The sequence below is a fragment of the Hesperophylax consimilis genome, chromosome 17 (assembly GCF_061612785.1).
Source record: "Hesperophylax consimilis isolate HC1 chromosome 17, BYU_Hcon_1.0, whole genome shotgun sequence".
Taxonomy (NCBI): domain Eukaryota; kingdom Metazoa; phylum Arthropoda; class Insecta; order Trichoptera; family Limnephilidae; genus Hesperophylax; species Hesperophylax consimilis.
This window is the reverse complement of record NC_142852.1, coordinates 21781809-21924045: the sequence shown is the minus strand read 5'-3', so window position 1 is coordinate 21924045 and position 142237 is coordinate 21781809. Positions and strand designations below refer to the sequence as shown.

Here is a 142237-nt window from a genome sequence, read left to right as displayed (position 1 = left end):
AACGCGGTTAGCGCTAACAAAAAATTATCCAAAGAAGCGAAGCTAGCAGTCCACAATGGAGTGCTGGTACCTACCCTGATGTATGGCAGTAAGGCATAGAACTGGCAGAGGAAGGATGAAAGCAGATTGAATGATGTAGAAATGAGATCTCTGAGGCGTGTGTGTGGTAAAACCATGTATGATCGTGTGAGAAATGTGGAGATTTGCAAAGAATGCAAGGCTGATGTAAGCGAAATGAGTAAGAATAAGAAAGGGACTCTTAGATGGTTTGGGCATGTAGAACAAATTATCAAGAAAGGAGTGTAAGGAGAATATATAATGAGAGGAGGACATGGCATGATCAAGTGAAACATATTGTCGGACCATGTCAAGAGTCGGAATAACAGATGATGTATGAATGTGAATGAGGAGAGGAGTGTGTCAAGACCGAGATGTTTGGCGGTCCGTCCGCTATATATATTATTATTATTACATTCATTATAATATTCTGTGATTTTGCACGGGTCTGCGCTAGGATGAAATAAAATAAAACAAAAATTAATATAACAGACGTACCTTTTTTCTCACATTTACTTTGTGTTACAATTTGCTTTTTTTTTTCAATCATTTCATTTTTAACCGAATGTTTTCTCCGTCCAACTTTATTTTTTCTACGTGCTTTTTCTTCAACTGGGTAATCCAAAATTAATCCTGGGTAGTCGTCAACATGATTAGAATAATCATTAGAATCGTTTGTTTCCATTTCAAATTCAATATTCCGGAACTCTTTTACGTCAGATTCAAATTTTAAAATATCCGTCGATTCATATTTTATAATTTCTTTGTCTGTATTATTTTCTGTATAGTTCATTTCGATATTTGAATTTCTCGGAATTGAAATAATATTTACATCGCTATCGTGTTCTTTGGTTTGTATATCCAAGCAGAGAATATTTGAAAAAGTTAATTCATTGCATTTGTGTAATTTTCTTCGTTCTGTTTTGATATACGCCATCTGTAAAAAAGTAATTGTAATCAATGTTAATTTTTCTTCTTCCCTTTCCCAATCAACTGCATGAGTGCAGACCCTGCACAAATCGCAAGTGCGCGAAATTGTTGAATTTGGCGGCCACCTCTAAAATACTCAACTGTGCAGAAATATGCGTTCTGTTTGATAGGTCTCCTATTATTTATTTATTTATTGGACAATTTGTATAGCGCCGCTTTTGTGAGATATCACCTCAGGGGCGCTTTACAGTTGCAGGCATTAAAAAATTAAGTTAAATAAAATGAAGTACAGGAACAGGTGATGAAGTATAGGAACAGGTGACACAAAGATAGAAGATGGAGACTCTGCAGCAAGAATCCTAGGTGGTGAAGAAACTGGACCAGCTGCTGCAGCGAGAGAGTGCACCAACAGTGCCAGCACGTGGTTCGTCATCCGTCCAGGTATGTGTCTGCTGCTAATAAAGCGCCTACACAATATCCTCTCACAGATACCAGACTTTGGCAGCACCACTGTGACGTTAGACGAAGATAGAAGATGGAGACTCTGCAGCAAGAATCCTAGGTGGTGAAGAAACTAGACCAGCTGAGCAGCGAGAGAGTCTACCTTGTCCACCAAAAGTGCCAGCACGAGGTTCGTCATCCGTCCAGGTATGTATCTGCTGCTTATAAAGCGCTGACACAATATCCTCTCACAGATACCAGACTTTGGCAGCACCACTGTGACGTTAGACGAAGATAGAAGATGGAGACTCTGCAGCAAGAATCCTAGGTGGTGAAGAAACTAGACCAGCTGAGCAGCGAGAGAGTCTACCTTGTCCACCAAAAGTGCCAGCACGAGGTTCGTCATCCGTCCAGGTATGTATCTGCTGCTTATAAAGCGCTGACACAATATCCTCACATATATAACAGACCTTGGCAGCACTGCTGTGACGTTCGACGAAGATAGAAGATGGAGACTCTGCAGCAAAAATCTTAGGTGGTGAAGAAACTGGACCAACTGCTGCAGCTGAGTCCACCGCATCCACCAAAAGTGCCAGCACGAGGTTCGTCATCCGTCCAGGTATGTGTCTGCTGCTAATAAAGCGCTGACACAATATCCTCTCACAGATACCAGACTTTGGCAGCACCACTGTGACGTTCGACGAAGATAGAGGATGGAGACTCTGCAGCAACAATCCTTGGTGGTGACACAATTATCCTCACATAGATAACAGACCTTGGCAGCACCGCTGTGACGTTCGACGAAGATAGAAGATGGAGACTCTGCAGCAAGAATCTTAGGTGGTGAAGAAACTGGACCAGCTGCTGCAGCTGAGTCCACCGCATCCACCAAAAGTGCCAGCACGAGGTTCGTCATCCGTCCAGGTATGTATCTGCTGCTTATAAAGCGCTGACACAATATCCTCACATATATAACAGACCTTGGCAGCACTGCTGTGACGTTCGACGAAGATAGAAGATGGAGACTCTGCAGCAAAAATCTTAGGTGGTGAAGAAACTGGACCAGCTGCTGCAGCTGAGTCCACCGCATCCACCAAAAGTGCCAGCACGAGGTTCGTCATCCGTCCAGGTATGTGTCTGCTGCTAATAAAGCGCTGACACAATATCCTCTCACAGATACCAGACTTTGGCAGCACCACTGTGACGTTCGACGAAGATAGAGGATGGAGACTCTGCAGCAACAATCCTTGGTGGTGACACAATTATCCTCACATCGATAACAGACCTTGGCAGCACCGCTGTGACGTTCGACGAAGATAGAAGATGGAGACTCTGCAGCAAGAATCTTAGGTGGTGAAGAAACTGGACCAGCTGCTGCAGCTGAGTCCACCGCATCCACCAAAAGTGCCAGCACGAGGTTCGTCATCCGTCCAGGTATGTGTCTGCTGCTTATAAAGCGCTGACACAATATCCTCTCACGGATACCAGACTTTGGCAGCACCACTGTGACGTTCGACGAAGATAGAGGATGGAGACTCTGCAGCAACAATCCTTGGTGGTGACACAATTATCCTCACATAGATAACAGACCTTGGCAGCACCGCTGTGACGTTCGACGAAGATAGAAGATGGAGACTCTGCAGCAAGAATCTTAGGTGGTGAAGAAACTGGACCAGCTGCTGCAGCTGAGTCCACCGCATCCACCAAAAGTGCCAGCACGAGGTTCGTCATCCGTCCAGGTATGTGTCTGCTGCTTATAAAGCGCTGACACAATATCCTCTCACGGATACCAGACTTTGGCAGCACCACTGTGACGTTCGACGAAGATAGAGGATGGAGACTCTGCAGCAACAATCCTTGGTGGTGACACAATTATCCTCACATAGATAACAGACCTTGGCAGCACCGCTGTGACGTTCGACGAAGATAGAAGATGGAGACTCTGCAGCAAGAATCTTAGGTGGTGAAGAAACTGGACCAGCTGCTGCAGCTGAGTCCACCGCATCCACCAAAAGTGCCAGCACGAGGTTCGTCATCCGTCCAGGTATGTGTCTGCTGCTTATAAAGCGCTGACACAATATCCTCTCACGGATACCAGACTTTGGCAGCACCACTGTGACGTTCGACGAAGATAGAGGATGGAGACTCTGCAGCAACAATCCTTGGTGGTGACACAATTATCCTCACATAGATAACAGACCTTGGCAGCACCGCTGTGACGTTCGACGAAGATAGAAGATGGAGACTCTGCAGCAAGAATCTTAGGTGGTGAAGAAACTGGACCAGCTGCTGCAGCTGAGTCCACCGCATCCACCAAAAGTGCCAGCACGAGGTTCGTCATCCGTCCAGGTATGTGTCTGCTGCTTATAAAGCGCTGACACAATATCCTCTCACGGATACCAGACTTTGGCAGCACCACTGTGACGTTCGACGAAGATAGAGGATGGAGACTCTGCAGCAACAATCCTTGGTGGTGACACAATTATCCTCACATAGATAACAGACCTTGGCAGCACCGCTGTGACGTTCGACGAAGATAGAAGATGGAGACTCTGCAGCAAGAATCTTAGGTGGTGAAGAAACTGGACCAGCTGCTGCAGCTGAGTCCACCGCATCCACCAAAAGTGCCAGCACGAGGTTCGTCATCCGTCCAGGTATGTGTCTGCTGCTTATAAAGCGCTGACACAATATCCTCTCACGGATACCAGACTTTGGCAGCACCACTGTGACGTTCGACGAAGATAGAGGATGGAGACTCTGCAGCAACAATCCTTGGTGGTGACACAATTATCCTCACATAGATAACAGACCTTGGCAGCACCGCTGTAACATTCGGCGAGTCCATCATTCATCTCCATGTAATCTTGTTCCTGGTGATTGTGTCAGTTAACGGAACGCATTATTTATAGCATAGGCGTGAGATGGGAATGCTGTCTTTATTCTGCCGGTATTTCAATGTAAGATGCACCAAAAAACTAGTTTCATTAATCTCCTCCGCACCGGTGCACAGTTTATCTGTGGTTGGCATTTGTCACGAGTTCTTGAGTTTAACAGCTCGGTTGTGGAATATCTGCCAGCCTCTGTGTTTCCTCTCTCCTACAATGTGGGTATCTTCAAGAGCCAAGTTCACTTCTTCCTCTCCTCAAAAAGACCATCCACCCAACATCCCTATCCACAGGAAGGAGGAAACACAGAAGCTGGCAAATCGGCATGTTTCCAGACAATGCAACGGTGCCTCTTCAATTGAAATACCAGTATAACAAAGACAGCATTCACACCTGACTCTTGCGCTGTAAAGATTACAATCCTTTTGTTATAAATCTATGAAAACCGACCGCCCATTTTTGCACGATAATATTAATGAGGGCTCCATAACAGACGTGGATACCAAATGGGTGCAATTGGGGTTTGTACAGGGTCAACAGTTATATACTATCTGCAGTATCTGTGTCCCTGTATGGTACGCCCAGCTTCCAAGAGACTAACTTGATGCTGACTCCGATGGAGCTCCCTTGCCTGAGCTGGTCACTTAGTATTACACCAAGCATATCAACGGAAGGCATGTTGAGAAGATTGAAGACCAAATCCCACCCTCAGATGTACATATTGATGCCAAAAATACCTGATTATCTGAACGCAAAGTGGAACCCTCCTCCAAAACCTTCTGTGCTTGTAAACACATGGCTCTGAACTGGGATATTTGACTTATTGTACGGCGGCATCTGTAGCATAGCAACAGTCCTGACATGTCCATCTGAAATCAGTCGCAAGTTAGATATCGGAACAACAGACACAGAAACTTTAAGAATGTCTACCTCCAGCAATAAAACACTATATTTAAATTGATGGACTTGTCCTAACGTGAAATCTGAATATCATTTCGACCAGCTACAAGCAAATCACATGACCATGTTTTTGGACCAGTAGGATTCAAGAATGCTTTGACAAAACTACGACATTTAATACTTTGACCACCGAAGAGATTGCATATTAAAATAACCAGATCCTGCGCAGAAAAGTAAAGTTTGCTGAAGTAAGGCAACGGTTTGCAGAGTAGTTAGTCCACTGTGGGACTTTTCTGCGCAGGACCTGAAAATTCGTTTTTAACTGAACTGCCTACAAATCGGATTGCGACGCTAAAAATGAGTGAGGTGGGTAAATTATAACACATTGTTTATATTAAATTTTGGAAACAATCCTGGGATTTTTTTAAAGCGCTTTACGCAGCCCGCAATTTGTGTTACATTGTAAAAATGACATAAGCACATTTAATTTTCACAGATTAAATGTTGATATTACAAAGCGAGTTGCCTGTATTCTGTCAGATTCATTTATTGACGAATTACAGTCGCTTCCGCGCACTTGGTTTGTTCCCCTATTGTTCTATCAATTTGGATGTATATGATTTAAACACATTTATGAAGACAAAACAGAAAATTGAACAAAAATAATTTAACATAATCGAAACTAACTAATTTATGCGTAGATAAGGACAATAATGATGCAAAATTGAATGGTAAAAGAAGGAGAAGACTTCACGGCAATATGGCATGATCGAGTCAATCAAATACTAAGAATCGGTTCTCGTCAAGGGTCTGAATAGAAGAGTATAATTGAGACAGTGTTCAAATGACATAACAATATATCTAGATTATTCACAAAATTAAAGGAGAATTTAGCAAGTAAGAAACATTAAATTATTATTTAAATATTATTCATGCATGACAAAGATAGACATCTAAAGAATATGAATATATGAACGAAATAGATATATGATCAGGCAGCGTTTTCGTATTTAAAAGTTGCATCGAATACTACATTCTACATGACAGGAGTGATCGAAATGACAAGATACTCTTACTCGCTTACACTAAGACAAATAAGTAATGCTGTATGAGACGATCTATCGCAAGCAGGTTGTCCATTTTGTACTTAAGTTTGATATCATATTTTCTCTAATGGCATTAAAAATCTTCAGGAAACAATCGAAATAAATTAATAATTATAATATTAGGTAATTTGTGTGTTTTTACGAATGAAAAGTAATTCCTTGGCTTTTACGAGTATTTGTCGTGTTAAAGAAATACATTTTCATCGTAATCGAAGGTTTTTCGGCAGCGTTGCCAACTCAACTACTTCAAAATATGCTAGAGTGATGGGAAAAATATGCCAGAAATATGCTAAATTCTTTTAAGAAATGCCAAAAAAAAAAGCCAACATAAATTTAACTTAGTATTTGTTGAGAAATAGAGTGATGGGAAAAATATACCAGAAAAATGCTAAATTACTTTAAAAAATGCCAAAAAAAGCTAACATAAATTTAATTTAGAAATAAAATCAGTGAAATAAAATATCAATATCTTCATCTTCTATTCATTAACAGCAGCTGATGTGGAAGGCTGAGAGACGGAGTCATAACTTTCTTGCAGCGTAGTACTTCGTCAGGAACAGTGTAAGAATAACAGCACTTTCCTGCTCTCTTTAGGCCAAATCTCACGTACAAAATGGCATTCAGGGTTCTCACCGCCAAACGATTTCGGAGTTTTGTTTTGACCAGACTCATTTGGCTAAATACACGTTCAATATCCGCATTTGAATGCGGCAATGTTAAAATAGACATTGCAAACTGACATAAATCACCGAAGGGGTTATTATTAGCTGCATCTTTATATTGCATGACTTCATTCCAAAACTCTACAGTGGAAGTCAAGGATTCCCATTTAATGTGAACTATGTTTCTCCATTGAGACACCAGTTTTTCAATCGATATCATTTTTGTTAGTTAAAAAATTGGTTTTTATTATTTTCATGTTTCTGTAAAAATAAGCCAAATAAATATGCTATATGATAAAAGCATAATAGTTATGCTAAACATGGAGTAATTATGCCAAATTTAGCATATAATATGCTAACTTGGCAACACTGTTTTTCGGTACTCATTCGGTTAGAGATAGCACAAAAAAGTATGACACTTACCGTGTCTTTCGTTCGACAGTTTTAGATCTATGCAAGGAATAAGGACCAGTTTTTTCACAGAATTTGAACTTTCATCTAATTACATTGTTCGTTTTCAAGTTCTGTACAGATTAAAACTGGGTTAAATAAAGTTGGGTTATTATTCTTTATTTTTTTCAATATAGGAAACGGTTGACGTAAGGTTCCCGTGAGCACTTAGGCCAAAAGGCCCATTTATTTTACCTCAATCCTTTAACAGTAACCCGGTCCCTTTAATAAAGTTCCCCAGGGTTGTCATTGGATATGTGGCTATGTCTTCTGGTTCTACAGTGTGTCTTCCCAGGTATCTGCGCCTAGTTCCCAACAGGGCAGGACATTGGCACCAAAGGTGCATTAGAGTCTCTTCATCCTCTTCACATTTCCTGCAACTATTGATGTTTTCCACTCCCAATATCTGCATGTGTCTCCTGAGATGGCAGTGTCCGTTAGTAGTCCTACCAGTTCTCTCGGTGAGTTTCTGTCCATATCGAGTAGTTGTCTGATTCGCCTTGCGTCTGGTACGTTTACGAGTACTTTGGATTGCTCGTTCCGGGTGTCCTTTCCCATTCCTCCCAGTGCCGGGAAGGCTCTCGACTAGTAAGCCAGAGTTCGCGGGTTCAAATCCCAACGCTTTATTTTATTAATTCACAATTTACTCATTTAAAATAAGATATGAATCCTATAATTTCTATACCCGCTATATCCGATTTTTTGACAAAATGATCTGAGTATGACATCTTGTTCACATTTTTGCGAGCAACAAGAGGAGCCTAAAATTGAGTTTCAAAACCCTCCTTATCACGACCAAAAACCATGTTAAAACTGCGAGTGAGAAACCAAATCCGCTATATCATACAGAAAGTTACTATCAAAACGCGCTTTATCGGATTCAACCAATCACAAGCAGTTATTTTGCCAAAATACAATATGGCCGCCGCCCTGACGCCACGCTCGTGTGTCAAAATCATCTACGCGTGTGTTTCTAAACCCGCCATGTCGGCTCAGTTGACTTTTAAAAGCCTCTATATCACGAAGTGAGTATCAAAATCCGCTTAATCCATTTTATTTATCGAAATTACTTAATTATTGCTAGACATATATAGAAAAATAAATGCCTTTCAAAATTTTATTACTCCAATTCATTATATAAAAAATTGTAATGCAATTACTTATGTACGCTAGAGATGTGACAGTTTTTTGCGGTTTTCTCCAAATCAATGAAAGTTGATATAGCGGGTGTAGAAATTACACGACTCATATATTATACTAGTGGATACTCCGCAATGCTTCACTACTGCTAATGCTCAGGAGCCTCCGACTTATTCCACCATTCACTACTGTATACCACAATGTTACTGTTAAAAAACTACATTACATCGACTGTAATTAGACTCCTTATCTCATTACGGTGCAGAGATATTGTGTCCCCGACTTTTTTACCATTCAAATATCTCTAAACACTCCTGGCACTAATAAGAACAAACTTTGAAATTTTCAGCGATATTGGTCGACTACTGTTCGAGTTTTGGGAGCACAAACATACACAGGCTGAATTTTTATATATTAACCACAGACATAGGAATTAATAGACGAGAAGATAATGGCGAGGGGTAAAATCAACTGTTGAAGAACGAAGGGGGTGAAGCTGACTGTGATTCGTCAATAAATCAATCTGACAGTAAATAGTCATCTCGCATTATAATATCACCATTTACTTCTTAAAAGTAAAATCTGCTTTTGAATGAATAGACATTTTTACATGGGAGCGCAAATTACTCGCCACGTTATGAACAAATTTGCGAAGTCCAAATTCGGCAAAAAAATTCGGTTCTATTTTCAGAGTCGAATATTTCGTTTAAGTATTTACTTAAGACACTTTTATAAATGTTCATAATTTACTTCCCAGCAACCAACCAGCTTTGTGTTTCGCGTCCAAACGTTTCTCGATGTGATAGTAACAACTGATTCATATTATACGATGTGAATATGCTTAAAATAAAGTAAAATAATGCTTATATATGGAATGTAATACGACAATTGGGTTTATTCTCTTTTTCACATCTATTTTTACAAGTTTTCATATCACAAGTCAACATTTTGCCGTGTTATTTCGTAAAATGAACCGATGATGCCTCGACCATAGTTCGCACAAGAATGATGACGTCACGTTTTCAAATTTCACTTGAGGCCATACGCGAGCACAGCCGGCTCCAATGGAACCGGTATGGGGAGTGGGGATAATACGCTTTTAATCACTTAGGGCAGGTCTACTAATATTCATATGTCTATGATATTAACACACTATGAGCGGGAATGGTATTTTTACCCGCGCGGCCGACTGGTGCTTATCGGCGGGACGGGTAAAAATACTCTTTACGCCGGCTCCACTTCAAAGGCGAGGAAGGAAAATTATTATTATTAATTCCCGTGACTATTTAATCTAAACGCTTGAAGACATTACAAACTACACACACATATAACAAAAAAAGATAAGCCGTTGTTTCTCTTATGTACACACATACTCTTGCAATAATTAGGCAATTTTATCGTGTTAAATTTCAAAGATTTTTATTGTTTGTTTTTGGGGTGTTATGCCGTGTTGCGCTAACTCCTTCATTAGCCGACGTTTCGGACAGCGTTGCAGTGTCCATCATCAGGGCAGATCCGGTAGATCCGAAGATGTGCCCTGATCTGCCGGATCTGCCCTGATGATGGACACTGCAACGCTGTCCGAAACGTCAGCTAATGAAGGAGTTAGCGCAACACGGCATAACACCCCAAAAACAAACAATAAAAATGCTTTTGGCCGTGAGAATCTAAAAACTTAATTTCAAAGATTGTTTGTTAGTTGTACTGGGAATATGAGTTCCTATTATATTCTTATGACGTGTTATAAATTCATTGGACCTTTACTTTTATGAGATAATCCCGAGGATGTTATTACAATAATCATTTCCTGAATGACTTTTCCCGGCACTCGTTATTAGTGGCGCTAATATACACGTGCTTTAGTTATGATATACAGAGTTACAAAACAGACGTGTTTTTTTAGTGGAATTTATTTAATTGATATTTTCGTTTACCCTTCAAAAATGTCTTCAGATAATAACGAAAGTCATGAGGAAATATTCGCCGATAATTTGTCTGCCCATTCTGGTGAAGATTTAGCTGAAGCGATATATTTTTGCGCTATTCGTGAAAAACATCCGCTATAGGCTATTCATAGCCTATGATAGAGTCTATTATTTGAAGCGCCCGACTACAATGTGTTAAGATTAAAAACCAGTTAGAATTTCACTCAACTATTAGGAAAGCATTCTATAATATAAGACGTTGTCCTGCCACAGACCGCCCTTCTATGTAGGGAAGTTAAAATTTGTGATTGTATGTATTTTTGGATGAGATCTGAAAAAAAATTTCATTTAAAAAACAAATTTTTTTTAATCTCGACAACAGCACCACCTATTGGGTCCAAAACTATGTATATTTCAAGCAGGAATCAGCCATACACATTCACAAAATTTCATTGTAATAGGTTGAGCGGTTTCTGAGATTAGCGTGTACGAACACAATCCTCTGCTGGCGCAGTCCTCCGTCATTGCACAAGAAACATTTTCAGACTACAATGATGTTAGCAGGAGCAATGGAGTTAATTGTAACCCAGGAATTGTTTTTATTTTAAGAAAATTTAAAAATTACCTCATTCTTTGTAATTATGTCAAGAATTTTGGCATAACTGTCTCCAGTAGACAATTCTTTGTCTTCAGTAGACAAACAACAATCACATATTCGAAAATCTAACATTTTCGGAGGTAACCTTTTTGTCTCTCACTTTTCACTAATCAATTGTTTACCTCGCAGAGAGCGAAAACAGTATCAAATAAATTTTAAAATGTGAGATAAATTAGTTTTAAATGGTTTTAAATAATCTTAGATCACTTTTACAACAACATCGGCTTTGACATTCTTGACCATAGATATATTTTGACAGTTTGTCATAGAGATGGTCGATATTCCTATGCAGGTTACTTTGTCCCTGTGACTTCGCTGTCACTGGAACTGTATATATTGTTAACGTAGAATGATAAAAAAATATAATACGTGAGTACCACACAAATGTCTCAACTACTCCCAACCGTCAGGAGTCATTGAGGCTGAAGTTAGTTGGAAGGGATGGAAATAGGAAGTACTTGGCTATTCGAATCTGGTCACCAAGCATAAAAAATAGTATTATTATATCAAATGAATTTATTGTAAAATAACACAGCAGCATATTTGTTTTGCTAGTTAAGTGTTCGTAAACAACGCGACGCGATGCGTCGACTACGGGTTTAACGTCAGTTGCACGCTACGCGAGTGATATATCTATGCATGCTACTGACAGTTTTGGTAGCGCGCTAGTTGCATTCTCATCTACTACTCGTTTGACAAAAATGGCGTCTGAACATGATTTGAATGTTAAATTTGTTTTGGAGGTGGAAAAAAATCCGTGTTTATATAACTATTCTTTGCCGGAATACGTAAGAAAAGATTTAGTGGATAAGGCATGGATGGAAGTTGGAAAAAAAGTCAATTTGACAGGTACTTATTGTATACTTCTTTACAACTACGTTACAATTTATATAGACGCGCGGTAGTAATCCTAAAGTGGCCATAAGCAATACGTCAATTGTAGTGCTTTGGATACTAAACTGTCACACGTCAGATTTTTTTGAGATGAAAGAGTATATAGTAATAAAAAAAAACATTTGTTTGATTATATACGTTTTTATATCTTATTTTTTACTATTACATTGATCTATTTGCAAAAGGGTTACTGCTCAGCTATACATTACGGAGTCCTCCCGGAATGCAGCTAGGTAATTTATATATATGTAACTAGCTGAAGTGTATCCGGCATTAATAAACATCGACTTTTCTCTACTTTCCATAAATATAACATGCATGTGTTGTATATGTAAACCTTTCGGAAGAAATTCTCTAAATGATGGTGAAAACCCTATCAAAATCCGTTACCTAGCTTAGAAGAACTACGCGCACTAACATACAGACGCGGATGGCGACTGTATTTTATACTATTTAGTGATTTTTCTGAAATTGAAATTAAATTAAAATAAAATAATCAAAATTAAAATTAACTAATGTAATCACAAATACCTACAAGTAGGTATCTTTTTCATTGCAAATTCTATCAACTATGATGTTGTGCGATTGACTGTGCAGTTAGCAACCATTCTCTGCAATGATTCAAGTAGCTCTATGTCGTTAATCAAATAGATAGTTGTATTTCATTTCAAAGTTTTGATGATTTTGCTGTAACTACCTCGAATGCTGTTTATTCTAATTGAATTTTTTGGTGGAAGCCTAAAAGATTTTTGGCAGTCATTACGCATGTAATATTTTGTATTGAATATGGCAGAAGTCGGAACTCCATCAAAACCTTGTTCCTGTCTTGACTTGACATTGTCTCCATTGTTGTTCTGTGCTATTTTTGTCGTAGCATCTTTTATTGTAACATTTCTCCTTCTATTTACTTCGTGCAATACGAAGTGTGATAATTGCACTTGATCCGTTAGTAAATAAATACATAAATATTGTTCATCTTTATTTACAAGCATAAAAAACAGTATATTTTTTATTATTATTTATTTATTTTCTAAATACATAAATTACAAACAATACAAAACAAAATGAACCTTTGTCTGTCCAACTGGGAAGGATTCCCGTTTCAGGACAGCCAAATTGTGTATTTAGTACATAATATTCTTACAATGGAATGGCGATGCTGTCAAAACAAATTTGACAAGAACATTGTTGATTGCATTCAAAGTTACAGGATGGTTTCTTTATCCTTGAAAGAATCGCAAAAATGTAATACACAGCGCCCTTGAGGTGTTTTTGCACAAAAACGGCGCTATACAAGTCATCCAAGTATTATTATTATTACCAGGGTCAATTTGGATAACATTAGTAATTGCATTCAGAACAGATGAATGGTTTCTTTCGGGACATCACAAGTCTGAAATTCTTTCCAGGGCATTTTGGAGAACATTTACAATTGTATAGTTAGAATTTCCACAATAGTATAGTTATAAGAAGATTTACAATGCACCCATACAATAAATAAATGTTTATTGTGGGGTATTCATGAAAATGATGTAAAATTGACATCTTTCCAACCTTTACACACGCCTTCTCCGTTAAATCCTTCCTAAGGACTTCCAGAAAATGGTAGTTATATAAACTTAAATAGTATCCCATCCCCAGAACAAATTTAACATTCAAATCATATTCGGAAGTCATTTCTGTCAAACAAGTAGCAGATCGAATGCAACTCTCGTAGCGTGCTACCAATACTGACAGTAGCGTGCAACTGACGTCATACTCGTAGTCGACGCGTTGCGTCGTGTATGAATACCAGCCACATAGTATGGTGGATATTGTGGAGTAGAGCTGCGCGCATGCTACATGCACAAAACTCGAGTCGCTTATAAGTATATCCGTGTACGAATAGCCTTAAAAGATTCATAATTGAAGTTGCTTGAGCCGGTGTTTAGGAAACTTTTCTACTGTTATGGGTTTGCCACCCAATGACCCCAAATAATTAGGTGAATTCCAAAGCCGGTAAAAGCGATATAATTTTTTTCCAATCATTTCACTCAACACATCCCGTAATAACCGCAGTTTCTGCAATGATTTTTGATATCGTGCAGTCTCCTCTCGCGAAACAAAGCCAGTCTTTTAAATGTTGATCCTTCGTAGTACCTAGAACAAATGATTAAATTGATACTCTTGTTATCTTTTCAGGAGCTGAATGTAAAGAAAAGTGGAGAAATATTCGAAATGTTTTTGTCCGAAATCTAAAACCCGCAAAAGGTGGATCTGCAGCAAAGAAAAGAAAACCTTATTATTTAAATGATGTAATGCAATTCACACTACCGTTTATTAAATTGTCAAATTCAGTTTCTGGGAATTTGCCAATTCCAAAAAACCAACGTGATGACTGTATCATTGATGAAAACAGCGATGAAGAAGACAATGCTTTGTCATTTGGTCGTCAACAATCAATTGGATCACAGTTTCAGTCGGTGGATTCTAAATCAATACTGCATCCCCTTCAGAAAGATGCACAAACGCAAGCTATACCGATGCAACCGTCTAAACAGTATTGGTCATCAACATGTCCATCTAAGAAAAAATGCCGTAAACGAAACTCAAATATTGATGACGATATCCTTTATTTTAAGGCAAAACAAGCCAGGAAGGAATGTAATACTAATCTTGAACAAAATCCGAAAAAAATGTTTTTATTAAGTTTATTACCAGATCTTGAGCCAATGTCCGATGGTCAGATGCGAGTGTTTAAGCGACGTGTTGCACAAGTAATAGAAGACATTTATAATGACAAGCCATCGACATCTTCAGTGGATAATTCGGAAATTACTTTATTTTATGAAAACATTACACCAGTTGTAATCTCAGATCCTGATGATTCAAACTCCAAAAATGTTGACTTATCTTGACCCTTTGGCAATTTTAGGAGATATTCATATATTTAGGCTGACACTGTCTTATAAAAGTTGTGCTGTCTCGTTTTGTATTTGTATATGATTCAAACAGCAGAAAGAGATAATACCGCGCTTTCAGATTTCATTAAAAAACATTTATTCGAATGAGGATTGGACATTGTTCCGTTCCTTCTCACCTATTTAAAATTCACGTGCTTGCCTCCTCAGATTTTACATTCTGTGGTCTAGAAACGGGAACTTTAGATCTCATATTTTTTGGCTGTCCCTCTTTAATCAAATATCCTCTCTTCTATCAAGCTTTATCTACAATTCCCTCCCCTCAATTCAGCGTCTCATCTCTTCCAAGTATGAGCTCAACTCAAATCTTACACATAATTTAGAAATCATGAAGAGAGGGTAAGAAGAAGCCCAGAGCACAAGCCAAAAACATTGGGAAAAACGTAGCATTTGTAAAAAAAGTCTCAAGGTTTCAAAATATTAAATGAAAAAAAAAAATTATAATGGCTTCGTGTAAATATGTTTTTTTATATTCGTGAAAAGTTGTAATTACAGTTTACAGGATAAAAACCCTCGGTGGCGACTTTAAAACATTATTTATTCATTTTTAGGAAATCGACAGTTTTCATTTAATCAGTTTGTACATAAGTATTATATAGCCGAAATAAAACCAATTATGGATTTCCTCCTTGTGACTTTAACTGAGACAGCATAATATGGAATAAGTTATTTTAAGTTGTGAGAAAGGAATATTAATTTAAAAAATTATACAAAAAAAGGATTATATTTATTTATTGACGCCCTATTGGGCTTTTAAGTACCTACATAACAATTACAAATTTCATTTTTAACAGTATAAAACAAACAATAGATAATCGAAATAAAATATAATGATTTCTAATACATTATTTACATTTAAAAAGTGGTGGACTAATTTGGCTTTAAATGTATTGAAGTTTAAATTAAATATGTCATCGACATCACTTAGTTCATTGCCCAACCTATGTATTCTTTCTAACACAGAATTCGTAGCGAAGTTATTGTTGTAGAATAAAATATTCCGTCTAGTATATTTTGGAGGTATATGTAAAGATAGCAAGTTTATAGTGTCAGGGCAGTCTAACCTTGAATGAACAATTTAATGTAATAAAAGGAGATCAAATATTTTTCGCGTTTCAGATAATTTCGATAAGTTAAGTTTACTGCGTAAATTGACATAATTAATTTCAATAATAGGAATACAAATTTTGAAATTAATAAAACGTAAAAATTTATTTTGAATTTTTTCCATTTGTAAACAATGAGAGTTGAAATGAGGACACCAAATGGTTGCATTGTATTCAACCTGACTTCTAACCAGAGACGTGTGTAGTCATTTTATAGTTTTTATGTTATTAAAGTCTTTAGCGATTCTGAGAATAAATCCAAGCATTTGTAATCTCTTACTGGTAATGCTATTCATGTGATTCAAGAAGCGTAATTTGGAGTCAAAGATAACTCCAAAGTCATTGAATTCAAAAACTCTTTTTAGATTGGCGAAAAAATATATAAATATATAAAACGAAATATTTACAAAACAATACATTTATAGCCATGGAGAGAGATTGTATATATAAATCAAATCATAATAGAGATATAAACAATAGAGACATAAACATTATTCACAAACCATCAGAGAAATATTCATTTTTGGACCTCTTGTATTTGGCAAGTTCGCAACTGAAAATATCAACCTTAGATAATACGCTATTGTAATTATTGCAGAATTAATTAAGGCAAGAATTCTGCTTAGAGTTCGTTTTGCTTTGATCAACCCTGAACAGGGCACAAGAACGTGTTGAACGCGCAGGTATATTGAATGGAATCTTGTTTATTTTCTTTGTTTGCGTTCAAAAAAGTTATACGTATAAGTCCATTATACTTATAATAATAAAATCTGAAAGAGTCTTTAATCTGTTTCCTAGCCTAATATCATTTAATTTTTACCAAGGTATCTAGTGATTTCAATAATGACAATACTGTAAAAACATGAAATATGTCATAGTAAGGAGTCATGTAGAATACAATTCCACGGTTTGGTACCCAAATTATGAGGTTCATTCACATGCGATTGAAGGAATCCAAAATAAATTTTTAAGATATGTAAATTTTAAAATGGACATTCCTAAAGAAAAATATGTCATAGTAAGGAGTCACGTAGAATACAATTCCACGGTTTGGTACCCAAATTATGAGGTTCATTCACATGCGATTGAAGGAATCCAAAATAAATTTTTAAGATATGTAAATTTTAAAATGGGCATTCCTAAAGAAAACCTAAATTACGATAACGTACTTTGTTCATTAAATTTAATAAAATTATCGAATTAATTTAATAGAATTATTTCCGATTTAACCTGGTTGTATAATCATTAATTCAATGTTTGATACCCCTGATTTATTATATGTAATCTCTTTTCATACTCCAAGCAGGTCAGTTACAAGACAGTACCTACCATATTATTGTAGCAATTCTATATCAACGTCCCAATATCACACTCCCATGCGATGGATTCAACAGCTAGGAAACAAATACTTACTACGATGTTGTTGATATATTTAGTACATCAATTACAATATATAAGCATACCCTATTGAAGTTTTTTTCATCAAGTAGTGGAATATTTTAATAAAGGTAATCAATTTGACTAACACATAATAATTTTGTCAACTGAAACAGAAAAAAATATTTTGGATTTTGTATGTTTTGTGCCTACATACTGTGTGGATCAAGTTCAGTGATATTTTTACTTTATATTTATTTTTCTGCAATTGTTTTAAATAGTCATTTCCTGAACTATTTTCGTGTATATTTTCGTAAATATTTTTTATATATATATGTATGAAAAGCCTTAGTAGGCGTGAGATAAATAAATAAACAAATTCTGAAATACGTCCGGAAACAGCGGACTGGTGTCGCATATTAGAACTCACACTGGAGAAAAACCATTCTCGTACTCAAAATGTAATTACATATGTCGCGAGAAAAGCAGAATGGTTATTCATAATAAAATGCACACTGAAGAGAAACCATTCTCGTGCTTGGAATGCACATACAAGTGCAGTGATAAAAGCAGACTGACTGGAGAGAAACCACTCTCGTGCCCTAAATGTAATTACATGTGTAGGGAGAAAAGCAGAATGGTTCTTCATAATATATCCCACACTCGAGAGAAATCGTTATCATGCTCGGAATCCACTTATAAGTGTCTACAAAAAAGGTATTTAGTCATTCATACTAGCACCCATGCTGGAGGAAAACCATTCTTGTGTTTGGAATGCACTTTTAAGAGCAGTAGTAAATGCGGACTGGCTTCGCATATTAGAACCCACGCTAGAGAGAAGGCATTATCGTGCCCTAAATGTAATTATATGTGTAGCAAGGAAACATAATGGTTCATCATAATTTTCAAACACGACGTCTAATTTTTTATCAAATCTTATTGTTTAAAATCCTAAATAATGGTCTGGACTCACCAGAACTTACCAATTTAATAAATCTTCATATTCCGTCTAGATCAACCCGAAAATCTGATTTATTTTATTTACCCTCGTGTAGAACAAACATTCGAAAAAATTCCCCAATTCCTCGTACATGTGCACAATAAAACACAAAATTTTACAGCATTGACATTTTTGGTAACAACCTAAAGAAATATTGATATTAAGTAATGCGTACGATCGATTATTAATATGAGAGTATGGAATGTATCGGGAGCATCTCCTATCATCTTCGTATTTTCCTCTTCCTCTCCCCTTCCTTTAACATCAAATTAATTTTAAGATATTAAAACTTCATTTCCAATGAACTTTAGCATAAGAAATTTCTGTGGCTTGACTTCAGTCAACTTGTATATTTATATGTATCATTGTATATTATGTAAAAAGCTGTTTGTTTCTTACAAAATAAATAAATAATGAAATTTGTATAAAATTAACCAATAGAATCAATCACTGAGTGGTTCTTGAGAGGAATAATACATTTTTATTGAAAGAAGCACCTGTTGTATCGCAGCCATATAGACGTAAAATAATACAATCTTTCCAACTATTTAAATTTGAGGGTGCTGCTGTGAGAAATAGCAGGTCGATATCCTGATCAATGATTAAAACTGCACCATGTTGAGAAGACATCGAGTTTGCTGTGACTACTGTGAGAATGTCATCATACTCTTCAGCTTGTATTGTCAATATATGTGGTCGTTCAAATACGGTTCTGAGTAGGGAAATAAAACGAGACTTATTTTTCTCATTTCCCAGAAAATTTTCCTGTGGAAACTGTGGGTGCATGCTTTCAAAATACCAAACTTCAATTGAATTCAAACAGAAATTGTATTTCTGGCAGTTAGAAAACAATTGAACGTTTGGCGTATTGGTTGTAAAACTGACTTAAACTTGTTAAACACAGACATAGGAATTAATAGACGAGAAGATAATGGCGAGGGGTAAAATCAACTGTTGAAGAACGAAGGGAGTGAAGCTGACTGTGATTCGTCAATAAATCAATCTGACAGTAAATAGGCATCTCGCATTATAATATCACCATTTACTTCTTAAAAGTAAAATATGCTTTTGAATGAATAGACATTTTTACATGGGAGCGCAAATTACTCGCCACGTTATGAACAAATTTGCGAAGTCCAAATTCGGCAAAAAAAATCGGTTCTATTTTCGGGGTCGAATATTTCGTTTAAGTATTTAGTTAAGACACTTTTATAAATGTTCATAATTTACGTAATTGTAAAAAGCATTCACTTTGTGGCTCATCATAATTTATAATAATAAAAAAAAAAATTAAAATTTTTTTTTAAAAAAACACATAAATTTGTTTTTGACCACGATAGTTTTATTTTCACTCTACCGGTTTGTGTAGTAGATCAGTTTTAAATATTCTCCTGACGAAGGAAGGGATCTTCCGAAACCGGTAGAGTGAAAATAAAACTATCGTGGTCAAAAACAAATTTATGTGTTTTTTTATTTTTTTTATTATAGTTCATAATTTACTTCCCAGCAACCAACCAGCTTTGTGTTTCGCGTCCAGACGTTTCTCGATGTGATAGTAACAACTGATTCATATTATACGATGTGAATATGCTTAAAATAAAGTAAAATAATGCTTATATATGGAATGTAATACGACAATTGGGTTTATTCTCTTTTTCACATCTATTTTTACAAGTTTTCATAGTACAAGTCAACATTTTGCCGTGTTATTTCGTAAAATGAACCGATGATGCCTCGACCATAGTTCGCACAAGTATGATGACGTCACGTTTTCTAAATTCACTTGAGGCCATACGCGAGCACAACCGGCTCCAATGGAACCGGTATGGGGAGTGGGGATAATACGCTTTTAATCACTTAGGGCAGGTCTACTAATATTCATATGTCTATGTTGTTAAATGAATATATAAAAAAAATTGTTGGTTAGGTGTTGCCAGTTATTAAACGGTTGTACAATTTATTGCAGCGCGTTTTTTTTACACTTCATAAATATTACGACACCGTTCACCGCGTTTCTTGTTGTCTCTGAAATTATTTTTCATCTGTCAACACTAATTTATTATTAATAACGTTTTAACCACCCTGTCGGGGCGACAAGTCAATAATAAAAACCCATAAGCAGTTATTTCATTACGCCGCAACGGCTTCCACAACAAGACTGCTATAAGACGAAATTCTGTTATTTTGAGTGGAGTTCTTCGTATGGTAAGTAATTCTTGTGGTCTTCTATGGTTTTCCAAAATGTCAAACTTTGTAAATACTATCAACTCGTTCCTAATTTCTTCTTCTTCTCCGAACATTACCATTAGTACAGCAGCCGCTAATAAGTTAGTGTTTATATCAAAGAAGTATCCAACACAATCTGTTCTAATATTCTCGATTCAAATAATCTGTCATCATAATCCAAAACGAGGACTTTGGCGCAGAAACATTATTTTGTGTATTTGAAAACTACTAGACAGCCACAGTACACAGTTCATTGGAGATCATCATTCTAGATTATATTATACTTCAGGCTTTCAAATTATGCCTGTGAAAAATTTCAATGTCTCTTGTTTAAGTTTGACGTTTTCGGCAGTGTTGCACAGTGCGTTATAAAAATAACAATTTATTTTTTCCAGAATATCTTTCAAACAACAAAATCATAAAGCAGTTTACCTGTGATGGATCTTTTGACTTCTGATTTCCCTTTTATAAAGTCCGAAGAAGATAGTCCAACTTCCCGTGATACAATATTGCAGTACGAGATTGTCAAACAGGAGATCGAAGATGCTTCTGCTATCAATTGTGAACCAGGGACTCTAACGGCAGAAGAGGAACATGCAAAAGAATGGGGCGCATACTCTGAAATAGATATTGACTATCCTGACATTAAAAAGGAATGTAATGAAGATGCTTCTGCGATCAAGTGTGAAAAGGGGACTCTAGCTCCAGGGGAACATGCGGAAGAATGTGGCGCAAACTCTGGAATACATAATGAATATCCTGACTTCAAAAAGGAATCCTTCATTCATCTGGAAAGGATCGATCAAAGCCGAGGTAAGCTATAAACTATCTTTTCCTGTGTCCTCTGCCGTCTGAGGTTGGTTTACCCTGCAGACTGCAGCTCGGAGTAGCTCAACGGAATTGGACATGTACCAGTTACGTTGATTTCGATGTCATTGCATATGGTGTTTTCATTCACTACGTCTTCCATCAATCTACCTCCGAAAAATAATCGGTTTATCTTGTAACGGAAACTTATCCTTTATTCGACTTACACTTTTTTAGAGTTTGTCCAATATTTCGCCGTTGGTGAATTAAATGTACGATCCTCGCCCTATTTGTTCAGGATATTTCAAGTATATGTGTGAGGAATGGGAAAGGGCACCCGTAATGCGGCAAGGCAAAGTACTCATAAACGGACCAGACCCAAGGCGAACCAGACAACTACTCAATATGGACAGTGCACTCACTGAGGGAACTGGTTGGACTTCTAACGGGACACTGACATTTCAGGAGACACATGCAGTTCTTGAGAGTGGAAACCACCAACAGATGCTGGAAATGTGAAGAGGATGAAGAGACTCCAATTCATCTATGGTGCCAATGTCCTGCTCTGTTGGGAACCAGGCTTAGATACCTGGGAAGACACGTTGTAGAACCAGAAGACATAGCAACATATCCAATGACAACCCTGGTGAACTTTATAAAAGGGACTAGGTGACTTTTAAAAGAATGAGATAAAATGGGAGATAGCACAATGGGCCTAGGGCTCACGAGAACCTTACGTCAACCGTTTACTAATTCAAAAAAATAGTATTTATGTGCAGATACAATTCCTAAGTATTTATTTTAAATTCTCCCTCTCAATGCTTGGCAAATGTATCTGATTTTCGTGCAATTTTGAAGAAAGGGAAAAACATAATAATGAACCATCCCATAGTTTTTATCTTCTGTTAACTTATTAACATCGCCAGCTTAGGGTTTTTATTAAACCTTTACATCCGGTTGGTGTCTACAGCATGATGGAAAAATGAAATGGAAAACCAGTGACCCGTATACCATATACAGGGTTTTCCAATAAGAGGTGTTATTTTGATATTCGATCGTAAAAGATCAATGGTTTCGTTGCTTGTGTGGCACATAGCGCCGTCTTGTTGAAAGTAAACGTTGTCCAGATCAATACCATCCAATTCTGGCCATAAAAAATCATTAATCATCTCTCGATAGCGCAATCCATTCACCGTAACTGTTGCTCCAGCGTCATTTTCGAAAAAGTAAGGTCCAATGACTCCGCCGGACCATAAACCGCACCAAACAGTCACACGTCAAGGATAAGAGGCTTTTGAACAATAACTCTTGAATTTTCCGAGTCCCAATCAAATCAGTTGCATTTGATTCACTCAAGTGAATTTTAATAATTTCAATGCGTTGTTGAAACGTGTATCATTCCATTTTTATTAATGGCGTATTTTCTACTTGTCAAATGTCAAAAAATGACACCTAAAAAGTATTATCTACCGAAATCGCGGGCTATTCAAAATAACACCTCTTTTAGGAAAACCCTGTAGTAAATTTGTATTGAGTTTTGCTGCAAAAAACCTAGTGTAAAGGTTATTTTTATAAAGGTATGTGTGAGTTCAACGTCAAGCTTAATTTATTATCTGATGTGTCGTTATACAAAGTTCAGTTTTGTCACAAACCTACCGAAATTTTAACTTTTGATGATAAATTTAAATTTCGCATTTAGTGGAGCGTAGTCGTCTAGTGAAGATTCGGCTGTAATTCATTTATAAATCATTACAATAAGTGCGGTTAGTGGTTTTTCATTAAAATTGATAACGTATTCAACCTTCACAGGAAATTCTTTATTTTTATGTGTTTCTTATCTTTCGAATCCTCTAAATGCCATTAATAATCTAAATATTGATTTTCAGAATGCGTTTCGTCGAAATCAAGTACAATCAGCACGAGAGACCTGACAGCAAAAAAAATCGTCACCGGAAAGAAATCGTATTCTTGCCCAATTTGTACCTACAGGAGTACAAATAAAACGCATATGGTTTATCATAATAGAACCCATACAGGAGAGAAACCATTCTCGTGCCCGGAATGCTCTTATAAGTGCAATCGAAAAGGTAACCTGTTATCACATACCAAAACCCACACTGGAGAGAAACCATACTCGTGCCTTAAATGTGATTACACGTGTAGTGAGAAACGCAGGATGCCGCGTCATAATAGAATTCACACTGGAGATAAACCATTCTCCTGCTCGGAGTGCACATACAGCAGCATACAAAAACAGAATTTGGTTATTCATACTAGAATCCATACTGGAGAGAAACCATTCTCGTGTTTGGAATGCTCTTACAGGTGCATACAAAAAAGTGATTTAGTTTGTCATACCAGAACCCACACTGGAGAAAAACCATTCTCTTGTCTCGAATGCTCTTATAAGTGCAATCGGAAAAGGTCTTTGGTTGTTCATATTAGAACCCACACTGGAGAGAAACCTTTCTCGTGCCCGGAATGCACATACAAATGCATACAAAGAAAGGATTTAGTTATTCATACTAGAAACCACACTGGAGAGAAACCATTCTCTTGCTCGGAATGCACTTATACATGCAGTCGAAAAAATAAACTGTTGTGTCATACTAGAACCCACACTCTAGAGAAGCCATTCTCGTGCACTCAATGTAATTACACGTGTAACGATAAAAGCAGATTGGTTCGTCATAATCGAACCCACACTGGAGAGAAACCATTCTCATGCTCAGAATGCACTTACAGATGCATAGAAAAACATGATTTAGTTATTCATACCAGAACACACACTGGAGAAAAACCATTCTCGTGCCCGGAATGCACTTATAAGTGTAGTCATAAAAGCAATCTTCTGTCTCATACTAGAACCCACACTCAAAAGAAGCCTTTCTCGCACCTTAATGTAATTTGACGTGTGGTGAGAAACCAGAATGGTTCGTCATAATACAGTCCATACTGGAGATATACCATTATTGTACTCAAATCGCCCATACAGGTGCTCACCAATAAATGGTAGATTTTTATTTATTGTTGTCATGCACCCTTCCCTCTGCGAACATCTGTGAGACGCTGCATCGCCAAGAAATTATGTGGGTTTTGGCATTTTTGTAGATAAAGAGGGATTTTAATTTTAATTTAAACCTCCTATAGGCCACTCAATTTGTTTGGTTCAACCATTGTTTGTCAACCTTTGAGTGTTGCGTACAGATGACCCGTACAAGATGAATAAAAATGTATCTTTTTACGGTTTCCATCCTTTTTCAATAGAACTGCCCCAAAAGAATCACAACAGCTTCACTCCTGGCATCTCTATCAGAGTGCATCCTTCTTGTAGTATCCCACAAGCAAGAAAGCCTCATTAAATGTTTAGAAATCTTTGCAAACTTCACCGATCATTAGTCATACCTGTCATTTATGTATTTTGATTTGTTAAATAAATGTATGTATACTACGCATGACAATTACCTAGGCAGGCTGAGTAAAATTCATTGAACCGCGCTACAGACGGTTCAATTTTTTGGCTGTTGATTGGTTGGATGGTGGTTGATGCTCTGGCGGACAACCGTTCAACTTGATAGCCACGCCCCCAACGAATAGAACGCATCTCCACACGGTTGAATTATAAGTTCAACTCAACTAAATTGATACAACCGCTCAACCACATTAAGCGGTCTGTATCGCCCGTCAGTGCTTAGACTGATGATTTATTTTTTAATATATCTTTACAACTGTTTAAAATAATGTGACCTTACTGGGGTGCCCCGTTCTGAAGTCACATTGTACATGGTTATTTGTGTGAATTATACAAATAGTCAAGTCAAGGAAATTTTAATTTAAAATTGCAATGCAATAATTACTAGCCTGAAACACTAATAAATTTTTTAAAATCTTCCGAGAAAAAATAAATGCCGCCGACGAGAATTGAACCCGCATGCTTCAAATTGTTCTCGAACAGCTCCGTCCAGGGCTATAATATGAGCTGTTTTTTTTCCCCGATGTCTTTCAGGTCGTCTGTGATAATATTTCACAGGTATTTGACGCTACGACTAACATCCATTTTCCTTCCATCTAGCCGTACTGAAGGTGTTAGCATGTTTTCGTTTTTGCACTTGAAAACCATAACAATTGATTGGGACGTATTATATACATTGTTATGATTAATCTTCACATTCTTGGAGTATATTCATTCGTTCGCTAAGTGACGGTGCTAAAAAAACCTTATCATCTGCGCAATTAATATTGTTTAAACATACTCTTTGAACATGGCAACCTTTTTTAGTTGTTTTAAGTCTTTTATGTGGACTTCTATGGTTTTCAAAAATGTCAAACATTATTTTTTTATTTATTCATTTTTTTGGAAATCGACAGTTTACATTTAATCAGTTTGTACATAAGTGTTATTTAGTAAAATAAAACCAATTATGGATTTCCTCCTTGTGACTTTAACTGAGACAGCATAATTTTAATTTGTGAGAAAGGAATATGATTTTTTTTTTTAAATTATACAAAACAAAATATTATATAAAACGAAAAATTTACAACACAATACATTTATAGCCATGGAGAGAGGTTGTAGATATAAATCAAATCATAATCGAGATATTAACAATATAAACAATAGAGACATAAACATTATTCACAAACCATCAGAGAAATATTCTTTTATGGACCTCTTGTATTTGGTACGTTCGCAACTGAAAATATCAACCTTAGATAGTACGCTATTGTAATTATTGCATAGTCATGTGTTTTCATTATAAATGTCGTCACCTCGTTCGTTGTGTTCTTCTTCAGTGAAAATTACCAATAATAACTATCCGTCATAATATAGTCTTAATAAGCCTGTGTTTTTGTCTAACGAGTTAGCTACCTTGTCTGTTCTAATATTATCGAATTAAATAATCCATCATCACAAATCAAAACGTGGACTTTGGTGCAGAAACATTACTTTGTGTATTTGAAAACTACTAATCAGCCAAATTAAGTTCATTATACTTCATGCTTTCAAATTGCCATATTATACACGTTTGAAATCCATGCAAAAAGTGACAGTCTTACTTTTTCCAGAATATCTTGCAAGCGTCAGAATCATACATTGTTATAATTATTCTATCAGAATGTTGGATAAACGAACTATATGTACCAAAACACCTTCCTGATTATACTCACTTCTCCACATAAACCCATCACAACCAGAATGATTGCATTATTATATACGTAAATAATTTACTAAATGTTCAGACTTTTGAATTAATAATCCCGGGTGGAAATTATCTACAAATATCGTACGGTGACACATGCATACTAGCAATGTATAGATATCCCTTCTACCATAATATAACCCCGTTCATACAAAACCTAAATAAAAAAAAATTATCACAAATTGCTCACAAAAACACTTAATTTTAATATTAACATTTTACTAAATAATTCACACACATAATGCCAAGATTACCTAAACCTACTTAGCTACCATGGATTAATATCTACAATAAATCACCCAACTAGGGTTACCAAAGAATCCAGCTCTTGTGTTGACCACATTATGGTGAAAACGAACTATCTATATAAAACACTTGATTTTTAATCTACCACTATGCAACTATGATTTCATTAAACATACCATCTAAAAATACAAAAATGAAACGCAATTATTGCATAAAACAAGTTGATTATGAGAATCTAAAAAAATCCTTTTCCAGTAATTATTGGCACAACTTAATGCACATACCCAACGCTGATGATGCATGGAATTACTTCATAAATAAACTACAAACTGAAATAAATTATAACATTAATTTTAAAAACAATCCCTCACAAATTTAAACCTCTAACTCCCTGGATAAATCACACCATTATATATTGTATAAGAAAAATACACTTACTCCATGAAAAACCTTCAGTGAATCCTTCTGACACTATACTTAACAACTTTTACAAAAGATGCAGAAACATATGTACAAAAGTCATCAGAAATGCTAAGGAATTATATTATAGACATAAAATAGAAGAAAGCAAAGGTAATCCAAAAGAAATTTGGAACATTCTACGTGAAGCTAATCATATTAAGCCTAACTTAAACACTGACCTAAAACAACTCATTATTGATGGACAGACCGTCGACTTCTCAAAGAATCCGGAAAAAATCCTAGACCATGCCAATGACTTTTTCACTAATGTCGGGAAAAAATTAGCAAACAAAATGTCCTCCTCAAATTCTAATACAAAATTACAGGAAAAAACACATATACCCTTTTCTAAACAATTTAAATTTCAAACATTTACACATGACGATGTTAAGAATACAATTAACTCATTAAAAGACACAAAGTCCGCCGGTATGGATGGCATCACCGTAAACTTACTCAAGACACATGTTCATGAACTATTGGAACCTCTCGCTTACATAATTAACCTCAGCGTAACAAGTAATTTTCCCTTAACAATTAAAGCAAGGGCTCGTCATACCCATATACAATAGTGGTCTAAAAGTGGACATTAACAATTACAGGCCCATAACAATACTTAACTAACTCTCGAAAGTAGTTGAAAAAATAATGAACAAACAACTGAAATCATTTTTGGAAAGCAAGCAGCTACTCTCCAATTTGGTTTTCGATCAAATAAGAGCACTGCCGATGCTATTATTGCTGTTACAGACTTTCTTGTTTCAAATTTAGATAAGGGAAAAAAATCCATTTCTATCTTCCTAGAGCTCTCAAAAGCTTTTGTTACTATCTCCCTTGATATTCTTATAGATAAACTAAAAGCCATTAGTAAAAGAGGGAAAGACCTAGAATTTCTTCTAAGTTACTTAATTAATCGAACCCAAAGTGTCAAAATCGAAAACAAATTCAGCCAACCTCCCTACTACGGAGTTCCCCAAGGAAGCGTCTTAGGCCCTACTTTGTTTCTAATTTACGTGAACGATGTTTGTAACCTAATGATAGATGGAAAAATTGTAAGTTTTGCTGACGATACTGTGCTACTCACTCAATCAGACACTTGGTTAAACGCATACAAAATGGCATGGAAAATCAATTAACTCTGTTAAAAAATGGCTAGATATTAACTCTCTTGCACTAAATACTTCCAAAACAAAATACATTACTTTAAGTATGAATATCGTTGGCCAACCTAATCAACATGTTGAAATAAAAGTACATGAATGTTCTTGTACTCATGATACATGATCCTTGCCTAGATCGAACGGACCATGTCAAATACCTTGGTCTTACATTTGATCAATATCTTAAGTGGAATACACATTGCCTACTTATCACGAATAAACTTAGAAAACATATTTATTTCTTCAAAAACATTCGAAACATACTAGACTCCAAATCTATGAAAATTGTTTATTACTCTCTTTGTCAATCTATTATTGAGTATGGAATAATCGCATGGGGAGGTGCAACACTATCAGCTATAGATTCATTATCGAAGGCACAAAAATTAATTATGAAAGTTATTCTTATAGTTCCCTTAGAAACAAGTACTGCAGATATATTCTACAAATGCCATGTATTAGATATTCGACAAATTTACACAAAAACTATCTCAACTCATCTGTTTAAAAATAAAACACATACAAAATATTAGAAACACGAGGCACAAAACCAAAGAACTCATACAAACACCTAAAACAAACACAACATTTGGTCAAAGAAATTTCAAATATATTGCGTCTAAAATATTCAATAACCTACCTGAAAAAACAAGAAAATCTAATAATATTAACAAATACAAAATCCTGATCAAACAATGGATCATTGAATAAGGTTGTGCAATAATTAGTCACCTCACAAAAATATAATCCTCTATCTCATTATTGTTACCACTACCAACCTGAAAATTTTTGTCAAATATTTTTGCTTTATTGAAAAATGTACTTTATTTTAAAATTATAAAATATTTGTAAACTAGTCTGTCTTGGCACAAGATTTCCTAGTGAGACAGGCAAGGCCAAAAAAAATATGTAAATCTTTTTATATAGATGCACATAATAAATAAAAATAAATAAAATACAGAAGTTTACCTGAAATGGATATTATGATAACAGATTTCGGTTTCATAAAGTCCGAACCGGAGATAAGCACCAAAGAAGAGAATCCGACATCCCCTCGTGATGCAATATTGCAGGACGGGATTCTCAAACAGGAGACAGAAGATGCTTCTGCTATCAATTGCGAACCAGGGACTCTAGCGGCAGAGGAATATTCTAAACAATGGGGCGCATTCTCTGAAAAAGATATTGATTATACTGACATTAAAAAGGAATGTTTCGTTCGTCTGGAAAAGATCGACCAAAGCCGAGGTAAGCTATTGACAAATTCTTCTGGTGCTTTCTCTCGACTGAAGTTAGTTTACCCTGCAGACTGCAGCTCGAAATAGCTCAACGGAATTGGACTTGTACTAGTCACGTTGATTTCGATGACATTGCATATGATGTTGTCATTCACTACGTTCTGGACCACTGAGCAACGTCGGCTTTTTTCTGACCTGCCAAATAATTCAATATGTACTAGTTCATAATTATTTGACGGGTTGGGAATAAGCCGGCGTAGCTCAGTGGTCCAGAGCACCTGACCGAACATTTGAAGGTGCGGGTTCAATTCCCGTCGGCGGCATTTATTTTTATTCGGGAGATATTTCAGGCGAGTGCTTATAATAATTTGCTGTCTCAAATAATGACCCAAAAATGTGTCAAATTATCGACCAAATTATCTCTAATATGTAAAAAAATTTAAATATTGTGAAAATACGAGTTGCAGATTTTCTGGAGTGCAATAAATAGCTGCAATCAATTCGGTTTCATAAAAACAAATAACACTCAAGAATCAATGGCAAATGTAACATCGCTTATATTCTCAGCACTTGATAAAGGCTATAAATGTACAGGAATTTTCATAGACCTAATAAAGGCATTTGATATTATCTCTCAAGTAAAGCTTATCAAAAAACTACAATCTAATAACATCAACGTTAAAGCCGTCCAATTGATAGAAAGTGACTTGACAAAGGGTCCACAATTTGTTAAAATCTTTGACAAAACTAGCGACCAAGATACATCAAAATTTTGTATTCTATAAGGCACCGTGGAATATGGAAAAACTGATTTACTTCTGAAAATTTTAATATTCTCTGTATCCTGCACGATATTTTTATCTTTCTGAATACATATTTGTATTTTTATTTCATAATCATGATTGCGATGTAACCATAAGTATACATACTTTTGAAAGAATGCATAATTCTAACAGTAATTTTCACTAAATGCCTACGAGCAAAATTATGTTTTCACCATAATATATTATTATAAAATATACACTCCTTCATCCGCAAGCAAATCTTTTAAAGGAAGAGTGGTATTAATCATTAATTATACAAAAACCTACAGTCCGCCTCGGAACAGGAATACTAGTAATAATAGTGAGGAAGACTGCGAATAATATACTTAACTTTGTAATTATAATTGTCGTTAATAAAAAAATAAAAATAAAAATAAGATTTATAAGTTTTATTGATTTAGTCACTTTAAATTTTGTTTTTCAGAATGTGGTTCTTCGAAATCATCTACTATTGGTATCACAGACCTACAAGCAAAATAATCCTTTTCTTGTCCTACTCGTACGTTCAGGTGTAGTATTAGCAATTTGGTTTGTCATACTAGAACCCACGCTGAAGAGAAACCTTTCTCATGCACGGAAAGTATTTACCGGTGTACACAAAAAAAAAGCATTTATTTTTGCACACTAGAACTCACACTGAAGAGAAAACATTCTCGTGCTCACAATGTACTAACAGTTTCAGTCAGAAAAACAATCTTGTGCGACATATTAAAACCCACACTGGAGATAAACCATTCTTGTGCTCACAATGTACTAACAGTTTCAGCCAGAAAAACAATCAGGTGTGACATATTAAAACACACCTGGAGATAAACCATTCTCCTTCTCACAATGAAGTTACAGTGTCAGTCGGAAAATCAATCTGGTGCGAAATATTAAAACCCACACTGAAGATAAACCATTATCATGCTCAGAATCCGTTCAGGTCCAAACAAAAGAGATTTAGTTATTCATACTAGAACCCAGACTGGAGATAAACCATTCTCGTGATCAGAATGTACTTACATGTGTCGTTGTAGAAGCAATGTGGTTTACTATATATACTAGACCCCGAAGTAGGTATATTTTACTGTAAAAACAATGATTAGGGTGCATTTCGATATTTGAAACTATTGCAAACTCCTCCAAACCTTGATGCTTTGCAAACGTATGAACTTCCCAAAATAGATTTTGAGTGCGTATTGTAAGCTAATTTAATCTAAAGCGATTTGAAGCAGTTTAAATCTCACTTATGTTGGCCTACTTATAAAAAGTACTAGCTGACGTGTACCCGTCGTGGCCCTTATGTTCTCTATTTTCTTTAAATATAATATGCATGTGTTATATTTATAAACTTTCGGGAAGAAATTCTCTAAATGATAGTGAAAACCATATCAAAATCCGATAGGTAGTTTTTTTTTGTACAATATTTTACATTTTTAAGTAAAATTTAGTTATGTTGGCCTCACTGGGTAGTTTACCCGTCCTGAGGAAATAATCAATTAATTTGGAATATTTATTTTTAGTTTAAATTTTTTTTTTTATTTAATATTTGAAAAAAAAAGTTTTTACATTTTTTTATAGTGAATACCTCACAAGAGTCCCAACTGCTCCCGTCTGGAGCCAGTGAGACTATGGCATCCTCAATTGGGGGATGTTGTGAGGCTGAAGGTAAGTGGGGAAGGGAAAGAGGAAGGTGGGGAAGTACCTGGCTATTCAGATCTAGTCACTTAACACGGCTAAAGCCATTTGGAGCAACGTTTCAATTCTGAATGGTGGTCTTACACCAGGGCGATACTGGTAGTATCTTCCACTCTGGAACGTGCCGCAAATATACTATATATTATATTTTAATTAATTAATTGTGAAATAACACAAATTAATCAAATAAAATTTATTTGCGCACGCCGGGTTCGAACCCGCGACCTTCGGAATGGCAGTCCAATGCGTTACCACTGGACTATGCCGGCCGTCAAATCATAGATAAGTATACAGGATATAAACAAGATATAAAACAATAGAATTAAAATAGCCTTTCCTCACGATAAAGAGACAATGCTCTTGTGTTTGGTGAGGGAATTCTAGTTCAATTATGTACATGTTAGTATTAATAAAAATAAATTATTAAGAAACAACACAAGATCAATATTACTTCTAGATGTAAGTAGTGAACGTATTTTGTATAATGTATGGACTTGCCGAAATAGATTTTGAGTGCGTATTGTAAGGTAAATTAATAAAAAGCGATTTGAGGCAGTTTAAATCTTACTTATGTTGGCCTACTTATAAAAAGTACTAGCTGACGTGTACCCAAGGTGGCCCTTATTTTCTCTATTTTCTTTAAATAAAGTATGCATGTGTTATATTTATAAACTTTCCGGAAGAAACTCTCTAAATGATAGTGAAAACCCTATCAAAATCCGAAATGTTGTTTTTTTTTGTACAATATTTTAAATTTAGTAATGTTGGCCTCACTGGGTAATTTAGCCGTCCTGAGGAATTAATTAATTAATTTTGAATATTTATTTTTTGTTTAAATTTATTTTAATCTTCTTTTTTTTCACAAACATTATAAACATTTTCTTTAATTGTATTATGAATATTATTTGTATTATAAAATGGAGGAAAAATATAAATATACTAATTAATGTTGAAATATTAATTAGTATATTCCTAAAATGTATATCATATTCAACATTGTTTATTGCTAACCGTTAAATAATAAATTGTAGCCATGTGTATTGTGTACCCATTGTCCAGGCCCCATCGATGTATCAAAGTAATAAATAATTAGATAATCATTTGTGTTGTTTTAATAATTATTATAATAAAATGTGTGCATACATTTCTATTTTTATTTAACAGAAAATGAAGTCGTAGATTACTTCCAACACCTTTCAGGTTCGTGCTTCCTCTATAGGCCAGTGTAATATGCATATTTTCCATAATATGTTTTAAAGACTGGTCAAATGATAACATTCAAGTTTTCGTTCGACCTTAGCTCACCTGTGCTAACGCCGCCATTTTAAAAAAACCACCAAAACCCCGCCAGGTTTTTTTTAAAGAAAGATCATTATTCCCGGTTTACGAATAACCTGACAATATTTGAAAATCTCTTACTACCACCACAGTAAGAGGAAAAACACACTACTCCTGGGTGGTACCCATACGCGATGCCAACTCAGCCACTGACAGGTCATTCTTTTTTTGAACGGTTTTCAACTAGTTTTTTCCAAATACCTCGCTTTCAATGAAGATTTGACCAAAGTTACTTATGAAATTTAATAGAATCTAAGATTACCTACAACCTTTGAACAAATCATTTTCTTCTACCTCTAATTAGTAACGAGATATAAAGTCGTAAAAATATTTATAAGTTAACAAGAACAAATAAATTGCACGACTAGGTTTGTTTTTTTGCAAATATGTCGTTTCCAGTGTAAATTTGTGAAAAATTTACTTTTAACAATTTTGTAGAGAATAAAATTTAATAAAAGACGTAGATTTGTTTTATGTTTTTTATCTCTCGTAGGTAACCAGATTCATATCCACCAAAAACAGGTTAAAATTAAAACAGAGGTGCTTTAAACTTGGCATTCCTTGCCCTTTTTCTTTATTTAAACAATTATTGTTATAATATACGAGTATAATGAAATATTTGTAAAATTAACCAATAAGATCAATCACTGAGTGTTTCTTGAGAGGAATAATAGTTTTTTTAAAGGAGTACTTGTTGTATTGCAGCCATATAGACCTAAAAAAATACAATATATTCAACTATTTCGATGTGAGAATGCTGCTGTGAGCAGGTCGATATCCTGATCAATGATTATGACTGCATCATGTTGAGAAGACATCGAGTTTGCTGTGGAAACTATGAGAATGTCAGCATGCTCTTCAGCTTACATTGTCAATATATGTGGTCGTCCAAATACGGTTCTGAGTAGGAAAATATTATTTTCTCATTTCCCAGAAACTTTTCCTCTGGAACCTGTGGGTGCATGCTTTCAAAATTCAAAACATCAGCAGAAGTTGTATTTCTGGCACGCTGTGCTTTTTTTAATTACCTACCACAAACGAAAGTTACAATGATTTTGACCCAGCTGAGGTAGAAAAACAATTTCGGCGTATTGGTTGTAAAACTGATTTAAACATTTATAAAAAAAATTCTTGGTTCGGTGTTGCCAGTTATTAAACGGCTGTACAATTTATTCCAGCGCCTCGTTTTTTTCTGCAGTGCATAAATATTACAACCCCGTTCTCCGGCGTTTCTTGTTGTCTCTGAAATCATTTTTCATCTGTCAAAAATAATTTATTATTAATAGCGTTTTAACCACCCTGCCGACGCGATAAGTCAATAATTAATAACCCATAAGCAGTTATTTCATTACGCAGCAAAGGCTTCCACAACAAGACTGCTATAAGACGAAATTCTGTTATTTTGAGTGGAGTTCTTCGTATGGTAAGTAATTTTTGTGGTCTTCTATGGTTTTCCAAAATGTCAAACTTTATAAATACTATCAACTCGTTCCTAATTTCTTCTTCTTCTCCGAAAATTATCATTAGTAAAACAGCCTTTAATAATTTAAAGTGTTTTTATTTAAGAAGTTTCCCACCCGATCTGTTCTAATATTTTCGAATCAAAAAATCTGTCATCATAATCCAGAACGTGGACTTTGGCGCAGAAACATTATTTTGTGTATTTGACAACTACGAGAAAGCCACAGTACACAGTTAATTAGAGATCCTCATTCTAGATTATTTTATACTTCAGGCTTTCAAATTATGCCTGTGAAAAATTTCAATGTCTCTTGTTTCAGTTTGACGTTTTCGGCAGTGTTGCACAGTGCGTTATAAAAATGACAATTTATTTTTTTCAGAATATCTTTCAAACATCAAAATTATACAGCAGTTTACCTGTGATGGATCTTTTGACCTTGGATTTCGGTTTTATAAAGTCCCAACTGAAGACAAGCACCGAAGAAGATAGTCCAACATCCCGTGATACAATATTGCAGTACGAGATTGTCAAACAGGAGATCGAAGATGCTTCTGCTATCAATTGTGAACCAGGGACTCTAACGGCAGAAGAGGAACATGCAAAAGAATGGGGCGCATACTCTGAAATAGATATTGACTATCCTGACATTAAAAAGGAATGTAAAGAAAATGCTTTTGCGATCACGTGTGAACCAGGGACTCCAGCTGCAGTGGAACATGCGGAAGAATGTGGCGCAAACTCTGGAATGCATTATGACTACCCTGCCTTCAAAAATGAATGTTTCGTTTATCTGGAAAGGATCGATCAAAGCCGAGGTAAGCTATAAACTATCTTTTCCTGTGTCCTCTGCCGTCTGAGGTTGGTTTACCCTGCAGACTGCAGCTCGGAGTAGCTCAACGGAATTGGACATGTACCAGTCACGTTGATTTCGATGACATTGCATATGGTGTTTTCATTCACTACGTCTTCCATCAATCTACCTCCGAAAAATAATCGCTTTATCTTGTAACGGAAACTTATCCTTTATTCGACTTACACTTTCTTAGAGTTTGTCCAATATTTCGCCGTTGGTGAATTAAATGTACGATCCTCGCCCTATTTGTTCAGGATATTTCAAGTATATGTGCGAGGAATGGGAAAGGGCACCCGGAATGAGGCAATACAAAATACTCATAAACGGACCAGACAACTACTCAATATGGACAGTGCACTCACTGAGGGAACTGGTAGGACTTCTAACGGGACACTGCCAATTAAGGAGACACATGCAGTTGTTGGGAGTGGAAAACACCAACAGATACAGGAAATGTGAAGAAGATGAAGAGACTCCAATTCACCTTTGGTGCCAATGTCCCGCTCTGTTGGGAACAAGTCTTAGATACCTGGGAAGACACATTGTAGAAGACATAGCTACACATCCAATGACAACCCTGGTGAGCTTTATGAAAGGGACCAGGTGACTGTTAAAGGAATGATTTAAAATGTGAGATAAAAAAAATTAAGTCGTATTTGTGTGCAGATACAATTCCTAAGTATTTATTTTAAATTCTCCCTCTCAATGCTTGGCAAATTTATCAGATTTTAAAGAATTAAGCCATTTTGAAGAAATAGGAAAATAATAATAACGAACCACCCGTAGTTTTTATCTTCTGTTAACCAATTAACATCGCCAGCTTACGGTTTTTATTAAAACTTTATATCCGGTTGGTGTCTGCAGCATGATGGAAAAATTACATAGAAAACCAGTGACCCGTATACCATATAGTAAATTTGTTTTGAGTTTTGCTGCAAAAAACCTAGTGAAAAGGTTATTTTTATAAAGATCGATGTAAGTTCATCGTCAAGCTTAATTTGTTTTCTGATGTGTCGTTATACAAAGTTCAGTTTTGTCACAAACCTACCTAAATTTTAACTTTTGATGATAAATGTAAATTTCCCATTTATTTATTTATTTATTTATTTAATATAAACGGTATAAATATACCATAAACTCATGATAACATGTCACAGTTAAAATCGTAGAAATATTTTGAAAAAAGAATTACAAATATATGTGGCATTTGAATGTGAAATGACATTAGAGAGTAAGTAAACAAGAGATACAAGTACATAAGTTTCTATAGTGCAAATAAGGTAGAATTAGATTTAATTAATATTGATTGAAAAGATTTGATAGCATAGCCCTCTTGTACCTACCTTGCGTGCAGTTAAATAGATCTGCCACATCTGCGTATCTATTACTAACTTCATGCAACCTAGGTACAAGCGAGTGTTTGGAATACTCAGTCCTGATATTGTTGCATTTAAACAAAATTTTAGAACGAGTAGCTCTCGTGGGTATATGAAATTCAATGAGGTTAATTAAATCAGGACTGTCTATACTACCATTTACAATTTTGAACATAAATATTAAGTCGGATATAATTCTTCGATCTGAGAGTTTTAATAAATTTAGATTTTTCATCAAGTAATTATAATTTATATTTTCAATGGGAATACCGAGTTTAAAATTAATGTGTCTTAGGAATTTATGTTGAATTTTTTCGATTGAATCTGAATGTAATTTGTAGTGGGGGGACCAGATCGAGGAGTTATATTCGACTTGACTACGAACCAGGGATGTATACAAAATTTTTAATGTTGAAATATTCTTGAAACCTCTGGAATTTCGAAGAATGAAGCCTAGCATTTTCATTCCTTTATTATTAATATTATTTATATGCAATATAAAGTTTAATTTAGAGTCGAAAGTTATCCCCAGGTCATTAATTTCTTCGACAGAGGTAAGGATTGAGTTATTGAGTTTATATGAATGAATAATTGGTTGATTTATTCTGTAAAATTTAATTGAATAACACTTATTTATGTTCAGATGAAGTTTGTTAAGAGAACACCAATTAATTAACCTGTTCAAATTATTTTGTAGACAGATACAATCTTCAGCGCTTTTGATTATTTTAAATATTTTTAAATCATCTGCGAAAAGTAACGTATTAATATCTTCATCAAATATATTTACAATATCATTTATGAACAGTAAAAATAATATTGGGCCTAAATGAGACCCCTGTGGTACACCACTGGTAGCTATAAATTGATTGGAAATGAACAAATTGATTTTTACAAGTAAAACTCTATCAGTTAGATAGCTAGCAAACCATTGTAAAAGTTTTCCGTCAATACCGAGCTTACGTAGTTTGATCAGGAGAATTTTATGGCATACTTTGTCAAAGGCCTTGATAAAGTCCGTATATATGGAATCGACTTGAGTTCTGTTAGCTAATGCGTTTGATATATAGTTTTCATATAACGAGAGATTTGTCAGAGTTGATCTACCCGACAAAAATCCGTGTTGATTCTGAACAATGAGATGGTTAATACATGGTGAAATTTTATCAAGTAATAGTTTTTCAAAAAGTTTAGGAATTACAGATAGCTTACATATTGGTCTATAGTTAGTAACATCACTTTTATTACCCTTTTTAAATATAGGAGTTAGATAACAACGTTTCCAAATATCAGGGAAGCACCCTGTGTCAAGAGATTGATTAAACAATAGAAAAATCGGCTCAGCCAGTGAAGTAATGCAATTTATCAGGATATTGGGATGTACATTATCAGGTCCAGCCTTTTTGTTTTTGTCTAAGGATTTGATTTTACTTATAACGTCGTTTATGTTGATGTGTATGGCAGGGATATGTATGCTCTCGTTAAGCGACGAAGGTGGTATATAATTGTCTGGGATATCTTCATCATAGACGCTTTTAAAATAATCAGCAAAATAGTTAACTTTTACATTCATGTCAGTACTACTCTTTTCTTTGAAGTGCATTGAAAGGGGTAAACCTTGTTTATTTTTTCTAAGAGAGTTAACGTGAGTGAAAAAGTTTTGAATATTAGAAGGTATAGAGTTTTCGATTCCATTTATATAATTGAAATATGAATTTCTTGATAGTTTTTTACATTGAGTTCTATAGTTGTGAAATATCTTGTAGTCGATAAGAGAGTTCGATTCTTTAAAGTTTTTGTGTGCAATTTTTTTACATATAACTAGGTTAATTAGCTCGCCACTGAACCATTTTGGGAACTTCGCTTCCTTGAAGTGTGAAAGTGGTACAAAGCTTTCAATGGCCTTATTAATAATTTTGTAAAATAATTCAAGATTATAGTTAATGGTATTATTATGGTGAAGAAATGACCAGTCTTCATTTGCAAGATATTGATTCATGTTAGAATAGTCAGCTTTGGAGAAATTATAAGTTAGGTTAGGAAGAACAGTTGTGTCATCTGGTGAGTTATTAGTAGTGATGGTTATGCTTAGGGCGGGGTGATGGCAGTCTAGGGGGAGAAGCTCGTCAACTGATTTAGCAATATGGACTGAGGTATCACTGCAGAATACTAAATCCAGCAGCCGATTATTGGTATTGTAGACTTGATTGACTTGATGTAGAGAGAGTAAGTTCGTCATATCTATTATTTCGCGGGCATTTTCTGGTAGGCTTAAGTTATTATAAGAGTCCTTATTCATCCAATCAATGCAAGGGGTATTATAGTCACCAAATAAAATTGTTCTGGCATCAGGGTATTTATTTTTAAAGGTTTCGAGGTCATCTATGTGGTTTCTGTAGACTGTGATATTGGATCCAGGAGGAATGTAGACACATCCCAGTAGAATTTTGCCTGATTTAGTTTTTAGTAAAACGAATACCTGTTCCACGTCCAGATGTTTACAAATTAATCGAGTGGATGGCAGTAATTTTGTAACGGATATAAGAACTCCTCCTCCTCTGGTTTTAGTACTAGTGGCTGGATTTCTGTCAAGGCGGTAGGTGTTGTAAGATGAAAATCCAAGTTCCTCGGTGTGAATATCAGGATCAAGCCAAGTTTCGGTAAGAAGAAAAACTTCAATGTGTTGGAGTAGTGGAAGAGTAGTTTGTAGCTCTATGAGTTTGGTACGGCAGCCTCGGATATTTTGGCCGTATCCGATGATGTGTTTGAGTTTTTTGAAGTTGACCTTATTATTGTGGGCTTGTTATTCATATATTTTATTGTTAACCCAACTTCTCCTCCCTTTATCCGAGTTTCCAATTCTTGGCGGAGGTCCGACAAGAATTTTCGTTGGTTCGGTGTTTGGTCGGAAAAGATTTTAACAGTGGAGTTGGTCAGATAAAAGTTCTTTCTCCTGAGGATATTTATTGCTTCAGTGGAGTTCTTTAGAATAACCTTAACGGGCCTAGGTTTATCCGGCCTCACTGCTCCAAGGCGTAAAGTGTTGATAGAGTTAATTTCAATGTTACTATCAATCTTATTCAAGATATTTGTAATTTGTATTTTGTCATCTTGTATTTTTTCTATTTGGTTGAGCTTAGAGCTTTCAGGAATATTTATGATTATTAGATTATTTGCTCTTTTTTTTCTTTCTTCGAGTTCGTCGGCTGCTTCACAAGTAGATACTACTGAGTTAGGTTTATTGGATAATGCTTTAAAAGCTGACAGCTCACCCTCGAGTGCTGCCATTTTGGCAGCCATTTGAGCAATGGTTCCGAGAATAGCATTTGTTTTTGGTACCATTTTTGCAATTTGATCTTTGTTTAATTTGCTTGTTGGGTCAATTATTAATTCAGTGAGGGCCTCAACCGCGTTTCTCGCCAGATTGATGAATCCTTGGGAATCCATTTTATTAACTTAAATTTTTTTTTTTTTTTTTAGGAAAAATGGAGGATGGGTCAGCCTGTATTTAAGGTGGAGTGATTTGAAGTAGATACTAGGGACCCAGCCGCGCGGTAGTAGTTTGGGTGACAATAATACTTAATGTTTTGACTTTTATTTAAATTGACAATGCTCACTCAGTTATGAATTTAAGAACCAGCAGGATTGCTCTCCGACTTCCTTAAACTTGCAGTCTCTCAATGACTCGTTAACTTGTTAGTTTCACTGTTTAAAAATACTGTAAAATATTAAATTGTGTTAAGCGTAAAATTGAGTGTGCTCTCCGTGTCACTATATAAGGTTGAATGTGGAGTTGTTTAGTGGAGCGTAGTCGTCCAGTGAAGCTTCGATTGTAATTCATTTATAAATCATTACAAGAAGTGCGATCAATGGATTTTCATTAAAATTGATAACGTATTCAACCTTCACAGGACATTCTTTATTTTTATGTGATTCATATCTATCGAATCCTCTAAATGCCATTAATAATCTAAATATTGATTTTCAGAATGCGTTTCGTCGAAATCAAGTACAATCAGCGCGAGAGACCTGAAAGCAAAAAAAATCGTCACCGGAAAAAAATCGTATTCCTGCCCAATTTGCACCTACAGGAGTACGAATAAAACGCATATGGTTTATCATAATAGAATCCACACAGGAGAGAAACCATTCTCGTGCCCGGAATGCTCTTATAAGTGCTATCGGAATAGTAGCCTGTTATCACATACCAAAACCCACTCTGGAGAGAAACCATACTCGTGCTCACAATGTACTAAAAGTTTCAGTAAGAAAAACAATCTGGTGCGACATATTAAAATTCACACTGGAGATAAACCATTCTCGTGCTCAGAATGCCCGTTTAGGTGCAATCGGAAAACTAACCTGTTATTACATACCAAAACCCACTTTGGAGAGAAACCTTTCTCGTGCCCGGAATGTACATACAAATGCATACAAAAAAAGCATTTAGTTATTCATACTAGAACCCACACTGGAAAGAAACCTTTCTCGTGCCCGGAATGCACATACAGATGCATACAAAGAAAGGATTTAGTTATTCATACTAGAACCCACACTGGCGAGAAACCATTCTCTTGCTCGGAATGCACTTATACATGCAGTCGAAAAAATAAACTATTGTGTCATACTAGAACCCACACTCTAGAAAAGCCATTTTCGTGCACTCAATGTAATTACACGTGTTACGATAAAAGCAGATTGGTTCGTCATAATCGAACCCACACTGGATAGAAACCATTCTCATGCACTGAATGCACCTACAGGTGCATAGAAAACCATGATTTAGTTATTCATACTAGAACCCACACTGGAGAAAAACCATTCTTATGCCCGGAAGGCACTTATAAATAAAAAAAGCAAACATCTGTCTCATACTCAACCCACACTTAAAAGAAGCCTTTCTCGCACCTTATTGTAATTGCACGTGTGGTGAGAATCAGAATGGTTCGTCATTATAGAACCCACACTGGAGATAAACCACTATTGTACTCAAATCGCCCATACAGGTGCACACAAATTAATGGTAGATTTTTGTTTATTGTTGTCTTTTCCAAACAAGGTAAGCAAGTACCTACCCCTTTTAATCATAACATAAAAAAAATATTGAGGAAGTTTTTTTTGATGTGAGGGACATTTCACTTCATTTAGACATGTAGAGCTCTCAACGTGGCAAGTAAAAGAAACGCTAATTGTCGTACTTTTAATTTGATACTAAACCGTCACATGGGGATGTGTGCTATCTCTAACCAAATTCCGTAAATAAGTGTCAAAATGACCTCACGTGTTGTGAGAAAGTGTTTGCAAATAGCGTAAATGAGTATCAAAATTACCTCATGTGTGAGGAGAAAGTGTTTCCAATTTGCGTAAATGAGTGTTAAAATGACCTGATGTGTGATAAAAATGTGTTTCCATTACATGAGCAAACACTAGTAAAAGCCAAGGCATAAAATTTTGTTCTTAAATGCAAGCAAATTATTTATTGTTACAAAAAATACAATTATAAAGATTGCTTCCCAAAGATGTAAAGCGCCAGTAGAGAAAGTGAGACTAGTTCTGTAATCGACTTGTATTGTTTTTTTTTCATTTATTGAAATATAATTCTTACATATACATACAAAAAAATATTTTAACCATAGACAAATGAATATTAGTAGACCTGCCCTAAGTGATTAAAAGCGTATTATTCCCCACTCCCCATACCGGTTCCATTGGAGCCGGCTGGGCTCGCGTATGGCTTCCCGTGAATCTTGAGAATGTGACGTCATCATTATTGTTCGAACTAGCGTCGAGCTATGGTCGAGGCATTTTATGAAATAACACGGCAAAATAGTGGCTTGTGATATGAAAACTTGTAAAATAGATGTGAAAAAGAGAATAAACCCAATTGTCGTATTACATTCCATATGTAAGCATCATTTTAAGTTTATTCACGTCGTATAATATGAATCAGTTGTAGAAACATATACTATCACATCGAGCCAACATTGGTCGAATGTAGCGATTCTCAAGTGTGCGCATCGTTGTTACTGGGAAGTAAATTATGAACACTTATAAAAGTGTCTTAACTAAATACGTAAACAAAATATTCGACTCTGAAAATAGATGAATTTTTTTTGCCGAATTTGGACTTCGCAAATTTGTTCATAACGTGGCGAGTAATTTGCGCTCCCATGTAAAAATGTCTATTCATTCAAAAGCAGATTTTACTTTTAAGAACAAAATGGTGATATTATAATGCGACATGCCTATATACTGTCAGATTGATTTATTGACGAATCACAATCAGCTTTACCCCCTTCGTTCTTCAACAGTTGATTTTACCCCTCACCTTTAATTTCTAGTCTATATATTCATATGTCTGTGATTTTAACATTATTAGAAGTGACCATGAGTCAACAATTAGGTTATATATAAAGAAATAAAATGAAAATGTTAGACATATGAGCGATGCAAAAATAACAAGTTCTAAGCTGTTAATTTAATGAACACCTCCCTATTTGAGAATAACTCCTGTTTAGGGAGGAAGTGTCGTATTTAGTAAAATTAATTAATTAAGGGAATACTACCATACATATATACCTTAAAATAAAGAACAATTGGATACAGAATAACAGATGTCTACACGCTAAATATTGCAAAAATAAATAAAATATTTTACAGAAAATATTCATATATTTTTTTAATTCCCAATATACCTAGTACACAAATGATTTAACACTGATTTTTTTTTTTGATTTAACACTGATAAGGTGTGTTTTATGTTTATTCTTAAATTGACACTGATAAGGTGTGTTTTATGTTTATTCTTAAATTTATCAATATTTTTTCTGCTTGTGTTTTTTTGGGAGTTTGTTAAAACATGTGTAATGGTGTTTTGCCGTTGTTGTATTGATATAAGGGATTATTATTTGTCCCGTGGTTCTCTCGGTCTGATGCTCAAAGACTCTATTATTAGGTTATCTTGAATACAATACTAAGTATCAAGCGTAACAGTCGATTGTTTCAACTCTGCGTTATAAAACTAGTTAATCCGCAATAAATCACTGCAATAAATAATTTCTCGGTGGTATCTCAATAACTGCAAAAAAATGAAAAAAAAATTTTTGCAATGTCTCAAACATCGCAAAAATTTTCGAAAAGATCGTAAAAAAGCAACTTTTATACTATATTGAAAATAATAAAATAATTAGTCCTAGCCAATTTGGATTTAGAGAGAAACTAGGCACTCATGATGCCATTGCAGAACTAACTTCAACTATATACCGTGCATTAGATAAAAAAAATAAATGCCTTGGCATTTTCATTGATATACGTAAGGCTTTTGATAGTATCTCCCATACAAAACTAATTAATAAATTAAATGATATCGGTATTATTGGTAAGGTAAGGTATTGGCTGCAAAGCTATCTAACTCAAAGAAACCAAAAAGTAAAACTTAATAACTCACTTAGCGTAGATGAAACTTTAGAATTTGGAATTCCCCAAGGGACTGTTATTGGACCAATTTTATTTATAATTTACGTTAACCATATGTTTAAATTATCACTTAATGGTAAACTTATATCCTTTGCTGACGACACTGCAATAATTATCGAAAAAAAGACATGGAATGAAATTACCAATGCAGCGAATCAGGATATGAAGGTTATAAAAAATTGGTTCGATGGCAATTTATTATCACTTAACACAGAAAAAACATATTGTATTCCTTTCACTCTACAAGAAGATGTGCCAAATAACCTAATTAACATAACAATTCATTCTAAAAACTGTGTAAATGACGGTACATGTAATACGGACTGCGCGAAACTAAATCATAAATCCAATATAAAATATCTTGGTATCTTAATAGATAAAAATGTTAAATGGAAAGACCATATTAATCTCACTGTTGAAAGAATAAGAAAACTTATCTATATTTTCTATAATATACGAAATATTTTAAATAAGAAAACTATCAAAATTGTCTATTATGCATTAATTCAGTCCTTATTGCAGTACGGGATTATTGGGTGGGGAGGGGCTTTTAAGGCTTCTTTACAGCCCATAATTACAATTCAAAGAATAATTATAAAAATCATCCTTAGAAAACCATATGACTCCCCTACTTTAGAGATATTTCAGGAATTTAATGTACCATCTATAACAGAATTGTATAAGAGAATCGCCTTATATCAAATTTATAAAGAATATTTTATTTATAAAATTCACTCCTCAGATAGCATAAGCAATAGATTCAAAACAAATGGCTTAATAGCCATTCCTATGCTTAGAACGACCACGGCTCAGCACCACTATTCGTATTTAGGTGTGAGATGGTACAATATATTATTGTCCAAAAATAAAATTAGTGTAACCGAAACTGTGAATTATGAACAATTCAAAAAGTTAATTAAGTCCCTAAAATTGGATAATGATATATTGTACCCCTAATTTTCTTACACTTACTCAATCTGTAAAAAATATATATTAATTTGATTGTCTTTAAAAAAAAACTACTTTTCTAAATTTTTCTTGATATATTGTACCCTTAATTTCCTCACGCTTACTTAATCTGTAAAAAGATGAATTATTTTAATTATCTTTAAAAAAACAATTTTCTAATTTGTGTACCTATGTTAATATTATGTTTGTATTTATTTCAAAAGTTTTTGATTATTGTTTAAAAAATCATTAGAACTAAATGTAAAGACTCCTTCCATAAACACGAGCTCCTGGAGCTCAACTTATGGAGAAATAGAATAATAATGAACAAATTATTTATAAGTCTGCATATTGTTTTCATTTATAATGTTAAATAATAAAAATAAATAAATAAAAAAAAATTAAAAAAACTTTTGCCATTCGAAACCGTTGGTGTTTTTAAACCGTACTCTGTGCAAACATTATTATAAATTTAAAACGAAAAGTGACATTTACTCACGACACTGAGTGAGCTGAATATACATTTGTAATAGTAGTTCCCGCTTAGTGCTGCAGGGTTGTCAAAACTTAATTCTTGTCCAAAATTAAAAAAATAATATTTATTTTATTTTCATTATGAATACTAACGATAGTGCCGTGTAATCATTAAATATGGTGACAGAATCAATTAGTGCCTTCCATAAAGCCATCACCGATCCTGCACTTAAAATCACCAGGGATCAAATGACAAAAATATTGTCACTACTATCAACCGTCGCTGGAAACACGACAGACGTAGGAGTGAAGGTGGGGATTCTCGTGGGTAAAATTGATACCTACGAAAGGACAATTGATAAGCAACAAATTCCAGTAAACTGCTCTCCAATAAATGATTTGCCCGCGGAGGCAGAAGATAGAAAAATCCGAACGAAGAATATCATTCTCTTTAATGTTCCGGAGAGCATCTCGGAATCTACTGCAACGACTATCGCAATGGATAAAGAAAAAGTCGTTTCAGTAATAAGTGATATTAATAGCGAAATCATACCAAATGTCGTAAAGATGTATCGACTGGGTGTACAAAGAGCTAATAAAACAAGTCCAATTAAGATCGAATTTAAGGAATCTGTATCGGCGCGTGAGGTTTTATCAAGAAGTGCAAGAATTAAAAATGGTATCAAGGCCAGTAATGATCAAACTAATTTGCAGAGGGCTCAACTTCAGGATTTACGAAACGAACTAGACACGAGGAAGAAAAACGGTGAAACAAATATCACAATCAAATACGTGAACTCAGTCCCAAAAATTATAAACTGTGTACCAAAAAACTACGACAGCAAATAATAAAGTGCTATAACCAAAATGTGAGAGGGATCCGCACCAAACTTCTTATTTTGGTAGCATCGGCAGTAACCATCAGCAGTGATATTTTCTTTTTATCCGAAACAGGGCTTGACTCGGGAATTAAATCTGCTGAATTAGGCTTCCCTAATTTTAATATATACCGGACGGACAGAAATTTACAAAAAAAGGGTCAAAACACGAGGGGGTGGTGTAGCCATTGCTATATCAAAAAATCTCAGTTCTTTAAAAATATCCACGAAGAACCCAAGCATCGAGCAAATTTTTGTCAAAGTGAACACTTCTGGCGGAAAAATAATAGTGGGATGTGCGTACCTACCTCCAAATTCTGACGTTCAATGCTACAGCAATCACTGTGAAGAGGTTGAATCAATTTGCGCCCAATACCCTCATACAAAATTACTTCTAGTTGGTGATTACAACCTGCCACATTACGACTGGTGTAATATAAGTACTGACAATTATTGTTCCAATGTTAAAATTCGTGAAGTTAGAGATATGGCCCTGTTCTTGGGACTAACTCAGTGTAATTGTTTATTTATTACTTTTGTGTTTAATTCTAAGAACTCCATTTATTTTTTATAAATTTAATTTAGATTAAATTTGATAATATTATTATTAAGTTCTGCAAGTGTTTTAGTTTTTTATTATTGTGACAGCTGTTTCGGCTTACAAGGCCATTTTCAAACTGTGATTAGTCCACATTGAGACGACGTATTTATACTATTTCAAATGTAAATTTTGAAGGTGCATAAATTGATTTACTACTGGTTAAACCGATGACATGATCTATTGATGGTTAAACCAATCTATGTTTTCAATTGACAATTATTGTTCCAATGTTAAAATTCGTGAAGTTAGAGATATGGCCCTGTTCTTGGGACTAACTCAGTGTAATTGTGTTCATAATATAGGTGGCCGTACATTGGACTTGGTCTTGTCCAATGTGTCTGATATATGTGTAGTGAGAAGTACAGAAATACTTTTGCCCGTCGATGTTTACCATCCGCCACTAGAAATATGTATGTCTAATCTTAAACCAATTCCCACTGTAAAAATGATAGAAGAAACTCGCAATTTCAAAAAAGCAGACTATGTTCAAATTTCTAACTTTCTTAAACAGAGTGACTGGTCATTTATAGACACTGATGCTGATATTAATGTACAGCTTGTAAAATTTTACTCCATTGTTAATTCTGCAATAAAAAATGTTGTACCTTTGACAGTTTATAGGGAAACTGAATTTCCGAAATGGTTCTCAAAAGAACTGATTGACTTAATTTTCGTCAAAAAAATATCGCACAAGAGGTTCAAACAAAGTCGCCTGGCTATCGATTAAATTGCCTTTCAAAAAATGAGGGCAGAATGTAATAAGCTCTCTACTAAATGTTATAATAGTTACATATGTGTTGTCGAAGGCTCTCTCATAGAGGACTCAAATTTCTTTTGGAAATATGTTAAATCCCAAAAAGAAAATGGAACTTATATACCTAGTACTATGTCATTCGATTGTAAACAATCACAAAATCTACAGGAAACTGTTAATCTGTTTGCTGAGTTTTTTGGTGGTTTATATGTTAGTAAAAGTTTAGACAGTAAGTACTCTTGTTCTAATTTGGTTGAAAACCTTGATATATCTGACTGAACAGTAACTACAGAGGACGTTATATCTAAGCTGAAGAGTCTCGATTCCCGCAAATCCGCAGGACCCGATAAAGTTCCACCTAGATTCCTAGTTAATTGTATGCATTCATTGTCACATCCCATACATAAGTTATTTATGAAGTCACTCTCATCAGGTGTGTTTCCTGACCTTTGGAAGTTTAGTCATTTGACGCCTATTTTCAAAAAAGGAAATAAGAGCGAAGTAACAAATTATAGGCAAATATGCATAATGTCTTCTTTACCCAAACTTTTCGAAAGCCTAGTACTGGACAAGTTGATATCTCAAATTAAACGAGTAATCTCACCAATTCAACACGGATTTCTTAAAGGAAGATCAACGCTTTCCAATTTAATATTATACACTAATGATATCGTTAATGGCTTTATCACATCATATCAAACTGACTCCATATATACTGACTTCAGTAAAGCATTTGATAAAGTAAACCACAGAATCTTAATACGTAAATTAAAATTGTCGGGAGTGAGAGGGAGCATGTTTGAATGGTTTAAGAGTTATCTGTTAGGAAGGTACTTAGCGGTAAAGGTTGATTCATTCACTTCTTACAAATTTGCGGCATCTAGTGGAGTACCGCAAGGATCTCATCTGGGCCCAATATTATTTTGTTTGTTCATCAACGACATAGTAAATATTTTTGGCAAAGTCAAGTTCTGTTATTTTCCGATGATTTGAAGATCTACAGAATAATTAAAGATGATAATGATCGCGCTATTTTGCAGTCGAATCTGAATAAACTATTTGCTTGGTGTTCAGAAAATGATTTGCAACTAAATATTAGTAAATGCCAAATTATTATTTTTACAAAGGTAAAAATCCTCTTCATTTTTCTTATTTCATTAATGGCGCTAATCTTCTTCGAGTTTCACAGATTCTAGATCTCGGTATCTTATTCCACATAAGTCTACAGTTTAACTTACACATCGATGAAACTACTAGCGATGCAATTTTTTTTTTTTTTTTTTTATATTTACTCCACACAGGAGGCCCTGAAGAAAATAATTTCCCTCAGGGCCTATGTCATCTTTGGGGATGCTGTGTGGAGGGTCTTTTTGTGGAGAGGAAGGAGTGAACATGGGTCTTGAAGAGTCCCATGTTGTAGGAGGGAGGAAACACAGAGGCCGGCAGTTCGTTCCACAGCCGAGCTGTTGAACTTAAGAACGAATCATAGAAGCGACCCGTTCTCATGTGACAAGTGTCAACTGTGTACAAATGTTGGGCGCGCGTTTGGCGTGTATCCCGACTACGCACCGGTGCCGAAGGGATCAATGACGCTAGTTCCTCAGAGCATCTTCCATTGTAATACCGATAGAACAAGGACAGCATACCTACCTGACGCCTGTGCTCTAAAGATTGCAGTCCGTTTGTTAAGATTGGGGAATCTATCAAACGGACCGCCCGTTTCTGCACAGAGTCAAGGGTTTTTTTCAGGTATTTTGGGGCTCCAGACCAGAGATGGCTGCCAAATTCGACAGTAGGGCGCACTTGCGATTTGTACAGGGTGAGCAGTTGTGTACTATTAAAGTATCTGCGGGCCCTGTACAGTACGCCCAGCTTCTGAGAGGCCAACTTTACTCTAGCTTCGATGGAGCCCCCGTACCTGAGCTGGTCACTTATAGTTACACCAAGCATATCAATGGAAGGCCTGTTCGGAAGATTGCTTCCGTTGAAGGAGACTAGATTATCATTTGGATCCCTTTTAGACGTAATCAGACAGGATTGGGTCTTTGAAACATTAAATTCGACGAGATTATTTTTACCCCAGGAGGAAATACTCTCGAGATAACCGTCCATTCTCTGCTTCAAAGCCCTCCGAGCCGTTGGAGTTTGTGTGCCCTTTGGGGGCTTGTCAAACAAAAAGCTATCATGAACTGTACTGTCATCCGCGTAACAATGAATCGGTGCACATGTCAAAAGGTCATTGATGTGCAACAAAAACAAAGTCGGAGACAGAACCGATCCCTGTGGGACGCCAGCATTTATGGAGTGCGAGGAAGAGGTGAAACCGTCAGCAACCGCCTGAATCGACCTATCCCTTAAAAAGTCAGCAATCCACGTACACAGGGATGCGGGAAGTCCGTAAGAATGCAATTTGTTGACAAGTCCTCGGTGCCAGACCCGGTCAAAGGCCTTGGATATGTCTAGTGCGACCGTTTGGGTCTCACCGTGACGTTCCAGGCACCGCCCCCAAACATGCGTCACTTACGCGAGAAGATCACCGCACGAGCGGTTCCGCCGGAATCCGTATTGACGGTCGTTGATAATTTTGTTCTTCTCGAGGTATGTGAGCAGCAATGAGAATGCTCGGTTTTATTTTGAGAATGGGGCAAAGTTTAAAAATGTGTTAACTTTAAAACATGTATATTGCTCATTAGTATGAAGTAAATTAGAATATAATTCAACAGTATGGTCACCGTTCTACAAAGTCCATTCTCAAGCCTTAGAAAAGATACAAAATAAATTTCTTCGGTACATCAATTTTAAAATGAATATTTCCATCGAATTAATAAATTATAATAACAAACGTACCGAAACCAGACTTCTCAAACTATCGGATAGAAGAGTTCTAACTGATATATTATTTTTATTCAAAATTATAAAATCTCTCACTGACAGCCCTGAATTATTGGAATTAATTTATATGAATGTACCTGCCAGACAAACTCGAAGCATAGACACTTTTAAATGTAACAATGACCTCAACACTAACTACTCCATGTATTCACCAATTCCAAGAATGTATCACCTTGCAAACAAATATTGTAAACTTATCGATATATTTGGTGTTAATAACTTTGTGTGTTTCAAAAGGCAACTAATTTTAGACCTATTTGCTAGTTATTAACTTGTAATATTTATTAGCTTTAAAAAAAGGTCTTGCCTTCATACTTTGATTTACTTTACCATATTATTTTCTAATTACCTTATGAGTAAATTATATTAAACTATTTTATCCTTGTACATGTTATACCTACATACATATACTGTCAACTTACTATGTAAAAGCCCGATAGGGCGTTAATAAATAATAAATAAATTTCAAATGTAACATCGCTTATATTCTCAGCACTTGATAAAGGCTATAAATGTACAGGAATTTTCATAGACCTAATAAAGGCATTTGATATTATCTCTCAAGTAAAGCTTATCAAAAAACTACAATCTAATAACATCAACGTTAAAGCCATCCAATGGATAGAAAGTGATTTGACAAAGGGTCAACAATTTCTTAAAATCTTTGACAAAACTAGCGACCAAGATACATCAAAATTTTGTATTCTATAAGGAACCGTGGAATATGGAAAAACTACTTTAGGTACTCCTGAAAATTGTAATATTCTCTGTATCCTGCACAATATGTCTTTCGAAATACATATTTGTATTTTTAATTCATAATCATGATTGCGATGTGACCATAAGCATACATAATTTTGAAAGAATGCTTAATTCTAACAGTAATTTTCACTAAATGTCTACGGGCAAAATTATGTTTACACCATAATATATTCTTGTAAAATATACACTCCTTCATCCGCAAGCAAATCTTTTAAAGGAAGAGAGGTATTAATCGAAAGATTTATAAGTTTTATTGTTTTAGTCACTTTTGTTTTTCAGAATTTGGTTCTTCGAAATCATACAACTATTGGTATCAGAGATCTAGAAGCAAAAGAATCTTTTTCCTGTCCTCTTTGTACATTCAGGTGTAGTGTTAAAAGCAGTTTGGTTTGTCATACTAGAACCCACACTGGAGAGAAACCATTCTCGTGCTCACAATGCACTAACAGTTTCAGCCAGAAAATCCATCTGGTGGAACATATCAAAACCCACACTGTAGATAAACCATTCTCGTGCTCATAATGTTCTTACAATTTCATTCGGAAAATCAATCTGGTGCGACATACTAGAACACACACTGGGGATAAACCGTTCTCATGCTCTCAATGTACTAACAGTTTCAGTCAGAAAAACAATCTTGTGCGAAATAATAAAACCCACACTGGAGATAAACCATTCTTGTGCTCACAATGTACTTACAGTTTCAGCCAGAAAAACAATCTGGTGTGACATATTAAAACACACCTGGAGATCAACCATTCTCTTGCTCACAATGAAGTTACTGTTTCAGTCGAAAAATTAATCTGGTGCGACATATTAAAAAACCATTCTCGTGCTCACAATGTAGTTACAGTGTCTATCAGAAAATCAATCTGGTGCGACATATTAAAACCCCCACTGAAGATAAACCATTATCATTCTTAGAATGCCCGTTCAGGTCCAAACAAAAGAGATTTATTTATTCATACTTGAACCCATACTGGAGATAAACCATTTTAGAGCTCAGAATGTACTACAGGTGCCGTTGTAGAAGAAATGTGGTTTATCATTCTAGAACCCAAAATAGGTATATTTTACTGTAAAAACTATGATAAAGGTGCATTTCGATGTATGAAAATATTTCAAACTCCTCCAAACCTTGATGTATTGCAAATGTATGGACTTGCCGAAATAGATTTTGAGTGCGTATTGTAAGGTAAATTAATAAAAAGCGATTTGAGGCAGTTTAAATCTTACTTATGTTGGCCTACTTATACAAAGTACTAGCTGACGTGTACCCGGGATGGCCCTTATTTTCTCTATTTTCTTTAAATAAAGTATGCATGTGTTATATTTATAAACTTTCCGGAAGAAACTCTCTACATGATAGTGAAAACCCTATCAAAATCCGAAATGTTGTTTTTTTTTGTACAATATTTTAAATTTAGTAATGTTGGCCTCACTGGGTAATTTAGCCGTCCTGAGGAATTAATTAATTAATTTTGAATATTTATTTTTTGTTTAAATTTATTTTAATCTTCTTTTTTTTTTCACTAACATCATAAACATTTTCTTTTAATGTAATATGAATATTATTTGTATTATAAAATGGAGGAAAAATATAAATATACTAATTAAGATTCCAATTTAATTAGTATATTCCTATAATGCATATACAATATTAGTCATATTCAACATTGTTTATTACCGTTAAGTACAAAATTGTAGCCATCTGTACCCATTGTCCAGGCCCCATCGATGTATAAAAGTAATAAATAATTGAATAAACATTTGTGTTGTGTTAATAATTATAATAATAAAATGTGTGTATACATTTCCATTTTTATTTAACAGAAAATGAAGTCGTAGATTACTTCCAACACCTTTCAGGTTCGTGCTTGCTCTATAGGCCAGTGTAATATGCATATTTTCCATAATATGTTTTAAAGACTGGTCAAATGATAACATTCAAGTTTTCGTTCGACCTTAGCTCACCTGTGCTAACGCCGCCATTTTAAAAAAACCACCAAAACCCCGCCAGGTTTTTTTTAAAGAAAGATCATTATTCCCGGTTTACGAATAACCTGACAATATTTGAAAATCTCTTACTACCACCACAGTAAGAGGAAAAACACACTACTCCTGGGTGGTACCCATACGCGATGCCAACTCAGCCACTGACAGGTCATTCTTTTTTTGAACGGTTTTCAACTAGTTTTTTCCAAATACCTCGCTTTCAATGAAGATTTGACCAAAGTTACTTATGAAATTTAATAGAATCTAAGATTACCTACAACCTTTGAACAAATCATTTTCTTCTACCTCTAATTAGTAACGAGATATAAAGTCGTAAAAATATTTATAAGTTAACAAGAACAAATAAATTGCACGACTAGGTTTGTTTTTTTGCAAATATGTCGTTTCCAGTGTAAATTTGTGAAAAATTTACTTTTAACAATTTTGTAGAGAATAAAATTTAATAAAAGACGTAGATTAATGTTTAATGTTTTTTTTAATTCTCGTAGGTAACCAGATTCATATCCACCAAAAACAGGTTAAAATTAAAACAGAGGTGCTTTAAACTTGGCATTCCTTGCCCTTTTTCTTTATTTAAACAATTATTGTTATAATATACGAGTATAATGAAATATTTGTAAAATTAACCAATAAGATCAATCACTGAGTGTTTCTTGAGAGGAATAATAGTTTTTTTAAAGGAGTACTTGTTGTATTGCAGCCATATAGACCTAAAAAAATACAATATATTCAACTATTTCGATGTGAGAATGCTGCTGTGAGCAGGTCGATATTCTGATCAATGATTATGACTGCATCATGTTGAGAAGACATCGAGTTTGCTGTGGAAACTATGAGAATGTCAGCATGCTCTTCAGCTTACATTGTCAATATATGTGGTCGTCCAAATACGGTTCTGAGTAGGAAAATATTATTTTCTCATTTCCCAGAAACTTTTCCTCTGGAACCTGTGGGTGCATGCTTTCAAAATTCAAAACTTCAGCAGAAGTTGTATTTCTGGCACGCTGTGCTTTTTTTAATTACCTACCACAAACGAAAGTTACAATGATTTTGACCCAGCTGAGGTAGAAAAACAATTTCGGCGTATTGGTTGTAAAACTGATTTAAACATTTATAAAAAAAATTCTTGGTTCGGTGTTGCCAGTTATTAAACGGCTGTACAATTTATTCCAGCGCCTCGTTTTTTTCTGCAGTGCATAAATATTACAACCCCGTTCTCCGGCGTTTCTTGTTGTCTCTGAAATCATTTTTCATCTGTCAAAAATAATTTATTATTAATAGCGTTTTAACCACCCTGCCGACGCGATAAGTCAATAATTAATAACCCATAAGCAGTTATTTCATTACGCAGCAAAGGCTTCCACAACAAGACTGCTATAAGACGAAATTCTGTTATTTTGAGTGGAGTTCTTCGTATGGTAAGTAATTTTTGTGGTCTTCTATGGTTTTCCAAAATGTCAAACTTTATAAATACTATCAACTCGTTCCTAATTTCTTCTTCTTCTCCGAAAATTATCATTAGTAAAACAGCCTTTAATAATTTAAAGTGTTTTTATTTAAGAAGTTTCCCACCCGATCTGTTCTAATATTTTCGAATCAAAAAATCTGTCATCATAATCCAGAACGTGGACTTTGGCGCAGAAACATTATTTTGTGTATTTGACAACTACGAGAAAGCCACAGTACACAGTTAATTAGAGATCCTCATTCTAGATTATTTTATACTTCAGGCTTTCAAATTATGCCTGTGAAAAATTTCAATGTCTCTTGTTTCAGTTTGACGTTTTCGGCAGTGTTGCACAGTGCGTTATAAAAATGACAATTTATTTTTTTCAGAATATCTTTCAAACATCAAAATTATACAGCAGTTTACCTGTGATGGATCTTTTGACCTTGGATTTCGGTTTTATAAAGTCCCAACTGAAGACAAGCACCGAAGAAGATAGTCCAACATCCCGTGATACAATATTGCAGTACGAGATTGTCAAACAGGAGATCGAAGATGCTTCTGCTATCAATTGTGAACCAGGGACTCTAACGGCAGAAGAGGAACATGCAAAAGAATGGGGCGCATACTCTGAAATAGATATTGACTATCCTGACATTAAAAAGGAATGTAAAGAAAATGCTTTTGCGATCACGTGTGAACCAGGGACTCCAGCTGCAGTGGAACATGCGGAAGAATGTGGCGCAAACTCTGGAATGCATTATGACTACCCTGCCTTCAAAAATGAATGTTTCGTTTATCTGGAAAGGATCGATCAAAGCCGAGGTAAGCTATAAACTATCTTTTCCTGTGTCCTCTGCCGTCTGAGGTTGGTTTACCCTGCAGACTGCAGCTCGGAGTAGCTCAACGGAATTGGACATGTACCAGTCACGTTGATTTCGATGACATTGCATATGGTGTTTTCATTCACTACGTCTTCCATCAATCTACCTCCGAAAAATAATCGCTTTATCTTGTAACGGAAACTTATCCTTTATTCGACTTACACTTTCTTAGAGTTTGTCCAATATTTCGCCGTTGGTGAATTAAATGTACGATCCTCGCCCTATTTGTTCAGGATATTTCAAGTATATGTGCGAGGAATGGGAAAGGGCACCCGGAATGAGGCAATACAAAATACTCATAAACGGACCAGACAACTACTCAATATGGACAGTGCACTCACTGAGGGAACTGGTAGGACTTCTAACGGGACACTGCCAATTAAGGAGACACATGCAGTTGTTGGGAGTGGAAAACACCAACAGATACAGGAAATGTGAAGAAGATGAAGAGACTCCAATTCACCTTTGGTGCCAATGTCCCGCTCTGTTGGGAACAAGTCTTAGATACCTGGGAAGACACATTGTAGAAGACATAGCTACACATCCAATGACAACCCTGGTGAGCTTTATGAAAGGGACCAGGTGACTGTTAAAGGAATGATTTAAAATGTGAGATAAAAAAAATTAAGTCGTATTTGTGTGCAGATACAATTCCTAAGTATTTATTTTAAATTCTCCCTCTCAATGCTTGGCAAATTTATCAGATTTTAAAGAATTAAGCCATTTTGAAGAAATAGGAAAATAATAATAACGAACCACCCGTAGTTTTTATCTTCTGTTAACCAATTAACATCGCCAGCTTACGGTTTTTATTAAAACTTTATATCCGGTTGGTGTCTGCAGCATGATGGAAAAATTACATAGAAAACCAGTGACCCGTATACCATATAGTAAATTTGTTTTGAGTTTTGCTGCAAAAAACCTAGTGAAAAGGTTATTTTTATAAAGATCGATGTAAGTTCATCGTCAAGCTTAATTTGTTTTCTGATGTGTCGTTATACAAAGTTCAGTTTTGTCACAAACCTACCTAAATTTTAACTTTTGATGATAAATGTAAATTTCCCATTTATTTATTTATTTATTTATTTAATATAAACGGTATAAATATACCATAAACTCATGATAACATGTCACAGTTAAAATCGTAGAAATATTTTGAAAAAAGAATTACAAATATATGTGGCATTTGAATGTGAAATGACATTAGAGAGTAAGTAAACAAGAGATACAAGTACATAAGTTTCTATAGTGCAAATAAGGTAGAATTAGATTTAATTAATATTGATTGAAAAGATTTGATAGCATAGCCCTCTTGTACCTACCTTGCGTGCAGTTAAATAGATCTGCCACATCTGCGTATCTATTACTAACTTCATGCAACCTAGGTACAAGCGAGTGTTTGGAATACTCAGTCCTGATATTGTTGCATTTAAACAAAATTTTAGAACGAGTAGCTCTCGTGGGTATATGAAATTCAATGAGGTTAATTAAATCAGGACTGTCTATACTACCATTTACAATTTTGAACATAAATATTAAGTCGGATATAATTCTTCGATCTGAGAGTTTTAATAAATTTAGATTTTTCATCAAGTAATTATAATTTATATTTTCAATGGGAATACCGAGTTTAAAATTAATGTGTCTTAGGAATTTATGTTGAATTTTTTCGATTGAATCTGAATGTAATTTGTAGTGGGGGGACCAGATCGAGGAGTTATATTCGACTTGACTACGAACCAGGGATGTATACAAAATTTTTAATGTTGAAATATTCTTGAAACCTCTGGAATTTCGAAGAATGAAGCCTAGCATTTTCATTCCTTTATTATTAATATTATTTATATGCAATATAAAGTTTAATTTAGAGTCGAAAGTTATCCCCAGGTCATTAATTTCTTCGACAGAGGTAAGGATTGAGTTATTGAGTTTATATGAATGAATAATTGGTTGATTTATTCTGTAAAATTTAATTGAATAACACTTATTTATGTTCAGATGAAGTTTGTTAAGAGAACACCAATTAATTAACCTGTTCAAATTATTTTGTAGACAGATACAATCTTCAGCGCTTTTGATTATTTTAAATATTTTTAAATCATCTGCGAAAAGTAACGTATTAATATCTTCATCAAATATATTTACAATATCATTTATGAACAGTAAAAATAATATTGGGCCTAAATGAGACCCCTGTGGTACACCACTGGTAGCTATAAATTGATTGGAAATGAACAAATTGATTTTTACAAGTAAAACTCTATCAGTTAGATAGCTAGCAAACCATTGTAAAAGTTTTCCGTCAATACCGAGCTTACGTAGTTTGATCAGGAGAATTTTATGGCATACTTTGTCAAAGGCCTTGATAAAGTCCGTATATATGGAATCGACTTGAGTTCTGTTAGCTAATGCGTTTGATATATAGTTTTCATATAACGAGAGATTTGTCAGAGTTGATCTACCCGACAAAAATCCGTGTTGATTCTGAACAATGAGATGGTTAATACATGGTGAAATTTTATCAAGTAATAGTTTTTCAAAAAGTTTAGGAATTACAGATAGCTTACATATTGGTCTATAGTTAGTAACATCACTTTTATTACCCTTTTTAAATATAGGAGTTAGATAACAACGTTTCCAAATATCAGGGAAGCACCCTGTGTCAAGAGATTGATTAAACAATAGAAAAATCGGCTCAGCCAGTGAAGTAATGCAATTTATCAGGATATTGGGATGTACATTATCAGGTCCAGCCTTTTTGTTTTTGTCTAAGGATTTGATTTTACTTATAACGTCGTTTATGTTGATGTGTATGGCAGGGATATGTATGCTCTCGTTAAGCGACGAAGGTGGTATATAATTGTCTGGGATATCTTCATCATAGACGCTTTTAAAATAATCAGCAAAATAGTTAACTTTTACATTCATGTCAGTACTACTCTTTTCTTTGAAGTGCATTGAAAGGGGTAAACCTTGTTTATTTTTTCTAAGAGAGTTAACGTGAGTGAAAAAGTTTTGAATATTAGAAGGTATAGAGTTTTCGATTCCATTTATATAATTGAAATATGAATTTCTTGATAGTTTTTTACATTGAGTTCTATAGTTGTGAAATATCTTGTAGTCGATAAGAGAGTTCGATTCTTTAAAGTTTTTGTGTGCAATTTTTTTACATATAACTAGGTTAATTAGCTCGCCACTGAACCATTTTGGGAACTTCGCTTCCTTGAAGTGTGAAAGTGGTACAAAGCTTTCAATGGCCTTATTAATAATTTTGTAAAATAATTCAAGATTATAGTTAATGGTATTATTATGGTGAAGAAATGACCAGTCTTCATTTGCAAGATATTGATTCATGTTAGAATAGTCAGCTTTGGAGAAATTATAAGTTAGGTTAGGAAGAACAGTTGTGTCATCTGGTGAGTTATTAGTAGTGATGGTTATGCTTAGGGCGGGGTGATGGCAGTCTAGGGGGAGAAGCTCGTCAACTGATTTAGCAATATGGACTGAGGTATCACTGCAGAATACTAAATCCAGCAGCCGATTATTGGTATTGTAGACTTGATTGACTTGATGTAGAGAGAGTAAGTTCGTCATATCTATTATTTCGCGGGCATTTTCTGGTAGGCTTAAGTTATTATAAGAGTCCTTATTCATCCAATCAATGCAAGGGGTATTATAGTCACCAAATAAAATTGTTCTGGCATCAGGGTATTTATTTTTAAAGGTTTCGAGGTCATCTATGTGGTTTCTGTAGACTGTGATATTGGATCCAGGAGGAATGTAGACACATCCCAGTAGAATTTTGCCTGATTTAGTTTTTAGTAAAACGAATACCTGTTCCACGTCCAGATGTTTACAAATTAATCGAGTGGATGGCAGTAATTTTGTAACGGATATAAGAACTCCTCCTCCTCTGGTTTTAGTACTAGTGGCTGGATTTCTGTCAAGGCGGTAGGTGTTGTAAGATGAAAATCCAAGTTCCTCGGTGTGAATATCAGGATCAAGCCAAGTTTCGGTAAGAAGAAAAACTTCAATGTGTTGGAGTAGTGGAAGAGTAGTTTGTAGCTCTATGAGTTTGGTACGGCAGCCTCGGATATTTTGGCCGTATCCGATGATGTGTTTGAGTTTTTTGAAGTTGACCTTATTATTGTGGGCTTGTTATTCATATATTTTATTGTTAACCCAACTTCTCCTCCCTTTATCCGAGTTTCCAATTCTTGGCGGAGGTCCGACAAGAATTTTCGTTGGTTCGGTGTTTGGTCGGAAAAGATTTTAACAGTGGAGTTGGTCAGATAAAAGTTCTTTCTCCTGAGGATATTTATTGCTTCAGTGGAGTTCTTTAGAATAACCTTAACGGGCCTAGGTTTATCCGGCCTCACTGCTCCAAGGCGTAAAGTGTTGATAGAGTTAATTTCAATGTTACTATCAATCTTATTCAAGATATTTGTAATTTGTATTTTGTCATCTTGTATTTTTTCTATTTGGTTGAGCTTAGAGCTTTCAGGAATATTTATGATTATTAGATTATTTGCTCTTTTTTTTCTTTCTTCGAGTTCGTCGGCTGCTTCACAAGTAGATACTACTGAGTTAGGTTTATTGGATAATGCTTTAAAAGCTGACAGCTCACCCTCGAGTGCTGCCATTTTGGCAGCCATTTGAGCAATGGTTCCGAGAATAGCATTTGTTTTTGGTACCATTTTTGCAATTTGATCTTTGTTTAATTTGCTTGTTGGGTCAATTATTAATTCAGTGAGGGCCTCAACCGCGTTTCTCGCCAGATTGATGAATCCTTGGGAATCCATTTTATTAACTTAAAATTTTTTTTTTTTTTTTTAGGAAAAATGGAGGATGGGTCAGCCTGTATTTAAGGTGGAGTGATTTGAAGTAGATACTAGGGACCCAGCCGCGCGGTAGTAGTTTGGGTGACAATAATACTTAATGTTTTGACTTTTATTTAAATTGACAATGCTCACTCAGTTATGAATTTAAGAACCAGCAGGATTGCTCTCCGACTTCCTTAAACTTGCAGTCTCTCAATGACTCGTTAACTTGTTAGTTTCACTGTTTAAAAATACTGTAAAATATTAAATTGTGTTAAGCGTAAAATTGAGTGTGCTCTCCGTGTCACTATATAAGGTTGAATGTGGAGTTGTTTAGTGGAGCGTAGTCGTCCAGTGAAGCTTCGATTGTAATTCATTTATAAATCATTACAAGAAGTGCGATCAATGGATTTTCATTAAAATTGATAACGTATTCAACCTTCACAGGACATTCTTTATTTTTATGTGATTCATATCTATCGAATCCTCTAAATGCCATTAATAATCTAAATATTGATTTTCAGAATGCGTTTCGTCGAAATCAAGTACAATCAGCGCGAGAGACCTGAAAGCAAAAAAAATCGTCACCGGAAAAAAATCGTATTCCTGCCCAATTTGCACCTACAGGAGTACGAATAAAACGCATATGGTTTATCATAATAGAATCCACACAGGAGAGAAACCATTCTCGTGCCCGGAATGTTCTTATAAGTGCAGTCAGAAAAGTCACTTGTTAACACATACCAAAACCCACACAGGAGAGAAACCATTCTCGTGCCCGAAATGCTCTTATAAGTGCAATCGGAATAGTAGCCTGTTATCACATACCAAAACCCACACTGGAGAGAAACCATACTCGTGCTCACAATGTACTAAAAGTTTCAGTAAGAAAAACAATCTGGTGCGACATATTAAAATTCACACTGGAGATAAACCATTCTCGTGCTCAGAATGCCCGTTTAGGTGCAATCGGAAAACTAATCTGTTATTACATACCAAAACCCACTCTGGAGAGAAACCATTCTCGTGCCTTTAATGTACATACAAATGCATACAAAAAAGGGAATTAGTCATTCATACTAGAACCCACACTGGAAAGAAACCATTCTCTTGCCCGGAATGCAATTATAAGTGCAGTCAGAAAAGCACACTTCTGTCTCATACTAGAACCCACACTCTAGAGAAGCCATTTTCGTGCACTCAATGTAATTACACGTGTTACGATAAAAGCAGATTGGTTCGTCATAATCGAACCCACACTGGATAGAAACCATTCTCATGCACTGAATGCACCTACAGGTGCATAGAAAATCTTATGCCCGGAAGGCACTTATAAATAAAAAAAACAAACATCTGTCTCATACTACAACCCACACTTAAAAGAAGCCATTCTCGCACCTTATTGTAATTGCACGTGTGGTGAGAATCAGAATGGTTCGTCATAATAGAACCCACACTGGAGATAAACCACTATTGTACTCAAATCGCCCATACAGGTGCACACAAATTAATGGTAGATTTTTGTTTATTGTTGTCTTTTCCAAACAAGGTAAGCAAGTACCTACCCCTTTTAATCATAACATAAAAAAAATATATAGGATGTTTTTCTGGGGTGAGGGACATTTCACTTCATCTAGACATGTAGAGCTCTCAACGTGGCAAGTAAAAGAAACGCTAATTGTCGTACTTTTAATTTGATACTAAACTGTCACATGGGGATGTGTGCTATCTCTAACCAAATTCCGTAAATAAGTGTCAAAATGACCTCACGTGTTGTGAGAAAGTGTTTGCAAATAGCGTAAATGAGTATCAAAATTACCTCATGTGTGAGGAGAAAGTGTTTCCAAATTGCGTAAATGAGTGTTAAAATGACCTCATGTGTGATAAAAATGTGTTTCCATTACATGAACAAACACTAGTAAAAGCCAAGGCATAAAATTTTGTTCTTAAATGCAAGCAAATTATTTATTATTATAAAAAATACAATTATAAAGATTGCTTCTCAAAGATGTAAAGCGCCAGTAGAGAAAGTGAGACTTGTTCTGTAATCGACTTGTATTGTTTTTTTTTCATTTATTGAAATATAATTCTTACATATGCATACAAAAAAATATTTTATCATTATTAGAAGTGACCATGAGTAATTATCAACGATTAGATTATATATAAAGAAATAAAATGAAAATGTAAGACATATGAGCGATGCAAAAATAACAAGTTCTAAGCTGTTAATTTAATGAACACCTCCCTATTTGAGAATAACTCGTGGTTAGGGAGGGAGTGTCTTATTAAGTTTTTAAAATTAATTCATTTAGGGAATACTACCATACACCTTAAAATTATGAACAATTGTATACAGAATAACAGATGTCTACACGCTAAATATTGCAAAAATAAATTAAATATTTTACAGAAAATAAACACATATTTTTTTTAATTCCCAATATAGTACACCAATGATTTAACACTGATTTTTTTTTATTTAACACTGATGAGGTGTGTTTTATGTTTATTCTTAAATTTTTCTCTGCTTGTGTGTTTTTGGGAGTTTGTTAAAACATGTGTAATGGTGTTTTGCCGTTGTTGTATTAAAATAAGGGATTATTATTTGTCCCGTGGTTCTCTCGGTCTGATGCTCAATGACTCTATTATTAGGTTATCTTGGTGGATTTGAATGAATGCGTTTTTTTGATCGATTCTGTTTTATTTCAAAACTAATTCTTAAATACAAATTATTCTAAAAAATCTGACGGTTTTTTACAATAATTTTAATGAGTCTTCTTTGGACTGCTTCCAGTGGGGCTAAGTTAGTTTTATATGCTTCTCCCCAGACTATTATTCCGTATTGAAGATTGATTGTGTTAGCGCATAGTACACCTTCTGTAGCATTGGTTTTTGAAGGATATTTCTCAATTTTAGTCAAATGTAGTAAAGTTTACGTATTCTTTTAATAGTTTGTTCAATATGTTCTGTCCAATTCTTTTTTGATCTATTAGTATGCCTAAATATTTAATGACATTCTTTTTTGTCAGTATTGAGCATTTTGGTGAATTGCATACGTCAACATAATTTTTACAACAGTTATGAATTATAATTTTCAAATTTATTATTGAAAGGTTTTTGTCCGTTAGTGTAAATGTTATGTAGTAAGTTTTTTCCGAATTTAAAGATAGGTAATTGGCATCCAACCATTGTTTTAAACTGTTTATTTCTACATTTGCGCTTCGATATGCTTCTTTCCAGTTTTTTTTTTTGTATTATCAAGACTGGGTCGTCGGCGAAAGATATTATTTTTCCAGTTTTTGGAATCGATAGCATTTCATTTGCATAAATGATTAATAATATTGGACCTAGGACTGTTCCTTGGGGGATTCCAAATACTAAAAGTTTGGGTTCACTCAATATATTTTTAATTTTTATATGTTGGTGTCGTTTAGATAGATAACTTACAAACCGTTCCTTGATTTCCAATATGTTCTAATTTTTTTATTAGTTTTCTGTGTCATATACGGTCAAAAGCTTTTCGTAAGTCGATGAATATACTAATTAAACATTTATTTCCTGAGTCAAGACCATTACAAATTGTGGAGGTTATTTTCACAATTGCATCTTGAGTGCCTAATTTTTCTCTGAAGCCAAATTACTTATCATTGATTATTTTGATGTGGCGTGCTTAGTTCATTGTGATTTTACGACTTGCTCAAATATTTTAGCTATGTTTGATATAAGAGAAATGGGATGGTAGTTTGAGATATCGGTTGCAATTCCTGATTTGAATATCGTGATTATTATTGTATGTTTATATATTTTTTGGAAAAAAAATTTTTGCTGGAGACTTTTATTAATTAATGTGTGTAATTGATTTTGATGGTCATTTTCTCATTTGTTTTAATATATTAACTGAGATATGATTGAAACCAGAGCTTGCGAATACTCGTAAGTTCATTGTTATTTTTTCTAGTCTACTTGTGTACATTTGGGTAAGTTTGTGCAGATGTAATTGTAGTATTTTTAAAATCGTTAGAGTCAATTGTTTTATAAAGATTCTCTCCGACTTTAGCGAAGCAGTTCTTCTGTTGTCTCTTGTTAATTCGTTATTTTTTTATTTATTTGTAAATGAAAGGTGTTATTTTTATAATTTTATCAGCCTGAGTCCAATAATGATCTATGCACGATGGAATTTATCGGGGCACAACTCTGGCGTAATCGTTTATACATGCAGTATTTTGACAATTGTTGTTATTTAAGACATCTTTGAGGTTCTCTTTAAATTGTTAAGTTTTTGAGCCGTGTGTTCGGTATACAGCAGTAAGCTGATAAACCTGATTATTTATTTGTATTTGTAATGCTGCGCAGTTTGTAAGTGTCATGTTTATTTCTTTATATGATATATTTTGGTGTTTTGGTTTATGTATATAACTATAGCACTATTCTTGTTGATATCTGTTTTCGTGATAATACAAATAAAGTTCGGTAATTGTTGTAAATTATCTTATTGTTGGATGAAGAGTTGCTATATAAAGCCTAAGCAAATGAATTTTTGGCAAGCGGGAATAGTTTAGAAGCCCACAGAAAAGATAAGTTTTGAGACCATAGGAAATTTGTTTTTGGGCAAGAAGAGTAGATGGCGGAATGAGAGCTCGAGCAGTTGAAACATTTTGGTGGGGAGTAAGAAGGACATTGGTCAGCTGGCTGGTTTTCTCCACATATAAAATATCTGGCGGTGGATCTGCATGCAGCTTTGGTATGACCAAAACCAACAGTTGAAACATTGAGTGGTGGGATAAGTGTACATTCCAACCGGTAACGAGTCAATGAATAAGTATAAATAAGAGATTGTCCGTTAAAGATGATTACGTCAGATTGGGAGGGTTTCCAGGAAATGTTCCCGATGGATGACCCCGTGAGGAAATCTACGGCGATTTGGAATCGAGCTTCAGTTTTTACACCCCCAGGCACAATAAAAAATTTTCACTGTTTGATATGAATTTACCAAATTCAAGAGGGTGAATGGTTTTACCTTGCTCGGTTTTTTTAGCGTATACTATGTACGAGCCACGGAGATGAGAGTAAAATTTCGTTGGAGGAGGTCGAAGAATTGCTGGTGGGGACTATGAAGTCGAAAGAGAGTCTAATTTTATTGGGTAAGAGAGGCTAAACTTATTTTTTTTAGTTGAAGTTAGAACGACAGATTCACTGTCTGAAATTTCTGTATTTTCACCTTCTGGGGGGTTTAGGAGGGGATCCATCAGGGAAATTTTTTAACAAAATCCTCCTTATTCAGAAAAATACTAACAATTGTATAGAGAAAGTGGCAGAAGAAAGAAATGTATATAAATATCTGGAAATCAGGGGAGACGACTTAGAACAGTCCCCAAGGCACACAATACTACATTTTTTGGCAGAAAACAGAAAAAGATTGGTTTTTGGATTATTTTTCTAAGATGCAATACTGATAACAACCAAATTGTTCTATAAATATATTAAGGCGATGCACTACGTCGTGTAATATTCAATAACAACCCTTACGTAGATGGCGATAAGGTTTAAATTCTCGCTTAACACCATCCGCCTGTTTTGATTTATGCAAGAAAAAAACATGGCCAAAAAGTGTCTTTTATTTTATTCTATGGATGTTCAGGCATAAATATTTATTTTTTTTCGATCATTTTATAAATAACTTAATTTTCCACATTATACAATAAAATCATAAACGAAAATGGGTTTGTAAGTAGGAGATTTTGAACTTTAAAGCAGTTTTCATAGGCTTTTACATTATTTTTTTAGACTTATCTAAAAAATACTCGATTATTTCAAAGGCCAAGATGTATTCTACTCGCAGTATTTAATTAAAGCATCTGAAACATTTCTAGGCGACCAAATTTTCAAACCAAAAACACATGATTTTGCATTACTACGTATGGCATCGCCTTATAGTGTTTTTTCTGGAATAATTATAAATATATTACATATTTTGTTCAGTTAAGAGGTTTCACTTGGTGTCAGAAATGTTTTTTGATCTTCGTATTTTGTATCCTGCTTTTTATTTGAGATATAAATTTTAAAATATTGTTGTCATTTGAGAGAGTGGGATTTTCTTGTAGAGTTTAGTACCATAGTATAGGAAGATTTTTAACCCAAATATTGTATGTTTTAGTTGCTTGTTGGGTATGTTTTTGACCTTGAGATCTCGTGTTTCTAATATGTGAGGTAGTTGTTTTTTTCTTGAGTTTTGTAATAAAATCTTAGTAAAAAAATTACTCTTTAATAATAATAATACGCTCCATAAAGGCTAGATGTGAGCATCTGCCCTGATGATGGACACTGTAGCGCTGTCGCAAGTTAGTGCAACACGGCATAACACCCCTTAAACAAATAACAAAAATACTTTTGGCCGTGAAAATCTTAAATTATCTTTCAGGTATCTCTTCAAAACAGGTAAACATATATTGAATCAAATGATGAAACTTCGTAAACTTTAATTAAATCCTGCTCAGTAAAATATTTTATAAAGCAGGCCAATATAAGAGAGATTTAAAATGCCGCAAATCGCTTTGTTATTAAATTAAACTTTATTCAATTTAAAAAAATCAAATTAAATCACATAACATAAAAAAGCTAAAATTAAACTAAATTAGTATTTTATTAAGAATATACCAAAACACATCGAAATTCATCATATTGAAAAAGTACAGCTTAGATTCATATCGAGCACAACTTAACAGTTTGGGCAGCAAGTCACGCTACTCATTCCTCATGATTTTTTTACTAAGAATATATCAAACCACAAAAATATTGAATAATTACAGCTAAGATTCAAATCAAGCACAACTCAACAGTTCGGGCAGCAAGTTATGTTATTCCTAAGAATTCAAAATAAATTCTTAGGATTTATTAACATCAGAAAAAGTATAACATCGGAATGTAAATTAAGATTATCTACTATGTCAACTAAATTTAATAAAATTATCCGAAAGTAGTATAGTTAATTCTTAGGATACATTAACTTTAGAATGGGTATTACAACGGAATATGTCAATTATGATTATCTACTATGTCAACTAAATTTAATAAAGTTAACCGAACGTAGTATAGTTAATTCTTATTAACTTTAGAATGGGTATTACAACGAAATACGTCAATTATGATTATCTACTATGTCAACTAAATTTAATAAATTATTCGAACGCAGTATAGTTAATTCTTAGGATACATCAACTTTAGAATGCTATTACAACGGAATACGTCAATTATGATTATATACTATGTCAACTAATTTTTTTTTTAAAGAAAGACAAACATTCCCCGGTTACGAAGAACGTGACAATATTTGAAAATCTCCTACTACCACCACAGTACGCTGAAAATGTTGCTTGTGTTGTGATGGAGGACTTAGCCAGCCGAGGAATTGAACACACTACGCCTGGGTGGGACCCAAACGAGATGTCAACTCGGCCACCAACCGGTCAAAAATTCAATAAAATTATCCGAACGTAAAATAGTTAATGACTTAACTTGTTTACATAAATTCAATAATTTTACTATTTTACATGATTTCTTTCCATATAACTCTCAAACCAACATTGAGGCAATATCTACCGTTGTATTGCGTCAACTCCAACACAGAATCACAATTGTATACTGCCGTTCGCCATATACAGAATTTGGATAGCGATCACCAAATATAAATCGGTAGACAATCAGAGAGCAGAACAACAAATCTAACAACCATTTGGGGACATTCTTATAAAACTAACTTAAATTACCTAAAGTTACTTCAAAACTCTAATTTAATTACTAGTTTCACAAAATATTTTTTCACAGTGACGTAACATTTAATTGTTGTATCGGAACTTAAATATCTGTCCTGTGCAGGCCTTACTATGGGACAAAATATTGATTTAGCATATATCTAACTCTGAATATAAAAAGAAATTGGAAGATAAACATAAAAACTAGGTTCACAAAGGATAAAGGCTTCTTGTTCCAAAATATAACAATAAATGCGGACAGCGAACCCTAGAATATAACGAGCCAAAATGTTCAATATGTTGCAAAGTAACATAAAACATTGTCAAATCCCAAATAGATTCAGATATACGCCGAAAACATGGCTCATATGTAGAAATACTTGATACTAATCATCACTATTAATCAATAGATGTTATTTATTAGCATGTAGATATAATATTATTTTAGACTATTTGTGCTAGTGATAATAATCTGTATATCTAATGTAGGAATAACATTATGTATACTTATAATTAGTAATAATTTTATGAATATATATTAACATTGTAATTGAACCTGTACAACCTGTTGACAAACTGCTTAATACATACTTAAACTCCTGTTAATCGGAAAAAAACTTCAAGAACAATAAAAAATATATTTAAACTGCCAAGCTCTGTTAGGTTTAAATAGGTGCATATTTCTAAATTCACTAAAATATAATAATATTATATAAATATACGTTTTTTGTGTTTTCCGAACAAGAATCCCAACCGCTCCAGTCTGGAGCCAGTGACATCCCCAATTTGGGTACATTGAGAGGCTGAAGGTAGCGAGGAGGGGGGTTTGATGGGGAAAAGAAAGGTGTAGGAGTACCTGGCTATTCAAATCTGGTAACCAAACACGACTAATGCATTTCAAGCAACGTTTCAATTCCGAATGGTGGTCTTACACCAGGGCGATACTGAGAGTATCTTGCACTCTGGAACGTGCCGCAAGTACACTATATATTATTTTTAGCACATAAATTGTGAAATAACACAAATTCATCACCTAAAATTAACTTGCGCACGCCGGGATTTGGACCTGCGACCATTGGATTGCTAGTCGAGAGTCTTACCCCTCGAGGCGATAAGTAAGTAATACAAAAATCGATTAACAATCTTCTCAAAATTAACAGAATACTGTTTTTACCGAATTCAAAAAATTCCTTTTAGTTAAGTAAAATCATTAAAACTAATACTGAAAACATCACAATAAAAGTTAACAAAGATTCCAGCATTCCAATCACGAATCCGAGTATCCCGGTTTCTCTCCAATGTGAGTAACATTATAAATAGCCACTAGAATGGTGTCTTTCCAGTGTGGGATCTAATATGACGCAGAAGAATGATTTTCTGCCTGCATTTATAAGTGCACTCCGAGCACGAGAATGGGTTCTCTCCATAGTGGGATCGAATATGACGCACCAGATTGATTTTCTGCCTGCATCTATAAGGGCATTCCGAGCACGAAAATGGTTTCTCTCCAGTGTGGGTTCTAGTATGAACAACTAAATCCTTTTTTTGTATACATTTGTATGTGCATTCTGAACACGAGTACGGTTTATCTCCAGTGTGGGTTAAATTGTGACGAACCATTCTGCTTTTCTCGCTAGAAGTATAATTACATTTAAGACACGCGAATGGCTTCTCTAGAGTGTGGGTTCTAGTATGAGACAGAAGTTTGCTTTTCTGACTACACTTATAATTGCATTCCGGGCACGAGAATGGTTTCTCTCCAGTGTGGATTCTGGTATGAATAACTAAATCATGTTTTTGTATGCACTTGTATGTGCATTCTGAGCATGAGAATGGTTTCTCTCCAGTGTGGGTTCGATTATGACGAACCATTCTGCTTTTATCGCTACACGTGTAATTACATTGAGTGCACGAGAATGGCTTCTCTAGAGTGTGGGTTCTTTTATGATACAACAGTTTATTTTTTCGACCGCATGTAAAAGTGCATTCCGAACAAGAGAATGGTTTCTCTCCAGTGTGGGATCTAGTATGAATAACTAAATCCTTTTTTTGTATGCATCTGTATGTACATTCCGGGCACGAGAATGGTTTCTCTCCAGTATGAGTTCTTATGTGATAAACCAGTTTGCTTTTCTGACTGCTTCTATAGGTGCATTCGGAGCAACAGAATGGTTTCTCTCCAGTGTGAGTTCTAGTATGAATAACTAAATCCTTTTTTTGTATGCATCTATATGTGCATTTTGAGCATGAGAATGGTCTATCTCCAGTGTGTGTTTTTCCATGAAGAACCATTCTGCTTTTTTCACTACACGTATAATTACATGTGGGGCACGCGAATGGTTTCTCTCCAGTGTGAGTTTTATAATGACGAACAATTTTGCTTTTCTGATTAGACTTGTAATTACATATAGTACACGAGAATGATTTCTCTCCAGTGTGTATGCAAGTAGAGCAGGTAAATGGTTTCTTTTCTGTGACTGTTGTATTTGCTTTCAGGTCGTTAGTGGCAGTAGTAGAAGGGAATTCTGAAAGACGAAATAAAAAGAAAATTAACAATATAACAAATTCAATGGACTGTCTTGTTTTACAAAATAACTTGAAACGGTTAGATAATTTGGTGTATCATAAAAGATTTACTTTTAAACATTAACAAATTTCAATCCATCAGTTTTATTCACTCAATATAATATAAACAATGTAAAAAATCTGGGCTCCGTTTTCGATAAGATGACATTCGTTCCCCAGACTGATGTAATTACAAATAGCACTTAAGTCTCACGGTTTTATATTATTATCGTCCAAATATCTAATGCATATTAACACAATTAAAAATTTTATGAGAGAGGGGAGGTGAATTCACATATTAATATTTTTTTAACCCTCCAGCGTTTGAGGGTCATATATGACAGGACGTCCATATTTATTTTTACTCGAGGGAAATCCCATGCACTCTTATATGCTCCAAAAGCGAGGACTTCTGCCTATCAGAACGCGCCAATAAACAGAGCGACTCAACTGCTTAACGATTCTGCATTAGCCATCACATTTTCAATGTCACCTACAGACAATTCAGAAACTTTTTTAACACATGTCACAAAATAGTAAAACTGTCTCTGTAAACTTTTTAATTTGTAATCTTCTCCATGATATATTGGTGTATAACCGTTTTATGGAGAACATGAAAAATAAATATGTTATAAAATTATTTTAATCTTTTTTCTTTCATGCAAAAATACATAATTTATTTTCGCATGGTACAAAGAGAAATAATAATAATTTTATTCATTTTGGCCATTTTTAGGATTTTATTAATTCATTCCAGTATAAATGAATTAAGGATTTTATTAATTCATTTATACTGGAATGAATTAATAAAATCCTAAAAATAGCCAAAATGAATAACACGTATTTGGCGCCGCTATCGTAACAATCGGTTTAATTTTTAAAATTATTTTTTATTTTTTATTTTATGAAACGAGATAAAAGTGAAGGTCTAGTTTTCTAACAAATTCCCCAAACAAAACAAATGTGTTTACGAAATATCGAATTTTCTCAATTTTTCCATGGTTGGAGAAAAAACTTAAGTAAAAACGTGGTTAGCGTTTTTGACAAAAATATTCACGTTTGATATTAAAATTTTATTTTTTAGAAATATTTATGTGTATTTTAAACACATACAACGGAGAGAAAATTTTATCTAGTTTCTAAAACAGTATTTATTTTCACGAAAAATTAAAAACATGAGATATATATAGCGCATTTTAAATAAAAAGAAAACATTGCAACCAGAACAAATGTGATGAATGTACTGAGGAGTAAAATTGTCAAATTTAAAATTTATATGGAAGATTTGACTCGAATTCAGACATGGAAGAATTTCAAAGCATTCTTGAAATTCTGGTCACCTTTATACAACATAAATTCATTTAAATTTGGAAGAAAACAGGATAAATTTTTAAGGCACATAAATTACAAATAACACATTTCAAATGATAATATAAATTATAATAATTTAATGCAACTACTTAAACTACCCGAATTTTTACAGCAGAGAAAAAGTTTGCTCTCTAAATAGTATAAAATAAAATCACTTTCCGCGTCCGTCTGTTTGTGCGCTTATTTCTTCTAAACTACGCAACGGATTTTGATAGAGTTTTCACTATCATTTAGAGAATTTCTTACTGAAGGTTTATATGTATAATACACGCATATTACATGAATAGAAAGTAGAGCAAATTCGATGTATTGAATTTTTTTGTTTTCGAACGCTTACATTGCTGACGCTGGCTAAACTTTATGAGATACCTTAAAATATTGTACTACGGAATTGCATATATTAAAAAGGTCTACAGAAAAGTTCACGGTGGTATATCCGGGCCATATATGGCCGGGTACACGTCAGCTAGTTTTATGATAATTTAAAATCATAAACGGACATTTCGATTGGCCCGACCTGGTGAGTATAAATGTAGTTTCGCGTTAATTTTATGCAGTGGCGGCTCGTGACTCTTGGGTGTACAAGAGTGATATTATTATAAAAAATTGCATTATTGATGTATGTAATGCTATCCTTGTCTACCGGAATTTCAATGGAAGATGCTCCAAAGATCTAGCGTTATTGATCCTTTCGGCATTGGTGCATAGTCGGGAAACACGCCAAACGGGCGGCCAACATTTGTGCACGGTTGACATATGCCACATGAGAACGGGTCGTTTGTAATATTAGCTGTCTGCTGTGTTTCATCCTTCCTACAACAGGGGTCCCTTCAGGACCCATGTCTACAACTCCCCATTCTCAAAAAATTCTCATCCAGAAACTTTTTTTTCAAAAAAAAAAAGGAAGATTTAAAATTAATGCTTTCGAAGTTATTTCTGTACACACATACCTAAAACACCCTGAACAGATAGGGCGAGGAGCGTAGTTTTTCTTCACAGAATGTTGAGAAAATTTAATGATGGAACTAGCTGTTAATAGAAAATAAAATCGAATTTTAGTCAAACAATGGGGGGTAACAGTTGCAAGATAACCAAATTCACTTTTTGGGGGAAGATTGATGGAAGACATGGAAATTGTAGACACCATACCTCATCATGATCGAAATTGACGTGACTGGTATACCTAAAGTTCGACAAAAGTGCTCCGGGCTGCAGTCTGCAGGGTAAACCAACCTCAGACGGTAGGGGGCACAGGAAGAATTAGTTTGTAGCTTACCTCCGCTTTGATCGGTCCTTTCCAGCTGAACGGAACATTCCTTTTTGACGGCAGGATAGTCGATATGTATTCCAGAGTTTGCGTCACATTCTTTAGCATTTTCCTCTGTCACTAGAGTCCCTGGTTCACACTTGATCGCAGAAGCATCTTCTGTCTCCTGTTTAACAATCCCGTACTGCAACCTTACATCCCAATGGGATGTTGGACTCTCTTCTTCGGGGATTGTCTCCGGTTCAGACTTTATGATTACGATATTCGTGGTCATAAGATCCATTTTAGGTAAGCCGCTGTATGATTCTGATTCTGGAAATCTTCTGGAACAAATAAAAATAAATCATTTTTATGTCCCGCGAGCCTTCCCTCCAAACCCCGCGATCGCGCACGGTCCGCTCCTATCACCGCGCTGACTATGTACTGATTAATAGCGCCTTGGCAGCCGTTGACTGGACAACGACCTTAAACAGCAGTAATGTAGACTCACTCACAGCGCGTTTCTATTCTGAATTAAATAAGGTAATTGACGCACACGTACCATCCAGAACAGTTAACATAGACTCTAGATATCCTCCGTGGTACAGCTCTGCCTTAAAAAAAGTAATTAAAGAAAAACTTAAATTTCATAAAAAATACAAAATTTATAACCGTTACTCAGACTATCATACTTTCTCTCTTCTTCGAGAACGACAAAAGTGCATGCAGAAAGTATGCTATGACAATTTCATTAATATGGCCGAATCTAATATTAATACCGATCCCAAACATTTCTGGACATTTGTTAAATCTAAGCAAAAAAGCTCTGAACTACCTAACAATATGTATCTTAACTCTCAGCATGTATCGGGTGGGGAAGCTATAAGTAACTTATTCAATATACATTTCCAATCCTCCTTCGAATCCCACACCCCGTGCACCTCGTCTACCACTCAAGTATATAATCCAAACACCTCAGTACTCAATCTTAGTAATGTTAATATGGACGCTGAATTAGTTTGTAAATATCTTAAATCATTAGACCCTACCAAAGGCAGTGGGCCTGATGGTATACACCCAGTGTTTTTAAAGAATTGCGCTGGTGTTTTATGTTATCCGCTAAGTCAAATATTTAAAACCTCACTGTCTTCTGGCATTTTTCCGCAGCAATGGAAAAGCTCATATGTTGTACCTATATTAAAAAAAGGAGACAAGCACAATATTGAAAATTACAGACCGATCTCTAAACTAAATGTAATTGGTAAGCTTTTTGAAAAAATTGTTTATGATAATATTTTTCCTTGTATACGGCCACACATTATTCCGAATCAACACGGCTTCATGACCAAAAAATCAACAGAAACTAACCTTTGTGAGTTTGTTGACACAGTTCTTGTTGCTATGGATAACGGATATCAAATAGATGTAGTCTACACAGACTATTCCAAAGCCTTTGATAAAATCCCACACAGCATTTTAATTGAGAAAGTCGAAGCAATGGGTATACACGGTGACCTCCTTCGTTGGTTAGCCTCTTACCTCTACAATCGTACACAAGCTGTAACTGTTCAAGGGTTTTGCTCTAGTTTCGTGCCCGTAACCTCAGGAGTACCCCAGGGATCTCACCTTGGCCCCCTTTTATTTAATGTCTTTATGAATGACGTTAGCATAATTATCCGTAATTCTCAGCTATACTTATATGCTGATGACAAAAAGATAGTCAAAATCATAAAGTCTGAGATGGATTGCATAGAACTCCAGCATGACCTTGACTCTCTGGTGAATGAATATTGTTTAAAAAATCACCTTCTTTTGAATGCAGACAAATGCAGCGTCATATCTTACTCTCGAAAGAAACACACAATATTATATCCCTACAATATTAAAAACAAACCCTTAAACAGGGTAAATGTGATTAGAGATCTTGGAGTCCTAATGGACAGTAAGCTTCTTTTTCAATCTCATATCGAGCATATTACGTCGAAGGCTTTGAAAATGCTGGGATTTATACTAAGAGTATGTTCAGTTTTCAAAAATCCACAAACATTTAAGATTCTCTACATATCTTACGTCCGAAGCCACCTAGAGTATGCATCAACAGTGTGGAACCCTCATAATTCTACATATAAATCAAACATAGAAAGAGTTCAGAAAAAGTTTTTGAAATATGTCTCTTATCGCATGCGAAATGATGAAAGCAATGTGTCCATGAACTTTAAAACTCTTGATCAACGCCGAGATATCAGAAACCTAGTAATGCTATATAAGATAATCCACTATTTTATTGATAGCCCATACCTTTTACAAAATATTCATTTCAGATGTCCATTAAGAGTAACTCGATCTCCGGACACATTTTATATTCCTAAGAGCAATACTAATTATGTTGAAAATGTATTTATAAGAAGAAGCTGTAGCACCTTTAATAGATTATGCACAAATATCGATGTGTTTAACACGAGCCTCGCAGGATTCATAGCATTCCTAAGAGAGTAGCGTTCGATCGTTGCGGGAAACTTAGTAGTGTTAGTGTGTGTATTGTTTTTGTATGGGTTGAATCTGTAGTCTTTTTATTTTTTTGGAGATTTTCCTTTTCTACTAGTTAGTATTTATATTGTATTGTATTATGTATATTCATATGTTTTTCTACCAATGAATCTTCTGTGGAAACTTTACTGGTTTATGCAACTTGGTAAAAATGATTTGTATTAAAATATATTTGTATAACTGTTTGTTTCCCAAATAAAATAAAATAAAAATAAAATAACGCACTCTACAACTACACTACCGTAAACGTCAAACTGAAAGAAAAGACATTGATAGTTAAGCAATTTGGAGCTATTAAGTATAATTTGCGCACAATGGCTGCCTAGACGTTTTCAAATACACAAAATAATGTTTCTACGCCAAATTCTTTTTCCTAGATGATGGATTCAAACAAGAATGTAAGCACGGGCGGAATTGCGATATCGTGAGACAAAAACACTAGCTTATTATCACCTTATATCATGGACGACTGGTTATTACCAGAGAAGAATACGGAATGAATGAGTTGGAGGTATTTATGTTTGACATTTGTGAAAACCATAGAAAACTACAAGACATGGCTTGCATTTACGCCTATACAATTTTAACTAGTGATGGGCATGATCGAAACATTTACGGGATTGAAATATTTTAATCGAATTAATCGCTCGGAGTTTAGCAGGAGTAATAGCTGCGGAAAGGGGCTTTTGGGAATCGATTTCCGTTTGGTTGACGAATTCCTTTTTCGATGACGTTTCAAAATGCATGGAAGCGTCTCGGACTATGATTTCGAATGATATTTGACAGATTCAATTGTTCAAGAATCGATTTGTCTATGACAGGGCTGGCCGGCCCGCTGCCCACGATCATGAGTTCCTACAATTACACGGAAAAATGCATATATTCTGCTGGTTTATCTTTCCCACGCATAATAATGCCCGCCGAGAATTCCCAGTCCGCTTATAATGGCTTACAATAACGACTCGATGTACCACTATACTAAATGCATAAATAAATCACTCACAGCACGACTGTCAACAATATTACATTAGTGGGAGTCTTCTATGGACACCGTAGAGAAGGGATACTGGCTATCACAACGATTCCATCTAGCGGTGACAGTAAAGGGTACGGTTCCTTTTCCATGGTACCGGTTCCTGATTTTTGAATGGACAATAATTTAGGCAGAAAATTCTGAAATTCATTGAAACGTGCGAAATTTATCGTAAATCCCACTTATGTTTGTAAATTTCTCTACTTGAAAAATGAGTTTTGTAACTCAACGAGATTGCAATGCATTGAAATTATATACCACCATAAAATATATATATTTTTAAATTAAATAAATTGTTTCGGTAAATAAATGAACTAATAATTATTTCTCTATTACTACGTAATGGGAAAAATCCAGTTTAAAGAGGCACATGCTGAAGCATGGTAGAAAAAAAACTATTGACTATTCATGTTCACAAATGTCTAATTTAAATAATCATACATTGACTAACAGACATTGTCAAAAAAGGCGGGAAACGTACTTAAGTTATCATATTTATCTCAATAAACGCCAAGTAAAATCTTTAATCTAATATTTTTTTCATAAATATTCCTTGTTCAGAATATAAAAATAGCCGGTTCCTCGAAGAAATGAAATCTACGGTTCCAGTGACATGGTTTTCCAGGGTCATTATCGATTGTCTATTTTGTTTTAGTTTATGTTTATTTTCCTATTTATGTGTTTCACTTCTCAGCAAACCCAATTCGTGGCTTTGTAATGTCTTAGGATTTTGAAGACGAATTACAAAGACTATAATTTTTAAATTAATATTTTCACTATTAGAACAATACAATAGTGTCCTGTCCTTGCTCCGTGAGTAGCCTGGTGCAGGACAGTGAGACAATACAACAATTCTACCGTAGTTCAAACGCAGTACGCTGTCTAAACGACACTATCGCTCTTTTATGCCAAGATGTATTGTAGTGTTCCATTTACACGAAATGATTACGCCAAAATACAAGATCCGAGCGCCAAGAGTATCCTACTGTCTCGTCATAGCGCGGTAGGACTTTCCTTCGTAGATACATCGCCCTTGAGGTGATTTCTCACGAAAACGGCGCTATATAAATTAGCCAAATATTATTATTATTATTATAGCTTGCCCGTCTATCTCTGGGGCAGTGTCTTGGTTCATTGCCCTGTCTTCCAAACTACTGTTCACACTAGGACTAGGTCCGCCGCAGAGACAAAACAGTATTGTTCTGTCCTCGTGTGATCGCTGCATTAGGATTCACGAAATAAATATTAAAAAAACACATTTTAGAGAGTTCCGTGCTCTAGTAAAGGAACTAGAATTAGATGTCGAACGATTATTCATATACTTACGTTGAACAAAGGGAAAATTGATGAGCTTCCCAGCTTTATTGAATGTAACATAAAAAAAGAAAATACAAGTCTTCAGAAGTCAATTATTGGTACCAGAGAAAGACTGCAAATTTTTCTAAGATAAAATTGCCATTCATTATATGGCCACAGTGGGAATAATATTGAAAGGAATTATATTTTAGGATATTTTTATTCAATAGCAAAATAATCAGGGTTGGACCTATGCGGGCGCAATTGCAGCAGTCCGCTCCGGGCACCGAATTGTCAAGCTGCCAAGGCGCTGATAATGCCTAACGACTAACAGTCATAACACATACAAGTAACATAAAAGTTAATTTCTTTTAATATAGTTCCAGTGAATAGTTTCAAAAATGTTTGACAAGTAACATTTTTCGGCGTGCTTCTAATGGAACGTCTACATTTGCGAACTTAAACGCGAACCGAGCCACGAATTACAGGAAAGGAGCGAAGCAACTTCAAGCGGCCAATTGCGGTTTCGCGCCATTTGCGGTTGCTTCGTTGCTTTGCCATAAGTTGAGGTTAAGTTCGGTAGTTCGGCTCGCGTATATATTCGTAACATAAGGTATTAAAATCGAGCATTCCTTATAATAACAATAATGTATAAAGGAATTGATAGTACGTAATATATGATCATTGAAGACATTATAAACGACTCTTAAACGACAGATGTGAAACAATAATAGACAGAAAAATTCAGTCACATTTAGGAATTAAATCCAGGGAAACATTTGAATATTTCAAAGTTAAGAATCTAACGTAATTCCTTAGTTTGAAGTCAAATAATATTCTTTTATCTGGTCTCTTTACCTTAAAATCCACTCCAATCCATTGAAAAAATCAACACAAATTTCAAAGATTTTATTTTCAAAGATGGTTTCTCAGATCCCTTTTTCTTAAAAAGTGGGGTCAAACAAGGATAATGTTTGTCCCCAGTATTGTTTAACGTGGATTAACTAACCCATAGCTTAAACAATCGAAACAAATATGATATACAACGCGAAAAAAACAGCACTGTTGGTCATTAAACACGGAGAAGGACCAAAAAATATTCCCCTAGCTTTTTTGAACGGTAAGCCTCTCACAATAGTGGAAGTTACAAAATATTTAGGGCACATTATCACCAATAATTTGACGGATGACGACGACATCGAGAGGCAGAGGCGAGCACTGAGCATAAAAGGTAATATGCTTAGTATAAGATTTTGACTCAGTCCGCAGGTGAAAAGAAAGCTCTTTTTGGCTTTTTGTACTACATTGTATACTTGCGAGCTGGGGGCCAACTTCAAAAAGAGAACCATGGAAAGGCTTCGGGTGCAATACAACAATGCATACCGTATGATGTTCGGACTTCCCAGGCACTGCAGTGCCTCTTCAATGTTCACGGAAGGGCGAGTTCCCGGATTTGCAGCTCTAATAAAAACCAGGGTGGCAGGACTGAGGGGAAGGATCAACAACTCCAAAAATGTCCTTATCATTGAATCCCGTAAGACTGCAGGATCGAGGAGCGCTGGAGAAAGATGTTGGCCCTCCCACAATTAAAACCCCTCGAACCGCTCTAATAAAAACCAAGGTTTTAGGGAGAGGACAAACAACCCCGAAAATGTTTTATCATGGAATCCCGACAGAGTCCAGACTCAAACATCGCAGCGCACTGGAGGATGTTGTTGGCCCCGTCGATCTAAGGCTTAACGTCTTTTCTTGGTGTTGTTCTTATTAATGTAATATTATTGTATATATTTGATGGGATGTGTAGGATTGCACAAACCTCCCCACATTCCGGAATAAACTGGTTATTATTAACTCGATTCCTTGTTTCTGAGGATCATGATCTCCACAATTTTCATGTTGTACAAAGCTCTTTCACTCCTCGCGGTTCTTCGCCGTGTAGAGAGCCAAAGACACTGACGTACCTGACACCAGTGATACTCTAAAGCAGTGCTCCGCAACCTTTTCTCACCTACGACACACCAAATTTCTCCCTAGAATTCCGCGGCACACCAAAAGCTAAAATATATAGATATTAAATTGATACACAAATTTTACAATAATTTCTTGTTTTTTATTTGAAAAGTATACATACATAAATATAACTATAACATATTTTTTTTTACGCAATCTTAATAATTATTATAAAATAATAATAAATTAATGAGCGATTAATTGTTCAATTAACCTGCGCTTGTTTCAATGAACACAAAAGTTTTATATTCGGCTCGATTTTTGACAGCGTAACCCGAAGTTCTTGGTCAAGACCTTTTAAGCATGACCGCTTATCATTTTTAATTAATACAAGCGTTGAAAAACTTTGCTCACATAAATATGTCGTTGAAAATGTCTAAAAAACATCTAATTGATCTTCGGAGAAGTGAAGTTTTAATGTCATGTCATTATTTTAATCTGTAAATTCCACTCGAATTTGCAGAGGCAGTGCTTCCGTAGAATTTATTGCATTGGTTGCAAAAGGATTTTGAATCCAATCATATTGTTCGGTATTAATGGAATAAAAATACTGACCAAATTTCTGCTGAAGTAAACTTAAATTTGGTTGGGTCAGATCCACAGTTAATTGTTTGTTTTCAATTGTACTATGGTTGATCCTTTGTTACATTTCCAAACATCCTTTTTGCAACTCTTTCTGCCAAAGTTCGTTATTAAGTTCATTCAAATGCTCGAATATATATATATCAGCCATGTATGCAAGTTTGGCTATCCAGTAATTATCATCGAGGTGCTGATATATTTTGGGCATATTTTGATTTAAAAGAAACTCACACGCCTTGTGACGAAGCTCAAACAATCTAGCCAAAACTTTGCCTCGCGATAGCCAACGAATTTCAGTATAAAACAATAAGGATTCATATTCGGCTCCCATTTCTGAACAGAATATTCCAAAGATTCGTGAGTTTGGGGCTCTTGATCTAATTATGTTTACGATTTTAATGCATTCATTCATCGTGTTCAAAAGTTCCTCCGGTAAATTTTTGACCATCAATGCTTCTCGATGTATGCAGAAGTGTGTAAATTGTAACGTTGGATTTTTTTTTGTTTTACACAAGAGACAAAACCCTTTTTACTACCCGTCATTGCCGTAGCGCCATCCGTGCAAACAGAAATGCAATTGCTCCATTTAATATTATATATTTTGAAGAAATCATCGGTTACTTGAAAAAATTCTTCACCGGTAGTTCGCTTTGGAACCTCCTTACAAAATAAATAATGTTCTTTAATAAAGTCCTCGTCAACGAAAAGTACAATAGCTATCAACTGTGCTTTATTTTTAATATCGGTTGTTTCGTTGATCTGAAGTGCAAATTTTTCAGCCAATAACAGTTTTCTAATCAGTATTTCTAATATATTATTGTGAATACGTCTTTTAACAGTGTCTGCAGACAATGAAAAATAGACAATATTCGAAAAATATTTTGTCATTGTATATTAAATACATAATGAAATATTGTAAAATGTCAAATACATTGAATTTGACCGCGGCACACCTGTGTCCGGCTCACGGCACACCAGTGTGCCACGGCACACCGGTTGCGGAGCACTGCTCTAAAGCATTGGTAACCGTCCTATGCCTCTCTTGCCAAACACTTTGAAGAAACCATGAGTTTCTCCGGGTTAGAGTCAGTATGGCGAGCAATGCACCCAAAGTATATTTAAATACTTTGTAGATAGAATTGAAATCCTATTGTAAATGCCTAGCTCTTCGAAAATTGATACATTTGTGCGTCAGGCTGTCCATGGAATCCTGAGCATGTTTCTTCAGTACCACATTATGAAGTTGTTCACCGTTTTTAAGTCTGCGAGTCCTCACAAAGGTGTTTGTTCTGTCAATCACCAATAATTTTGCTTTGGCCTTGTTGATCAGTAAACCTAGATTACGGCTTTCTTAAAGTTAATATGTAAACTATAATTTCAAAGATATAATATTAACTATAATTCACTCGGTCTATCTATTGAAACCATACGTTAGAATCATTTGGGGAATTAATTAAAACTCTCGTACAGCAGACATTTTCCGACTTATCTTTTATTTAAAAAAATATTGACATATTATAGACAGCCCTGATTTACTCCTCTCGATTACTTTCTATAAACCATCAAGAACTAATCGCTCCAAAATTATTTTTACTGTAACAATCAGGAATTACTCATTTATACATGCATGTACCTAGATTGCATGCAGAAGGCCAGGACCGCCCTGAGCCAAACGGCGCCAGTAAAACCCCGAAGGTCGCTTTGTTAGGTTATTATCAGGTCCTTGGCGCCAAGTCGGCGCCCGAAGCTGACTGCTCCAATTGCGCTTGCATAGAACCGGCCCAACAGATGGCAATACTTTTGCATAAATAGCAGATGTGTTCAACTGCACGGCATATACTTAGAGGAAGGCTATAATAGCATACATCTTAAATGATCGTTCATAGGCTCTATATATTATTTGTATTAGGTTAATTTAATTCATGATTACTGTTGCTCTATTTTATTATGTATACAATATGCATGCTTTGGAAAAAAATTTCGACGCACTAAAATTTGGACAAATTTGAAATTAGATGTCTCGAAATTTACCCAAATGAGAGGAGTTATACTAAAATATGCCTATAATAAAAACGATTACAAATCTTTTAAAAATATAACAGAATTGTATTTACCGAATAAAGACAAAGATAATCCTACTTCGGGAGGTGATTTTACATAAAAATACAAGTAAAAAATGTATATACAACTTTTTTCAAAACTCCAACGTTTTGGCGTATTTTTCAGATAAAACAGTTGAATTGTGTATGTGGACAAATATTTTTGTATGGGAAAAATACTATAAAATTTCTGAACAAGTTATTTTTTTTTTTTACCTCTACCATCAAGTAGAATCACCTTCTGAAGTTTGTGCAGTTTACCCCCCGGACACCCTGTATTAAAGTTTTTTTTATAATTAATCATGAAAACAGCACAATTATAGTTTACACCGATTTGTAATGAAACTTTTTATAAACGTATATTGGTTTTCCGCAGTATAGGTTCCAAAATGGGATACACAAAAAAAGGTTCTACTGACCAAATTTAAGTTCATCCTAAGCACGGAAATGTTTTCTAAGGGTGATTTTTCGTGATATGACATCGTAATTGATATTTGCTTATGCATTTAAACGGGCATTCCGAACACGATATCGGTTTCTTTCTACGATGGGTTCTAGCGTGAATAACGAAATCTCTTTTTTGAGAACACTTGTAAGGGCATTCCGGACACGAGAATGGTTTCTCTCCAGTGTGGGTTTTAATATGAAACACCAGATTGCTTTTCTGACGGCATCTGTAAGTGCATTCTGGACAGGATAGTGGTTTCTCTCCGGTGTGGGTTCTGGTATGTACGACCAGGCTACTTTTTCGATTACATACAAAAGAGCATTCAGGACAAGAGAATGGTTTTTCTCCAGTGTGGGTTCTGGTATGACAAACTAAATCACTTTTTTGTATGCACCTGTAAGAGCATTCCGAACACGAGAATGGTTTCTCTCCAGTGTGGTTTTTAGTATGATTAACTAAATCCTTTTTTTGTATGCACCTATATGTGCATTCCGAGCACGAAAATGGTTTTTCTCCAGTGTGAGATCTATTATGACGAATCATTTTGCTCTTCTCATTACACGTGTAATTGCATTTAGGGCACGAGAATGGTTTCTCTCCAGTGTGGGTTCTAATATGACAATCCATATTGCTTTTATATGTACACTTGTAGGCACAAGTAGGACAGGAAAGCGATTTCTTTCCTGTGACTGATTGTTTTGCTTCTGGGTCTCTAGTATTCATAGTATATGATTTGGACGAGCTGAATTCTGAAAACAAAATTTAAATGATTAATAACGTAGAGGGAACTTAACAGATAAAAAAGTATTTTATTTCCTGTGAAGGTTTAAAACATTATCAGTTTAAAATATAGAGACGTAGTGAACACGTTTGAACAAATTTTACATTTACGTTAAAGGGTGGGGAGATTTCGTTGCCTATTTTATTACGTTACGTTAGTTTAGTTTGAACTAGTTCTTTTTTGTTGTAAAAAAATTACAAAATAAATTTAGCTGTTTTATGTTATTTATTACTTCTATCTTTGTCTGCTTCTCTTGCCTATCTCTGTAATATTTGTCGTTTGAGTGAGTTTTCATATAATTTAGTATTTTATGTAGATATCGTGTATCCTTTTGTAGTAGTAGTTTTTTGATAATTTTATGTACCTATTCGTATATTAACTACGTTTTTTTATTAATGGATACGTAAGTGAGAACATTTGTTAAAAAAACAGTATAAATAAATAGCGAAAACATGAAAATCGACACCAAATCTGACCACTAAATTAGTTTCCTTCATAGGCGGTGTTGATTTAATTTCCCCATAATTGGTCTAATTAACACAAATCGACTTGAGTGTGAGATCAACCTGACCACGAAATCAATTTCTTTCATGGGCTGTGTTTGATGTAATTTCCCCATAATTGGTTTAATTAATACAAGATAAAAATACATTTTTCAATTAAGCAATCAAATTCAACCTAATTTAAGCTCATAAAAATAGTCTTTACCACCTGTTTCCTGTAATCATAAACCCTTACTACCTGTAACATCATAAATTTATTTTCCTAATATTTTTTTTTTCTCTTTTCACGAGTTCAAAATTTATACATATTATGCATTTATTAACATTATTTCATTGGATATTAGGTTTTCGTCTTGTAATATGTGGTCATCTTTTCAACTAGAAATATATTTACCTATTTTATACGTAACTTTAAGTATCTATCTATGTTTATAAATACCTCATATTTATGTTAAGTAAGATGTACGATGACGCTGTGGGTTGCGTCACCGTAATTGGGGCAGAGAAAAGCGTTATATCTCTCTGTTCTGGGGAGATTTATACCCAACCAACACTCAAAGTAATCGTAAGATTTCTGCTCTTACAGGTTTGATGATTCTCTCGTTCAGCTGGGCTTTCATCGTTGATTTCCAACATGTCGTAATGCGTTTCACGACGGTATCTCTAATTGCGTATAGAGACGGCGGAAGTTGAACGAAGACTCATTTAAAACACTGATTACGATGACATTTCATCACTGTACAAACATAGGACATCACTCGCGATGGTTACTATGTTTCACAGTATTTTACAGCGGTTTTAATTTCGGTAAATATCTCTCAAATGTTGATCAGATAAAGGTTGATCGCTTACTTGGATTTTAACGCTAGCTACGTTCGGTTATACCGTGTTCTGTGCTAATCAAACGCGGACAGAAAATTGTGAGTCCTCGCTCTATGGTTGGTCGGGCCAAATCAAGCTAATAATGTAATGTGCAGCCACAAATGACAAGTTTCGTAAAGGAACATAAGTTACATATTATACTACAGAAATATATATATATATATAGTAATATATATATATATATATATATATATATATATATATATATATATATATATATTTTTTTTTTTTTTTTTTTAAGAAAGACAAACATTCCCGGGTTACGAATAACCAAACAATGTTTGAAAATCTCCTACTACCACCACAGAAAGCCGAAAATGTTGCTTGTGTTGTGATGGAGGACTTAGCCAGCCGAGGAATCGAACACGCGACGCTCGGGTGAGACCCAAGCGCTATGCCCACTCAACCACTGACTGGTTAATGTTTTAATCATTGTATTAAGTAAAGGATCCTACTGTTAGCTTTGTTTTTTTACTTCTATTTTCTATTATTTGCTGTTTTACAAGCTCGTTTATTACTTACACAATTCTCATTTAGAAAACTTTACAACTTGAAATATACTTAACTTATTATACAACTCCCTATAATCACTTACTACTTACCTCATCTATCTGAAGTCAGTTACATATATATTTTTAATACATAAGTTTATACATATTTTTTGGCGTTCCATTATTGTATTACTTAAACACGATCTCATGCGTTATTTACGCAAGTTTCTTATGCTATAAGTATCATATTAAAAAGCCAAAAGGCGTTAATTATATAAATAAAATTTTCCATTCATATTACTTACGAATTCTCTAACTAAAAGTATATAAAAATCTGTAGTAATTAGAAGGGTTCGTTGTTATGAAACTGACAGGACGGGATAAGGCACCAGAAGATTTATTTAATAGCTTACCTCGGCTTGGTTCGATCCTTTCCAGATTATCAGGATTGTCACTATATATTTCATAGTATGCGTGTGTTACTCTTGCATGTTCCTCTGCCGGTAGAGTCACCGGTTCACGCTCGGTGGTAGAAGCATCTTCTGTCTCCTCTTTGACAATCTCGTACTGCAATGTTGCATCACAATGGGATGTTGGACTTTCTTCTTCGGCGATTGAATCCGGTTCGGACTTTATGAAACTGATATCCGTGGTCATAAGATCCATTCCAGGAAAACTGCTTTCTGCTTCTGATGTTTACAAGATATTCTGAAAAACAAATCGTCATTTTGAGCATGCATTCCGCATTCGAAGCACTGCCGTTAACGTCGAACTGAAGCAATGGACATCGAAGTATGAGGACCTCTAATTAACTTCGTACTGTGGCTCTCTAATAGATTTCTAACACACACAGTAAACATGTTAGAATGAGATTTGGCATTATTGCTAGATGTTCTATCAGAGGCATGACACCAAACGTAGAACTCAACTCAAAACAACCGACTTTCGACTTATGACCGTCTAATTGTGGTATTCATAGCAGCTTTATGAAATAACTGCTCACAATTGACTTACCGCTTCGACTGGGTCCTTAAATTTGACTGGGTCGGACTGGGTGATCAAAATAAACTAATAATTATTGATGACGATGACAGATATGTCCATGGATATGTCATAGACAAAAAACACCGAAGACAAAAGAGTATACAGTGCCACACTTCGGTGCAATAGACCTAAGAAGTTCTGGATAGAGCATTGGTGAGATTTTTTTATAAATGGTATTAAAAATACTAACGTTCCCAATACGACATCATCCAAAATATACGTAACAAGGTTCGCTTAAACAACACTTTTCGAGAAAAAAACGTATCGGGCTCGTGCTGGAGCTCGAGATCCCAATACTAGAGATGTTTGGTACTTGAAATAGGATGACAACGCGGTTCCAGATACTGACCGATGTGGATTCGGCTCTTTATCAATTTACGTTCTAAATCGGTTCTTAAAAAAGAAGAAAAAGCATAGGGTATGGTGTTTAGAGTAATTCTGTGAAAAATTAGACCGGTTCCTCAAAAAACGGCGGCCTGGAGTGGCGCATGGTACCGCCGCTCCGAAGTGTGCGCGTGGCAGAGCCTAATGTCTACTCTATAGGTATATATATCACTCCATGGTATCTAGCAACCCAATAATGTCGGTAATTTGTCATCGTTCGTGAGTATGCAGGGGCGTCACCAGCTTACAAGCTAGGGGAGAGGAGCAACTTAAATTGAGCTTACAGGGAAGGAACGGGGAAGTTGTCAGAATAAACTAGAAATATTTACACGCAGGCTGACGTGTGTTCTGCATTGCTCGGGATTATGAACAGGGCCGTCGTAAGTCGTGAAATCCTTTCCTGTAATCTTGTCACCAAGAGACGGGAAGTAGCTCAAGTACAATTTCTGCAGCGCTTTTGTTAACATGTTGTTAGGTTGCAATTCCGGGTTAAAAGAAAGCTACAAGCCAAAAATGTGTACATTCTTGGTATGCCTTATATCGTCACGAATGTAGGTAATAGGAATTAAAATTGCTTGACAAACGGCGTCTAGAAACGCTCGATTTCAAGAACAAACGTGGTTTTTTATTTATTTTGTGAACAATTTCATATAAAGCAATGCAAAAGGTTAATCAAGGGAAACTGTCACAGATAATCTTGACCATAATATAGTATTTTTTAAAGTTGTTTATTTTATGCGTTCATACATTTCTATTGAATTTTGTTTTTTAATAGTTTACATTTATTTTTTTATTGAGTAATTATTATATTTATTTGTATTCTACTCAAGGGAAACGATAGGAAAACCTTCAATTTATCTAAAGCATATTTTTGGTATTCATAATGTAAAGCAATTCGTTGTAAAGATTAATCGAAAAACAATTAGCAATACGACGTGGAGTTTTTTCGTGCTAGCAGAGAGAAGGAACGTTGAGGAAACTAGAACCAAAGCTAGGACGTTCATTATTCTAATAATGGCATCCTCTCACAGTTCCATTCCGTTCCCCTTTCTACATTTCATAAACAAGAAACTAGAGGCCGAAAATGAATCCGGTATATTCCAAAAGTTATCGAAACACCATCATCATTTAAAAGTTTATAGTATTTGATAAAAATGTAAATACCGCTATTATCATTTTGAATACTTGTGTATGACAATTTACGCATAGAAATATTATTTAGCATTTGGAAAAATTACCTACATAGATATAAAAAAACAGTATAAATATAAAAGAACGAAACAAATTCTCGATAACTTCAAAGCCTGTGGAACTATTTCATCTCCAACTGAAGTAAGTGACAAATAGTGATAACTCTCACAAAGACACGGAAATGCTCTGCAGACAAAATTTGATTGGGGTAGAATATGTGGTGTGGGTGAAGTGAGTGGAAAATAAATTGTGTTATTTAAAAACACACGAGAAAAGCGCCACAGGCGAGAATTTTTCCAGGACTTCTTATTATTTTTTAAAGTGTCGGTCAAATAATATTTAAATGAAAATTGCTTAGTATTTTCTTATGAGGAAATATTTTGTATTGTTTAAAAAGGTCAGCTACCAGCTATTTGCCGAGTGAATAAAAGCATTTTTTTTTATAGTGAATACCTCACAAGAGTCCCAACTGCTCCCGTCTGGAGCCAGTGAGACTATGGCATCCCCAATTGGGGGATGTTGTGAGGCTGAAGGTAAGTGGGGAAGGGAAAGAGGAAGGTGGGGAAGTACCTGGCTATTCAGATCTAGTCACTAAACACGGCTAAAGCCATTTGGAGCAACGTTTCAATTCTGAATGGTGGTCTTACACCAGGGCGATACTGGTAGTATCTTCCACTCTGGAACGTGCCGCAAATATACTTTATATTATTTAAATTAATTAATTGTGAAATAACACAAATTAATCAAATAAAATTTATTTGCGCACGCCGGGTTCGAACCCGCGACCTTCGGAATGGCAGTCCAATGCGTTACCACTGGACTATGCCGGCCGTCTTGAATTGCACAAGCAACATTTTCCGCTTAAATAAATATGGGAAAAAAAATTCCGTGTCCTTAATTCGCAGTGTGTATCATTTTGGCATCTAGCCGCCCCCCAAATAAGTTTGTACAGGAAATATAATAATTAATGATATTCCAGCCTTAGCAAGCCTTAGACATATTACGCCATATTATGGGCGCATAATTTGGACGTGTCATATACGTATGACACACTACGCTATAATCTTGCTCAGGGGAGATATTCAGATCAATTTCAGATATTCAGATCGTCGCTACGCCCACATAATCTTTTTAGATGTGAGAGGTCTGTATGGGATTGTATAGGTTACATATGTAACTATTTAACCTAGTTTTTGTTCCATCACTTTAAATAACTTTATATCACCTTTTAAAGGTGTGTTGAATTGTCATTTTGGGGAGTTATCATTGCCCCCTTCAATCAAGAGTATTTGGTAAAGGCTTTTTTCGATGATGTCAGATTTCATAATCTTTGTACTGGCAACACTTCTGCCAAATTGTTTCCGTCCTTTGCAGGGTTGCCAACTCGTGGTGAATTCCCGAAATTGCAGTTAATTTGAGATTTTTTCAAGAAGTAAGTACTTTGTGAGAAGTATATTTTTGCGGGTGTATGACCAATAATACCTTTTAAAACTGTAATAAAACATACTTCACATGATCTTTCTTTGTGTAGACCTTGCTCATATAAAGAATTAAAATACTTTTTTGGGGTCAATAACAAAATGAAATATTACTAAGCAGATAAAACATTACTGCACATCAACACGAGCCAAGCGATATTGCGGGGCACTAACGTCAGTTTTTGTTTGAATTTTTATGTCCGATTGTGTCCAGAATGCAATCTTATTTATACAGAATGCAATCTTACAAATATTTTTATTTAGCATCAAGAATAAAGAGGACATTTTTCCCCTTTGAACGTATTTAAAAAAACATATATTATTCAATTTTCTGGGCATCACGAATAAAATTATATTTATAAAAAAAACATATTGTGTTCCAATACGTAAATTCTCCAAAACCCGCAAAATATTTTGTCTAGCATACGGAAATACTTTTTTTGCATTAGAAAGAGAATAATAATTTTTTCCAGTTTTCCTCAATATATATATCTTTTTTTTATACTGCAATCCACTAATAAAATCCTAAAAATAGCCAAAATGAATAATTCATATTTCGCGCCACTATCGTAACAATCGGTTTAACTTTAAATTTTATTTTGTTATTCGGTATTTTTTTTGTATTCGAAGGTCGAGTTTTTTATAAATTCCCCAAACAAAACGAACGTGTTTTCGAAATATTGAGTTCTCTCAATTTTTCTACGATTGGAGTAAAAATTTAAGTAAAAATGTGTATAGCGTTTTTCACAAAATTTTTCACATTTGATATTACAATTTAATTACTTATAAATAGAAATGATTATTTTAAACACATACATTGGAAAAATAAATAATTTAATAATTTTTCCAAAACAGTTTTTGTTTTTAAGGAAAATTAAAAAATAAAATGTATATAGCGCATTTTAAATTCACAAAAAACATTGCATAATTAACAAAAGTGATGAAAGTACTGAAGGGTTAAATCAGCTCCCGCGTGAGAGGCAAGCGTGTGAGCCTGAGTAAAAGAGAAAATCCGAAAATTACTGAATAATAAAAAATAAAAGCTAAATTCAATAGAATATTGTTTCATTTTGGAGGTAAAGGAACTTTTGGAATTTTTGTGAGGAATTTCAACATCTATTGTGGGTATTTTAGAATATATGCACTGGCAACCCTGGTCGTTTGTCGTTTCCTTGGAGAATAACAGAAAAAACTGTGGTCAAAACAAAATTCTATAAAAACGTTGTGCAAACTACACGAGAATGTCGGTGAGTTTTAAACAGATTCTAATGAGTTTTATAATTATTACGATAGAACATGTTTCTAAACGTGTCGTGTTTGTATAATTTGTAAAACACGCATTGTTTTATGACACTCGTGAAAAACATGACGTATCGATCTTTGAGGTTATCTTTCAAAAACGTACCGGCTTTTTTTATTCAGTTTTGCTTTATTACGACGTAGTTTTAAACAATAAATTATATTGGTTGAATGTATTTCTGTTTATTTTCCGTACAGTTTAACCTACGCTGTCAGTCATCGGAGTTGAAAGTGTAAAATACAAACGTTTTTTTGTTTCTTTATAGTATTCATGCATTGTTATTTATTTTCAATTGCAGTTTCTACGGACAGCGTTCAGAATTATTGAAACATTATTTATGACGATGATTTGTATTTAATTATTTGGATAAACAAGTTATCGGATTGTTATTTAAGCATTTTTCTGTCCCACGGTCCGTAAAGGTATTGACATAATTACAAAGGCGTATTATGTTCATACTAATCGAACGAGCACTCTCCTGTTTCTAAATGCAAAGCGAATAACGAAACGCATAAGAAAAGAATAGTCTATAACGATATGAATAGATGAAATAGCTACATATAGTCTTCATAGTTAACGCATTATCATGGAACGGAACGCATTAGAAAGAGATAGCCACTCAAAGAATATGTACTGGTGAAACTGCGATATGTCGTTTCTTTATGCGTGTATCTCGATATCAGTCGCGAGCTTAAGCGGCAAATTGATTAACGAGCAACATAAAGAGAGGCCATTTTTACGATTCGTTCTTTAGTTCAACAGCTCGGCTTTGAAATGATTTGCCAACCTCTGTGTTACCTTCATCCTAGAATATGGTCTCTTCAAGACCCAGGTTCATTCCTTACTTTCCTTAAAGATACTTATCATAAACATGTATATATATATTTTTTTTTTTTCAAATTATATGTTAACTAACTAACTAACCATCACGCCATTTTCCGCAGGGGTAGGCAGATAGGACGTGTTACCAAACAACTCTGTCTTGACACACTTCTTGTCTCATTCACATTCATACATCGTCTCATACATACTCTTCTATTGTTCTGACTCTTGACATGGCCCGACTCAAGTATCTGATTCACTTGGTCATGCCATGTCTTCCTCGGGCGTCCCCGACTTCTGCTACCATTCACATTTGCATCATATATTCTCCTTACCAATGCTAATATTACAAAAAATGGCATTAATGATGTTGTATCCAAAAATCTTTTTCCAATACAACAACACCAATAATGTCGAATTTGTCAAACTTAACACCTATCACACTCAAACGTCATGAGCCGCCACTGCTCCTTACGCTCCTTGCTTCGCTCATTCGCTCTACATGCCCAAACCATTTTCTTGATCTAACTCATTACGCTTACATCAGCCTTGCACTCTTTGCGAATCTCCACATTTCTTACACCATCATACATGGTTTTACCACACATACGCCTCAGGGATCTCATTTCTGCAGCATTCAGTCTAATTTCATCTTTCCTCTGCCAGTTCCATGCCTCACTTCCATACATCAGGGTAGGTACCAGCACTCCATTGAAGACTGCAAGCTTTGCTTCTTTGAACAATTGTTTGTTAGCACCAACTGCGTTCAGTGCTCCATGAATGGAGTTACCTGCATTTCCCCTTGTTTCAATATCTCTGTCAGCCTTCCCATCTCTCTAGAACATACTTCCTAAATACACAAACTCATCCACCTGCTCCAAGTATTCCTCAGCAACAACTATATTGCACACTGTTTTCCTACTCTCTCTTTCAAACACCATTACTTTAGACTTACTTACATTCATCATTATCTCATTCTTCACGCATACTTGGTTCATCCTAGACACGAGAGACTGTAGATCATCTATACTGTTAGCAATCAGCACCGCATCATCAGCATACAACAGGCAACATTCTTTCAGATTACTCAAATTCGCGCCCAATCCCACCCCTTTCAATTCTTGCATACATTTCTCACACGATCATGCATGGTTTTACCACGAATACGCCTCATAATAATAAATATAGATACATATTTCACTTTGTAACTACATATAAGCTACATAATATAAACAGTAATAATTTTACACAATATAAAATAGTGCATAAGATTCTTATGTTATGTTATCTTCAGATGTAACAGTTTTTTCTTAAATTTATTTATTCGATTATCCATTTTCATTTAAAAAGCTGGATGTCAAAAAGTTAATGAAACAGAAATGTTAAATATTTACCTAACTACCACACTGTTAACACACTTCGGGCGGGGAAGGTAGTTCTACAGATTAGTTTTGCAGAGGCCTCATTTCAATGGCAGATAAGACAGAATTATTCAATGTTTTTATATTAATATCATATACCAATCTCTTTGTAAAGGTACCAACTACAGGGTTTTCCAATAAGAGGTGTTATTTTGATATTCAAAGAAACTTTTCCCGTAAAAGATCAATGGTTTCGTTGCTTGTGTGGCACGTAGCGCCGTCTTGTTGAAAGTAAACGTTGTCCAGATCAATACCATCCAATTCCGGCCATAAAAAATCATTAATCATCTCTCGATAGCGCAATCCATTCACCGTAACTGTGGCTCCAGCCTTAAGTAAGGTCCCATGACTCCGCCGGACCATAAACCGTACCAAACAGTCACACGTTGAGGATAGAAAGGCTTTTCAACAATAACTCTTGGGTTTTCCGAGCCCCAGATGCTACAATTTCGCTTGTTGACGAAGCCACCGAGGTGGAAATGGGCCTCATCACTCAAGATGATTTGCATTTGATTCACTCAAGTGAATTTTAATAATTTTAATGAGTTGTTGAAGCGTGTATCGTTCCATTTTTATTAATGGCGTAGTTTCTACTTGTCAAATATTAAAAAAATGACAGCTTTGAAAGTAACATCTACCGAAATAGCGGGCTATTCAAAATAACACCTCTTATTGGAAAATCCTATATATGTACGTAATTATCGAATCGTAATGCAAATCTTCCTTTTAAATTTATCTTTATGCCTTTCGTTCACATCGGTATTTCAACTAAAGGCTAGTATATTATTTGTTTGTCGTTTCTCCTGATGTGAATAGTTGCTTCTTGCAGTAATTAAGTTGAAACAAAGCGTAATTTACATAATCTGTGCCTATTACATGTGCGGCGGTTAGGGAAATATTTACCAAAGAAACATTCAGTTATTATGAATATTATGACCTCTCTCATATTCTGTTTCAGATTCAAGTACAGGAAGTGCGCAGTATTGCGCGCATCGAGCGCATCGGCGCGCACTCGCACATCCGCGGGCTGGGTCTCGACGAGGAGCTCCAGCCCCGCGCCGTGTCGCAGGGCATGGTCGGACAGAAGCCAGCGCGCAAGGCCGCCGGCATCATACTGCAGATGATTAAAGACGGTAACAACACACTTCTTCAATTTCCCTACTGGATAAGGCTCTTAAAATGATGCACAGTGTAAAGACGGGGGAACTATATCGGCACCCGATTGGGCAGCGTTGTGAGGCAGGGTAAGACAGGGGCTGTAGGTCTTGAAGAGCTCATTCCACTCGATGCGAACTTACACAAAATGAGTTGAAGAAACGGCCCCTTTCTCATAAAGCCAGCATCAACCTTGAACAGGTGTTCCGCAGTCGAGTTTCGCATGCGTGCAACGGTAGACTTCTAACTAGCTCCTTTGAGCATGCTCCATTGAAATACCTGTAGAATAGACTCAGCATATCTACCTTGTGTCTGTGCATCAGAGTGGACGGGTTTTTAATCAGACGAACAGGGGATCAAAGCTGCTAGTTCCTTTGAGCAGGATCCATTGAAATACCTGTATATCAGGTTCAGCATGCCTACACTGCTTCTGTAGGTCACGGGGGATCAGTGTTGTAAGAGTTGTCTCCTGATTTAGTATGTTATTGAATTTGCTCTGTTGGCGATCTCAGCATAAGTTTAATTTGATGTCTGTTTTGTTTTCCAGGTAAAATAGCCGGACGTGCCGTGCTTCTGGCCGGACAGCCGGGCACCGGCAAGACCGCAATCGCCATGGCGCTGGCTCAAGCTCTCGGACCAGATACCCCGTTCACCAGCATGGCAGGTTCGTCAACATCTCCTTCACCCATCATCACTATGGCCCGTTAAATCGGTTACTTTTAATCTCGCCTCTGTTTGAATGCCGAGTTTAGCAGTAGCGTAGGTTACAAATGAATTCGTTAGAAATCGTTTGTAATCTGTTTTGTTTCGATCTGTATTTTTGGTTTCTCGTCTGCCACTTTTTACTGCCCTTTTCGAGCAGACCACGTCCTGCTTGGGACCTTTTCTTAAAATACGGAGTTTTCCATTGAGCCTTGTCTCTGATGGAGTGAAAATATTTATTGCCCAGTAAAAAATATTCAAATACAATGAATGCGTAGTTATTGTTATGTATGAAAAACAGAGCAAAAAGCACAACCAATCGTAAGTGGGTACTGTAAACAACTGAATAGAATCATGTGTATACCTGTATACAACTCAATAGAATCATGTGTATACCTGTTAACAACTCAATAGAATCATGTGTATACCTGTTAACAACTCAATAGAATCATGTGTATACCTGTTAACAACTCAATAGAATCATGTGTATACTTGTAAAAGGACCCTCTAATTTTTTAAACATTAAAAATTTTACCCGCTATTTATGTCGCCGCTGCGGCGCCATCGAAGTTATTAGAATGTTTCCTATCTCGCCGTGGCGGCGGCAACGGAGTTAATAGAGTTAACAATATTATCTTCAACTAATTTTCCCATATTTTAGGCAGCTATCTTTTTTTAATGGTGTTAAAAAATTGGGTCTTAGTGGCCGAGTGGATAGAGACATTGTTCCGGTAAGACGGATACTGAGTTCGATTCCCAGTTGCGACTATTACCTTTTTTTATATATTTTACGTAAATCATTTTATAATAATAATATTTAGCTAATTTAAATAGCGCCGTATTTGGCTAATTTAAATAGCGCCGTTTTCTTGAAAAATCACCTCCAGGGCGCTGTACAAATATATTCATTAAATAATTAATGCTAGAACTACTGACTTAAAACTAGTGACTTACAAAGCTATTGCGCTTTTTTGCAGCGCCTTCTTGTATTCCCTCAGTGTTGCAATTTCTCGCCTGATGTTTGGTGGGGTTATTAATTGTTCCCCGATATTTATCTATTCCCCTTGGCCCTGAGACCTATCGGTCTTCGACCCCTAAAATAGCGGCATAGTTTGTAGTTGGAGACCCACTTAATTTGGTATCCGCTTCACTCACTGCACTACCTACACGCGCGGTAACAATAACATGCCGGTGGCATTGCCAACAGCGCGGCGGACACAATCGTTGCGTGTGGCAGTTGGCACACTACTAGTACAATACTATTCGAATATGTAAAATACATAGACATATGAATATTAGTAGACCTGCCCTAAGTGATTAAAAGCGTATTATTCCCCACTCCCCATACCGGTTCCATTGGAGCCGGCTGGGCTCGCGTATGGCCTCAAGTGAAATTTGAAAACGTGACGTCATCATTCTTGTGCGAACTATGGTCGAGGCATCATCGGTTCATTTTACGAAATAACACGGCAAAATGTTGACTTGTACTATGAAAACTTGTAAAAATAGATGTGAAAAAGAGAATAAACCCAATTGTCGTATTACATTCCATATATAAGCATTATTTTACTTTATTTTAAGCATATTCACATCGTATAATATAGATCAGTTTTAGAAACATATACTATCACATCGAGAAACGTCTGGACGCGAAACACAAAGCTGGTTGGTTGCTGGGAAGTAAATTATGAACATTTATAAAAGTGTCTTAACTAAATACTTAAACGAAATATTTGACTCTGAAAATACAACCGAATTTTTTTGCCGAATTTGGACTTCGCAAATTTGTTCATAACGTGGCGAGTAATTTGCGCTCCCATGTAAAAATGTCTATTCATTCAAAAGCAGATTTTACTTTTAAGAAGTAAATGGTGATATTATAATGCGAGATGCCTATTTACTGTCAGATTGATTTATTGACGAATCACAGTCAGCCTTACTCCCTTCGTTCTTCAACAGTTGATTTTACCCCTCGCCATTATCTTCTCGTCTATTAATTCCTATGTCTGTGGAATAAACCCAATTGTCGTATTACATTCCATATGTAAGCATCATTTTAAGCTTATTCACGTCGTATAATATGAATCAGTTGTATGTTTCTACTATACTATCACATCGAGCCAACATTGGTCGAATGTAGCGATTCTCAAGTGTGCGCATCGTTGTTACTGGGAAGTAAATTATGAACACTTATAAAAGTGTCTTAACTAAATACGTAAACAAAATATTCGACTAAGAAGAATTTTTTTTTGCCGAATTTGGACTTCGCAAATTTGTTCATAACGTGGCGAGTAATTTGCGCTTCCATGTAAAAATGTCTATTCATTCAAAAGCAGATTTTACTTTTAAGAATTAAATGGTGTTATTATAATGCGAGATGCCTATATCCTGTCAGATTGATTTATTGACGAATCACAGTCAGCTTTACCCCCTTCGTTCTTCAACAGTTGATTTTACCCCTCACCTTTAATTTCTAGTCTATATATTCATATGTCTGTGTATGCAACACATATATAATTAGAGGCTTGCCTAATGTTTAGAGTTATAATGTTGTTATTTACTTGGCAGGTTCCGAGATTTACTCCCTTGAGATGAGCAAGACCGAAGCCCTGACGCAGGCCATCAGGAAGTCCATCGGAGTCAGGATTAAGTAAGTACAACACCACATCAATCTTAGAGACGGGTATGGGTGATGCCGCTCCGGTAACACTGTCACGTGATTGGGCGGTGGATCTTCCAGAATGCGACTTTTACATATTGCTCAATAAAATTTAGCCTTCAGGCCAGTTCCCACAGTTCGTATTTTCAAAGTTAGCGTAGTTTCCCACATTTGCACATTTGACCCTACAATAAAACAATTCTTTGGCCTGGTATTTTTATAAAAATATTGTCTTGTTTGTGCATCATTTATGATTTAAGAATTCGTGATATTTTACTTCAAGCGGCAGCGGCTTTCAAATGAGCTGTTTGCTCCATTTTATGATCACCCTAGTTAAACCATTATGCCTAAAAATATTTGCCAATACCTTTCCCACCCCTGTCCCATAGTAATAAAAACCCCAAATAAAGTTTCATCTCCCTTAAAATAATCCCTTTAAAATATTTGTATTGTTTGAGTCGCGTCTGTATTATTTAGGATAGTTAAGTGCATTATCTTTTATGTTCAAGAATGTTGTTTGCCGACGAGCGGGTGGAACAACTTTATTTTTGTAATATGTCCTTCAGAATTTAGTTTAAATACAGATACCTCCCAGAAAAAAGGCAGTATTGAAATAACTGGTAGGTACATGCGTACCTACGCAGTCAGTCGTGAGATAATTACTAGGTTTATGTAAACCTAGAGAAAACTGAAGAATAAAGGAAACTAGACCTTTATTTCTTTCAGTTTAAGTTTTAGCAGAGGAAAATAAGATCCTCTGTAAATATATTGTGAATTAATAAATTTATATGTCAAGAAGAAGAAGTGTTTTCGTGCATTCCATCCGACGGCGTGTTCTCGTACCACGATAGCAGAAACAGGCGGTTTATATGACTTGTTCTTGAGTTCCGTCCTGCAATGTGGGTCTCTTCGAGACCTATTCACTCCTTCATTCATTCTCCTTATTACACTCCTTCGATGAAAGTAGACTGAATGCTCTAGAAATGAGATCCCCGAGGCGTATGTGTGGTAAAACCATGTATGATTGTGTGAGAAATGTGCAGATCCGCAAAGAGCGCAAGGCTGATGTAAGCGTAATGAGCCAAGAAAGGAGTGTAAGGAGAATATATGAATATATGATGCAAATGTGAATGGTAGCAGAAGTCGGGGACGCCCGAGGAAGACATGGCACGATCAAGTCAATCAGATACTCGAGTCAGGCCATGTCAAGATGAGGTAAGAGTGTGTGCCAAGACCGAGTTCTTTGGCGGTCCATCTTTCTGCCTATCCCTGCGGAGAAAAGGCGTGATGGTTAGTTATTTAGTTAGTTACACCACGTATTAATGCCGATAATATTTTGGAATCGATGAAAACAATATTTCTTTGATAGGTTACATCACGGGAACACACAAGCTTTTTTTTCGCACGGTAAAGGGAAGGTTAATAAAATCAGTGTTGCATATTTATTTATTTATTATTTATTTATTTATTTATTACACGCCCTAGTGGGCTTTTCTTTAAAAAAAAAATACAAGCATTTTGTATCAGAGTAAACACTTAAAAATTAATACAATAAAGAAGAATTGATACGTGGGTACTTACATAATGATTTACAACCAGCACAGTGGTCGGCTTTGTTTCCGTAGGAAACTTAGGGCGCCAAACTTTGAGTGACAAAGTATGCCGAGCTCTGTGGTAGATACATGAAACCCTCCCTCAGGGATGGGAATAGGGGCTTATTCGCAAGCAGATCTGATGAGTATTAATGAAAGCCAATTTCTCTAATAGGAACAATAACCTCTATTTCATTTATAAGGTTTTTTACAGAAAAGATATTATATAAACTTACCCCCCATCACAGACCGTATACCAAAACCCTATCTATCTAGCTATACTGTGGATGGATGGAGACGCCTTCCTTCAAGGGTCCGCGACTGCTTCAGCGCGGGCGACCAGCCCGCCAACTCCGTCTCTCGTTCAGTCCCAGCCCAGGGACTATCAGTTCCTCCGCAATGGCCTCCGGTTACCATCTCTCCAAGTATTAGCGAAGACCGCAAAGCGTGTGTGGTGAGGCGGAAAATAGGCGATTCCGCTCTCAAATATGATACCCGACCGATAAATTGTCAATTACAGCCTGCTCCTGTCAGGTATTACGCGCGAAGCGAGTGAGGATTGCCGCCCTTTTTGAGGATTACTCTCGAAACGGAATCTAGTACCCCGGTGTCCATTGACCGCGTTTCACTGTCCCGGGTTCAGATTTTGAATCGCGCATTAAACGTATTTACTCGCGGTGTTGCACGTGAATGCCATAATCCGCCTTTCAGGATCGGATGCCGGGATCAAATTATTCAAGCATTTGCTCCGCTCGACTTTTAAAATTCACAATCGTAATTAACTTGGCACTTTGACATTTCCACAGCGTCCGAGCCCAACTGCCCCCTGTGGGTAAGTGCCAAAACCCGCAAGAATAATTCCTATCGTCCTATGTTGCGTTCAAATGTGGTTGTCAAAAAAAAAACCCATAGACAATAATTGAAGTGATAATCAGTACTTGATTACAATTGTTATGTTTAAATGAACTATTTTCATAACAGAATGTAAACATAATGGCAAAAATGAATCCTCACGCATATAATTGAATTTAAAAGATTCAACAAAACAAACTAGTAGAAGCGGAGAAGTTATATGGGTACATAGGTCTATTTGTGTCTAGAAGAATAAAAGTGATAGAATATACAACATTTATACTGATTAGTTTTCAAATGAAATATATCACCCAGATCAGAATATTTGTTTCCGAGATTGTGAAGTCTCGGAATCGGAGAATTTTGGTAAGCTAGTGTCCTGGTGTTATTGAAGTAAAAAGGTAAGAAATGTCGGCATGATTTTTTGGGAACATGGATATTGATACATTGAAGTAATTCGGGACAGTCAATTTTAAAATGTAGTATTCTTTGTAACAGTATTAAATCCGTGCTTATTCTTCTTTCTGAAAGTTTCAATAGAGACATTTTATCCAAGAGGTAATTGTAATTTATGTTTTGTATAGGAATATGCAATTTATAATTTATAAACCTTAGAAACTTCCGTTGAATCTTTACAATGTTATCTGAATGAATATTGAAAAATGGAGACCATAACGTAGAGTTATACTCAAGTTGGCATCTGACAAGGGTTTTATAAAACATAATAAATGTTCCTAAATTATTGAAATCTTTTGCAGCTCTCAAAACAAATCCAAGAGTCTTTATGGTATGTGCGTTGTAACCTGCGATTGCTATCACCAGCGGCTCTGTGCTCGTTTTAGGGAGGAGACGGAGATGGTGGAAGGGGAGGTGGTGGAGGTGCAGGTGGAAAGGCCGGCCACGGGCGCCGGAGTCAAGCTGGGGAAGCTGACGCTGAAGACCACCGACATGGAAACCAACTACGATATGGGCAGCAAGATGATTGACAGCTTCGTCAAGGAAAAGGTACCAACTTACATTATAAATATTATAAATCATTCTGTCTCCCTTACTGTCATTGTGAAAATATTATCTAAACGGTGTTAGAAAAAGAAGACACCACTCTTTATACAGGGTGTATCGGCACGTACCCGACAAACTTTAACCAGCTATTCCTTAGCACATTTGGAGTAAAAAATGTTATGGCCACTTTGCTGTCCGGTAACATTTTTTTTTAATAAAAAATTTACTATTCATATTTTCACCACATGTCACCACTGTTTTATCCTTTGTCAAAGTTTGAAAACCCACCTGGCAATATTTTATTCGAGTTTCGTTGAATAATATACGTACGTACCTACATTAGCGCACTTTTACGATCACAACGAAATGGCATGGAACCATTCGTCTCATTTTTAGCTATTATTATTTAGTGTGTATGAAAGAGCGAACACGCTTTTTGACACACTTGCTAATAACAGCTGTTGAACACAAGAAACAATGCCAATGACAGTGACGGAGTGTGGGTTTTTTTATCATTTTTTTTGTTTTTAATTGAAAAAAATGCTACCGGACAGCAAAGTGCCCATAGCATTTTTTACTCCAAATGTGCTAAGGAAAAGCCGGTTAAAGTTTGTCGGGTACGTGCCGATACACCCTGTATACAAATCTAGAAGTTAAGCACAGAAGAATAAACATATAGACTGGAGGTGAGTCATACTAGCTCATCTTGATGCTTGGAACAACTGGTGCAAATACCTGTTCCCTAGTATTGGTATGCCAAAAGGGATAGTTGTATTATTGCTCACTCGGTGCTGGATTCCCCATAATACTTTTTCGATTCTGGGGGGGGTTGCTAGGTAATTTCTGCCCACGATGATTCCCCACAAATTTTCTACGTAAAGTTGGTTCCCCATTATTCCCGATTATTTTTCTACAACTACAGAATTCCCTGTTGAAAGTGCACAAATAAAAATGCGCGCAATACTCGCGATACTTAAGGCGAAGCTTAATGCCAAATAACCATTTTGATTAATCTTTATAACGAATTGGTGTACATTATGAATACCAAAAAATATGCTTTAGATAAATTGAAGATTTTCATATCGCTTCGCTTGAGTAGAATACAAATAACAAAATAAATTGCTCAAAAAAAAATATAAATGCAAACTACTAAAAAAAATATTTTTTCTCTAAAATGTATGAACGCGTAAAGGAAACAACTTTAAAAAAATACAGTATTATAGCTAAGATTATTTGTGACAGTTTCACTTGATTATTTTTTTTTCTTTCTTCTAAAATTATTTATAAAATAAATAAAAACCAGTTTTTTGCTTTAAATCGAAAGTTTCTAGACTCCGTTTGTCAAGCGATTTGAATGCCTATTACCTACGATATAAGGTACACCAAGAATATACACATTTTTGGCTTGTAGCTTCCTCTTAAGAACAAATACTAAGTACGAAAGTATCTTTCAGATATCTGTTCTAGTATATACGCTTCACCTATGTACATCTCTATGAACACAAATTTATGAAACTTTTTTTATTAATTATTTTTATATGAATCGACGAAAAAGTGAGGTCACAGTAATGTTTATAATACATTTGTCTATTTAAATATGTGTGTTTTTTGTCATTATCAGTAATTTTTTTTGTTTGTCGAGTGTTTAGACAAAAAGGTTTAAAAAAGTAAGACATTTTTAAATCTTTTTTTATGTTTGCATTCAAAATTTTAATATTTCAAAAATAATGTAGTTATCTTGGTGTACTAAAATAAAAGTCTTGATTTACTCAGTTGGAGCGTTTATTTAAGAATGCACAAATAGCAATTACTTCACAAAAATAACGTGTTTATTTCACGGGATAAATACGAGTAGGCACTATATTATTTAGCGTGGAATGCAGGCGATATCAAATTGGAGACAACTCGCTCAGTGTTCGAGGAACGAACAAGGGTTGGGATAGCCGTATTTTGAAGGACTATTCCAAACAGATAAAGCGTGGATAAAGCCTATGGCTTATGACAGGCGAATACGATAACACAATTTGTAAGGTTAATTCACAGTCAGCTTTACCGGGTGGCGAACGAAATCTGCATTTCGAGAATCATCTGTCAGCACTGGAACGATGAATGTTGTACGGTAACACTCGTTATGTTGAATTGGATTGCGATAGTTGCGATAAAATACGTTTGAGGGATTATTCCGATAAATAACCGGTGAGAGTACACACATTGGTTTTGACAAGACGAACGTTTCGATGCGATCGTACGGCTCACGGCACTCCGTGATTATAGTTGACGTGTGTGAATTCAAACTGTACAGTTCAAATTCTGACCACACTATTCATCAGGACACGGCCTGTCAAAAGCAAATCGGCGTGACGCAACACTGGGTACTTCTAGTATTTTCGTTGGCGCTGGAATTATGCCTAGGCAACACGCTAGAACCTTCTAGCGAATGCGCGTAATGTGCTAATCCAACTCGCAACGTATTGTCGTAGGTAGTTCTAGACGTCGGTAGCCCGTAGACAGGTAGGTACGTAGGAACGCTTCGCATTGTCTGGAGTATTCCTGTTACGATGATTTTTGTATAGGCGAGACTTCTAGATGAATCGCGTAGATCGCTACATGTTTATTTACATACACCCACAGTAACAACACGACAAAATACAATATTCTACAGCAGCACACATAAGCGTAACTACATTGCCCACTCTCCGATACAACGACTTCACACCATGGGAAATCATTACTTGGGTGATGTTGACATATTCAATACCAACTTGGCAAGTTTTGTGGATCATTTAAAACATTTATTTCAACAATACTCCTAAACACATCATGTAAACCTACAAATAGCTGTAATTTTCTGTTTTTGTTTCTTGTGTTTGTATGACTTGTTGCATAGCTTTTATCAAATGTAATTTTATTCTTATTTTTTATATTTGAAAGTATTTGTCAAATTAAAATTATACTACCAACCATGTAAAAGCCCTTTGGGCGTTAAATAAATAAAAAAAAATAAAAAAAAAATTTCTTATTATAAAATTTGAAAGCCTATTTCATCACCGTTCAAAAACAATTTTTAGTTTTTGGATACATTCAGCAATATTCCATTTATTTGGATTTTATTGAAAAGCAGAAATAAACCCACAGTATAGAATATACTCATGATATATATTACTATAATCAAATAAATTTGTAATGGTCTACGACCACAGGCATTCAAATAATAGACTTGACATTTCGACGAGCTGGATGCAAACTACTTGACTATATTTTTGGCACTAGAAGGGTTCGAGATATACGTCATATGTTCGGTCATACGCTGACTGCCGAAGAGCGCACATTGAAATAACACGACCCTTCATAGAAAAGTAAAGACAATGTGAATGGCGACAACCTCGTCGGGAGACTGGCATCGCTGCCAAGTTTACAAAATGTGTGTCTGTGTAGTAACTTCTGCGCAGATGAATGATTATAGTCGCCAAGATGCTTGAATCGTTATTTGGTTGATGACAGCGCATGATTTGAAGCATTATTTCTTTTGGGTGTATATATATATAATCTGATGCTTTGCCTGCCCTACAGATCCAAGCGGGAGACGTGATTACCATAGATAAGGCAACTGGAAAGATTACGCGGCTCGGACGAAGTTTCACACGGGCTAGAGACTACGACGCAACCGGTGAGTCTAAATCAATCATTCATTATTTTTTATGCATAGCACAAAGGATAACAAATTATTATAAGCAATAATCAGTCGCCTGAAATATCTATGCAAATTGAAAATATCGCCGACGGGAATTGAACCCGCACCTTCTGATGTCTGGTCAGGTGCTCTGAAACCACTGAGCTACGTCGGCTTATTCCCAACCCGCCAAATAATTCAATATGTACTAGTTACTTCAATCAACAATTACTGCTGCTATAATACACAGAGCTCAGTGCTATAATATGGTTATAACCCATCGGGACTTGAACCCGTGTTAATTGGCTAGCTCAGTGAAAGGGTAAGCAGATGAGAACTCGGATACAATCAGGGGTGAGGAACTCCTTTATCCATCAGTTCGTCCGTCGGTCAGGAGTTTGGAATAGGCCATCACAATAATAACACATGAGTAAAAGGCACAAGGTATATTAATCATCTTCTAAAGAAAACACAGGGTTGATTTGGATCTCTACTCCCTTCTCTCTCTGTAACGACCGGATGAAACGAGGATTTCACATGTATTAATGATTTGAACACAAGAAAGAGGTGTAACGGAAGCTTACAGGTTTCCAGGTTCTGATGATGGGTAGCGGCATGGCGTGTCGAGTCGTAGATGTACTGCGTCTCCGGGGTACGCAACGGTCAATCGTTATTGCGTCACACTTGGAATTTACCAGAAGCAAGGCTCCGACGGTGAAGCTGGAGTGGAGATGTCGGCACATGTTTGTGACTTGGGTGTGTGATATTAATTATAAACTAGAACAAGATCACGTCTGTTTCTAATAATGCATAATTTGCGCGGCAATCAATGCGAGCGTTGCTGAATTTGTTCCGCGAGCGGCCACGCTGTTGAGGGGACTGGGGTCAAAATTAGACTGACGGCTCGGCGGGCAGCGATGGGTCTCGAGCCGTGGACTCTGTGGGTGGTCCGTCACGTATGCTGCGACCGTTTGCATGGGGAAAGTGGGGTTAAAGTGAGCATCCTTTTTATGTAGGGTGACTTGTATTACGTAACACTGCTTATTATATTAGGGCACCTGACCAGACATCAGAAGGTGCAGGTTAAAAGACAGGATCTTTTGTCTTTCCAGTACAGGTGTCTTAAACTACTCGACCATTGCGACCTAATTATTAAACTTCATATTTTTCGATCTCATATTTCAAATTCAGAATTAACAATGTCACCTTGTAACTAATTATTCCCATATTTTAAATTCAGAATTAACAATGTCACCTTGTAACTAATTATTCCTATATTTTAAATTCAGAATTAACAATGTCACCTACTAACTAATTAATCCCATATTTTAAATTCAGAATTAACAATGTCACCTTGTAACTAATTATTCCTATATTTTTGACAGCTACCCTTTTACAAGAGATCTTGGATACTAATATTCGGTGACTGATTGAAACTGTTTGACATTTCCAGGTGCTTCGTGTCGCTTTGTGCACTGCCCCGAGGGTGAGCTCCAGAAGAGGAAGGAAGTGGTGCACACGGTCACCCTTCACGAGGTGGACGTCATCAACTCGCGAACGCACGGCTTCCTCGCTCTCTTCTCCGGTAACTATACCTTTCTTTCTTCAGCGCTCCACAATGGTGTAGAAATGGCAGCGAAAGATGAGGGTGGACTGAGTGCTGCACAAATACACCCTGTGTGCTAAAACCATGCATGACCATGTTACAAATCGCTCATGTAATGTCGGCATTTCTCATGTTTTGAAATAACGGGGAATTACCAAATATTTGTCAAAAATCCAACAACTGCAATAGGGGTGGCGCAAGCGCACAAACAAAACATTAAACACAACAAGACAAAGAAAAATAAAAAGATTACGCTCCAGTTTAAAACTAAATAACTTAACATTCTTAGTATATATTGCGTAAAAATAATACTATTGTGTACGTGGAATTACAGTAATAGTGCAATAAAGGAGTTTCAAGTTATTCCTAAATAATAATTGAAAAATCTAACATCAGTCTACCACGCTATAGTACAATCAAATCTCCAATACGCTGTAATCAGCTGGGGAGCTGCATACAAAACAAATCTACTCCCTGTTGAAATTGTACAACGTCTGATTATAAAAATAATATTGAAAAAATCAAGAGTTTATCCAACTCACTATTTTTGAAAATTTTAAAGTATTAAAATTTAATTATCTTGTCCAAAAAAAACATAATAACTCAAATAATAAAAGAAAAACCAAATCACAACTTTTTAACTGAAAGTCGTACTTGTCAAAAACATATATTTCCAACACAAAAATGTAACACCACTTTTGCTCAACATCATTACATATATCTACGGAAAAAATACTTCAACAGCCTACCAGAAAATATCAGAATAATAAAAAACGATTATCACTTACTAAAAGCAATTAAAGAGAAGTTCTGTGTAAAAATACTAAAATGATGAAACTATCTTAATTATAAATTAAAATTTTTGTTCATTTACATATATTATTTAATATTAAAATTTCCTTAAATCATAATTATAAACATTAAATTTTCTTCATCCTGATGCTCACCACTCTTCTAAACACAAGTGCCAGCTTCTATAGAAGAGAAACATAAAAATAAATAAATAAAAAGTAGTGAAAACTAAGAAACCACTTTTAACCACTCAGAACATTAGAATGTAAATATGATAATAGCGGTCAAGACATTAGAACGTCTTTTCGCGCGAGATTTTACAAAAATCGATTTATTTCCATCACTAGTATACGGATTGCCATGATTTAAAAAACAGAGTATCGATAATGAATAACGCTACGCGTCTGTATTCAAGAATATCTATGGAACGTAGAGTTGCATTATCTAAGCCGATTGGATCTGTCATCTTGTTCGTTCATAATTTATTGCGTTTCTAAATAATTTATTAAAAATATTTTAGTTTGGACGGTTAATATTTTGAGATGACTAATAGTTTTTAATTATATTTCTTCAATATATAAAGTGTTATTTCTTTATGATACTCAGAAAAAAGTACATTTTTCAAGGCTTTGAAATAATTGTAAGCGATTTTTACATATTTTTGACGTTGTCATAAAATGTATATTTAGAAACGCAAATATTTACGTATAACAACACAATGAGATGGTGAATTTCATAATCTTTCCAAAACATTTTTTAGAATGAGGCTACGTTTCCCAAAACGTGAGTTATGAAGCTTTTAGCAAAATTCGTAAATAACACAAAAATTATCACGTTTTGACAGTTCTCAAAGGAACACATAGTAGATAAAAGTCTTTGTCTGAGAGGTTAATGGATTATCTTAATTAACATACATGATTCTCTGTAAATTGATTAATTATTTAACAAAGAAAAAATAAAAAATACTATTATATATGTGGAATTACAGTAAATTACAATAAAGGAGTTTCAAGTTATTCCAAATCCAGGAATCGAACCCAGGATCTTACCGGGACAGGCGTCTTAATCCACTCGACATAATCAATAGTTCCTTTGTTCCGCTGGTGACATTTCCGTTAATATTTCCATCCTAGTAACAATGTGTTTGTGTGCGTATTCCAGGTGACACGGGAGAGATAAAGTCGGAGGTTCGCGAACAGATCAACGGCAAGGTGGCCGAGTGGCGCGAGGAGGGCAAGGCGGAGATCATACCCGGAGTGCTGTTCATAGACGAGGCGCACATGCTGGACATGGAGTGCTTCTCCTTTCTCAACCGCGCCCTGGAGACCGACATGGCTCCCGTCGTCATGATGGCCACCAATCGGGGCATAACCAAGATTCGCGGCACCAATTATAAGAGCCCCCACGGTAAGTCTACGCAAACACACTTTTTATTAATAGTCAATTACAATTGGGCCGAAATAACTACGGTTTTGTTCAGATCCATTCAAATTATTTGCCGTATATAAAAAATCATTTTAAAATCTCAACCACAGATGATAGTACAAGGCCTATGGTGACGGCCGGTAGCACGCTCTCAATACAAGTCGACCATTACTTTATTGAAGCTTGACATATTTGTCATTATTATGGTGATAAAGTTTTATTTTGTAATATGTCGTAACACGTCTGGAATTTTAAATTTTATGTAAATTTTTGTTAAAACGAAAAAATGTTGATTTATAAAAAAATTACTTTAGTTTTTCTTTTACTTTTATTGCACTCAAAACATATTGATAAATTGAACAAAAAACGTGAAACGTGTTATCTCTTAATTGAAATACCTTATCTTTTATATACAGGGTGTCCGGAGGGTAAAGTGCGCTAACTTCGGGGGGTGATTCTACATGATTTTAGAAGTAGAAAAGACAAAAACAATGTTTTAAGTAGTTTATAGGTAAAAAAGTTGAACTGTTTGAATGGGAAAAAAAGCTCTAATTTCGAAAAAAGTTATTTACCTTTTTTACTTCTACCATCATGTAGAATCACCTCCCGAAGTTATCGCACTTTACCCCCGGACATCCTGTATAAAAATTCAACCTGCGTATGTTTGTGCTCAGAAAACTCTAAAAGTAGTCGGCCGATTTCGATGAACATTTCAAAGTTTGTTCTTATTAGTGCTAACAGTGTTTAGAGAGTGGTTTTTGAATGGTAGAAGAATTCGGGGACGCCCGAGAAATACTTAACGCAATATCTCTGCGACGGAATGAGACACGGAGTCGATGTAATGTAGTTTTTTAACAGTAACATTGTGATATACAGTAGTGAATGGTGGAATAAGTCGGAGACGCCCGCATATTAGCAATAGCGAATATATTAATTAGACTTTCAATGTGCTGTTATGAAACCATTTTAAATCATAACAAGATAGTGCTGCCCTCACGCCATCGGCGTCTTGCGGCCACTATCGGAATTAACCATGCACGCGAGCCCGCGGGCATTGCAGTTGATTTCCCTTCTTTGCGTACCAGCATTTCTAGCGACAACACGTGCAACGCGCTTGCCTTTTGCGTTACGCGGAAGCTAAATTAATTTTAAAAAGTGTCGATACTTAAGTCTAGTTTCGCGCCTCAAAGTCTCTATGTTTCAACAAGGATTGAAGGGTGAATTCCTGGCTGGATTCTACAGCGAATCTGACTAAAGATCTAAATAAGTTGGGTCAGGTTTCGATGTGCCGCTGCGCGTAGCCCAGAATGGCACTCGTTTCAAACGGCCGAAATTCACGTAAGCTGGACCATTTAATTCCACTTAAGGGGACGGTATCAAATCTCGACTTCAGTACAGTTAGGTATTATTGCTACTTGTAAATGAATCGGTCGGCCACTAGAACACCTGCGTCTTTTGAGTAGATAGGGGGATGATTGACACGGTTTTGATAAAATACGAAATAAAAATACACGTGCTTTATAAAATTTATATTTATTTACTAAATAATGGATACAACTTGACAGAATAAAAATCATACTAGCAAAATAATGGATATACAGTCACATCTTTTACGCCCTGGACCTTTTTTGACGTCTCAGTTTTTTACTCAAAGTCACATAGAATCTAATCGTGTTTTGACTTGGAAAAGATTTTTGGTTCATAAATTTGATTGTATGGTTTGTGTAATGACAATAACTGTTTTTTTTTAATATAATATTACCAGAAAGCAATGGGTGTGAAAAAAGGGAAAACGTAAAATTAAGTTACGACAAATATTTTTTGATTATATATTTAGTGCGATAGAAATGGAAAAAAGTTTATTTGTAAATCATGAATGTAATTTGAAAATTTATTTCAATATTTTTTTCGTACTCGGGAAAGAATATATTTTACAATTTTAACTTAGATATACAAAAAAGTAGAATGAAGTACATAAACTAAGAAAAAAACACAGTCTAAGATAGATATAAAGAAGTTGATAAAAATTGATATAAAATTATCTAAATGTGTTGGTTAAAAATACTTTTTTCATGTTTTTAGCATAATATCCTCGAAAAGTGCCAAAACTTTGGCTTTCTTTGTGGTTAAGGCTATTAAAAAAGTTTTTTGTACATTGTATAAAATACACTATAATTCTTACTATGCATGTTACCGGTAATATATTATTTTATATTTATTTTCTCTCTCTCTCATATATATATTTATATATATTTTTTTTTAATAATTTATTTATAATACTACTACCCGGAATTAGCCATCAACGAAATTCAGTGCATTTATCAATGGATCTGATAGACATTGTTCCCAATCTTAGCGACAGTTTGAAAGGAATCGGTAGAATCGTTGAAAGCACCTTCACACTAGTCTCGCAAAGTCCATCTCCAAACTCCGTAATCCAGATTTTGCACCAAATCGGCAGAAAACTCAAGAAATTCAAGCTGGATGCTGAAGTTATGACGTTAGATCCGAGTTCAATGCACATCCAAACTCCTTAATCCCGATTTTGAACCAAATCAGTAGAAAACTCAAGAAATTCAAAATGGATGCCAACATTATGTTTTTTGACGTTAGATCCGAGTTCAATGCACATCCAAACTCCCTAATCCCGATTTTGAACTAAATCGGCAGAGAACTGCAGAAATCCAAGATGGATGCTGAAATTATGCATTTTGACATTAGATCCGAGTTCAATGCACATTTAAACTCCCTAATCCCGATTTTGAACTAAATCGGTAGGGAACTGAAGAAATCCAAGATGGATGCTGAAATTATGCATTTTGACATTAGATCCGAGTTCAGTGCACATCCAAACTCCCTAATCCCGATTTTGAACTAAATCGGTAGAGAACTGGAGAAATTGATTGATGCCGAAATAATGCATTTTGAAATTAGATCCGAGTTCAAGCCACCACCTACTCCGTTTTACCGACTTCGATAGAAGTCGGTAAAAATTTGTAGAAAACGTGTCCATCGGAATGATGTATTTTGACAAACCTTATTCTTCTTTTCCTCCAGTGGAGCGGTCTCTTTCGGCGCTGTACGCGCGAGTCCCTTTATTATTTCCCATTTATGTGCCCCTTTATTATTTACGTATTGGTACCTGAAAAAGGTAAAAAAAAGTTGAGACCGTAAAACAAGTTTCAAATTATATATTACAAAATAAATAATATTTAATTTCCACTTACCCCTTGGCTATAGCACCAATCTCCTCTGGATTCCTATTAGAAATTTGAAAGTTGGCCGAGGACTGGAGAATAAACAAAACAAGCGTGCTCTCACTTCCGAATTCACCTCGAGACTGACAGTGACTAGCGGTGTTCGGTCAAGCCATGGACAATGATTTCATCCATAGGATTTTGTATGACGGAAAATAATTGAAATATTCGGGAAGTTTAATTGAATCACAACAAAAATCCATATATCTTAAAGTGTTTTTTATTTATTTAAAATGACCTGTATCGTATTTACTTTGAGATGACCGATGGATTTTAAAAAAAAATCTCTCTGATAGGAGCTATTCTGCTTCCAGCGAAGACATTTTTGAAGTTTTACGTAAAGTTGCAATGTGTATTTCATATAGAATAAAAAAGTTTACGATAAAAAAAGTTCATTCACTGGTAACATAAGACATTTTTCTAACTACTTCTATAGAATTTTAATATAAATTATTAGTGGTATTCCTTTTACTAGGTAAATACAAAGTGATGTTTAGCGCTATTTATGATACTTCCCCCTTAATGTGCTATGAAAACGATTCAGTGCCGTGTTCCGTTTATAAATTCACTAGAAGAGAGAGAGATTAGGTAGAGAATCTGTGTACCAGTGGTGTAAACCATGTGCCCGTACGTATAAGTTTGAAATACTCTGTGTAGTTCTCCTTTGTGTTGATGTACGAAGTCCTACCATAATATACACTTGTTAAATATCGCTCTGTTGTCATTAACAATCCCCGTCCTGCCCTGAATGAAGGCAGCTGTTCCCTGGCCCGAGACAAGTCAATATCGTGCCTTAGAGCTAACCTTGAATTGACTTAGATTTGGCTGACACTCAAACCTGCTTCCTGTCTTATTTTGCCCGGCCATTGTTTATTTATTTATTAATTAATTTTCGGGAAATCGACAGTTTACATTTATTTAAGTTTGTACATAAGTACAGGGTTTTCCAATAAGAGGTGTTATTTTGAATAGCCCGCTATTTCGGTAGATGTTACTTTTGAAGCTGTCATTTTTTGACATTTGACAAGTAGAAACTACGCCATTAATAAAAAATGGAACGATACACACTACGACAATGCATTGAAATTATTAAAATTCACTTGAGTGAATCAAATGCAAATCATCTTGAGTGATGAGGCCCATTTCCACCTCGGTGGCTTCGTCAACAAGCAAAATTGTCGCACATGGGGCTCGGAAAACCCAAGAGTCATTGTTGAAAAGCCTCTCTATCTTCAACGTGTAACTGTTTGGTGCGGTTTATGGTCTGGCGGAGTCATTGGACCTTACTTTTTCGAAAATGAGGCTGGAGCAACAGTTACGGTGAATGGATTGCGCTATCGAGAGATGATTAATGATTTTTTTATGGCCGGAATTGGATGGTATTGATCTGGACAACGTTTACTTTCAACAAGATGGCGCTACGTGCCACACAAGCAACGAAACCATTGATCTTTTACGATTGAATATCAAAATAACACCTCTTATTGGAAAACCCTGTATTATATAGCCAAAATAAAACAAATTATGAATTTCCTCCTTGTGACTTAACCTTTACTGATACAGCATAATAAGAAATAAGTAAAGTAAATTTGTAAGAAAGGAATATGAATTGAAAAATTTACACAAAACAAGATTACATAAATATACAACGAAAAATTTAAAAAACAATACATTTATAGTCATGGAGAGAGGTTGTAGATATAATTCAAATCGTAATAGTAGTAAATTACATTATTCACAAACCATCAAAAAAATATTCTTTTATGAACCTCTCGTATTTGGTAAGTTTGCAACTGAAAATATCCACCTTGGATAATACAATATTGTAATTATTGCATAGTCTGTTCATTGTGTAGCAGGAGCACTCTGTTTTATAACTAATATAGCACCAGCGTCCCATGAGGCCATATATTTTAAATAGCAGTGCACAAGCCCACTACAGTCCAATGAAATGTTTAACAGACTATATTTTCGAATTCACTTTTTTTACATACTTTGTTTTCCGCTTGGTTAATAAATTTGTAATGTTTTTTCCAGGTATACCCATCGATTTGCTGGACAGAATGATCATAGTTCCCACCTCTCCCTACAGTCAAGCAGAACTCAAGGAAATACTCAACATAAGGTGAGTCTTCTGTTGATATGCTCGGTGTAACTCCAAGTGTCCAGTTCAGGCGCGGCGACTCCATCCAAGCCAGTCAAGCTGGCCTCTCAGATGGGCGTACTGTACAGGGACGCGGATACTGCAGATAGCACACAACCGCTGACCCTGTACACATAGCGAGTACGCCCCATTGTTGAATTTGACGGTCAGTCATGTACTTGATATCGTTTGATAACAAACAGTTTGTAATCTTTTTTTTTTTAATTTTTTTTTATGTGACACTTCACAAGAGTGTCCCTGCCTGTGCAGTGTACAGACAGGGGAACTATGTCACCACCCGGTTGGGCGGCGTTGTGAGGCGGAATAAGGTTGGGGCTGTAGGAAGGGATTTGTTAATGCCGGCCTTGAAGAGGCTCGGATTATAGGAGGGAGGAAAAACAGATGCCGGTAGCTCGTTCCACATACGAGCCGACTTACACGAAAACGAGTTGTAAAAACGGCCCGTTCTCATGAAGCCAACGTCAACCGTGAACGGGTGTTCAGCTCGTGTCCGTCGAGTTTCGCGCACGTGCACCGGTGCATCAGGAATCAATGCTGCTAGCTCATTGGAGCAGGCTCCATTGAAATACCTGTAGAATAGACACAGCATGCCTACATTGCGTCTATGCATCAGAGAAGGCAATCGGTCTGTTAACAACGGATTGTCAATCAGACGCATCGCTCTCCTTTGCACAGATTCAAGCAGGTTTATTAAGTATTTTGGGGCACCAGCCCAAAGGTGGCTCCCAAATTCAATAGTTGGGCGGACTTGAGACTTGTACAGGGTCAGCAGCTGGTCACTGTTGAAGAATCTCCTAGCCCTTTACAAGACCTGATTTACTCGGGCTTATATGGATCCCCGATACTTGAGCTGGTCTGATATAGTAACTCCAAGCATTTCAATGGAGTCTTTATTGGGGAGAGTGAAAATCTTTGGAGCAAAGACGTTATGTTATAAAACTGTCCTTGTTCTACTGATATTTTAATGGAAGACGATCCGAGGTACTAGCGTTGTTGATCTTTTAACACGGCTGCATTTGTCTCGTGAGAACTGGTCGTTTCTACAAATCTTTCTTGAGTTCAATAGGTCTGCTGTGGATTGATTTGCCGCCCTCTTGTGTTTCCTCCCTCCTACAATCTAGGTCTCTCCATCTTCAGAAAGACCTTTCACAAAGAATCCCCAAAGTTGACAAAGACCCTAATTACAAGGTTTTACAGTTTTGCGTGCATAAAACATTATGGGGCACTATTCTCTTACCTGTTATAGCGCTGTCCATTTAATGTGTACTGTGTGCAAAGGGTTGTGATAATGTAAATAATGTAGTTGTATAATTACGTTAATATTTATTGAAAGTACGGTACACTATTAGTTACAACACAAATTTTATCAGGAGGGTTTTTATGAAGAGCTAAGAACTGTCAACTGCCAAGGCGGGCGTAGGAAACAGGAATGGTTACCGTCGGCTAGAAGTGCCGAGAGCGCCGTTTTCGGGTGGCGATCCATAAAAATATGTCTCCACTATTAAAAATATAAATTAACACATTGTCGTCGGGACACGGCCTTTGCCGTTTTTCGCGGACTGTCGGTCAACTGCGGGACACGGCAAATGCCGTTTTTCTCAACTGTCGGTTTTTGACGGGAAACGTCACTATACGGGTTTGTTATCAGCGTGAAATGCTATGATTCATAAGTGGAAAGGGCTCTTCAATTAGGCGAGGCAATTGCAAAAGACTCTTTTTTGACAAGAAGCAATTAAACTTATGAGTCATTGAGTGTTCGCCTTCGACCTTAGACGACACTGTTCAATTTACGCGATCAGATTTCACACATCAAGCGATTGTAACATTGCGGGCATGGTAAATTTATATTATTATTTACTATATAACTATATGATATGAATAAACATGTTATCTTTTACTTGGAATTTTCAAATATTGAATATTGAATTAATATCAGGTTTTTATATTCAGCTTTGAAATGTGGTGAAATTATGATGTAATCAAAGCAATTATAATTTATTTTTGATGATTAAATATCATATATGATTTCTTTGAAAATTTCAATTGAAAATATTATTTGGTTTAGAAATTGTGTCAATTTTAGGAAAGCGATATATTTATGCGCTAATCGCGAAAAACACCCGCGCTAGAGTCTATTGTTTGAAGCGCCTGACTACAATGTGTTAATATAAAAATTATCATTTAAAGTTATTTGCCAGTTCTTACCTCCACAACATAATATTGGAAACAATTGCTTATCATTTTTAACCCCGCCCGAGTGCAAACATCTTTAGAAAAATATATCTTATTTTAATTTTAATGTGCGACATCTATTGACTTTTCTGCAAGTCTAGGATGAAAAATAAGATATGTTTACGTAAAGACGCTGTCTAGTTCGGGTTGAATCTTGCGATCATACGTAAAGATAACAGCCAATAAAAATGCGCGCTGAGAAAAATGAAGGCATTGTCGGTAGTTCTTATTCGAAGTATGATACAGTTAAATATGACCGAAGGAGATAGGGTCGCATTAGCTCAGTTGGTAGAGCAGTGCCCCGGCAAGTCAAGGGTCCTGGGTTCGAGTCCTAAATGTGCATAATTTATTATACATGACTAAATTGCCTCAGTAATAATCTTTTGTATTTGTTTATTGATCAATTGAGATGTCCACTGACTCAATTAGATTTTGGGCAACTAGGAATCGTATGGTAGTTGGTCCCAGAATTTCTGCACTAAAATAAGTCTCGACTTCTAGTGTTACGTAGTGGAATCTGATCTGAAAGCTTATTATTGCAAGCAATTCTGGACTCTCATATAGAATTTCATATATAGAAATATCAGTGACAAAGTTGTAATTCAACAAAATTGTTGGAAAGCCCATTTTAAATTTTATAAAACGTAAGATTTTTTTTTAGTATTCTTTCGACTTTGCGTGAGATTCCTACGCCCGTGCTTGATTATTTGTTTGCTGTACGCAGGTGCGAAGAGGAAGACTGCCAGATGTCGTCTGACGCGCTGACCGTGTTGACGCGCATCGCCACGGAGACGTCCCTGCGCTACGCCATACAGCTCATCACCACTGCGTCTCTGGTGGCGCGCAGGCGAAAGGCCACAGAGGTATGTCTAATACACAGCTCACCCATCAATGGTATCTTCATACTTTGTATGGTAGAACCCTGTTAATTCGAAACCCACAAGACATGAAAATCTTGATTTTAAATTATCGAATTCTCACGTAATTCGAGATTTTAAGAAAAATATGAAATTTGAATTCCGCAGCTGCTCTTTCAAATTCCAAGTAAATTCATAATATAATAACTCATTTACGTGTAAATTGAATTTTTGCATCGGTCCCCATCGCGACTGAGCCTTCAAATTCAGATATCAAGTTTCACGGCCGATTACCGTTGCGGCTGGCCGGTCAGACTGTAGCAGGATAATATATAAAGGTAACAAGCACGTTGTGCGCCATTATAATGATTCTAATTAATAGTGAAATTAGTTTGTAACCATTGTAAAATTTAAATGGCTATAACCACGCAGGGTCGCCATTGTAAAAATCTGAAAGGGAACCAACATGGGGTTGTTACGTTTGCAATAATAAAAGAATTAAGAATTTCAACAAAGCATTTATTATAACAACGTAAAGTGCAAGAGCAAGAGACCTCTAAATATCAAAATAAAATGTTACATCCCAAGGCGTTAGCGTCAAAACGAAGTTCTGGGAGCTCGGATATTATTTAAAATTGGTAGCAAATGAATTAGGCGTGACAAAGTGTGAAACATAATATTCTGACCTCTTTAACTAGAAGTGGGCGTCAAACAACACATTACGTGTTATTAAATTTAGATTGGAGCAAAACGATGACCAGCGAAAACGTTTAACAAAACTACTGCGTCATTTCTTGCCGATAAAATATCATCTTTAATGTCGGTAGAATGTCGTCTGGAGTGCTCGCTCGTGTCCTTCCCCGAGTCGCGTGGTTCCCAGAAGGCTGCCCGAATGGTACTGAACTCCCGTCGTGTCGTCAGTCTCCAGCTCTCTTCGCGAAGGCGCCAGTGTGTATACGTCACATAATAATAGTGAAAACGTAGCAGGCAACATTGAACTGCTACAATATTTGCGAAATAATAATACAAATTGAGAATTCAACTCATATATGGTCTCGCAGAAATTTTTGTGTCTTCCTTAATGTTGTAGTTCGAAATCTGAACTCAACGGAGTTAGAGAGAGATAGCACCACGCTTTATATTCAAATCTCAAAGATCACTGTAGAAATGTATTATAAATTTGTACATCGCCCTTGAGGTGATTTTGCACAAAAACGGCGCTATACAAGTCATCCAAATATTATTATTATTATTATTTATTAACTTTTAGCCAGTGAGACTATGACATCCCTAATTGGGGTATGTTGTGTATGGGGAGGGGAAGGAGATGGGGGAGAGGAAGGTGGGAAAGTACCTGGCTAGATTTGGTCTCCAAATGTGGCCAAAGCCATTTCCAGCAACTTTTCAATTCTTAATGGTGGTCTTACAGCAGGGCGATACTGAGAGTATCTTTAACTGTGAAGGGTGCCGCAAATATAGTGAGTAATTTGTGAAATAACACAAAATTAATTTTAATTGCACACGCCCGGATTTGAATCAGTGACCTCCAGTTTTCTAATCGAGAGCCTTTCGAGAGTCGGAAGTAAGAAAAATTAACCTTAATTATGGCCAACAGCCATGACCACAATATGGTATCGGAACGTCTCTTCAGTGATCTAATCGCATTATGAACATATAACCGACCTTGACTTAGGTGCAGTCGGTGTAGTGCTGGTCAAGCGCGGGTCAGTGAGTCGACGCCGCTGCTGGTGACCGGACTCGTTGACGTATCAGGTACTGGTGAAGAGCGCGGGTCTTCCAGGAGCTCCAGTACTGACAGGGAAGCCGAAAGGTGAGGTGGACCTGGTCGGCGGTTGTGATGGAGATGCATAGACCGGCGAGGATGCCGCGTGGATGTAGCGCTGGTCAGATGTGCTGGAACCAGGGCGTTGTGTGATTCGATGTAGTGCTGGCCGGGAACGATGGGGCCAGGGCACTGTGATCCCGTTGGAGTCCATAGTTGAACCGTGCAGAGCCGGGTGTATGTATCGACTAATGACTGACTGGCCTATTTATATAGCCCGGCCGATGGCATCAGTAGCTGCGCGAGACCACTGGTAAACTACGGGTCACTCGATTCAGCGAGATTCGTATGGTAGTTTCGATGGCACTGGAATTGTTCCTAGGCAATAGGCTAGAACCTTCTAGGGAATGCGCGTAATGTGCTAGACCAACTCGCAACGTATTGTCGTCGGTAGTTCTAGACGTCGGTAGCCCGTAGACAGGTAGGTACGTATTGTTTACCTTTAGTGAGACATTCTAGATGATTTTGTCGATCGCTACAAAACCAAAGGTACCGACCGCAATTTGTAAACAAACTTATGAGACTTTATGAATTTTTTATATGAGGTGAGGTGACAGTAACGTTTGTAATAGTACATTTGTCGAATGAAATAAGTATGTTTACAGCGTCCATCATCGGGGCAGATGTGATTATTCATTTTACTTTTTTCGTGCTCAAAACTCACTTGTTAACATAACATTGTTTTGTAGTAAAGTATATAATTTGTTGTATTTTAATGTTTTAGGTTGCCATGGAAGACGTGAAGAAAGTTTACTCCCTGTTTCTGGACGAGCATCGATCTTCCCAATTCCTCAAGGAGTATCAGGATGAATTCATGTTCAACGATATGGGTGAGTTCCTCTCTAGATGATGCTAGAGAACCTCTCATGATCATATCCAATACCACATGTCCAATCAATCAAGATTCCCCCGTCTGAACAAACGGATTGGAATCTTTGGAGCACAGGCGTCAGGTGGGAATGCTGTCCTTGTTCTACCGGTATTTCAATGGAAGATGCTGCGAGGAGCTAGCGTCATTGATCCCTTGTGATCACCGATGCATAGTCGGGGAGGACGCCAAACGCGCTCCCGACATTTGTCACATGAGAACGGGACGTTTCTACGACTTGTTCGTGAAAGAACTTGAAATTATTTTATACCTAGTATGTATTTGATTCACTTGATCATGCCATGTTTTCCTAGACCATTCATTTTCACATCATAAATCTCCTTTCTTCAATAATCCAGTCTAAGGTGGGTTGTTTTGGAGAATTTGAACAATAAATCAAATTTCAATGTTAATTTTCGGGTTCTCTGAAAGTCCTATTCAAGTTCTGTTAGTATATCATTATAGGCTAGTTGCTTTACAGAACTAAAATAATAACAGAACTGTTCTTCAAATTCTCCGAAACACCCGTCCTTAGTGTCCAAAAAATCTAACTGACGCTTTCTTAAGCCTTGCAATCTTCGCAAATCTACTTTCACACGATCGTACATGGTTTTATCGCACATACGCCTTAGGGATCTCATTTCTACAGCGTTCTGTCTACTTTCACCCTTCCTCTGCCAGCCCCAAGCCTCACTGCAATACATCAGGATAGGTACCAGCACTCCATTGTGGACTGTTAGCCTCGCTTCTTTGAACAACTTTTTATTATCGCCAATCCTTCATTAATAGAATTACCTGCATTTACCCTTATTTAAATATCCTTATCAACCTTTCATCATTAACTTACTTTATGTACATACTTGATTCACCCTAAACATGAAAGACTAGATCTTCCATACTGTTAGAAATAAACAAACTCATCATCAGCATTCAACAGGCAATGTAATTTCAGATTGCTCATTTTTGCACCCAATCCCTAATTATTTTTTTTTTGTTTCAGATGAAAAGGATAACGCCTCGGAGATGGATATTGCAGTTTGAACTTGATGTTAATGTAATTATTATTTTAAGATAAAAATTCTTGTTTGTACGATGGACATAAGAAATAATACAGTAATTTCTCAGTAATTCCCTGCTCGATTATCCGACAACTAACAAGCACGAAATCAAGTTCAATAATTGGGTAGTATTTGTATGTCGAATTCAGTAGTGAGCGCCAAGCCAAGTTCTCGTACACGCGCAGTCAATATACCTCCGCGTCTAATTTTTTAGAGCTGACAATTTTACTCACCAGGGGACATTATTGTTGTTTTAGGACATTTCCTCTGTGTTTTCTAGTTAATGTTGCACGTGTTTCTGTTGGTTTGGTTCATTAACTATTAACGTTGGTTGGTATATTAACTATGTATAATTTGATTTGAACCATATAACTTGTACAGGGTTTTCCAATAAGAGGTGTTATTTTGAATAGCCCGCTATTTCGGTAGATGTTACTTTTGAAGCTGTCATTTTTTTGACATTTGACAAGTAGAAACTACGCCATTAATAAAAATGGAACGATACACGCTTCAACGACGCATTGAAATTATTAAAATTCACTTGAGTGAATCAAATGCAAATCATCTTGAGTGATGAGGCCCATTTCCACCTCGGTGGCTTCGTCAACTAGCAAAATTGTCGCATCTGGGGCTCGGAAAACCCAAGAGTTGTTGTTGAAAAGCCTCTTATCCTCAACGTGTGAATGTTTGGTGCGGTTTATGGTCCGGCGGAGTCATTGGACCTTATTTTTTCGAAAATGAGGCTGGAGCAACAGTTCTGGTGAATGGATTGCGCTATCGAGAGATGATTAATGATTTTTTATGGCCGGAATTGGATGGTATTGATCTGGACAACTTTTACTTTCAACAAGATGGCGCTACGTGCCACACAAGCAACGAAACCATTGATCTTTTACGATTGTATATCAAAATAACACCTCTTATTGGAAAACCCTATAGTAAAATGTACTGTGAATGTAAAAATAAATATATTTTGTATGTATGCAGCATTATCTGTGCCTGTCATTGATTATGACTTGCCAGGTTTTTAGGGTGGTGGATTACTGATAGAATACTGTATGTGTAAATCACTGAACATCTAATACCGTATAAGTGTGTTTTGGGCGTGTCGTAATGTTCAAAATGAGCGAAATTTTACCTTACTTTTAGTGAAAATGATAAAATATTTTCATAGATGTCGAAGAAATTTGTCGATTTCATTTGCGTCTCTGGGGCCTAGGAGCCAAATGTAAATTGGCGATGACTGTGTAGTCTGCACTTATTTGAAATTACTTCGCCATTTAACGGAGACCTTTTTTGTGACTCCTAGGTCCCACACAGGCTGACGGAATTGATTATCTGTTGAGAAGGTGAGGGATAAATGACCTTAGCGCATGCAGATACCCCTGCAACATACTTCTATAGATTTTCAGTTCAGTGGTGTAAGTAAAATGATAATCTCATTGATATGAAAATGATCTGTACCAAAGCTGGAGAATTTTCAATGAATAAATTTTAAGTTTGAATTTTGTGTTATTTTTATTATTTATTTCTCCTATAAATCTCCTACTACCATCACAGTAAACGGAAAATGTTGCTTGTGTTGTGATGGAGGACTTAGCCAGCCGAGGAATTAAACACACAAAGACCGGTCATATTGACATAGTTAACTGATGTTTGTTTAACATACTTAGAAATAAAATAATAGGTACATATTACAAAAGATTAAAACATGTAACAGAAGTCGGGGATACCCGAGAAAGACATGGCATGACCAAGAGAATCAGATACTTGAGTCGGGCCATGTCAAGAGTCAGAATAATAGAAGAGTATGAATGTGAATGAGGCAAGGAGTGTGTGCCAAGAATGAGTTGTTTGGCGGTCCGTCCTCTCTGCCTACCCCTGCGATAAACGGCGTGATGGTTAGTTAGTATTAAAACACTTTGCAGTGTACATCATTCGAGGTTTTTCCTTCAAATATTAAGACAATATTAAATACTGAACAAAAGTGGTCCTAAGGTACTCCCTTGGGATACACCAAATTCTAACAAGGGTAGGTATGATCGCTAGCAAATAATTTAAACTTTTTGATAACTGTTAGCTAAGTAACTACCCATCCATTTGCATAGTTGTCCCTGAATACCTATGGCCTGTAGTATTTTATGGGAGATGGTATCGAAGGCTTTGGCAAGATCTAAGAAAAGAGTGATGGTATTATTTCCCCGGTCAATATTATTGGAAATTTTCATTCCCTATTTTGTTAATAATTTTATTTTTAACTTTGCATTTCTCCAAAGGGTAAGCAGAGGGAATAGAATGCAACACAGCTCTGTCCTGGCACATAATCCCTACTTCATCTGCATTCATACATACTTTGACTGAATTAGTATTTATTTCACTTGATCGTGCAATGTACTTCTAGAATTCCTGACTTATTTTCCATTCACTTGTGTAAGATTTATTTTTAAATATTGGAAAAATTCAGGAACGTACCTACCTAATTTCTTATCAAACATATCAATTTTGGTTGTCTGTGATGTGCGTTAGTCCTGCGTGAAATCTGGTTCAATGATTTCAAATTTGCTTTGAATTTAAGTGTCATTTTCAGGTTTACGCTTCAACGCATTTTAAAATACATTAAACAGCTGATACTCAGATTTTTTCAAAATTCCAATTTGGGACTGGAAAAAGAAAACTCAAATCAAAAAAGTTACACTACAAAATCGACTCCAAATGTGATGTAGATTCACCAGTTTCCCGATTGTACTATGAGTTTCCGAACACTGTGTAAAATATTTTATCATTTCAAAAATTCAAACTGCCTTGTCAACAATCAAGAAGTCAGACAGAATATCCCTTGATTTCTTACAGATCTGCGATACTTAAAAAATTATATGGAAAATAATTGGTGACCATCTATTTCCTGACCTCCTTTCCTTCGGCATCACAACACACCCCAATAATTGGGAACGCAATAGCTCCACTGGTTGGTTCAGTTGATACTCTTGTGCTGTGTTCACATTGTTGACGCAACTATTTGCACCTCCCTCTAACATAACTCCTTCATTCCCCCACGCAGCCTGCTACTCAATTACCTGACAATGTGGAGTACATCCATTTGTCAGTCTGTTAAGAAAACCAGAGCAGTGTACACGTTAATCGTTGCTTGTGCAGCGCTCACCAAGCAGATCAAATCTATAATATCGATCGAAAAGACCAAGGGTGAGTCGGAATCCTTTCCAATACTAACTGTTAACCACTGTCACCCCAATAGTTGCGCCAAACACTGATATTGCGACTACCCACATTAATGCTTGTCGTCGGGGGTTTGACTCCGCAACTTCCGCCGAGGACTTTACCGCTCTCGACTTCAGAAAAGGATTTGGGGAAAATAAAAACAAAAAATGCATACAAAATTATAGTTTGTAATATAAAAACTTCCATCACATTTACAAAATTTGATCACAATTTTAAATTTTCTATCAAATACATTATTTCATAATACACTCCCATCAGCAAAATTGAATACACAATGCAACGTTAGATTTAAAAGTCCGTTATATTCCCAACGAGACTAATAAAAAATACTTAAATTGCACAGAATCTGCGATCATTCTCATCGAAATCCCTATTTTAAAGCGACAATTGCAATATTTAGAACGCAGCTATCCTGTGTCTGTTCTACCGATATTTAGATGAAAGGGGCTCACTGTTGAAGCAGCCACCCAAAAGGTTACAAAATTCGATAGATTGTAAAACCTTTGAAATTGGATGGAATAAGTTTACGATACAGATATTACAATGGGTTAACAGTTATCCTGTGTCTGTTCTACCGGTATTACAATGAAAGGTGCCTCACTGTTGAAGCAGCCACCCAAAAGGTGACAAAATTCGATAGAACGTAAAACCTTTGAAATTGGATGGAATACATTTACGATACGGGTATTACAATGGGAAGCAGTTATCCAGTGTCTATTTTACCGGCATTTTAATGAAAGGTGCCTCACTGTTGAAGCAGCCACCCAAAAGGTGACAAAATTCGATAGACCGTAAAACCTTTGAAATTGGATGGAATATGTTTACGATACGGGTATTACAATGGGAAGCAGTTATCCAGTGTGTCTATTTTACCGGCATTTTAATGAAAGGTGCCTCACTGTTGAAGCAGCCACCCAAAAGGTGACAAAATTCGATAGATCGTAAAACCTTTGAAATTGGATGGAATACGTTTACGATACGGGCATTACAATGGGAAGCAGTTATCCTGTGTCTGTTCTACCGGTATTTCAATGGAAGGTGCCGCACTGTTGAAGCGGTCACCAAACTGATAGATCGTAAAACCTTTCAAATTGGATGGAATACATTTACAATACGGGTATTACAATAGGAAGCGCTCTAAGCTAATGCCATTGAGCCTTTCGACATGTGTCCAACATGAAAATGGGTGATTTCTCTCTTCAAGACCCTCCAAGATAAAAAATTAATGTAACATTACAGATGTCACATAGTGTATTCAAAATGTACCAATCCAAAATACACTGGAAATCTCAATGGAATATACCATTATATCCTCTCTTAGGAGACTTAGTTTGGAGCGTTTTACATATTCAAATGTAACATTGTCATCAAATGATCAATCAGCGTCATTTTGTTTTTTCTTACACTTGAAAGGTCCTTGTTAAACGATGATTCCAGGTGCGTTTCAGCTTTTAAACAAATTGTGATCAGCTGACAAGAATGACAACATGACAGTCGTGCTTTTCTACTGATCACAATTTGTTCAAAAGCTGAAATGAACCTAGAATCGGCGTTTAACGGAGCCCTTTTAAATGTAAAAATAAATAATTAAAATGGCGCTGATTTGCCATTTTATCACAGTGTTACATTTGAATTTATATAAAACAACTGGCCCTTAGTGGTGGTTTAATACAGTCAGTCACATTATTGAATTAAAATACATGGTGTCTGGAAATTGGCGGTACAAGCGGTAAACTGGCGAATCTACAGCAGAGATTTATAGTCAATATTGCGTCGAAGCGGAGACAAAGCTTAAATTTTTTTTTAATCAAATCAAATAAAATCAACCAACAATAATATATTCAATTTTCTACCTAGCTGCGCCATCACTCGGGGATCACTTTGACTGAGGATTGAACCTCGATTTGCTCTTAAACTGTTGTGTATTTTTAAAATTTAACAAAATTTATTTGGCTGATTACTGAACCATCGTCCACATGGACTGGAGTCAAAAGTCCACCAAATCTTAATTGGGTTACTGCTGTAATGTGATCCAATTTTATAGAAATGCACGCATGATTGCCACCAAAAGTTGACAGAATGCATTGTCATCGACAACGACGCTGTCTGCCGAGTTTCAGCTTGATCGGATGTCGGGAAGTGGCTCAGATTCCACCTCCAAGATTTGCGTTTATTAATTTATGAAATCAAAAAATTCAAATAAATGTGTATTTAAAAAGTTTTACAGGTTTCTACGTGTCGTGTTGAATCACCATTTTCCCATATGTACCACCAGTTTCCGAACGCAGTGTTTCCAAAAAAACAATTACATTGCCAAAAGTGATTATTAAAAAACAGATATATATTGAGTTATGTAAATCTAGGATAGCAATTTTGATTTATTTAGACTCATAGCAATGTATTTGGGGTAATTTGTTTTATGTAACTGACTGTAGTAATTACAATACATATTTCATATAAAAATTAAACTTAATAATAAAAATGATATACATATATAGAAGTCAAATGTAGTTACATATAAGTGATTTTGCGCGGCAAATATAAATGTGTTACACTTTGAAATATAATATGTTGGCAGTATAAATATTATATTACATTAGTGTCAACGTCATCTGTCGATTGAATTGAATTGTGATGAAAATTAAAGAATTTTACAATATTTATAAGAATCTGACAGTAATCAAGCACAGGATTCTGACAGAAATTCAGGATATTGATATGAATTTCGCAATAATCGACAATAATAAAATGATTTGTACAGAAAATTACCATATTGTCAAGAATCGGACAAATTCATAACGCTGAAATAATTCTGGCAGGTTTGAAGCTACTGATCTGATTCTGACGGCTCTGAAGCACATTGATATGAATCTTATAGAAATTTACACGAATCTTGACGGAAATTCACAACACTGTAATGATTTTGACGGCTCTGAAGCTCATTGTTATGAATCTACCAGAAATTCATAACACTGAAATGATTTTGTCAGCTCTGAAGATCATTGTTATGAATCTGACAGAAATTCATAACACTGAAATGATTCTGACAGCTCTGAAGCACATTGTTATGAATCTGACAGAAATTCATAACACTGAAATGATTCTGACGCCTCTGAAGCTCGTAATGAATGTCACAGAAATTCATAAAATTCATTTCAACCTGATAAAAAGCAACATGAATCTGAAGAAGTCAGTATGATGGAATAAAAATGTTTAATAGCACTTGAAAATCATTTTCCTATCAAAATAAAACCCTACAAAATGAAGATATTTAAAAATATATTAGTCTTAAAAGCATTTTGCCTTTTTCTCGTATTAGCAACAAGTTTCGATTGGGTTGTTTTACACAAATTCAAATGTTGACATCGTCATCGAAACGCTGATTCGTTTCAGCTTTTGAACAAATTATGATCAGCTGACAAGCACGACAACATGACAGTTATGCTTTTTTGTTGATCACAATTTGTTTAAAAGCTGAAACAAATCTGGAATCAGCGTTCAACGGGAACTTTCCGACTGTAAAAAAAATCAAAATAACTCCGTACAGAGCCCCTGAATAAAATAATTTCCCTAAAGGCTGTATCATCTTCGGGGACGAAGTGTGAAGGGTTTTTTTTAATAAAGAAATTCTGCGGAGGAAAAGGTGTGTACAGGAGTGGCGTACGAATGAGAGAACCTCACCCGATAAAACCGGGCACCCCTGCTAATTCACCAAAAGTAACTTGCCGCTTGGGGTTAGATATGGCAGAGGTGTTTTGTTATCCAATGAATGTTACCGTGGCGGCGTTACGCGCCACTCAAATTAAGATTTGACGACACTGTCACATTTAAATCTGTGCAAAACATTGTACCTCCCCTATCTGAGGTTTGACAACATCACGGCTATGTGTACAATAGACAGATAGCCACTCTAAACAAAGTAATACTACAATTATACAGGGTGAATGAGAATGCACCCAATAAACTTTAACCAGTGGTTTCCTGAGCTTATTTGAAGTTAAAAAAAAAATTAAACAGGATTTGGTCTCCAACGAGATTATTTTTCAATTAAAAACAACAAAATCTTTCACACATCGAACGTACAGTTCATTAGTAAGAAATCTCCAAATACTAAAGTTGAGATTTGCAGCAAAAGCAATGACTTAAATTGATAAATTCTTAATTCAAAGAATGTGTTTTAACAAAAAAAAGATAATAGGACCGTTTGTAGGCAGCGTTTATGCACTTAAAAGTTGCACCGAATACTACATTCCACATCACAGGTGTGATAGAGATGACGATATTCGCTTGCAATCAAACGAATACGGAACTCTGCATAAGATGACTCGCTTTTACGATCGAATTACTTAATGACGATAATTACCGCATATTTGATTGAAATTGTCGACTAACGAACTGGACTATCGGTCGCCACCGACACGAAGCTAACGCCGGCACGTTTGTACCGAATAACAGTAAGTTTGTGGTGTAAACCTTTTCACGATTTTATACAAGTAACGGTAAAATTTCCGTACAGCGCTTACTTAATATGGACAAATTATTGAAATAACACTTGGTTTCAACTTAAGAGGAAGCTACAAGCCAAAAATGTGTGTATTCTTGGTATACCTTATATCGTAGGTAATAGGCATTAAAATAGCTTGACAAAAGGAGTCTAGAAACGTTCGATTTCAAGCACAAAACTGGTTTTTATTTATTTTGTAAACAATTTTATAAGAAAGCAAAAAAGTTAATCAAGTGAAACTGTCGCAAATAATCTTAGCTATAATACTGTATTTTTTAAAAGTTGTTTCCTTTACGCGTTCATACATTTATATTGAAAATTTTTTTTTTTTAGTAGTTTACATTTATATTTTTTATTGAGTAATTTATTATTTTATTTGTATTCTACTCAAGCGAAACGATAGGAAAACCTTCAATTTATCTAAAGCATATTTTTTGGTATTCATAATGTACACCAATTCGTTATAAAGATTAATCAAAATAGTGATTTGGCATTAAGCTTCACCTTGATTACAACAATACTGACATAAACAGCTGTTTCTTGTACATAATAATTAAGTTGAAACAAAGTGTTATTTCAATAATTAGGGCGTATGTATTAAGAATTACGGGTAAAACAAAAATTTAATCGAAATAACAGTGTCGTATATTTCCCATTTCAAAAAATAGAAAAAAAAATACTGGAATGTTTTCTCAAAAGTAACTATGGACGGGTTGTTTCACAGAATTTGAACGATTCATCAAATTTTCAAATAATAACAGAACTTGGATAGAACCTTCACAGAATTTGAAAATTAACTTTGAAATTTGATGAATTGTTCAAATTATATGAAACGACCCGTCCTAAGAGAAGTAAAATTACTGGAGTTGAAATCGATCGAAGATTTTTAAATATCGATATTCTTTCTCAAACAAATAATAATTAATTTCATTGGCCTGTCACGCTACTTCCAAGAGATTATTTGTTCAGAAGAACGAATAATAATAAACATTGGCTCATTTTGGAATATACATAGTTTTAAAGTTGTGAATGTAAATAAAAATTAATTGCGTTTGACTATCTAAGAAAATTATGCCGCGTTACATCAGCGAGCACCGAGTTTGGACATTTTGGTCATGTGGTCAAAGGAAAAAATGTGATGGAATATCTCCGAGCGCGTCACAGGACCTGTGCCGCAAAAAGCACAATCATACGTCCCATTGGGCAGTTCCAAAACTCCATTCTTTTGCAAGAGAATTCCCTCGTCAGTTTTTGGCGTCTCCAGTTGATACGGAACGTTGCTCTTGTTTTGTTCCCCCTGATAAGACGAATTCTTTTCGTCTTTCTGCTTCTTGACTTGCGCACGAGAGAACGAAGGCGCAGAGTTTGATTCGGAGTTGGCCCTCTGTTTGTTGGGCGTCGGAGTGTTTTCGGCGCTCGCAAACGATTTGTGTTTCGGCCCCATCACGTGCTGGCCCACGTTGCGCTCCCCGTTGATTTTCACCATGCAGTACGAACAGTAGAACTGCGTGGCCGTCGTGTATTTAACGCCGTCGACGGAATCCTCGTGTCCCGGAAGCTTGACGTGCTCGTAGGCCGCTCCGATGTTCGGCAGAGTCATTCGGCATTTGAAACACCAGAATTCCGTACCGTTTCTATGCAAGATAACGCGGTTGAATCCCTTGTTGTTGGTTTTCTTGACTGGAACGGCTTGCTTGCTGCGTACGCGTGCGAGATTTTGGACGTGAGGTCCGTTGAAGTGGCGCAGCATTGTCTCGTAGTTGGCATACGATGCGCTGCAAGCAAGGCACTCGAATATCAACGGATGTTTACCATACGATACGGCTATCCCGTTTTGCACCATTAAGGCTTGTTGATCAGGATTCAGACCGTTTCTCACATTCTTCGAAGCTTCTAGATTCTTCTTGTGCAACGCTCCCCCGTGATGCGCGTCCAATGCGTTTTGATTCGGGATATTACGCGAATCGCAGATCAGGCAAACGTGCTTCCGATCCGGTGTGCGGTAGATGTGATCGTATTTACCGTCGGAAGAATTCGACGCGATCTCCATTTCGTCCGAGTCCTGTTGCGGACTCTTTTTACGCGCTTTTGTCTCCAGGAGTTTCTCGAGCTGCGAAATATCGATGGCGGGCTGCTCCGTCATATCCAACATTTGGGCGATTTTGACTTCAGCACCTTCAGAAACCTGATTACGATTAGAAGCGATTGTTGGCTGCTTGCCTTCCAAGAAGTCCAACAACAACTTATCGTGTCCTTTAGACTTGATATGCTCTTCAACGTTCTGCTGTCTCGGAGGGAGTTCCTTCTTGCAAAGTCCACAGTACGCGTATTTAGACATAGGATCGACGAAGATCTTATTCAGTACGATATGCAAATCGGTTAAATAGAACAGTTTATTTGGTCCAAACAGATCCGGGTTCTGAACGATCAGTTCTTTCTGCACCCTCGTGTTGTACTGATTCAGGTTTTGCACATGAGCATCGCTATCCATATGATCCGCGAGCACGGCGTTATCAGACTCGAGGTTGACACCGCAAGGCAAGCAGTTGACGAGGTTATCGTCGATAAGGCACGGAACCAGCTTATTCAAGAACATGGCGCGTTTATGCTTGGCCTCGTTGGCCTTGCGTTCCTTCTTGTCGACGACTTTAATCGCAGACTTGACTATTGTCCCGGCGTTGGTTGCATTGTCGTTGCCGTGCGTGTGTTTCAAGAGCTCCTCTTCAAGATTCGAGTCTTGCGCCACGACGATTTCTTCATTGCAGTCAATGCAGATATGCACTTGATTGCCGTCCTGCGAAGCGACGATTTTCTGATCCTTTCCTTGAAGTTTTTTCTCATTCGGATAGACGTATTCCACTTTCACACTCGACTCTGACTTTTTAATAATTTTTTCTGCCGGTTTCTCCCGAATATCTCCCTCCAAGTTAGAACTAATGAACACATCGATATCACCTTTCAATTTCAACAATTCGTCCTTGACTTTCTGCCGTGCGTCCAAAACGCGGATGGGATCCAAACTGTATTCCGTGTCTCGCATATCAGACCCAGCACGATCCAAAATCTTGGAAAAATACCCGACCTCTCGCGTGATTTTAGCCGAAGCGATTTCAAACGACGTGCGAGACTTCTTGACGTCATCTTTCTCGTACTGCTTGTTTAAATTCTGCGTCATAAACACAGTTTTAGACGCATCTTCTTTATTATCTTTGAGTATCATGCCTTCCCTCCAAACCTTTGGTTTCTCCTCTTCAAACTTGATGGGGCCAACAATCTCGACGATATCGTCAGCGGTAAGCGGAGCCTTTTTAGAATCACCGTCCAAATCTTCTTCATTTTGTGGGGCTGATATATCTTCAATCTTCCTAAAAGCTTGCGTCAGCGACAGCACGGTGCTAACCAACCCTTCAATATTTGTGCTAGGCTGCGCTTTAGCGTCGAAATTCGCTTCCAAGACTTGCGCGGCGGCATTTTCGATTGAATCCGGAATGGCCGAACGGGAAGAGTTGGGCTGGCAACGCACGCTCATGATCGGAGAAGAGATGCAATCGCTCACACGAACATCGCCGTATGTCTTCAATGTGAGATTCTTGACAAGCGATGGTATAACTTGATAACGCATGTCCGGCGGAACTCGGGACAAGGCTTTGAACACGTATTCAGCTTCGGACATGCCGGGAGCTAAGCTCGTTGAAGCTTCACCGGGCAAATAAACTTTTGCCGCCGTACCTGTTATTTGTACATCTTCTTCGGTTTTACTAGAATACGAGGATGGTGTTTCAGTCTGTGCGTTATTTTGTAAAGACAGAGTGGAAAGAGTCGCAGCAATGAAGTCTTCAGCACGTGAAAAGACAACTTTGGATGGGCTACTTCCGTTTCTGGCGTGTTCTTCGAGAATGTGCACATCCGGTGTCCTGGGGACTTCTAAAGGGGCACCCGGAGTCCTGGAGGCTTCGGAGAGGGCCCCTTGAGGGCGGGGCAGCTGGGAGGAAGGCGGGGAGAAGGGCGCTGTGCCATCGCCAGTCCTGCTTTCGTCCTCTGGCTTGGCCGTTATGTCCATAAGGAACTTGTTAAAGGAGAAAGACATCGTTGAGTTGCTCCGTCAATCTGGAAAAATACAACATAACAATTTGATTATATTCGTATTTAGAAACAGGAGAGGTATATATGAGAAGAGGCATGCATAGTGTAGTCCAGACTCCGAGAGAAGCACTGTCACGCATGTGCTAGACAAGTGTTAACAAGTATTGAGTGCGAAAAACCAGGCAAGTGTCCAATTAGTGTAGGCGGCAGATTATAACGCATCTTTCATAAAATTTCCATTTTTTTGTTTAAAGTTAGTTTACGCATGCCAGAAAACTAGATTTTATAAACTTATTCATGATTAAATTAATAAATTAAAGATTGTAATGACCGCATTAACACCTCAGGCCTCTGGCATATTGACCGTTATATTTCTTAAAGACGCTGTAGAAAGTAAGAAAATTTGTATGCATTTCCGCTTTGCAATAAAATCCAAATAAATGGATTATTACTGAACGTATCGGAAAACTAAAAACTGTTTTTGAAAGGTGATGAAATATGCTTTCAAATTTTACTATTAGAAAAAAACATAATTTTTTAAATAGTCAAATTTTTAAATCAAACATAACAATGTTTTAAAATCGTCTGACTTTACGTTTTTTTTTTTTATCTAAACACTGAATTAAAAATACTGATAATTAATAAAAATACATATTTTACTAGGCAGCTCTAATACATATAAACTTTACTGCCACCTCACTTTTTTGTAATTTAATATAAAAATAACTAATAAAAAAAAATCACAATTTTTTTCTCAAATTGCGGTCTTAACCTTTGATTTCATAGAGGTGTTGCGAAGGTTGAAGATGTGTTCGGTATTGAAAGTAAACCAAGTAATATTTTATAATAGATTTATTGCAGCAAAGATTATTTAAGTAATCGCGGCGCGGAAGGAGTAAGATATTTTGATTAGCGCGTTAAAGCGTTAGCGCATGGTAGACTGACTGACTACCTTCCTGCTGTCGCTTATAAAAGGTGCCAATACGATTCAAGTTGCACCTAAGAACGTTGTTCCCGAACATTCTAGTTGCTATGGCTACAAACATTGCCACCCGTAACGCTGAGCAACGGCCGAAATTTCCAGCATGTTCTATGATGGCCTAGGTATCTTAGCGCTTGGCACTGTGTACTATGTAGTACTTGACACCGTCAGACTCGAGTAGTGGCGTACCACTACAGAGGTATATGTTTTAATTTTTCTGTGGTTAACTTCTGGATTTGAATACAAAGCGTGATGTTTTCTCTATGTAAGGGAGATACAACAATTTCCATGAGACAAAAGCGAACAAATTAACGCTACGGGTTAAATAGCTGTTTGTTTGCCAAACTGAACAAATTATCCTGAGAGGTTGGGCGAGATAAAATTTAATGGTAGGCAGAGATGTGCAAAATGGGTATCCAAAACCATTTGAAATGCAAAATGGAAATGGGTCAAAACTTTTCCATTTGAAAATGCAAAATGGTTTCTCAGGTCAAACAATTAACATAATTATAGAATTTTTAAACAATTTTGTCATTTAATAATGGACATCAATGTAGAACAAACATATTACATGATGGTAAATCCAAAAACACCACGACTACAGATTATGAAACCACAACAAAATTTGCGCGGGACTAATGTTGCCAACGTAAAAACATAGAAACTGCTATCTAACATTTAATATTACAGCTTCATGGCCCCATGTTCAGTATTTGAATCAGTATTTTTTGTAATGGTATCACTCAATTGCCAGGGCTCCTACCAGGGAGCAACTTGACAAATGTAAATTATCTCTCATAGCGAGGTTGAGGACCGACTGATATTTGGGGCTTATGAAAAAAAGATGAGTGGAGATAGTAGGAAGAATGTTGCAAAAAAGCATTTAAAATGGAAAATGCATTGAGAAAAGTATTTAAAATGCAAAATGGAAAATACCCATTTTGCATTTCCATTTGAAATGGATTTATTTGAAATAAAGCACATCTCTGATGGTAGGTAATATACAAATACGTAAGTTATAACTAGTAATTTTGTTAACTTAAATAAACAAATATTTAAGTTATTAATCAATTTTAATACATCTATTTTAAAACTTAAAAAACAAAAAAAAATTCTTGGCTTGATGAGGATTGAACCTTCGTACCCAGAAATTGCAGTCGACCAATCAACTTCACCAAAGTCCGTATATACAAACTTAAACGCGAACCAAGCCACGACAGTTCGGCCCGTGTGTGTATAAGTAGCATAAGACCAACACTTATTTAGTATATTAACTGCCATCATCCAATTTCAGAGAAATGCATATATGTCAGCGCGTGTGCGCTTGATTGCCACCAAAAGTTGATAGCATGCATTGTCTGCGACAACGATTCTATCTGCTAAGTTTCAGCTAGATTGGATGTCGGGAAGTGATTTAAATTCCGCTTTCAAGATTGCATTAATTTATTCATTACCGAAAAACAAAAGTGAAAAATGTGGCAGAACGAAACATACAAAAACAAGTGCGACAATAGCTAGAATACAGAGAAAATGTACTAAAACAAGAATAGTGTCCCCTGGTGAGTAAAATTGTCAACATTAGCAAGCTAGACGGAGGTAGATTGGTTCTCCAGTCTGGGCATACCGAGGGCTACTAAATTTAACATACGAATACCGGCCAATTATAAAGTTTGATTTTGTGCTTTCAACTAGTAAAAATAACAGCGGAACGACATACTGAGAGTACATTAACTAACACTCGGGAAAGCGATACAAATACAACATACAATTACAAATCAAAAAATGGTATCAAAAGATTAAAAGAAAAATTTCAAACTAGTTTGGAGCGCTCGCCCACAGTCCCCTGTTAAGGCCGATTCACACCTGCCGAGTCATTCGCTTGCTTGTAGGTGATCACACGTAGAAGCGACAGTGAGCGAGTATACCGTGATGTTGCCATGGTTTCGCCGAGTGTGAAAAATATAAAAATTATGACCGTTTTAAAACAAACGTCAAAAAAATTCTAACTTTGAATTTTATTTCTTTCACTGACTGACTCAACTGATCGCACTGACTGACTGAAGCGAGAACGCAGGTGGAGATGGTACTTACTCAACCGAGTCATTGGTCTTGCTTCTATCCACTGTCTCGCCTGAATCACTCGTCCGCTATCATACCGGCTGTACTGATCACATCAGTCGAGCACTCGGTCTTATGCGCTGTCTCGGCCGAGAACTCGGCAAGTGTAATTCTGGCATAATGCCGAAAGATACTGGGTACGTTGTGACTTTTAATCAATTACTCTGTTTTAATTTATCCTATCACTTTTGTTTTCAGTAATTTATTTATTTATTAACGCCCTTTTTCGGGGCTTTTACACGAGAAAATTAATGAATGAATGCAAATCTTGGAAGCGGACCTCAAAGATGGAATTCGTGAGGCTATTGAGGACATAAGGCAGCCACTTTGCGATTTGGTTATGGAAAATTTCATGAAAAGGATATGGTCCTGTAGGCGTGGTCGTGGTGGTCATTTGACTGATGTTATTTTTCACTATTAACGGCATACCTTCCTCTTTATAATGAAATAAACATTCGATCATTTATATTAAAAAATGGCATTTTTCTTAGAATATCAAAATAACACCTCTTATTGGAAAACCTTGTACATATGAGCATTTAAGACGGTTTTTGTACGTTGGATGCTGTAATTAATATCGTATAAAGTTGACGAAGATATTGGCTTGCGGGTCTCAGTGCGCATGCGCGGAAAGAACGTACGTTCTAGCATTCTTGGATACGGTTTACAGATCGCTTCCACACACGTGTGTTTTACGCGTTTCACTGTATTTGAGAATGTATGTGTATTTAGACTCGCCAGCGCTCTTTGTATCGTGTCGTTCGTTGTGCGTACAAAGAAACGGGACGATAATATGCACAATGTCTTATAATAATAATAAAATCACATTAAGGTCGCTGTAGTAATATTAAAATATTTAAATTGAAGTATTGCTGTTTACGGCTAGAAGTCCAAATCTTTTTACTCTAAAATGCGAGGAATGTGGAGCGTCCACAGCATGTATGGACAGACCGCGCCTGGCAGGTATGCCAATGGGTTAATGTGCACATATTTTAGAAATTACACTTCGTTTCAACAAGAAACAATGATTATAAATCATAGACATATGAATATTAGTAGACCTGCCCTAAGTGATTAAAAGCGTATTATCCCCACTCCCCATACCGGTTCCATTGGAGCCGGCTGGGCTCGCGTATGGCCTCAAGTGAAATTTGAAAACGTGACGTCATCATTCTTGTGCGAACTATGGTCGAGGCATCATCGGTTCATTTTACGAAATAACACGGCAAAATATTGACTTGTACTATGAAAACTTGTAAAAATAGATGTGAAAAAGAGAATAAACCCAATTGTCGTATTACATTCCATATATAAGCATTATTTTACTTTATTTTAAGCATATTCACATCGTATAATATAGATCAGTTTTAGAAACATATACTATCACATCGAGAAAAGTCTGGACGCGAAACACAAAGCTGGTTGGTTGCTGGGAAGTAAATTATGAACATTTATAAAAGTGTCTTAACTAAATACTTAAACGAAATATTCGACTTTGAAAATAGAACCGAATTTTTTTGCCGAATTTGGACTTCGCAAATTTGTTCATAACGTGGCGAGTAATTTACGCTCCCATGTAAAAATGTCTATTCATTCAAAAGCAGATTTTACTTTTAAGAAGTAAATGGTGATATTATAATGCGAGATGCCTATTTACTGTCAGATTGATTTATTGACGAATCACAGTCAGCTTTACCCCCTTCGTTCTTCAACAGTTGATTTTACCCCTCGCCATTATCTTCTCGTCTATTAATTCCTATGTCTGTGTTATAAATCCATTTTTATTCAATAAAAGTTGAAAATTTATCTAATTTTTATATGAAAGAGCACAATAGTTCTAACTGATCACAACCGTCTGGAAGCCAGTGGCATCCACAATGTTGTGAGACTGAAGGTAATGGGGAGGGAACGGAGATGGGGAAGTGGAAGGTGGGGATGTACCTATCTATTCAGATCAAACACGGCCAAAGCCATTTCTAGCAACATTTCAATTCTAAATTATAGTATACTGAGAGAATCTTCAACTCTTATAAAACTATCTCTTTCGGCGTTAATAAATGACTTAACTAACCCAAAATAAGAACCTAGTAACCTATCTATTTTGGGCATGCAAATAGTTGTTTCTTGTAGTAATTAAGTTGAAATGAAATGTAATTTACATAAATATAATCTGTGTCTAAAAGTGCGACAGATTATGTAGAAATAATCACCACATTATCTTTTGAAATGTCATCCAAAATCGTTGCAATATATTATTTGAAGAAATTCTTACAAAAAATTATGATAAACCAAACCAGAATTGATAATTTTTTAATGATACAATTCTAAAAATACAATACGAAACCGCGAAACGTATTATAATACATATCATATGGGCAACGAGGAAATTATATTCATGCCAAAAATAACGAAAGCGAAAATTATATTTGACATGCGGAAAATTCGACCTCAATAAATTCAAAGTTGGAGAAAAATAAATTTGTCAAACGAAAGAATATTTTTTTCGGGGAAATTATTGCGCAATGTTTAATCATGTACTTATACTTATTACAAAACTTCATAAAAAACCGATAAATCACATATTCTTTGTTATAATATGTAAATAGAATTAAGAATCGCACGTCTTTTCTTCGTATGTATTTATAATTTGGGGAGGAATGCAGATCACGCCAAACTCTGGGAATTGAATAAAAATGCACTTTCTAGATGAAAAAAGTGTGTAGAAATTCATTAAAAAAATAATTAAGGCGCGGAAGAATAAATTGAGGGAGATACAGCCGATCAAAATTTAATAAATTGCACTTCGCGATCTGATATTATTACCATATTCGGACAGTCCGCCGCCATATTTGGTCACGAAAATCAAATTAAAAACTTTTAATACTTTTGAAATTTCAGTAGTGCCATCCAAAAAATAAAAAGTGTTGCCATATAATAATATCAATGCATGGAAAATTCTGAAAATTAAATATCATTTGCCAGATTGGTAGTTTATTATTTAAAATCTTGTAAATACTTAATTTATGTATATATATAACCTAACCTAACTGTGATTTTCTATAACAAAAAAATGACCCTTTAATAACGCCCACTCGCGTCCCCTTTAGAGTTTTATCCCAGTTTTCAAGTAGTTTGTGGGCTACGCTAGGTTTGTATAGACGGTTTGTGATTTAATACTAATACCTTTTTTCCATGTTATTTCCTGTTACACAAAATTGCCCCTTTAATAACGCCTGCTCGCGTCCCCTTTAGAGTTATATCCCAGTTTTCAAGTAGTTTGTGGGCTACGCTAGGTTTGTATAGACTGGTTTGTGATTTAATTCTAATACCTTTTTCCCATGTTCTTCTGCCTACTCTAACCCAAACTAAACACCTAACCTATTTTGTAAAAAAATATTATTATTATATGGCAACACTTTTCTTTTTTTGGTTGGCACTACTGAAATTTCAAAAGTAAATAGTTGCTAATTTGATTTTCTTAAGTCATAATTGATAAATAAAACATGGTTCCTATGTATCGCGTACGAAGTTTCAAAACCCTATAACTCAGTTAATAGTGCCGACCCCCACCTAATTCTTTCAGATTCGGATTCCCCAGCCCTAAATTAGTCTAAATCAAGTTCAATTTCGGTTATACTCCCATAAACCGAATATTACCCTCAGATCGCGAAGTGCAATTTTATTAAACTTTGATCGGCTGTATCTCCCTCAATTTATTCTTCCGCGCCTTAATTCTTTTTTTAATGAGTTTCTACACATTTTTCTCATCTAGAAAGTGCATTTTTATTCAATTCCCAGAGTTTGGCGTGATCTGCATTTCACCCATAATTTGAGTTCGTTATACGAATGTGTCAAATACAAGATAATAAAAAATGTATCATAAAATAAACAAACGGAATGACTCGTCAAATTATTGTATGTCTTGCAGTGTTCGAACTGTCGATAGATCCGCGGTAACAATTGTAATACCTGGATAATTTTGAAAGCGTATTTTTTGTGAAATATCGCCTCAAGGCCGCTTGACAAGGGTTAGAAAATAACTTAAATCACACATAACCTAAAAAAATCTGTTTATCAAATGACGCACGTATCGTGAATATAGGTTAGAAATGACAACGGTAAATGGCAGGATAATAGTTATAAATTCTTACATTTAAAGGCCAAACCGCCGATAATACAAATTGTAAAATATTGTATTTTACATAAACGCATGTATTTTTGTATAAAGATTGGTTACACGATTGCTCTCAGTTGCATAGCATCATAAAAACGTCATTTTAAATCATAAAAAAATTATATTTTATAGTATTTTTCGCATAAACAAATTAACACGTACAAAAAATGAGGTTGCAGGTTGCAACGGATATCTACGGTAAACCATCGTACAAAGGAGCTATCAGCGGAATGATATCGTAAAACTGCTGTTTTAAGTAATACAAGAAGAAAAATAACAATTTTACAGTGTATACTGTGTTGTTTTTCTCATAAACACGTATAAAAAATTGAGGTTAAAACGGATCTCTCAGCGGTAGACAATACAAAGGGCCGTTAAAAAAACTTACCTATGGAAGTAAGAACAACTCGCCAACAAACTGTCAGCTAGTTTATTCTAGAAAATCTTTGCGGGATGCGAAGATCTGGGTGATCTATGGCGGGATTAAGATGTTCCGGGATTATGTGGAGCTCTCGGGCGAAAATATGGGTATATTTGTGCCCTGAAAACTCGTAATAATCGCTTCGATAGGAACAAGAAATCCCCCTTTTGTCTGTTGAACTGACTCACGGGCTGCTGTTGGAATTTTGCTACGAGCAGGGTTGCCAATGCATGTGTTTAAAAATACCCACAATAGATGTTCAATTCCCCACAAGTTCTTATACCTCAAAAATGGATCAAAATTTTATTGAAATTAGCATTTATTATAATATTTAGTAATTTTTGGACGTTTTTATAGTACATCGTAGTCAACTCAATTATGTCCTAAATTTCGCTAACAAACAATTAGTTAATGTTAATTAAG

The 142237-nt window shown here is 35.8% G+C and overlaps 5 protein-coding genes across 6 annotated transcripts; 3 read left to right on the top strand and 2 right to left on the bottom strand.

Moving 5' to 3' along the window:
• Positions 1 to 11820: 11820 nt before the first annotated feature.
• LOC149416229 (uncharacterized) lies at positions 11821 to 14945 on the top strand. The gene is made up of 2 exons (XM_089641918.1): positions 11821 to 12003; positions 14230 to 14945. Exons 1-2 carry the CDS (start codon positions 11856 to 11858, stop codon positions 14943 to 14945), a joined length of 864 nt encoding a protein of 287 aa, XP_089498044.1. The 5' UTR covers positions 11821 to 11855.
• Positions 14946 to 20555: 5610 nt separating this feature from the next.
• Positions 20556 to 35961, top strand: LOC149416228 (uncharacterized). The gene is made up of 4 exons (XM_089641917.1): positions 20556 to 20696; positions 21113 to 21530; positions 23411 to 24291; positions 35515 to 35961. Exons 2-4 carry the CDS (start codon positions 21155 to 21157, stop codon positions 35959 to 35961), a joined length of 1704 nt encoding a protein of 567 aa, XP_089498043.1. The 5' UTR covers positions 20556 to 20696; positions 21113 to 21154.
• Positions 35962 to 83799: 47838 nt separating this feature from the next.
• Positions 83800 to 88013, bottom strand: LOC149416227 (uncharacterized). Its single transcript, XM_089642091.1, has 3 exons — positions 87936 to 88013; positions 87335 to 87629; positions 83800 to 85013 (listed from the first exon to the last, which is right to left on the bottom strand). The coding sequence occupies exons 2-3, from the start codon at positions 87585 to 87587 to the stop codon at positions 84271 to 84273; spliced, it is 996 nt and encodes a 331-aa protein (XP_089498217.1). The 5' UTR covers positions 87588 to 87629; positions 87936 to 88013; the 3' UTR covers positions 83800 to 84270.
• A 4161-nt stretch (positions 88014 to 92174) lies between these two features.
• rept (RuvB-like helicase 2 rept) lies at positions 92175 to 123800 on the top strand. 2 transcript variants are annotated; one of them, XM_089642090.1, is made up of 13 exons: positions 92175 to 92265; positions 95520 to 95694; positions 96264 to 96380; positions 98987 to 99068; positions 102364 to 102526; positions 106094 to 106190; positions 107647 to 107778; positions 109753 to 109998; positions 115311 to 115398; positions 118394 to 118532; positions 121094 to 121199; positions 122238 to 122291; positions 123605 to 123800. In XM_089642090.1, the coding sequence occupies exons 1-12, from the start codon at positions 92260 to 92262 to the stop codon at positions 122276 to 122278; spliced, it is 1392 nt and encodes a 463-aa protein (XP_089498216.1). In that variant the 5' UTR covers positions 92175 to 92259; the 3' UTR covers positions 122279 to 122291; positions 123605 to 123800. The 2 variants fall into 2 exon arrangements, with proteins under 2 accessions (XP_089498216.1, XP_089498215.1); XM_089642089.1 differs by having other exon boundaries at positions 122238 to 123800.
• Positions 123801 to 127342: 3542 nt separating this feature from the next.
• On the bottom strand, positions 127343 to 142004 carry LOC149416225 (uncharacterized). Its single transcript, XM_089641602.1, has 2 exons — positions 141782 to 142004; positions 127343 to 134143 (listed from the first exon to the last, which is right to left on the bottom strand). Exon 2 carries the CDS (start codon positions 134121 to 134123, stop codon positions 131121 to 131123), a length of 3003 nt encoding a protein of 1000 aa, XP_089497728.1. The 5' UTR covers positions 134124 to 134143; positions 141782 to 142004; the 3' UTR covers positions 127343 to 131120.
• Positions 142005 to 142237: the final 233 nt, after the last annotated feature.

Coding starts and splice junctions, on each gene's coding strand:
- LOC149416229 (XM_089641918.1), top strand. CDS start 11,856: ATGGCGTCTGAACATGATTTGAATGTTAAATTTGTTTTGGAGGTGGAA. Junction 12,004..14,229: donor AAAAAAAGTCAATTTGACAG/GTACTTATTGTA, acceptor TTATCTTTTCAG/GAGCTGAATGTAAAGAAAAG.
- LOC149416228 (XM_089641917.1), top strand. CDS start 21,155: ATGGATCTTTTGACTTCTGATTTCCCTTTTATAAAGTCCGAAGAAGAT. Junction 21,531..23,410: donor AAGGATCGATCAAAGCCGAG/GTAAGCTATAAA, acceptor ATTGATTTTCAG/AATGCGTTTCGTCGAAATCA. Junction 24,292..35,514: donor GCATAGAAAAACATGATTTA/GTTATTCATACC, acceptor TATTTTTTTCAG/AATATCTTTCAAACATCAAA.
- LOC149416227 (XM_089642091.1), bottom strand. CDS start 87,587: ATGGATCTTATGACCACGGATATCAGTTTCATAAAGTCCGAACCGGAT. Junction 85,014..87,334: donor AAGGATCGAACCAAGCCGAG/GTAAGCTATTAA, acceptor TTTTGTTTTCAG/AATTCAGCTCGTCCAAATCA.
- rept (XM_089642090.1), top strand. Junction 102,527..106,093: donor ACAGCTTCGTCAAGGAAAAG/GTACCAACTTAC, acceptor CCTGCCCTACAG/ATCCAAGCGGGAGACGTGAT. Junction 118,533..121,093: donor GCAGGCGAAAGGCCACAGAG/GTATGTCTAATA, acceptor TTAATGTTTTAG/GTTGCCATGGAAGACGTGAA.
- LOC149416225 (XM_089641602.1), bottom strand. CDS start 134,123: ATGTCTTTCTCCTTTAACAAGTTCCTTATGGACATAACGGCCAAGCCA.